Raw genomic sequence first — 121,896 nt, forward strand, 5'->3', positions numbered from 1 at the left:
AGGCAGGAAAATCACTTGAACTCAGAAGGTGGAGGCTGCAATGAGCCCAGATTGTACCACTGCACTCCAGCCCCAGGGAGAGAGCCAGACCCTGTCTCAAAAAAAACAAAAAAAGAAAAAGAAAAAGAAAATGACTTGCCACTTTCAGCTGTTTCTTCTGGTACTTACCTCCATATTTACAAATAAGATGCTAATATATAATTTCTTAACCTTAGACAAGAACGACTGCCTTCCTACTGTGGTGGAAGTAGATTTATTGCTTTACACTCACCACTCCACCAAACTGTTTCCCCTCTCGATTATTCCCATATTGTCATATGATAATTTTCTAGTTAAATCAGTATCCCCTCCTTACATTACTGTTACCGTAGAACTATGTTTTCCTGCCAAACAGTGGTTCTCTACTTTAACTGCGCATTGAACCACCCAGGGAGATTTAAATAATCTCAAAGCTCAGCCCACACTCTAGATCTAGTCAAGCAGGCTGTCTGGAAGTGGGGTCCAGGTATCAGGATGTTTTGACACTCCCCAAGGAATTCCATTATTCAGCCAAGAGCAAGAGCCACTGTTGCTAAGCCACATAATGATTGCATTGTTTTCTTTGTTTAATATTTCCTCTGGGAAATATTTTTTACATCTGCTTAGATTTCTATGTTTCTATCATGAATTCTTTCAAAACTCTCCAACAGAAGTGTAAAACCCCTTTGGATGCTATTGTTTATACTGTCAAGCATAGCAGATCATTTATAAATTCCATTTCCCACAAGGATGCTCTGCCATCCTACTCAACTATAAGAAGCTTTTCTGTCTGTGTTGCTGTCTTCTGTGTTGCTTTCTCTGTTTCTCAGTCCTCTGTCTTTCTCTTTCTTGATATTCTCTTCTTTTTTGTAGAGCAGATCCTCTAGTAGCTTTCTCAGAAAGGGTGCATGAGAGTATATTTTTTGAGATCTTGTATGTCTGAAAATGTTTTTGTGCTACCCTCAAACTTGATGGACTGAGACTTTGGATTGGAACTCTAGAACTAGAGTTGAAAATTCTAGAGATGGAAATTATTTTTTCTAAGAATTTTTGAAACCATTACATTTGGGCTCCCTCTGTGTATTTGGAGAAGTCCAATGCCATTCTCATTCCTGATCTTATGTATAAAGCCTGTCTTGACTTTATAGAATTTCTTTGGCTGTTCTCTTTAATTTGTGTAGTATGAAATTTTGTGATGATGTGATTCCATTTCAACCTGAAAATCATGTTCTTGAAAAAAGTTTTTTAGACAGGTTCTCACTGTATTACCCAGGTTGGAGTGCAGTGGTGCAATCACAGCTCACTACAACCTCTACCTCCTGGGCTTAGGTGATCCTACCATATCAGTGTTCTGAGTAGCTGGGACTACTGATGTGTGCTACCATGCCTGGATAATTTTTGTTATTTTCAGTAAACATGGGGTTTTGCCATTTTGCCCAGGCTGGTCTTGAACTCCTGTCCCTAAACCATCTGCCTGTTTTAGTCTCCCAAAGTGCTGGGATTACAGGTGTGAGAAAAAATTTTTATGAATTAGTCTTATAACAATTTTCTGTACCCTCTATTTTCTTTTTCTGAAATTTCTATTAGTTGCATGTTGGACCTTTTGGACATTTTTCTTTTCTATTTTTATCTTTGTCTTTCTTTTTATCCTACTTTTGAAGGATTTAACTTTTCCCTCTCAATGTCCCATGGAATGTTTTACTTCTGCTTTCACATTTTTCATTTCCAAGAACTCTTTCTTGCCTTCTGATTGCTTCTTGTAGCAGACATTGTTGCCCTATCCACAAATCCTTGGCATTAGTTCTGGCATGCTGCCCAAGGCTATTTGCTGTAAATATCAATGACTGTCTTCCCAAGGGCTATTTTCTTCCAAGTAGCTTCCTCAGCCTGAGTGCTGGACAAGCTGGAAGAAAGTAAGGTCAATTTGTTCTGGAAGCAGTTGGTAGATTCTTCCCCATTGATTGGGATGCCTCTGAGGCAAGTTCTACACAATCTGTTGGAATTTTCCAGAAAGATTAAGTTTCAATTGTCTGAAATACAAACTGGCTTGATAACACACCTCTCATTGGCTTCCCCACTCCCCTAACTCACTTCCCCAATCCTCAAACTTGTATTTTCTGGGACTACCTGCCAAAATTTACTTATATTGGAATCATTGTCTCAGAGTCTGCTTCTGGGGAGACCCAAACCAAAATACTCTGATATAGTTTGGATGTATGTCCTCACCTAAAGCTTATGTCGAATTGTAACCCCCAGTGTTGGAGGGGGGCCTTGTGGGAAGTGATTGGATCATGGGGGCTGATTTCCCCCCTTGGTACTGTACGGTGAGTTATCATGAGATATTGGTTATTTAAAGTGTATAGTATCTCCCCCCCTCTCTCTTGCCCCTCGCTCTGGCCATGAAATATGTGCCTGCTTTCCCTTCGCTGCCTACCACCATGATTGTAAGTTTCCTAAGGCCTCCCCAGAAACAGAAGCCCCTATGCTACCAGTATAGCCTGCAGAACTGTGAGCCAATTGAACCTCTTTTCTTTATAAATTGCCCATAGCAGGCATTTATTTATAGCAGTGCAAGAATGGCTGTCCCCTCCTTTTTTAAAGTAAAATCTTATTCTTGTCTTATGGATGCAATATCTCATTACTTCTGTAAGGATATGAAATAGAGTGAGATTTAACTTTTTAAAAAGGCACACTCCCATTTCTATGTGGAGAACTTGGCTTGACCCATAATGTTGAGGCTAATTTCCTGAGTCTTCTCTAGTGATAATTCTCTAGTCTCCTGCTGTGGAAGGATATGAGCCTGACCAGCAGCATTCTTAGAGCCAAAGAGGGGCTAGGGTTCACACAGACGTTCACATATCATCCTTGTTTTCGGTATAGTCTCCCCCTCCCTTCAGCCATGTCTAATATCTTTTGTTTTGAGACAGAGTTTCACTCTTGTTGCCCAGGCTGGAATGCAATGGCACAATCACAGCTCACTGTAGCCTCCACCTCCCAGGTTCAAGAAATTGAACCTGAATAGGTTGCCTCAGCCTCCTGAGTAGCTGGGATTACAAGCTCCTGCCATCATGCCTGGCTAACTTTTTGTATTTTTAGTAGAGGTGGGATTTCACCATGTTGGCCAGGCTTGTCTCAAACTCCTGACCTCAAGTGATCCATCCACCTTGGCCTCCCAAAGTGCTGGGATTACAGGCATGAGCCACAACACCTGGCCTCTATTATCCTTAACTCTCATTTTTCTGTAGAAGGAACTTCTGGCAAGGTCAGGAAAAGGTGCCAGCTGCTCCAGATTTGAAAGGGGACTCAGGTGGTTATTCTAGTTACAATTGCTATGTAAAAACTCACCCCAAACTAATTAAAATAAAAACACGGATTTTGCTATCTCTCATACTTTCTGTGCCTGAAGAATTTGGGAAGAGCTCAGCTGGGTGGTTCTAGTTTGGGATCCCTCAGGCTGTTGCAGCCAAACAATGATTGAAGTCGGATTAGCATGCATCTGGCCAAGCATCTATCTTTCTTTCTCTGAAGTCTCAGGCCTTCTCCATGTGGTTTCTCCATATGGGTTACTTTAAGCTTCCTCACAGTATGGCAGTGTCAGGGCAGTGAAACTGTTCATATAGAGGTTTATGGATTTAGCATAAGAGTTCCAGCCTTGGAAATTATGCACCACCACTTCCACTGAATTCTATTTTTATAAATGAGTCATGAATTGAGCCTGCCTCGACTCAAGGGAAGGACACCTAGACTGTATCTCTCAAGAGGAGGAATTTCACAGTCACATTGTGGAATAGCATGTGGAGTGGGAGATATTTGCAGTGGCTATCTTTGGAAAACACAATCTCCACAGTGGTCTCACCACCTCTTACATGGGATTCTTAGTCATTCTTCTGTTTTCAAGCCCATTCCACCTCTGTTTTAGTCCATTTTGTATTGCAATAGCAGAATACTATACACTGGGTAATTTATAAAGAAAATAAATGTATTTGGCTCACAGTTCCGGAGGCTGGGAAGTCCAAGAGCATGGCACAAACATCCAGTGAGGGCCTTTGGGCACCATCATCCATGATAGAAGGTGGAAAGGCAAGACAGCATGGGAGTAAGAGGGGACCAAACTACGTTTTACAACAAGCCCACATTCACAGTAATGAACTCACCCCTGTAACAATCACATGAATCCATTTATAAGAGAAGAGAGTCCTCACAACCTAATCACCTATGATTAGATACCACCTCCCAACACTGTTGTATTGGGAAATTAAGTTTCCAATACAAGGTCTTTGGAGGACACAGTCAAAGCATAACAGCCTCCAACACATCACTGCGACTAAATTTTTGGCATTTTGGGTTTTAGTCCATAGATCTTTCTATTTCTTGCGGGGAGACCCCTTGTACAGGTGTGCAGGTTGGGCAGCACACAGTGGAAACATATCTTGGTGCCAGTCACCTTGTAAACATTGTTGCTTTGTCCACTTATTATGATAATGTTCCAACAGATAGCAGTAAGAGGTAAGAGGAAGAGCACATTACGTTACTTTCGCACTAGATGGATGTCAAGCATCTAAAGGAAGGGAAACTACTTCTTCAAGCAAAGACTACAGGCTAACAGGTACTCTGGCTGCTGGCTGACACTCCCCTCTGCAGGCATTTTTAGCTCTACTAAACTCACCTGCTTTCCACCTTCCAAAAATTTGGGTTTTTTCTGTTTGTTTGTTTTGTTTGTTTTGTTTTTTGAGATGAAGTTTCACTCTTGTTGCCCAGGCTGGAGTGCAGTGGTGCAATGGCTCATCACAACCTCCACCTCCTGGATCCAAGCAATTCTCCTGCCTCAGCCTCCCACGTAGCTGGGATTACAGGCATGCAAAATTTGTTTTAAACTCTCATCTGCTATTTTCCTGTCTCTTCTTCATTTGTTTTCTTTAGTGAGCTTATACCTTTTTAGTTCATTGACTCTGATTTTGGTTGGGCTCTGGGAGGGACAGACACAATGAATGTCTTCAATCTATTCAGTGTAAGTGTCATGTTTTCCATTTTTCCTCCAGTGTAGATTGCTGCAATGATGCTTCCCTACACACTTACCCCTTTGTACAGTTTACTTTTACAAAAATGCTTCGTGCTATACGTATCATGGGACAATTTGCTTTTTTTTTCACTTAATATATTCTGGACATCTTTCAATGTCAACATATGTAGATTTACCTTATTCTTAATGAAAGCTCTATAGTGTTCCATGGTAGGGACAGAAAACCTATTCCAGAAGAGAGGAAAGAGAGAAAAAGTACCTGTTTGTCACTTCTTATCCCCCAGTGGGTGAGGATGACAGCACAGCAGGCATCTTCACTGTCAAGGAGCAGGATTTGGTAGGTGAGAATGGGTTGCACATAGTTTTTGTTTGTTTTAGGTTTGTTTTTGTTTTTGTTTTAAACAGTCTGGCTCTGTCACCCAGCTGGAGTTGAGTGGCACGATCTCAGCTCACTGCAACCTCCGCCTCCCAGGTTCAAGTGATTCTCCTGCCTCAGCCTCCTGAGTAGCTGGGATTACAGGCACACACCAACACGCCAGGCTAATTTTTGTATTTTTAGTAGGGACAGTGTTTCACCATATTGATCAGGCTGGTCTCGAACTCCTGACCTCCTGATCTGCCTGCCTCGGCCTCTGCACATAGTTTTAACCGTATCTTTGCCCTGTACAATTACAGTAATAGTGTGGATACCTCAGATTCTGCTTTTTTCCCTTTGGCTTTTTTTCTGTAAACCATGATTTATCAACTGTGGCACTGTTGACATTTTGGACCAGATAATTCTTAGTTGCAGAAGCTGTCCTGTGCATTATAGGATGTTTAGCACATCGTGGCCTCCACCACTAGCTACCCAGAGCACAGCTTTCCCATTGGTGGCAATCAAAAATGCCTCCATTCATTGCCTGATGTGCTCCAGGGAAACAAATCACACCCTGTTGAAAACCCCTCCTATAAACGGATCTGAAGACCTCTTAGCAACCTACAGCTCAGTTAGTAAAATCTCAGTTTTTACTCCTTTTGTTTCTGTCACAGATAGTTATTTATGTTTGTTTTTTTTTTTCCTCTTCTCTTTGTAGCTAGTTATTTATGAACTGGGGAGAACATACTTTCCTGACACTCTGTTTCCCTGTGTGCTCAGATAAGGGTTCATTTATCTTGACTAATTCTTAAATTTTGTTTCTTGTCAAATTTATTTGCTAACTTTCTTTCAAAGAATGAAAAAAAAAACAAACCTCAAATGTAATACATATTTATTGTGGAAAATTAGAAGATACAGATATAGACAAGCTCGGGGAAGAAAACTTTAAAATTCCCTTAAACCTCCTCCAGATAACCATTGATAATATCATTTTGGTCATTATTATTATTATTATTATTATTATTGAGATGGAATTTTGCTCTTATTCCCCAGGCTGGAGGGCAATGGTGCAATCTCGGCTCACTGCAACCTCCACCTCTTGGGTTCAAGTGATTCTCCTGCCTCAGCCTCTCGAGTGGCTGGGATTACAGGTGTCTGCCACCATGCCCAGCCAATTTTTAGTAGAGATGGAGTTTCACCATGTTGGTCAGGCTGCTCTTGAACTCCTGACCTCAGGTGATCTGCCTGTTTCAGCCTCCCAAAGTGCTGAGATTACAGGCGTGAGCCACCACGCTCGGCCCCACTATTATTATTTTTTTAAGAGATGGGGTCTTCCCATTTTGCCCAAGCTGAAGGGCGGTGGTTATTCACAAGCACGATCATGGTACTGTATACCATAGCTTCAGACCCCTGGTGTCAAGCAATCCTCTCGCCTCAGCCTCTCAAGTAGCTGGGACTATAGGTGCATGCCATCACACCTGGCTAGGTGGTTATTCTTGTAGGTTTTTAGTCTTTTTCTCTGTCTTCTTCTGTGTATAATGAATACACACACATTTGTATAAATTTTAAGGAAAACCCTTCTTCTCCAGGTCCTAATATTGTAATGTCTCCCACTGCTTTCAGCTCCCAGAGTACTTGGCAGTCGCTCCTCATTTGTGCATCCAGGTGTCTCCACCTTACAGCTCAAGTTCTGGTGTCTACCCTGACTAAGGCCATCATTTATTGTTTTGTTTTGTTTTTGAGACAGAGTCTAGCTCTGTTGCCCAGAGTGTAATGACACCATCTCTGCTCACTGCAACTTCTACCTCCCAGGTTCACGTGATTCTCCTGCCTCAGCCTCCCAAGTAGCTGGGATTATAGGCGCCCACCACCATGCCTGGCTAGTTTTTGTATTTTTAATAAAGATGAGGTTTCACCATGTTAGCCAGGCTGGTATCGAACTTCTGACCTTAAGTGATCCACCATTCTAAAGTGCTGGGATTACAGGCATGATTACTGGTATCATTTTGCAAGTAGAGCAAATGACTCCTGCTCCCTGTTAAAGTATAACTTTAGGAATATTTAAAAAATGCATTTCTTATACAAGTGAGCATACACCCAACATATATAAAAATTTTTAATGTGGGACCCAGCAGGATGGTAAATATTAGTGCAAAAGACAATTAGAGGGAAAAGGTTTATATAGTCCATTAAGAAAGACACACTAAAATCAGTTTGTTAGGATAGAGACAAAACTGATTAATAGCCTACAGGGCAATAAAACAGTTACCTTTGGGGTTTTCTTTTCTACCAAACAAAAATCATTTGCATCTCTATCAAACAAAATTCTACAAATTAGCACATAACTTTATAGAACCTGGGCCCCAGTCAACAGTAAAGCTGAAGTCAGACAGGTGTGTCCCTCAGATGATGAAACAATCCAGGAGTGGTCTGTTCAGCAATGCCCAGTGTGCACTGAAGGGACACATAGTCTTTTTTTTTTTTTTGCCTTATTTGCCACGTTTGGGATCATTTTTCTCAGTCTCCTAGTTCCCCAAGCACATTCTGCACAGTATTTCCCTAGGGAAGGTGGACGAGATTTCTGTGGTTCCTTGTCATCTCTCATCTTCCTCTCCCGTATCCACACTCTAGGAAGGTGAGACCAGTCCCCAGAGACCTGGGTATTTCCAACTAGTTACTGCACCTGGCCTGGCTTCCTCTTCCATATGGCTGGCGGGCCTGCCTGCCTGCCTGCCTGCCTGCCTGCCTGCCTTCTTCCTTCCTTTCTTCCTTCCTCCTTCCCTTCCTCCCTCCCTTCCTCCTCTTTCTCTCCTTCCCTCCCTCCTTTTCTTTCCTCCTTCATTCCCTCCCTTCCTATCTTTTTCTCTATTCTTTCCTTTTTTCCTTCCTTCCTTCTTCCCTTCTTCCCTCCTTTCCTCTCTCCCTTCCTTTCTTTCTTTTCTTCCTCCTTCATCCTCCCCTCCCTCCTCCTCCTCCTTTTTTTTTTTTTTTAATCTGACTCTGTTATCCAGGCTGGAATGGAGTGGAATGATCCCAGCTCATTGCCCCATTGCAACCTCTACCTCCCAGGTTCAAGCAATTCTCGTGGCCCAGCCTTCCGAGTAGCTAGGGTTACAGGTGCCCGCTACTATGCCCAGCTAATTTCTTTTGTATTTTTAGTAGCGACAGGGTTTCACCATGTTGGCCAGACTGGTCTCAAACTCCCGACCTCAAGTGATCTGCCCGCCTTGGCCTCCAAGTGCTAAGATGACAGGTGTGAGCCATCGCACCTGCCCCTCCTTCCTCCTTCTTATTTATTCCTTTCTCCCTCCTTCCTTCCCTTCCTCTCTGTCTCCCTCCCTGCCTTCTTTTCTTCCTTCTTCCCTTCTTTCTTTCATTTTGAAGAAAATATAACTTTTATAGAGATACAATTCATGTACCAAAGTGTGCGATTCAATGGGTTTTTTTTTTTTTTTTAGTATATTCACAGAATTGTGCAATCCGTTTTAAAATATATTTATCACCCTTGGCCAGGTGCGGTGGCTCATGCCTGTAATCCCAGCACTTTAGGAGGCCGAGGCAGGTGGATCACAAGGTCAGGAGTTCGAGACCAGCCTGGCCAAAATGTTGAAACCCTGTCTCTACTAAAAATACAAAAATTAGCTGGGCGCGGTGGCATGCGCCTGTAATCCCAGCTGCTCAGGAGACTGAGGCAGGAAAATCACTTGAACCTGGGAGGCGGAGGTTGCAGTGAGCCGAGATCGTGCCATTGCACTCCAGCCTGGGTGACAGAGTGAGACTGTCTCTCTCTCTCTCTCTCTCTCTCTCTCTCTCTCTCTCTATATATATATATATATATATATATTCATCACCCTAAAAAGAAACTCTGTACCCAATAGCAGTCAGTCCTCATTTCTGCCTAGTCCCCAGCAACCTATAATCCACATTCTGTCTCTGTGGATTTGCCTATTCTGTGCATTCTCTATAAATGGAACCATATAATATGTGGGTCTTTTGTGTCTGGTTTTTTCTACTTAGCACAATATTTTCAAGGTTCATCCATGTCATAGAATGGATAGGTACTTCATTCCTTTTTATTGCTATATAATACTCAATTGCATAGATATACCAGGTTTTAGGTATCCATTATTAGTTGATGGGCATATGAGTTGTTTCCACTCTTCGGCTATTATGGAAAATCCTGCTATAAATGTTCATTACAAGTTTTTTTGGGGACATATGTTTTAATTTCTCTTAGGTATAATACACCTAAGAGTGAATTTCTGTCTCATTCAGTAACTCTGTGTTTAATCTTTCTAGGACCTACCAAGCTGTTTTCCAAAGTGGCTGCACCATTTTGCATCCCCACCAGCCCTGAATAAGGGTTCTAATTTCTCCACATCTTGTTAACACTTGTTACTATACATCTTTTTTATTGTAGCCATGCTAGTGGGCTAGAAATGGTATCTTATTGTGGTTTTGTGGCCTTGCTTCTTAAACCAATCTTGCACAGAGACCAATTTTGCACACAACTGAGGTACCTAGCACCGTGGTGTCAGGTTTTAAATTTCCATTCATGCATTCAGTCTGATCAATGAGCGAAGACTGCCCTTCTGAGCCATCCCACAGGTGGGGGCTTGTTGAGAAATGTTAAGTTTATGAATATTGTTGAATGCTGAGTGATTATGATAGAATATATTGTCTGCTAGGAGGAACGATGGCAAGGAAAACCTAGTTGCGCCCCGCCCCCCAAGTAGAAAACTACTTGGGGCATTCCAAAGCAGCAGGACAATGTATAAATATCATACAGGTTAAAACAATTCTTTACGATCTCTGCCTCTGCCCCTGTGGCTCCCTCGTGGAGAATACTTTTTAGTTTGTTTGTGATCAATGGTAAGCCAGCACCAGCTGACTACTTGGCGTATTTCGTGTTATGAGAAAACACAGAACACCTGTTTGTTAATAATGATCAGCCGTTCAGAGAGACTAAATATGTGGATCAGACTCTGCTCGAGGCTTTCAGCCTGCAATGCTGTCAGCCCCTGAGGCTCTCAGTTTGGAAGGCTGCTGGTCCCCCTGATAGACCCCCTTTACTGTTCTATCTGGGTGTCTGCCTCTCAGTTCCTTCAGCGCCACCAGGGTGGGGGTCTCTACGGCTGAGCTGGTACTCGGTAGGGGCTCTCAAAGGGGTATGGCTGCTGTACCAAGCCCTGCCCACTACGGGGAGAGAATCTAGACCAGGCATCCCCAAACTATGGCCCACGGGCTGAATGCGGCCCCCTGAGGCCATTTATCCGGCCCCCCGCCGCACTTCAGGAAGGGGCACCTCTTTCATTGGTGGTCAGTAAGAGGAGCACAGTATGTGGCGGCCCTCCAACGGTCTGAGGGACAGTGAACTGGCCCCCTGTGTAAAAAGTTTGGGGACGCCTGATCTAGACTGATGATCTTTTGACCACATCAGGTTCAAATTCTTGCAGTAAATAGCAGCAGTAAGTGCCAGGGTTTGTAACATGCAGCAGGAGAGAGAAGCATGCAGCCTGGCCCTGGGCTGGGCCCCCTCAAGGAGGTCCCAGATCTCCATAAGGTGTCATTTGAGGCCTGCACAAAACAACATGACCTCCTTTACCACCCTGCCATACTGTCTGAGATTCCACCACATCCCCAGAGGTGAGTAAATAAGGTGCCACCTTTTAAAAATGTGAATCTTTCTGGGAGGGGCAAGCATCTTGCAAGAAGTCCATACCTTATTGTGAATTAGCTTATCAGATGCCAACCCACACCCTGCAGGGACAGGACTCAGAGGAAGTGGGAGTTTTGAGTCATTGGAAAGGGTGGGGCCGGGATATGAGGGAGCTCTGGTAGAAAAGGGGTAGCGCTGCTCAAGAGGTGGTGACACTTCAGGATGCCAAGATGGGGCCAGAATTGGGTCAATGGGGCTCAGGGAAGGTTTTCATCTTCATTCATCATTGGACAGTGGTAATGATTCATTTATTATGTGTCACACATTGTGCTAAGTGCTTTTCATGCAATTTTTCTATTTTATTTATTTAACAAACACATAGCACCATGTGCCACCACCTACCTCTCAAACCCCACATGCCACATCTTGTTAGCTTCCCTAAAATATGATTCCTGAATCTGAGCATTTCTCACCACCTTCCCAATCATCCTCCTCACTTTCCTGGTTTCCTGCAGGTCTCCCGGCTGGTGACTCTGCTTCCACGTTTGCAGTTAGAGCAATACTTTATAAAGCAATCTCTCTCCTGTATTCAGCATGTGCCAATGGCTGCCTATCTTGGCCACAATTGTAATCCTTACCGTAAGGTGCTATTTGAACTATCCCTCTTACCTGGCTGACATCATTCGCCTACTGGCTCAGCCACAAGACACCTGCTGTTCCTCCAGCACACCAGCATGCTTCTTGCAGGGCTATGGCAACTACTATTGTGTTCTCTCTAGAATGTTCTTCCCCCAGAATCTGCCTGGCTGATACCTTCACTTCTTCAAGTCTCAGCTTAAATGTCACCTCCTCAGGGAGACCTTTCTTAACACTGCCGCCTCCATCTCAAAGAGCCCAGTATTGCCAGATTGCTCACTGTCAGAAAAGAGAGTTACAAATATAGAAAGGAAGAAACTACATGAGTTCTATGGTGTTCGATTGGAATTGGAGGCATAAAATGTACTCCCGGTTTTCAATGTACACAAATAAATACAGAATAGAAACATAAATGGGTGTCTACGTCTGTGTATACATTATTGAACATATTGATACATACATGCTATAGCTCAGCCTGGAGGCAGCAGTAGTCCAGTAACAATGAGCACACTAGGCCAGGCACGGTGGCTCACACCTGTAATCCCGGCACTTTGGGAGGCCAAGGCAGGCAGATCACCGGAGGTTGGGTGTTTAAGACCAGCCTGACTAACATGGAGAAACCCCATCTCTATTAAAAACACAAAATTAGGCAGGTGTGGTGGCACATGCCTGTAATCCCAGCTACTCGGGAGGCTGAGGCAGGAGAATCGCTGGAACCCCGGAGGCAGAGGTTGCCATGAGCCAAGATCACACCATGACACTCTAACCTGAGCAACAAGAGCCAAACTCCATCTAAAAAAAAAGAAAAAGAAAACAAACAAACAAACAAAAACAATGAGTACACTCATGCCCTGATGTTGGCATCTGCCCTGATGTTGGCGTCTGCCCTGATGTTGGCATCTGCCCTGATGTTGGCTTCTGCCCTGATGTTGGCTTCTGCCCTGATGTTGGCTTCTGCACTGAAAGGAATCAGGATCCCTTTGAGCAAAGGTTGATTCCAGAGTGGGAAAAGGAAAAGTACAAGATGAACCAGGAGCAAATTTTGTGCCAAAAAACAAGAAAGTGATCAGAGGACAATAGGATAGGTAAAAGAGATTTAGGAGCCAGTTGGAAAGGGCTCCCACCAGCCAATAGAAACGATTTGAGCATCATAATAACTCACGATCATAATGGATTATAAATCATTGACTAAAATGGACATCCATGAGTTCATAATAATATAAATAACTGCTGGACATGGTGACATCTGAGATCCCAGCACTTTGAGAGGACAAGGTGGGTGGATTGCTTGAGCCCAGGAGTTCAAGATCAGCCTGGGCAACATAGGAAGACCCTGTCTCTACAAGTAATTTTTAAAATTTAGCCGGGCATGGTGACAGGTGCCTGTGGTTCCAGCTATTTGGGAGGCTGAGGTGGAAGGATCACTTGAGCTTCAGAGATCAAGGCTGCAGTGAGCTGTGATCGTGCCATTGCACTCCAGGCTGGGTGACAGAGCAAGTCTCTGCCTCAAAATACAAACAAAAAATCCCTAATAACATAAATAATTAAATAGAAAGTTTGGGCTGGGTGTGGTGGCTCATGCCTATAATCCAAGCACTTTGGAGGCCAAGGCGGGCAGATTACCTGAGATCGGGAGTTCAAGACCAGCCTGACAAACACGGTGAAACACTATCTTAAAAAAAAAAAAAAAAAATAGAAAGTTTGATGAGGACTAGGATAATTACATAGTTTTCAAAGTACCTCAACTCTTCTTTTCTGGGTCTTTGTAGTCAGAATTTTTTTTTAATTAAGAAAGAAAGAAAATACCTCACCCCCAAATATGTGTTCATTAAAAACGTAAAAAGAACAGGCCCCATGCAGTGGCTTATGCCTGTAATCCCAGCACTTTGGGAGGCCGAGGTGAGTGGATCACTTGAGGTCAGGATTTCGAGACCATCCTGGCCAACATGGTGAAACCCCTTCACTACAAAAATACAACAAAAAAACTAGGTGGGCGTGGTGGCGCACGCCTGTAATTCCAGCTACTTGGAAGCCTGAGAGGGGAGAATCGCTTGAACTCAGGAAGCAGAGGTTGCAGTGAGCTGAGATGGTGCCATTGCACTCCAGCCCGGACGGCAAAGCAAGACATCATCTCAAAAACAAATAAACAAACATAAAAAGAGTAACTTTACAGTGAAGAGATCTGGCAGAGACCACCCTGATAATCAACTGATTAAAGTTAATATCTTCAGTAATGGGACCAAGAAAATGCTAAGCCACCTGGTAGGATGCAATGAGAAGAACACAGCTTTATTTCTTTGATATTTCTGCCCAAGAAGCTAATCTGAATCTAATTATGAAGAAACAGCAGATAACCCTGTTGAGGAATATGCCACAAAATAACTCGCCAATAATCTTCAAAAGGCACTACAAACTGCCATAAATGGAAAGGAATTTTTTAAAAATGACACTAAATGCTGCACATGGTTACTGAGGGGATCTTTTTGCTCTAAAGCAGTGGTCCCCAACCTTTTGGCACCAGAAACTGGTTTCGTGGAAGACAATTTGGGGGTTGGGGGATGATTTTGTTATGAAACTGTTCTACCTCAGATCATCGGGCATTAGTTAGATTCCCATAAGGAAGCTGGGAGTGGCAGCTCACGCCTGTAACCCCAGCACTTTAGGAAGCTGAGGTGGGTGGATCCCCTGAGGTCAGGAGTTTGAGACCAGCCTGGCCAACAAGGTGAAATCTTGTCTCTACTAATAATACAAAAATTAGCTGAGCATGGTGGCACACACCTGTAATCCCAGCCACTCAGGAGGCTGAGGCAGGGGAATCACTTGAACCTGGAAGGCAGAGGTTGCAGTAAGACAAGATCTCACCACTGCACTCCAGCCTGGGCAGGAGCAAGACTCTGTCTCAAAAAAAAAAAAAAAAAAAAAAAAAAGAAAGATTCCTGTAAGGAGTGTGCAACCTAGATCCTTGGCATGTGCAGCTCACAGTAGGGTTCAAGTTCCTATGAGAATCTAATGCCACCATGATCGGACAGGAGGCAGAACTCAGGTGGTGATGTTTGCCCACCCAGCACTCACCTCCTGCTATGCAGCCTGGTTTCTAATAGGCCTTTGACAGGCAGCAGTCCACAGCACTAGGGTTAGGGACCCCTCCTAGAGGGGAAGACAAATGGCAAAATTAGGATAGACACTTAGGACTGGACGATCATAATGTATAGGTGTTGACAGACTGACACAATTCTGCTAATCAGAGCAAGCTCCTGCTTCACTGAAAGATGAGCCTCTCAACGACACTGATGTCTAGTGTGGTTGCTATTGGTGCCGCCTCTTCTGACTCGTCTTTCCCCACTGTCATCTGTGTCTCTGCTGCTTTCTCAGTGGAGGGATTGATCATATCTTAGGCCTGGAGCGTTTGGATCTTCTTGGGATTGATTGTGTTTTCTCAGGTTGGGAGATCATCCATGGAAACTTCTGCTATACTCTGTGCTCTTGTGGGCATCAGAGCTGACATAGGGCCGTCACCAGGATCTGGGCTTTCCATGTCATCCTCTGGTCGATCTGAGGGAGGAGATCCTTAATCACCCTTCAGCATCTAAGCCCACCTTCCCCTTGACTTCCATGTTGCATATTAATGAAGTAAAGGCTGGCAAACCTGACACCACCTTCAATCACCCTCCTATAGATCGCAGGCATGGTATGGGGGAACCTTTCCGGAAGGCACTGTTTTTACTTAATCAAACCCACACCTAAGTCACTGTACCACATCCTACTCCATGGCCCAAGACCCTTTCACATGTAAATTCTAGAGCTATAAACCCAAGACCCTTTCACGTGTAACATCTAGAGTCATAAGCCTTTATAAAGGCAGAGATTTCCTTTGTTAGATGAGCTTGGCTATTAGTCAGCTATGCCGCCTTGCTCCTGGCTGAATAAATCACTCCTTCCTTCCCAGGTCAGTGTTTAAGAGGTTTGCTTCTTGCGGCTGTTCCTGCTTCAGAACAGGAAGACTTCTGCAAGCATCCAGAATGGTGTGCTTCCTAAAACAAAAAGTAGAGCTTGCATGTGCAACGTTGTTTAGTTTCATTTAGTGTTTCTTCAGGATAGAGAAGCCAGTGTCTGTTGGGGGAAATGAATGTCACCAAATCCCAGGCTCAGAATCTTCTGAACAGAAGCCCTAAGGTGAGGAAGAGTAGGGGCTGGAACACAGGAGGAAAAGCCCAAACTCAAGATGATCCCTCCACTTTTATTTTTTTGCCTGCAACAGTCGGAGCAGCTAGCCTTTCTGAGGAGTAAATTTTCCTGCTTCAAAACAATACCAATTGTAATGTGACTAGCAAATGTCTGTGATTTCCACCAGTGACAAAGTCACAGGTACTGCTAATACTGCCATGTATTGTATTGTTTTGTTTTACTATACCCATAATGGGGAAGGGGAAATGCTAAATTTTATTTAGAGGTTGGTGAATAACGACATATTTTTTTGTGTCTGAATTTATGAACCCACTGGGTTCTCACTACTGACCCAGGTTGAGGACCTCTGGGTTAGTGTGTGCTGAGTCTAAAGCCCAGAGATCACTGTGGGAAAGGCTCCTGGGGAAAAGCCAAGGAGGAACTGGCTTAACTCAGGACAAAAGCTGTGGGCACGCAGACAACAGTGTAGACGGGAATGGCCATTTGGAGAAGCAGCCATTTGGACTTGGCGGGCGGTGGGCGGCTGGGGAGGGGATTTGGGAGCTGATGGTGATTCTGGGCAATTTGGTTGGGCTAAGAGATACTGCAGCCCAGGTGCAGTGGCTCATGCCTATAATCCCAGCACTTTGGGAGGCTGAAATAGGAGGATCACTTGAGCCCAGGAGTTTGAGACCAGCCTGGGCAACATGGCAAAACTCTACAGAAAAATATAAAAATTGGTGGGGCATGATGATGTGCACCTGTAGTCTCAGCTACTTGTGAGGTGGGAGGATTGCTCGAGTCTGGGAGATTGAGGTGCAGTGAGCTGTGATCATGCCATTGCACTCCAGCCTTGGGTGACAGAGCAAGACCCTGTCTCATGAAACTAAACATAAATAAAGAGATACTGCAGAAGAGAAGCTTGGCAGGAAAATGATGAGTGTTTCAGAGGTTTGATGGCTTTGCCAGGGACTATGGGAGACTGTCACTGCAGGGTTCAGCCCACTCCAACCAGGCAGAAGTGGGTGTGTCCACCAGGAAAGTGCTATTTGCCCTTCGAAGTAGCCCCTTCACCTTTTCATTTCTTGAAACTCCAGGATTAAGGCTGCATTCACCAGGCTATGTAGTCCCGTCTCTGTTTAAGATTTAAATCTCTTTGCAATAGCTGTTAGTTAAATTTTAGTCTGAAGAGATTAGGCCATCCTTCCCCAAGAATATTAGAAGAGTTTCTGTTTACTGAGCTTCTGGGAATAGGTGGATATTTGGGGGGGAGGTCAGGAGTGCTAAAATGTGCCCTTTTCTCCAGCCAGGCAAGACTGAATAAGAGGGGTCCCCCACGGGAGCACCAGCAGAAAACTCCCATTTCTCTGGCTCTCTTGCCTAGGACAGGCTCTGCCACATTCCTGCCATCCTCCTCAGGGCCACTCTCTGGTTGGAGGACAGAGGGGTCACATGCTACGAATGACTAGGACAAAAAGGAATCAGAAAGTGATATCCCTAAGTGTAAGGTCTTTTAGGCTGACTGACGGCCCCATGGATGCCATGTTAACCTCTGTGACCCACAGGGACACTCCAGATGAGTTCCTGGAAAATCTGAAGTAACTGGAAGACCATGAAAAGGGGAAGAAATGGTCAATCCCTTGGTGCCTACTTAACTTTAAGACATTCACTGTTGCCGGGCGCGGTGGCTCAAGCCTGTAATCCCAGCACTTTGGGAGGCCAAGGCGGGTGGATCACGAGGTCAAGAGATCGAGACCATCCTGGTCAACATGGTGAAACCCCGTCTCTACTAAAAATACAGAAAATCAGCTGGGCGTGGTGGTGCGTGCCTGTAATCCCAGCTACTGAGGAGGCTGAGGCAGGAGAATGGCCTGAGCCCAGCAGGCGGAGGTTGCGGTGAGCCGAGATCGCACAATTGCACTCCAGCCTGGGAAACAAGAGCAAAACTCCGTCTCAAAAAAAAAAAAAAAAAAAAAAAAAAGACATTCACTGTTGTTCTTTATTCCCACCCCAATTAATAAGGCCATTGGACTTTGTAACCAACCTTGGTCAACTTATGTAGGGTTGTAGGGGTGACTTCATTCCCTACGACCCCCTCCCAGCTTGCAAAAAACTGTCCTGAACTGTAACTTCCGTAACTTTCCACTGCCCACCCCAAAACTATAAAACCAACTCCTATCCCACTGCCCTCTCCTGACTCTGTTTTTGGAGTCAGCTCACCCACACCCTGGTAAATAAACAGCCATGTTGCTCACACAAAGCCTGTTTGGCGGGGGGGTCTCTTAGTTCAGAGCACCTGTTTTAACACTAAGGAATTTATGTGCACATGTACCCAGGTGGAGTGCAGCCAATTTGGCCTTAATGTATATATTTTATTCACCTGTCTGGAGCCTCAAAGCAACCCAAAGAGTCCAGCACGCTGTTAAATTAAACTAAATTTGGCCTGCAGACATCTCCAGACTTGTCTTTATGTAATGAACTGCAACCTACCTTAGCAAGTAAACCGACTGAAAGCTTGACTGAGGAGTATACTTTTGTAACAAACAGCTGAATGGCAGCTAATCACAGCAGCCAAGCTTCAGTCAATCACAGGAGCCCCACTGATCAGACCACGTTCAAATAAGGCCAGCGCTGAGCTGTAACCAACCCAACTGCCTGTGTACTTCATTGGGTTTCTGTCCACGAATGTTGCCTGACCACGTGTCAAGCCAGAGTTCTCCATACCTATTCTGGTTCTGAGGGCTCTCTGGTTCCAGAATCATTCTTTCCGCAATTAAACTCTGCTAAATTTAATTTGTCTAAAGTTTTTCTCATAGCAATTCCCTGTGAACTCCTTGGATTACAGAAAGAACTCAAGATCCTACTTCCCTACCCTCTATCCTTTCCTAGCTGGTGTAAAGCCTCCATTAACTCACAAGTTCTTGAGGAGAGGGTGAAAATGGTCAGCAGTCTGAAAGATGGTCAACAGTCTGAAAACCTTGCTTTTTCTCCCCCGATTATGAAAGTAAAATCTATGCTTCCAAGACCCCAAAGCATTTAATGCATTTCCTTCCAGTGTTTGTTTATGCGTTTGTTACATACCTGAAAATTTACCTCCTACATGTAGGTATAGGCTGGGTGCAGTGGCTCATGTCTCTAATCCCAGCACTTTGGGAGGCTGAGACAGGCAGATCACCTGAGGTCAGGAGTTCAACACCAGCTTAGCCAACATGGTGAAACCCTGTCTCTACTAAAAATACAAAAATTAGTTGGGTGTGGTGGCAAGTGCCTGTAGTCCCAGCTACTTGGGAGGCTGAGGCAGGAGGCTCACTTGAACCCAGGAGGCAGAGGTTGAAGTGAGCTGAGATCGCACCATTGTACTCCAGCCTGGGCAACAGAATAAGACTCTGCCTCAAAAACAAAAATAAAAAAAAACAAAAAACAAACAAACAAAATCTACAGGTATACACTTTGGTGTCCTGCTTTGAAACAAAGCAAAGCAGAACAAAAGAATATAGGTTGTATCATCTATTCTTATTGTATAGAAAAAGGCCTAGAAGAGGCCAGGCGCAGTGGCTCACACCTGTAATCCCAGCACTTTGGGAGGCAGAGGTGGGTGGATCACCTGAGGTCAGGAGTTCGAGACCAGCGTGGCCAACATGGTGAAACCCCGTCTATAAAAACAAAAAGGACTACAAGGAGACATACTGAACTGTGGAAATGTGGAAGGCAAAGAAGGACAAGTTTCACTTTTTACCTGCCTGACTCTTGCATTTCTTGAAAAATATTAATATTTAAAAATTATTCATGGCACTTTTGTTAGAGATGATAAGGCAGACTTTATCCAAATGAGGGTCATGGCAACAGGGTTAGAGACCACTGCAATGGGGTTTTGCAGTGAGCGACAGAGACCAGACTCAAGTGCTACTTCAACAAGAACACATGGGTATTTATAACTAAGGAACAGAGTAGCGGTCAGCGGACCGAAAGTTACTAAGAGGACACATCAGGGACAAGGGGTTTCTGGCTAAATTAACTTGATAGAGTTATTGCTGAAGGCAGGCGAGGGTGATAGGGTATGCAGGGTAGCCAGATAGCAAAGGTAGTGAGTTTTTGCTCAACCAATTAGCAGCATTCTTGCTCAAAGTAGATTCAACGAGGACAGAGAAGTCTAAGGTCAAGCTTATTAAAAAGGACTCAGGAGCCCGAGGAAAGTTTTCACCAAAGGAAAGAGTCTTTGTTATTAACCACGTGCTACTGCAGGAGTTTCCCATTGCTGCTATAACAAACTGCCACAAACTTAGTGGCTTTAAGCAACACAAATTTATTCTAAATGGGTCTCCTTGGACTACAATCAAAGTGTTGGCAAGGCTACATTGCTCCTCTAGGGAAGGAACCGTTTTTCTTGACTTTTTCAGCTTCTAGAGGTGGTCTACGTTTCTTGGCACCACTCCCCTTCCATCTTCAAAGCCAGCAATCACATCATTCCGACCACTGCGTCATCAATCCATCTACTTCTCTGACATCCCACCTCTCCCTTTCACTCTATAGGGGCCCTCGTGAGTGTCTTAAATCAACCTAGATGCTCCATGATACTTCCCAGCTCAAAGTCTTCATTTAAGCACATCTGCCGGGCACAGTGGCTCACGCCTGTAATCCCAGCACTTTGGGAGGCCAAGGCAGATGGATCACCTTGAGGTTGGGAGCTCGAGACCAGCCTGACCAACATGGAGAAAACCAGTCTCTAAAAAAATAAACATAAACATAAAAATAAAAATAATAAGCACATCTGCAAAGTTCTTTTCCCATGTAAGGTAACATACTTACAGATTCTGGGGACGGGTAAGTGTATAAACATATATATATATATATATATATTTTTTTTTTTTTTGAGGCGGAGTTTCGCTCTTGTTACCCAGGCTGGAGTGCAATGGCGCGATCTCGGCTCACCGCAACCTCCGCCTCCTGGGTTCAGGCAATTCTCCTGCCTCAGCCTCCTGAGTAGCTGGGATTACAGGCACGCGCCACCATGCCCGGCTAATTTTTTGTATTTTTAGTAGAGACGGGGTTTCACCATGTTGACCAGGTTGGTCTTGATCTCTCAACCTTGTGATCCACCTGCCTCGGCTTCCCAAAGTGCTGGGATTACAGGCTTGAGCCACCGCGCCCGGCCCCATAAACATATTTTTTGAAGTGGAGTCTCACTCTGTTGCCCAGGCTGGAGTGCAATGGTGCAATCTCGGCTCACTGCAGCCCCTGCCTCCTGGGTTCAAGTAATTCTCCTGCCTCAGCCTCCCAGGTAGCCGGGATTACAGGCGCCTGACACCATGCCTGGCTAAGTTTTGTATTTTTAGTAGAGACACGGTTTCACCATGTTGGCCAGGCTAGTCTTGAACTCTTGACCTTGGGTGATCCACCCGCCTTAGCCTCCCAAAGTGCTGGGATTACAGGCATGAGCCACGAGCCATAAGTGTAATCTTTGAGGTGGGAGAAGGGCAATATTATGCTTACCACAATTACTTGTACGACTTTTTAAAAACTTATTTATTTATTTATTTTTGGAGACAGGGGCTTATTCTGTCATATAGGCTGGAGTGCAATGACATGACCACAGCTCATTGTAACCTCGAATGCCCGGGCTCAAACAATTCACCTATTTCAGCCTCCTGAGTAGCTGTGATTATAGCCATGCTCGACCATGTCCACCTAAGTTAAAAATTTTTATTGTAGAGATGGGATCTCTCAGTGTTGTCCAGGTTTGTTTCAAACTCCTGGCCTCAAGAGATCCTCCCACCTTGACCTCCCAAAGTGCTGGGATTACAGGCAAGAACCACCATGCCCAGTCCTCCTACTTAAAAGTCTTGTATCATAACATTTTTTCATTGCTAAAAATTCCTCATAATCACACTTTTTAGTAACGCCTAATATTTCACTACAGGGAATGTACCACAATTTATTTAGCTGGTCCCCCATTTGTGGTCAAATGTACCACAAACTTTTTAGTAATGCTTAATATTTCACTTCAGAGAACGTATCACAATTTATTTAGCTGGTCCCCATCATTTTACATTTTCATGATTAAAGATAATGACTGTCATGAGGAACATCTGTGGGCTTTTGTGGGGTGAATCAGAAAGGGGTTAAGGGAAGTGACTTGGTGGTCAGGAAGATCCGAGTTCAAATCCAGGCTCTGCCTCAGTTTATTACTGTCATTAGAGTCTTGGTTTCCTCCTTCGCACAAAAGGAACCCTTACAAAAGCTCCAACCTCATAGATTTCTAAAAACAGGTATGTTGAGATAAAATTCACATAACATAAATTCATCTATTTAGGCCTGGTGCAGTGGCTCACACCTGTAATCCCAGCACTTTGGGACGCTGAGGCGGGCAGATCACAAGGTCAGCAGTTTGAGACCAGCCTGGCCCATACAATGAAACCCCATCTCTACTACAAATATAAAAATAAGCTGGGCATGGTGGTGGGCACCTGTAATCCCAGCTACTCAGGAGGCTGAGGCAGGAGAATTGCGACCCGGGAGGCGGAGGTTCCAGTGAGCAGAGATTGGGTCACTGCACTCCAGCCAGGGCAACAGAGTGAGACTCCATCTAAAAAAGAAAAAAAGAAAAGAAAAATGAAATCCACCCATTTAAAGTCTAAATTCAATGGTTTTTAGCTATGTACCATTTTGGCAGGATTCAATGATGTAGAATCATTTGTTTGATGAACAAACTGCCAGCATGATTAATAATTCTCTGATCATAATTTTCATTATTTTTTTAGGCAAGGTTCTTGAGAAACATCAACACAGGATAAAAGCCTATAAACTTCTCAAATGTTTTGTAAATAGGTTCATGAAGATAGAGGGATTTTTAAATGTGCTTTTGGTCTTTTGGATTTTTGGTGTTTCTATAGAATTTGGGGGCATAGGGGGTGGTATGAAAGTGTTGGGTTATTTGGTTCAAGATACCTTCTTTCATTCCCTTTTGTTGCAACACTGAATTATACCCACCCTCAAACTGTACACACAGAGTAATGAGGGGAAGTCACTTCTAATTTGCAGACCCTCCCTGCCTGTCACCTCCCCCTGCAGAGCCACCAGGCTTCCTGTCTTTACATCCAAGTGAGACTCCTTCAGTGAGGGTTGCATGAGTACCACTTCTAATCCCCCACCTTAACTCAAGCCAAGCCAGTTTCATGGGCAGAAATCAGAGGCAGGGGTCTCTGCCAATTCCATGGGGTGCCCATCCAACCTCCCAACAAACCACAAAAATATTCCATTTGGCCGTGGGTGACAGACTGCAGGTTTCAGGGTTGAGTTAGTATAGTGTCGGCCAAATGCAGGAGTGTGTTGCACCAGAGTGGTGTGTGGGTGAATCCTCAGCATCCCGCAGGTATGGGAGCAGGTTACATGAGATGGGTGTGGGCTACGTGGTGAGGGATGAGAGGAAGGTGCACGGAAGGTGGGTGGGGCCAGAAGTGGGCGAGGGTGGAGGTGAGGAATGGGGCCCCAGCAGAGGTTGGACATAGTAGTTACACCAGTGGTTTGGAATCATTTTTGGGTCATGGCCTCCTTTGAGAATCTGATGTATGCTAAGGAAAGAATGAACACACACACACACACACACACACACACACACACACACACACTCGGCAGGTTGTGTCAGAGGTTCCCAGAACTCAGGAAATTCATCTAAGGACTTGGAATTAAGACTCTCTGGTCTGGACTAGTTCAAAGGGACTTGTCAGAAACAAACCCTAAAGCTGCATTAAGAGCTTGAGAATATTTATGTCTTCTAGTGTGAAAGAGATTTAGAGAGGTTTGAAGGTTTGGAAATTAAATTTCAAAGTCCACTTTTTCCATTAATGTTTTTTTTTTTCTGGTTTTTATTTGGAAAGTTTTCCAATTCTAACAAGAAGTTGCAAGCTCATGTACTCTTCAACTACATTCACTAATTACCAAAATTTCCCCCCACTTCCTCCCCACTCCTGATCTATGCGTGCTTATGCTCTCAGAAACCCACGTTTTTTCTGGAGAGTCATTTTAGACTAAGCTGCAGATGTCAATACTTCATCTCTACACGCAAGACACATAAATCCTAAAATTAAGGGATTCTCCTGCATAACTAAATACAATGATCACACTTAAAATTTAACATTGATACAATGTAACATTGTGTAAGATACATTAACATCCTGTAATATACACCCTTTATTGAAATTTCCCCTGGAGTACCCTTCTATTAGGCTGGTGCCAAAGTAATAGTGGTTTTCGCCATGACTTTCTTTTTTTTTTTCTTTTTCAAAGTTTTAAAGGCAGATTTTGAAAAAATCGCCATTACTTTCAATTGAATTTCAGTAACTTTTGCACCAACCTAATATGAGCTGTATTCTTTCTCCCTCCCTCCTTTCCTTTTTTTTTTTAACCCGGATTTTACAACCACCTTCTTTCCTTTCTATCCTTTCTACTTTTTTTTTTTTTTAATCCAGACTCTAATTCAGAATCATACTCTTCATTTAGTTATGTCTCTCAGTCTTTAGTAATCAAGAACACTCATCCAGTGTTTCGTTTGGGTTTGTTTCTCCTGCGACATTGACATTTTTGAAGAACACAGGCTAGCTGTTTGGCAGAATGTCGCCCAGCTTGGATTTGTCTGATGGTGTCCTTATGATTAGATTCAGGTTAAACGTCTTGGCGGTAGTGCCGCATGGGGGATGTGTATAGAATGCCTTCTCAGAGCATCACACCAGAGGATCAGTTGGTTCCCCACTGATGAGAAGTCGGATCCATTGGTAAGATGGTGACCTCCAGTTTCCTCCTAGTAATCCCTAAGTCATCTGTGGGGTAAAACTGTATTCACTGAAGGTCTCTGACTGTCGCAAATGCTGGGAGAGCCAGTGGTGAGCCGTCCATAGTCTGCCCTTGCTCTTGCACTGTTTTTACAGGGGAGGGGACAGACAATAAAACAGGAAACAATTAATGAGAAGATATGCAATTTTATGAAGCATGTGGACAGGGTGCTGAGACAGAGAAGTATCGACTCTAGAGAAAGTGATCTTTAAAGTGAGACTTGAGCTGGGGGAATGCCTGTAGTCCCAAGTCCTCGAGAGGCTGAGGTGTGCTATGCCAATCAGGTGTCATCACTAAGTTTGGCATCGACTATGGTGACCTCCTGGGGCTGGGGGACCACCAGGTTGCCAGATGGCAAACAGCAGGTCAAAACTCCCATGCTGATCAGTAGCAGGATCATGAATAGCCATTGCACTCCAGCCTGGGCAATACTGTGAGACCCTATCTGTAAAAAATACTACTAATAAAGAAAAAGGTGAAACTTGAATAGGAAAAAGGAGTCACCCTTGGGAAGGTGGGGTGGAGGGGTTGGGGGTGGCTTCTAGTCAAGCTTGGGGGATGGAAGGAACTGAAAGATGGATGTGTGGTGGTCTCAAGGTGGGAAGAGTGACAGAAGCAAGGCCCTGTGTCTGGTAATGATAATATTCAACACATAGTATCTTAATATTGAACATCATCCTAAGTGTTTCACATGGTTTACCTTGTTTAGTTCTCCTTGCAGCCCCGTGAAGTGGGTGCTATTACTGATTTTACGCTGTAGAATCTGTGAGACAGAGAGGTTGAATAATTGGCCCAAGGTCACACAGCTTGTAAGTAGCAGTACTGGATGGATCTGACTCCACAGTCTGTGCCCTTACCTTTGTCAAGGAGGAAGGCCCAGGGTTTCATCCAGAAAACAGAATGTGAAAAGGGATTGGAATCAGAGCAACCTGGACGGGGTGCAGAGGTTCTGTCGCGAAAGGAGGCTGGATGAGAAAGGAAGTCAGAAGAAGGGCTTAGAAGGTTAAAGGAGATGAGTGTTCAGGGCTGCAGGCAACACCGGAAGCCAGGCCAGCTCAGTTGGCCACCCGCCCCGGGTGCATCTCCAACCTCAGTCTGTCCCTTCAGGTCGGATTTACATTCTCCTGCTCTCCCTCCTCCTCAGCAAAACCAGGAGATTTACAGACTCTCAAAGTCTCTCCCCACAAATGACTTACTAATCACAAAGGGGAAAATTGTAACTTTGCAGTGGCACAACCTGGCCGACTCCAGCTTAACCAAGTGACCGAAGTGGGTATTCAGAGGGTTCTCAGGGAAGGCTGTGGAGGGGCATTTGGGGGAAATGTAGACGGTTTTTATGAGGAGGACCCTGAATGAAGGGGGTGGAAAGTCTTGGGGACTGAGGAGTCTGTGGGAACAGGGAAGGGTCCAGAGGGGGAAGGAGGGGTACGTCCCGGGGGGAGGGAGAAGTATTGAGGTGGGGAGGTTCTGAGGTTTGAGCGAGGCCCTGGAGAGAGACTTGACAGTTTGGGTGAGAGGAGGGTATGGGAAGTGTTGGGGGGCAAAAGCTGGGTAAGTGCAGAGCTGGGGGCAGGGTCTCCACGGACAATCTTGAAAGGGTCGGGACTCGAAGGGGAGGGTTCTAGGGCAACGGCCAGTGGAAGGGGGGCTCCTGCGGCGTGAGGTCAGGCCGGCCCGAGCGTGAGGCGATTTGGACAGCCCGGCTTGGGGCGGCGGGAGGGCCATGGTGGGAGAGGGCGCAGGGGAGGGGGCGGGGCGTGCCGGGGCGGGGCCGGGGCGGGGTCGGCACCGCCCGGCGGGTCCCCCCGCGCTGCAGGGGGCGCTGTGAGCCTGGGCGGCCCCAGGCCGGGCGGCGGCCGCTCCCCGTGAGCGCGGCCCCTTTTCCGGGTTTCCTCCGCCTCCTCCTCCTCTCCTCCTTCTTCTCCGCTGCTGCCGCCACTGCCCCTTTCCCGGCCGGTGGCTGCCGCTGCCGGTGCCGCCGCCGCCGCCTCCTGGGGGCCGCGAGCCGAGCGGAGACCGCCGCGGAGCGCGAGCGCCGCCCGCCCCGCCGCTCCGCCGGCCGCTCCAGGGCCGGGCCGGCTCGGCCGGCGCCCCCCGCGCCCCCAGCCCGCCCGCCCCCGCGGGCCCGGCCTGGCGCGGCCGCCCGCTGCCGCGCTCCTCCTCCTCCTACTCCAGAGCCCGGCGGCCAGCCGCCTCCTCCGCCCGCCGCCCCGCGCCCCCCGCTGCGCCGCCGCCGCCGCCACCCTCTGCGCCCCGCGCCGCCCCCCGGTCCCGCCCGCCATGCCCGGCCCGGCCGCGGGCAGCAGGGCCCGGGTCTACGCCGAGGTGAACAGCCTGAGGAGCCGCGAGTACTGGGACTACGAGTCTCACGTCCCGAGCTGGGGGTAAAGCCGCCGCCGCCCCCCGCCGGGCCCGCTGACCCCTGCCCCCGCCCGGCCGCCCCCCGCGACCCGCACTCGGCCAGGGTGGTGTCTCCCGCCGATCCCTCCGCGGCCCCGCCGGAGACGGAGGTCCCGCTCTCGCACATGTCCTCGTCTTCCTCTTCCCTCCCCTTTACCCCCGTTTCGTCCCTTTCTCCCCGCTTTGCGCACCCCTTTCCCCTAAGGAATGCTGTTTTACTCGGGGAGAAGTGTGGGGTGCACGGATCGGCGCTGGGTGGAAGTGAGGGAGCAGCCCTTCCTCACACTTTTGGGTTTCCACTAGGGTGGGAAGTCAACAGCTGTCCTCTGGAGCTATTAAAATTCTCTGCCTTTTCGGTTTTCTGAGATGAGGTGGTGGGAGGAAATTTCTTAAAGACGTCCGCGTTTTTAAAACAGGGACCGTCTACCTTCAGGGTGTGAAACGGGAAGCAGGTGCTGTGGAGCCGCGGGGCAGAGGGGGCACCCTCTAGGCCTTCAGGACGGGTGCTTTGTTCGCCCCTCTGGACTGGCTCAGAGCGTTGCCTTCCTACCCCATCTTCCCAAGTTAGGAGAGACCAATTAGGGTAGGAGCTCTGCAGAGTGAAGGGAGCCAAGATTACGTCGTGGCTTTCATTTAGGGAATGAGTTGTGACGTGATGTATAGACACTTCCAAGTGTTTGCCTGGCGGAAGCGGTTGGATGACGTGTATGGTGGGCATAGGCTTGGCTAACCCCTAGTCCTGGCATTTATGTGTGTTTCTTACCTTTTACAGTAATCAGGATGATTACCAACTGGTTCGAAAACTTGGTCGGGGAAAATATAGTGAAGTATTTGAGGCCATTAACATCACCAACAATGAGAGAGTGGTTGTAAAAATCCTCAAGGTGAGTGTCCTATGAGTGATATGTAACATTTGTCCCCCCACAGGGCAAAAGGATGTAAGCTACCCCAGTCACATTCTAGAATGGGCAGTGCAAGCTTGAATTTCATTATTTATTTATTTCGAGTCAGAGTCTCAATCTGTCACCCAGGCTGGAGTACAGATTATAGTTGACTGCAGCCTTCAACTTCTGGGCTCAGTGATCCTCCCATCTCAGCCTCCCAAGTAGCTGGGACTACAGGTGCATGCCCCCATACCCAGTTATTAAAAAAATTTTTTTTGTAGAGACAGGGTCTGGTCATGTTGCCCAGGCTGGTCTTAAACTCCTGAGCTCGAGCAGTCCTCCAGAACGACTCCTTGCAGGCCTTCCAAAGTTGCTGGGATTACAGGTATGAGCCACTGCACCCAGCCCATACTCAAATTTTACTTCTCTGATGTCCCTTCGTTACTTCTTTTTCCACCCCATTTTCCTCTGAACTTTCAAGGAAATGTGCAGACTGGTCACAAATCTAAGCTCAGCTCTTAAGTTCAGGAAGATGTTTGTTCTAAAATGTAAATTATAGGGGCCTAAAGCAAAAATTACAAAAGGGCTCCATTTGTTAAAAAATAAAGAGGTATTCAAAAGACAGAGAAGCCATTCTCAGTTTCAGTTCTCCTTGAGCACTGTGCTTGTTACTCTTGGTGCATGATCTACCTCATTCCAGAAAGAAAGTTGGACAAAATTGGAGTGACTTCAGAGATGTATTTCAAGCCCAAGTGGAAGGAAATTCCTTAGTGGATAATCACTTGTTTTTTCTTCTTTGGCAGTAAAGTTTCAGGTGGCGTGGATATAGTGCACTAGTAGTGCTGAGAAGCTTGTTGGGAAGCCAGAGAGCCATTGTTGCTTATCAGCTAGTAAAAATATAGAAGAATTCGCTGATAATTACTAAAGTAATCACTGGAACAAAACTATCTTAACATACGGTTTAGTGATCTCAGTTTGATAATGCTATGCTTTTGTTATCTCTTTGATGAAGATGATTTTAATGAGCATGAAGGGTCGGCTAAATTTTCCTTCAGGTAAATGATTAGTTGTGTAGTTTTAGTAATGTTTTATAGGGTACAGTAAAAAGTAATTCGTAGAATCTGTGATGGGTCCTCATTATTGCCAGATCACTTCATGTGGGTACATGTCATTCAGTGAGAGATTGAGAAGATGGAAGAGTAATGCAAGCACTTTTGTATACATGTGATTTCCCGTGTGGCCCTTTTGCAGAGGTTCTGTGGACTAAGAATGTGGTATTGAAAAGCTGTTTCTGTGTGTTAGGGCAGCTGTGTAGGTAATCCCTGTTTAATGTGAGGGGTCAGGGTTAACTTTCTGGTAATCATCTTTCAGAAAAATGATCAGCTCCATCACTCAATACATCCTAGCCTAGTGATGAAGGAGCAGAATTGCAGGAAGGAGAAATAGACAGTCATTTGTGTTCTCAGGCACACTAGGGATCAGAATCTGTGAGGAATTGATGTTGAAGATACTGAGTGTGACTCCTCTCTTCCCTAAATATGAATTACACTTACGAAGTCACAAGGTGGTGGTGGTGGTTTTTTTAAGTCACAGGGAAATTACCTGTAAAAGCCATACATTAGCTTTATGTACATAATCACAAGTTATTAATAAGCTGCTTCAAATCTAAGAAGCAAGGCATACATTGAAATTAGGAATATCCACATTCTACTGCTGTACATTTGGAAGAATGAATTGCTGACTTTAAAGCAATTCCAGAAAAATGTCTAAACTTTTGTGCTATGGCAGCATTTTTAGAGTAAGTGTACAATTTTCTGTGGTGCTTTTTTTTCTTTTTCTTGAAAGGAACGGCATTCAGCGTGTTCATTTAGGAGAGCATCACCTTGCTGCTTCATCATCCAAAGAGCTTCATAGGGTCTAGCTTTTCCCTTACTCTAAAGATTCTTAGCATATGTTGGGGAACCCAGTATGGAAGCTGCTGCAGGTTGTTTTTACAAATGGGAGACTTAGGCACAAAGGAATTTACCTAACATCATTATGTTGATTGACCATTACCCAGAACACCCGTTTCCTATTTCTTCATATCTCTTACTGCTCATTTAGCATTGGATTGTAGGATTCTAAAGCTGAGCACAAAAGCAAGTACCAGTGTCCTGGAATTAGACTTGGGAGGCCCCTTTGATACTCTAGTTAATAAAATGTTTCTTGTTTCTTCTTGTCTCTTTTGACATTGTTTCTTTTCACAGTGCAGTCTAAACCGCTAGTGAAAACTATACTCACTTCTTTGTATTTTTTCAAAGCCTGGTAGCATTTCTATCCAGATTTTGTTCCTGTCTGAAGGACAGGGTAATATATCACTAATGGCATTATTGTGGTTTTAAAAAGAACAGGGTCTTTAGCCAAAGTTGTGCTGCTTTATTCAAATAAGTTGAAGTTATGACTAATAGCTACTATTGTGGTGCTTGGTCATAGGAAATTAGGTCCTTAACGGAGTACCAGCTGCTCATAACTTGGAAGAATCTAGAACAGGCTTCCTTTTTGTATAAGCCTGCTGTATTTTAGCTGCAGGATTGTGTTATGCACATAGTGACCAAGATAGAGGGTATCTTTCTTGAAGACAAGCTGTCTTTTTTAGTCAGTAACATTTCATATCAGTTCTTTGCAATATGTAAGAATCGGTGGATGATGAGTTACTACAGGGGAATTTTATATCATTTAATTTGCATTCGATTTCCAGGTATTTTATTGATCAAAGTAAATGGAGCTACTAAGTTGTTTTAGGAATTTAGAAACTGGTGAGGAAAATTTTACTGTGCATCCTCAAGTGATACTCGGTGGCTAAAATCTTAAAACTTTCCAATCAATAGAGAGGTGGTATCTTTTTTGATAGATTGTTTTGAGGAGGAGGAGGAAACTGATAAGGGTTTATATGGCAGGGCAGAAAGCTACATTAGTGCTGAAAATTTCATCTTTTAATTTTGAAAAATCAATTCATCATTTCCTGTGTAAAAGCTCTTGGAAAAGGGTACACAGAAAAAGTGGCCACTTTTGACAACTTTTAGCATCTTATGAACACTGCCTGTATGTGTAGATTTCAACATTTCTTGGGGTCCTTGGGAAGCTTTCAGATTAAACTGCTATTGAAAGTTAAGAGCAACACTATTTTTAAAAAACAAATATATAGCATTTTGAATCAGTGCTTAAATGACTTGGAAATTCCCATATAAGTCTTCCTGTTAGTAGTAGTTATTTTATAAATAGCTTGACTATCCATTTTCCCAGAGATATTAATTCTTGAGCTTTAAACAAAGGATGGGGGTATTAAATTTTGCTCTTTAAGCATGTTTAGCATATTTGCAGATACTTTTTAAGTTTTGTGTTGTCAGTAGCTAGTGTTAAAAGGATGAGCGTTGATTATACATCCTGGTTGGCAGCTTCATCATGAGCTGGTGATCTTTATGTTACATCAAAATGGTGCTTTCTGCTTTATTTCTAACTTCTGTGGTAGGTTTTTTACCCTCCATTTAGGAATCTGTATGAAGACATCTTCCTGAGCAATACATTAGTGGTATTTATCTAAATTTTTTGTAACTTCTAGTTTTCACTAACGTCTCATGACATAAAAGTAGTGAAAACAGTATTGCTAAAGTATTGCTAACATTAAAAATAATGTTAAAAATTGTATGTGAACTAGGCTGTTTCTAACATTGTGGTAGGGGAGTCACGGATTAAGAGTATAGTTAACCTGTGTCACACAGAATCACAGAATGTGGGTGCTTAGAAACCATTAGAATCTAGGCCATTTTTACAAATCAACCAAGACCCAGAGAAAGGATGTATCTGCTCAGCATCATGTAGTCAGAGGGTGGAAGCACTCGGTGTAGGATCCTGTGTGCCTGTCCTGAAGTCTTGGTAGATGTGAGGAGCATAATTAGGACATTTTCTGGATGTTTGACTTTGTGTTCTACTGATCTGTACTGGAAGAATTGAGGGACACTCACCAGGAGTCAAATGAAGATAATTTGTTTCTAATGATTTTTAGTTATTTTAATCAAAGGAAGTATTTGACTTTGGTAGGTTGCTGGTTGAAGAGTGGAATCCAAGAGTCCTAGAGGGCTGTAGGGGCCCAGGCAGGGTTCTCTGTGATTTGTATCCACAGCAGCACGTTTAATGCTTAAATGAAATGCTACTTTACTGTCTTGGTTTGAAGCCTCAATAAGTAGTGTTTTTATGCTTTTTTTTTTTTAACCCATAGAGCCCCTCCAGGTCTCAGCATGATCACTTTGCCAGATTTGGGGATTAACAGTTTTATCCCTTTAATATATGAGTTTATTTAAGAGCAAACCACGTGTGAAAAGAATATCTTGAGATAGTGTACCCATTTTCGTGTATAAAGCAGGGCTTCAGATAGCTTCTAGAGCAGGCGTCCCTAAACTACGGCCCACGGGCCGCATGCGGCCCCCTGAGGCCATTTATCCGGCCCCCCCCCCCCCCCCCCGCCGCACTTCAGGAAGGGACACCTCTTTCATTGGTGGTCAGTGAGAGGAGCACAGTATGTGGCGGCCCTCCAATGGTCTGAGGGACAGTGAACTGGCCCCCTGTGTAAAAAGTTTGGGACGCCTGCATTTAATTTCAGGATCTGCCATCTTATAATCAGGGTGGTATAGTGTATGAAGTGCTATGAGAGCAGAAGGCTTGAGTTCCAGAACTAGCTTCTTCATGGATCCCCACTTCACTGTTTTCTCATCTATGAAATAAGCATGCATTTCCTGCTTAAGACACAGGGTTGTTAGGAAAGTCAGGTAAACTGTCGATTGATGGGTAGAGAGATAGATGATCATGTTTTTAAAAATCTACAAAATGCTTTTCTCAGGCCTAGGAAACGGTCTGCCTGGATTCAGGTGTTAATTCCAACTGCAGACACTCTATGACGTTGAACAGTTGCTTAAGTTCTCTGTGCCTTGGTGTCCTTCCTCAAGTAAAACTGTTAATAGTGCTCTTCTAAGAGGATTAAATGTACTTAAAACAGTGCCTGGCCTGAGAGATCAGTAAAGTATAGTAGTAATGGCAATATTACAGTTGGGCTGTGCAAATGATTTTAGAGGCAGAACCAGTAGTAGAAAGGGTTGCAACGTTCTCTTGATGTGATTCAAAGGGTCTGCTCTGTGCCTTGCCTTAAAGAAAAAAAACGGTGTTAAAACACATATAAACATAGGCCAGATGCAGTGGCTCACGCCTGTAATCCCAGCACTTTGGGAAGCTGAGGTGGGCGGATCACCTGAGGTCAGGAGTTCAAGTCCAGTCTGGCCAATATGGTGAAACTCCATCTCTACTAAAAATACAAAAAATTAGCCAGGCATGGTGTCAGGTGCCTGTAATCCCCATTGCTCGGGAGGCTGAGGCAGGAGTATCGCTTGAACTCAGGAAGTGGAGGTTTCAGTGAGCCGAGATTGCACCATTGTATTCCAGCCTGGGCAACAAGAGCAAAACTTGTCTCAAAAAAAAAAAAAAAGAAAGAAAGAAAAGAAAAGAAAAAAGAAAGGTAACAAACAGAAAATTTACCATCTTAACCATTCTTAAGTATACAGTTCAGTGGGTAATGTGCAGCCATCACTACCGTCCATCTCCGTAACCCTTTTTCATCTTGTGAAATGGAGACTCTGTATCCATTAAACTGTAACTGCCCATTTCTCCCTCCCCCCATTTCCTGGCAACAACCATTTTACTGTTTCTATGAAATTGACTACTCCAGGTACCTCATATAAGTGGAATTATATAGTATTTATCCTTTCGTGACTGGATTATTTCATACAGCATGATGGCATGTTGTCCTCCAGGTTTATCAGTGTTGCATGTGTCAGAATTTCCTTCCATTTTAAGGCTACATAATTTTTCATTGTATGTATATACCACATTTTGTTTAGCCATTTATCTATCAGTGGATGGGCAACTTGCATGTTTTAGTTATTGTAAATAATGCTGCTTTGAATGTGAGTGTACAAATACCTCTTGAAGGCTCTGCTTCACTTTTTTGGGTATAGGCCCAGAAGTGGAATTGCTGGATCATAAGGTGATTCTATTTGTAATGTTTTGAGGAACTTTCCATAGTGGCTATACCATTTTACATTCTGACTACAATGTACAAGTGTGGCTATTTCTCCACATCCTCGCCAACACTTATTTTCTGGGTTTTTTGATAGCCATCCTGACTTGTATGAGATGGTATCTGATTATCATTTTGATTTTATGCCTTGCCTTTTTAAATAATTTTTTTTAATCCTGAGAATAAACAATTATCCTCAAGGAGTTGATTGTGTAACTGAGATGATGAGACTTGAAAGATTAGAGGAAAAGTTTTCTGTGATGAAATAACGTTGCTCAGTTAATGTTTTTAGTTAGGTCAGATGCAGTGGGTTTTAGGGATGCCACCGGCGTAGTCAAATACATGCCATCATCCAGGCTGAACTTTATTTTACTATCCTTCCTCATTCCTGGCAACCATTGTTCATTGTAATTGTTCATTGCAGGTGATGAAATTAATATCTTAGTGGAGCAGTTGTTGGCTTGGTAGTAGAGTAAATGTTTGTAACCCAAATTGAGAGTTAGGAGCTGTTGATACATTTCTGCCTGGCATGAATTTGTCCGTTCATTTTCACCACTTTGTCTATTAGACTTTGAGTTTAAAAAAAAATTTTTTTTTTTTTTTTTTTTTTGGTTTGGAGAGTAGCTAAACTGTTTGAATCTTTTAAACAGATATTCTCTGAATGGGAATAAGAGAAACAGAGATGGAAGCTTTTTCTAGGATGCAAAGTGAAATTTGGAAATGTATGTGTTTTCTCTATTTTGTGTAACATGGTTACACAGATAGCTGTACAGAGCGATAGGCTCTGGACAGGAGAGTCAAAGCATCCTTATTTCTGTAAAACTCAGTTTATTTTCCTTAGGAGGCCAACGATCCTCCTTTAAAGATCCTAACTTTTTATTTGTGATTCACATTAAAAGGATCACTTTCAGTTCCTCAGAGCCCATTGGTGGTTTCGCTTCTTGGGTGTCTCTCCAGTTCAGGGGAATAAACTGAGGCTGAAGGGATCTACCTGTAGCCTAGTTCTTGATGGTTTGGAGGGAAGAGTCCTGGACTGTGGGTCGACCACTTTCCTTTTTTATCATCTCTTGGTCTTTTGTCAGCATGTGAGGACTCTAGCTGCCATGGGACTTCTTTGTGCCACCTTCAGAGTTGCCCTGCTATTCCCAGTCTCTACTTTGGGAAGTTGTTAGACAACTGGTGTACCGCAAAATGTGCTTCAGTTGCTACGTCAGATGCCTTTAGACGTATTAAGCGATAGGTTAATCTTAACTGGGTTGTCCAGGCCTGACCTGTTGCTGAATAACCAGACAGCAGTGCAAGACTTTACATGGGGCAGCATCATAAAGGCAACTAAGGGGTTGCCCCTGTAAGGAGTTAGGAGGACTGGTAGGAGTAGAAGAGGTTTTTTGGTGGATATAGGCCTCTGGCTATGGGGTTTTTTCTCTCTGTTACCACTCCCACAGATCTATAGCTGCTTTCCAGTACTGGATGACAACTCTAGAATTTTCTTAAAAGGCATTGACTAAACTGATAGTATTGGCTGAATTTATAAGTACAAGATAGCCAGCTTTGCTGGGCACGGTGGCTCATGCCTGCAATCCCAGCACTTTGGAAGGCCGAGGCAGGCGGATCACCTGAGGTTAGGCGTTCGAGATGAGCCTGGCCAATATGGTGAAACCCCATCTCTACTAAAATACAAAAATATTAGCCAGTTGTGGTGGCACATGCCCATAGTCCCAGCTACTTGGAAGGCTGAGGCACGAGAATCACTTGAGCCCAGGAGGCAGAGGTTGCAGTGAACTGCAATCGTGCCACTGCACTCCAGCCTGGGCCACAGAGCGAGACTCCCTCTCAAAAAAAAAAAAAAAAAAAAAAAAAAAAAAAGCAAAAGCCACCTTTTATTTTTCTTTTAACTTCTTAACATAATTTCAGACTTAAAAAAAAGTTGCAGGAATTCCCATATATGTTTCACTTGTTTCCTCAGGTGTTAACATTTGCTTTATCCTTCTTTGTCTCTCATATATACATCTATATAATTACATTTATGTTATATATTTTTTCTGAAGTGCTTGAGAGTAAATCATAGTCATCCATAAATACTTGAGTATGCATTTCTTAAAAATAAGAAGTTTCTTACATAACCCTACAATGCCTCAATCAAAAATCAGAAGGTAACAATTGATGCAATGCTCTTAGCTAATCTACAACTCTCATTCACATTTGCCTGTTATAATGTTCTTTATAACAAAGGAAAATCCCAGATTTCATGATTATATGCAGTTGTAGTCATGTGTTACATTCAGTTGTCACATTTTAAAAATCTGGAAGAGTTGCTCGGTTTGTTTCATGGCATTGACATACTTGAATCTTACGGGCCAGTTATTTTGTAGTGGGTCCTTTCCTGGCTATTTTTTGATTGGATTGTACAGGGCTCTTTTGCCCCAAAGTTTCGAGCTCCCTCGTAAACAAAAAAGGGACTAAGGAGTAAGGTTTCTAAGTGGAGTCGAGAACATGCACAGCAGCCACATCTGCTCTCCTGGGAATCCTGGCATAGCGGGCAGAGAGTGGGTATCATCATGGCAGCTGGTTCACAAGGACGCAGTGAGAGTCCAGCGTCTGAATTGAGCACCCCGTTATAGGTGATGCAAGAGCTCTGTGTTTCATAGTCCTCTCCCTCTGTTTTGTTGTGTGTTCAAAGCTGTATCTTAGTGACCAACAAAAGATGAAGGTTTCTCTGGCATATGTGTGTTACCTTTTCCCCCTCCCCTCCCCTTCCCCACCCCACACACAGGCTTTTTAAGTCTTGCTTTATTATTTCTTGGCAAATCCATTGACCTCTCCTTGCCTCTGCTATTATAACAGTGTTTCAGTGATAAAATACTCTTTTTCCTTAGTTACGTTTCTCTGTTAGCCACATTTGGGAAACAAAAGCACTGTGGCAAGAGTATATAGCATGCAGTCGGACTGCTTAGCTTTGATTCCTGCCCCCTCTGCCATGAGCTGTGTCATCTTGGGCAGATAGCTCAACTCTGCTACCTAGAGACTTTGTGAGGATTAAAAATGACATTATTAGATAATAAATTACTAAAAATATGAAAATAATAACACTTATCATTTATTGGGTGCTTACTATTATCCGGTCACCATTCTGAGTGCTTTATAAAGCATACTTGATTTATGATAGACTTACTTTTTCAGAACTGCTTCTATTCTTCAAACTCTTCGCTCATTTAAGACAAGTAATAATATGTGTAATGATAATAATCAAGTTTAAAGTGTTTAATCTTTCCAGCAGACTGAAAAGTTAGATAGAAGTTTTCAGTCACTGTTGTATCAGATTGATTTCTCCTTTCCTGATTCAACATCTCTCTCTTTAGGAACGGGATCTTTTGGGAAACATTAACTGGCTCTGTGCTGATTTCAGATTCTAGATATTAAGGAAATGGGAGTGGCGACAGGAAATGAGAGCCGGCAGCTGGGAAGCAAGTTTGTAACTTGATGTCAGTGAACTGGTCTTTCACTCCTGAAAGACAAAATTACATGTAACTCATTGGAAGAGCAGGTGTCTCACCATTTTGTTTCAGTTTTTCCATTTGCATGATATACAGCTGTTCAGAGCTATATTTTCCACTTGGCAGTTATCTAGTAAGCAGGAGTTTTATTTTTAAAGTGTGATCTGGGTATTCAAAATTTTTAAGTGCCCTCACTGTAACTACTTCACAATCTTGACACATAAGCTGTATGAGTCTGTAAATTATTTAACTTAATGTTAAAGGTTCTTACAGGCAAGCCCATTCTATTTCAGTTTTGCTCTTCGAATTTAGGCATGCTCTTTAATGCAACAGAGTGTACAAGATAGCATACTATCCATCTGATTGGCTAACATTGTTTTAAAGTTTTATTTATTAACTTCAGAAGGAGTCTCACTTCTGATTACTCTTGTGTATTTAAGCCAGTGAAGAAAAAGAAGATAAAACGAGAGGTTAAGATTCTGGAGAACCTTCGTGGTGGAACAAATATCATTAAGCTGATTGACACTGTAAAGGATCCTGTGGTAGGTGCCAAATGGTTGGGGGAGTATACTAGTAGACTGGGGTGTGGATATGGGGGTTGGTTAACACACAGAACCTCAAATAATGATATAGTGGGGATGATGGTGTTTGTCTTAATTACTGACTTGTTTGAAAACCAGAAAAAATTCATGGTGGCCCAGTGATGAAACAGCTACCACCACTGCGATGGAACTTAGAAGTGTACAGGGAAAGCCAGGCGCGGTGGCTCACGCCTGTAATCCCAGCACTTTGGGAGGCCAAGGTGGGCAGATCACAAGGTCAGGAGATTGAGACCATCCTGGTCGATATGGTGAAACCCCGTCTCTACTAAAAATACAAAAATTAGCTGGGTGTGGTGGTGCGCACCTGTAGTCCCAGCTACTTGGGAGGCTGAGGCAGGAGAATTGCTTGAACCCGGGAGGCAGAGGTTGCAGTGAGCCGAGATTGCACCATTGCACTCCAGCCTGGGCAACAAGAGAGAAACTCTGTCTCAAAAACAAAACAAAACAAAACAAAAGCGTACAGAGAAAAATCCCTCTTCTGGGTTTGTACTTCACTATTTTGATTCAGCCCACAAATGTTTGCTGAATATCTCCTTTAAGCCCCTGCCTCTCTCCAGTTTTGAAAGTTCATTACTGTACCTCACTTAAGTAAGCATGACATTTGAAAATCTGGGTTTACACAGGAAATGATGAACAGCTCCACGTGGACACCTGGCATAAAGGCCTGAGCAGGTCCCCACTCTACCGACTCCTTGAAGAAGTCTTGCTCTTTCCCTTAATTCAGCATTTGCCCTTAGAGCTCACATCACATACGTAGATAAACTAAAATATTTTTGTTAATGCTTAAGGTTTAGTCATTTTAGATGTTCTGTTTAACTTTGTTTTCTTTCCCTAGGGAGTAACTTAACCTTAGGTGTTTTTGATTAGCTAAGATTAGAGACACCTCACCTCCCCATTTTTATACCCCCTCCTGTCCCACTGCCGTTCGCCACCTGCTTTACCTCAGGTGTTTCCCTGTTCTCCTCCCATGATAGTTTTGTTAGTTAAAGAAATAGGTTTTTGTATCTGGCTGCTAAAGACATCCTCATAATAATGTAGTAGCTAACATTCATTGAGTGCTTACTGTATGCGGGGCACATTCCCAGTGCCCAACTGTGTCATGTAACTCAGTCCTTACAACAGTTCATTGGGGTGGGTAACATTTATTTTTCACATTGTACCGATGAGAAAACTGTAGTTTGCAGAGGTTAAAAAGTTTACTCAAGATGACACAGTAATCTTGAACTGAAGCATAAGGCAGGTTTTTCCTTCTGGACCCTGAGAAGACTGAGAAGGGAAGGAATGGTTGTACACCAGATTGTAACTAGTTTGGCCTTTAAGATATATCCTGTCCTTTTAGCACAGATCGATTTTATAATGACTAGTTCTAGACTGCCTCATGTTTGAAAATGGGCTGCATTAGAAATGAGTACCCATTGAAAAGTGAGTACCATGTAAAATATGAATTTCAGAATAATTTTTAAAATGTGAGTCAGTATGTGGTACACTGGGAGCATTTTTGTTTTTCTTTTAACAGAACTTAGTGATACATCTTATTTTTGTAATTTTTTTAAGTATGTGTATGTTTTACATGATAAGTACGACCAGTAAATTGAAGTTGACAGAAATCAACAGGGACCTCTTGTCTATTAGAAGATGAGGCTTACTTCACAGCCTGTAGAGAGAGGTGGTAATGTTGATGAAACCCTTACAGCTTCAGGCTGGTGAAGAATTACTTAATCATGGCTGCTACTGGCACTGCTGTTTGGACTCTGAGTTGTCCTCAAACAGAGATGCATGCTGCCCTGTGGCCTGTTTCCTAGGTAACTTTTACATGGTCCTTGAGCAAAAGATTCTAGATGATTTTTTTTTTCCTGTAGTCCCTTAAGTCTCTGCTTTCTCCCAATTTTGAAAGCTTATGACTGCCAATTAGCATGATTTTACTTTATTTAAGGAAATCTGATATTTGAAAATGTAGATTTACACAGGATAATGAACATTTTTGTACTCACTGGATTAGAGATTATAGTGCTTTAAAAATATTGATTATGAGTTTTTAGGAACAGGTCTGCTTGATAAGATGAGACAATCTTTAATGGTCTCTAGCCAAGGCAGTAATAGTATAGTATAGTTTATTGATAATGTCACGGATGGTTATATTTTCCTTTTGGACCCCCAAAAGACCTATGATACATTCCCAAAACCTATGATAATTCTGTCAAGTACAATTATGGCTTCCTAAACTAAGATGAAAATGTGTCGCCCCCTTTTTTTTTTTTTTGTATATAGTTGGCAAACTGGAACAATGCAGGGTGTAAATCCTCATATAACCATTGAAGATTGGTTAAGGCCCTTGGTAGGTTATTCACAGAATAACATTCCTTTTAAAACTTTTTCTTAAGAAATTTTCAATCATTTTCAAAAGTAAATGAATAATAATAATGAACCTTCCTTCACACATGACCCAACTTTAGCAGTTAATCAGCTGTGGCCAACCTTGTTTCATCTATACTCCCACCACTTCCTACCTCCCACTATCCCCAGTTATTTTGAAACTAATTCCAGACATCATAAAATTTCAAGAGAATTCTTTTCTTGACAGGCTGTTGCAGATAAGGGAACCCCTTTGTACCTAAGTGGGATTTGGGAATGGGCCATTTTGGCAGAAGCAGATTATATTGGTTATTTGGGTACTTAAAAAGCATTACTGTTCTCTTTTACAGTCAAAGACACCAGCTTTGGTATTTGAATATATCAATAATACAGATTTTAAGGTGCGTATGCTTTTCTTTCTGGCATGGGGTTAACAGGGTGAGGGGGAGGTGGTAATAAGTACCGTGTACTCCAGAACCCAAGCAGCCAGGGCTGTCATTGGTGAGAGTAGGAAATAACAGATTGGGTTCCTTAAACCGTGAATACAGGATGCAGAAAGTGGTTAGGGTTCTTGCATTGGGTGAAATTACTCATCACCCTTTGCCTTGCCTACTCCAGGAGTAAGTGCTCGGCGGAGTCTAAGCTAATGCCTCATCTGTAACACTCCTGTTTTAGGCAGCATTGCTTTAATTGTATGTTAACTTTGATTTTCGTAGGAGATCTTACTTTGCCGAGAGGAAGGGTTAGACTGATGCAAGGCTCTTGTGAAAAGAAGCAATGCATTGGATTCAGTGCTGTCAAATAATGAATGTGTCTTTGTGCACGTGACGTACAAAGAAATGGATTCAGAAAAACCAGAGTCAGTACTTTAGAAGAGGCCTATCCCGAGTTTTTAACATTTTCTTATAATGTAAATTATTTTGGACGTTGATGTGTTTTACTAAAATCATGATTTTAAACTGGTTTTTCACAAATTTTATTGTTCAAACATTAAAACCTTAGTTTCTATCAAGGTTTTTGGGGTTATGCCTGCTAGACCTGGTGGAAACTCTTTTTTTAGAGCCTGATTTGAAAACCAGTATACAAACAAAATAGTGTTGATTTTCAGGGGCATTTAGAGGACTTGTGGTTGATTGTAACTCTGTCAGTGAATAAGAGACTTACGATTTTGTTGTGACAGGAGCTAGAGACAAAACTTAATCAGCAGTTGAAAGATGTTGGTATCAGGAGGGATGGTTCTGGGTGAAAATAGAGAACCTTATTCTCACACTTAATTTTTCTTAATCACTCTAAAATGACTAAAGGTCAATTAGTGAAAAGTAAGCAAAAGAAGATATTTCGACTTACAAAACAATAAGTAGGAAGTTTTACATGTAGAGCACTTCCCACATGTGATAGATTTTCTTGTTAATGTGACTCCTTACAGGTGAAATCAGCAATGAACTCTAAAATTAAACAGGGTGTAAATTTTTTCATTCAATAGCATAACAGCACTTAGCTGGTAGGGTACTGTGCTGTTATGTATGTGTAGCTGATCCTGTGAATCACCCAGGTTTATCCTGGTATATGTGAGTGGGAATGTGTGTGCATGCCTTAAAAAACCAGACAGACTTTAATGAAACCAAACATTTTCCTAATGTAAAAGTTTAAAGGCTGATCTGAATGGAACTTCATACACACTACAGTTCTCCAAGTTTTAAATGCTTGTGCCTTGTTAATGAGTTTTTACCAATTGTCTAGCTACATGTGTAGAATTTTACCTCTGCATTTTGTATTTCTTAAAGTGCCATCTGCTCTGTTGATTTAACAGCATGTTCAAGATCAGTTAGTGGGAATTCTAATTTCTTAGAGAAATTCTCTCTGGGGTCTTAACCCTCAAAGGGGATGTTTCATGCATTCTCTCATAGCATTCTTTAAAGGGATCATGGGAAATTAATGCTTTTTTGAGGCCTGCATATCTGAAATTATTTTTATTTTGTCCTGCCAATTAATGTACTTGCTAGAGTATAGAATTCTCGGTTATAATTCATAATTTCCTTGATTTTGAAGAGATTGTTCCATTATTACCACTGAAGCCATTCTGGTTTCATCTTATTTTGTTTTTATTTTTTTCCTCTGGAAGCTTTTAGGATTTTCTCATTTCTAGTCTTCTGAAATTTCACAATGGCGTGCCTTCATATGGGTCCCTTTTATCTTTTGTTCTGCATACTTGCTGGGCTTTTTCCTCTGTTTTGGAAAAATATTTTTAATGTTCTTTGATTTTTCTCCCCTTTCTTCTTTGTTCTCACTTTCCAGAACTCATTCAAATGTTAGACTTCACATCTTACAGCTCCATTTTGGTCTCAGAACTTTTTAAAATAGTATCCTGTTCTTTTATGTTTTATGTAATACCTTCTATTTTCTCACCAAGAATATTGTATTTTTCCCCTTCATACTTTTTCCTCTATCTTTCTTTGTGTGTGAGTTTTTGTTATTTGTCTCTGGATGGTTCTTGAATGTCTGCTCATTGCTCTAAAGAGCCATCAGCTGCCCCTGTCTCAAGGATGCAAACTTAGCTGCTGGTATCTTAGCCTCAAGTTGAGAACCATGGTGAGTGTGGCGCAGACTTCACCTAATTCTCCAGTTTTCAATCTGGCATCTTAAACCCATGTTTCTGTTTCCACTGCACTCTGTTTGCTCTTCTAGACCAACATTGGAGGTCCCCAGTCCTGAGCCTTTCTGACGTTGTTCAGTTTGAAGCTGTTTGTTTCTGGCCCCCTTTCACTGTTGGTAGAGACACGTTTTGTAGCTTCACAATGTTGTTTCTCCTATCTTCTTAGTTCTTATGATTTAATCTCCCTGCCCCTTTTACTGATACTTTAGAGGAGTTTCAGGTAGAGCAGAGGTGTTTGATCTGCCATGTTTAACTGGAGGTCCCCTTTGAATGTTCAAGGCATGATATTTTAGTCAACTTAAGAGATCATTAAATATCAGATGGCAGATGTGTATTTTTGAAGAGCAAATCATGGCAGGAAAATTATATTCTTTTCCAGATAGTATGGCAGGCCACAAACAGAGAATTATTTAGTTCAATGTCCTGAGGTCCTTTAGTCTTTTTATTTTGTCCTGTGTCATCTTATTAGGAAAGTTTGTTTTTATTTTTTACCTTTTTCATTTTAGTGTAAAGTCTATTAATAACTGGTTTTAAGGTTATCACCCAGAGAATGTTTGTCCCTGGCTTAATATAAGGGTGAGCTAACAGTGATGCAGCCCACAGCCCATTCTTTTCCGTATTTTATATTAGTGAAATGGATTATAAATTTTGACGTTTGATTTTATTTTATCATAGGATCCTTCTCTAAATTTGGTATCAAGGTTATATGTAATGTAAGATAGATCGAGTAGCTTTTCCTCTTCCTATTCTCTGAAAGTTTATATGAGATAGGTATTATCTGGGTAGATGTCTTTCAAGGGTGGGAGGAAGACTTTGAACTTTCCTTTTTAAAGCATTTTATAGGTTAAAGATTTATCCAGGTTTTCTGTCTCTTGAGTCTATTTGGATAATATGTATTTTATTCACTTTCAATTTGATTGACATAATAATTTTCTTAGAACTTAAAAACTACACTGTTGACTGGTCACCTTAAAAAAAAAAAAATAACTGGCGTATCCGTTGTTATCCTTTCCTTCACATTTTTAAACAGTGTGTGTGCCTTTACTCGTTTTCTTTTTAAATCAGTCTTTCTAGAGATCTCTTATTAATCCTTTAAAAGAACCAGCTTTTTGATTTTATTGCTCAGCTGTTATTTTTGTTAGTTGTTTTCTTTCTGCTCCTATCTTATTTTTCTTCTTTCTTCCTTCAACCTTGTTGGGCTCTCAGTGGTTTTCTTCATCATTTCTTGAGTTGAATTAAACTTGTTTTTGTTTTTCTTGACAATACATGTGCTTAAGTTTGTACAACCCTAAGCATTGTTTTACCTGCATCCATGGTTGTAGAACTGACTTCTGGATAGTTTTCAAACTGGAAATCCAAACTGCAACATTGTGAATTTGCATTTTTCTCCCCAGACCTTTTACTTTGAAAAGTGGAAAGAGTAGCATGATCAGTACCCTTGTACCCTTCACCTAAGATTTACTAGTTGTTACTGTTTTGCCACATGTGCAGTTATTTCTCTCCCTGTCCCCTAACTCACTCACTCTCTCTCTCTCTCTCTCTCTCTCTCTCTCTCTCTCTCTCTCTCTCTCTCCCCTCTTGGGAGACAGAGTCTTGCTCTGTCGCCCAGGCTGCAGTACAGTCACCTGATCTCGGGGGTTCAGTGCAACCTCTGCCTCCCAGGTTCAAGTGATTCATCTGCCTCAGCCTCCCAAGTAGCTGAGCCTACAGGTGTGCACCACCACACCCAGCTAATTTTTTGTATTTTTAGTAGAGATGGGGTTTCACCATGTTGGACAGGCTGGTCTTGAACTCCTTACCTCAGGTGGTCCGCCTACTTTGGCCTCCCAAAGTGCTGGGATTACAGGTGTGAGCCACCACACCCAGCCTCTCCTATCTCTATTTTATCTTTTTGCTGAGTCATTTTAAAGTAAGTTGCAGACATCATTATGATACATCAATTGTAAATACGCTAGCACTGAAGCTAGGCTGTTTTCCTCCGCAAACCACAATACTCTTAGTACACTGAAGAACTTTTATGTTTATACAATAATGCCATCTAAGACAAAGTTCACACTCAGAAGTTTCTAGGTATTGTTTCAGTAGTGTCCTTCATAGCTGTGTGTTTGTGAATGTATGATCCAGGATCCAGTTGAAATTTTAAAAAATTTCTTTGCACTATATTCAGAGAACATGACCTATATGTTAATTATTTGGGATTTGTTGATGGTTGCTTTGTAACTTTAGTACATGATCATTTTTTATACCAAACTTGTTAATTTAGTTCAGAATTATGGTCTACTAATTTTTTTTCTTGTATTTCACCTTCTGGTAGAGGTATTGGTTTGGTCAGTTTCTCCTTAAAATCAAGTTTTTATGCTTCATATATGCCAAAACTGTAATAAAGATATTTTAGAGCAAGACAAAGCTTCAGAATGAATGAGAAAAGCCAGTCTTTTCTGGAATGAATAACTGCAGCAACTTCACATACTTTAAAGCCAGGCATGGTAGCTCACACCTGTAATTCCAGCACTTTGGAGGGGCAGATCACCTGAAGTCAGGAGTTGGAGACCAGCCTGGCTAACATGGAGAAAACATATCTCTACTAAAAATACAAAAAATTAGCCAGGCGTGGTGGCACACACCCGTAAGTCCCAGCTACGGGGGAGGCTGAGGCAGGAGAAGCACTTGAACCTGGGGGACAGAGGTCGCCGTGAGCGGAGATCTCTCCATTTTACTACAGCCTGGGCGACAGAGCAAGACTCTGTCTCAATTAAAAAAGTCTCAAGGGAAGCTAAGGTACTATTTTGAAATACAAAAAAAAAAAAAAGATTTTGATAAGACACTCCAAATGGGCTCCATCCCAAGAAGCTGGTAGAATCACATTGATATGTGCAGAATTTCTCAATTGCTCACGTAGATGTAAATCACCACTTAGTAGATGGTGTGAGGCCTGAGTTCACAGACTAAATACAGTTTCCTTAATTGGAGAAACAAATTGTACTTCTTTGTCATGTGTGTTATTACAGGTTGTTGACATTTTGTTATTTCCTTGTAGGAAAATAAGTGACATTTTCAGGTGATTTGTAATAACTTTGATCTGCTTGATTAAAGATTTATTCTGCTTCCTTAAATTTCTAAAAATGTTGACCTTGGTTTTATTCTGGATCTTGGAGGTTACTTGTAAACAATTCTTAAACTGGTGACTAGTGTAGTAAACACCTTTTTTACTTTGACTTTATAGATCCCACCACTTTTTCTCCTCTCTACACATGACCACAGGGATTTATGGGCATGGACTGCCCAGAGCTATGTGGGAAGCTTTCTTATAAAGTGTGATCTTCCTGAAGGTCATGGTGGGAATGGGGTCTTTGAATCTGTGGCTCACAGTGATAGAGCTGAATCGCACCTAGAGTCTGAACAGCTGTTCATATGCCTACGGTAGCCGTAAGGCCCACATGTGGTCATGCCATTGTGGGTGTCTGTGGTTTTAGACCATGGGGACCCTGATTCTGATGATCAAATTACAGTTTCTGCCATTCTTCTCCTTAGACTTTTTGGAGCTAATTAAAAGGCCCAGGAAATTTCCACCTTTTAAGTCATATATTTTTTGAAAATGTAAGCAAAGCTAACTTCCTGCCAGCATTTTGCAGTGGATTTTTAAATAATGTTCTCCCCATAGCTGGCTAAGGAGAAGGGAGGGAAAATGTGGTTCTTGTGACGTTTCTTTTTCTAATGTGTCATGGACTCTTGATGCTTCTATTTCTTGGAAAATTGCTTCTGTTTTTGTTCCACTGACTATGAACATTGTAAAAACATGTATGCAAGACAGAGCTGACATACGTGGTGTTCTGTGTATGAAGCACCTGCTCTTGTGCTGTGTGAGGACTTTGTATGTGGTTGGAGTTGAGTGTGGGAAGTGGGAGTGGTATTGAGTGGGTTGCTAAGTGGGCCATTGGCATACTTGGGTCGTGGGGGAAGTTTAGAGATCCTTTATCACCAAATTCGATGACTCTGCCGCCAGCCACTGTACTCATTTCTCCCGATCATATGCGTGTGCCATGAAGCACAGGGAATGTTGGCATGGGATTCTTGGGGGTCTGGACAAAGCACACAGCTGAGTGAGGAATCACCTTGAGAACCTGAGGTCACCACCAGTCCCTGTGTGAGGAATGTTAATTCTGTGGACGCTGTGTTCTTATGGTGTCGTGTGCACAGCCATGTTGGAGAGTCAGTGGCATGGAGATCGAGAAGGAAGGTATCATTGTCAGCTCTGTAGAAAGCCAATGGGTTGGGTTTGGCTTTCCAGGCTAAGGTGGAGCAGGGCTACAGGTGAGAGAATGGAGGCAGCAAACATGGGCTTGTTTTGTCAGAGTTAGGGACTCCTGAGGGGTGCAGTGAAGAACAGAGCTACAGAAGTCAGAGGAAGCCAGACTGTGGACCCTGCATAGTCTTGGGTTTTAGGCCCAGGCAGTTAAATGTTACAGATGTAGGTTGGTCTTCTCCTACCCAGAGATCCTGAGAAGTGAGGGTGAAAGGCAGCCAGTCACTAGGGACTTTGTAGTATCTTAGGCCTAAATACTGGTATACAACTGGTGTCTTGAATTAAATTGTTAATGGTTGTAGTAGCTAGAAATACTGTGTTGGCAGTCCAAAGACATTTATTTTTATGGCTTACCCATTTACACAGATACATGGTGTAGGTACCACCTGATGAGGAAAGCCTTCCACAGATAAAAGTCTAATAAAATAGCCCATGCTAATTTTTTGGAAATAAAATGCTCCAACCCTCTAAGGGTTAGAAAATTTGATCTTTTCTCTTTCATAGGGTATTTTTTTGACTTGAAGTTCATAGGGTATTTATTGACTTGAAGTCCAATTTAGCATAGTCTCTGTGAATGATTTCCTTAACTCACAGAGGAGGAGCTGCTTTGACACCCAAAAGATGGCATCTTAAGCCTCTGTCTATACATTCAAGCTGTCAGTGTGCAGCCAAAGTAGAGCTGAGAGAGAACAAAAAACTTGCGTATGTGTTATGTAGCTGAAGCTCTCTTGAGCAGAAGTCGTGGCTTGTTGGTGCTGTTCTGCCTAAATGGGGTTCAGCTGTAGCCAGGGCCAGCTACCCACTCCACAACACTGTGTGCTGGCCTGTGTATTTCATTCCCTGCGCTGCCCTGAGGTTGATGAAAAAAAAAAGTTTCCTAAGCTGAAAGGGGGAATTACCGAAAGGGGGAAACTTCAGAAAGCAAAGACCTGGTATTCTTAGAAAATGTTAAATTTGGTTCTCGGCAAATTTGATGTTTTTATTAAAATTTTTTGAACATTATATTTGGATCAAAAATATAAAATGGTAGTGAAAACTCTTTTACTCCCCTGTATTCCAGCTACATATTCCTCTACACATATATACAGGAAACCAGTTTCTATATCATTTTTGCAGATACAGAAAATGTGGATGTATAGTTTTATTTCCCCCCCATTACACAGATACATTGTATACACTGTTCTGTGTTCTCTGGAGAGATTCCCTACATTGCTTGAGTCTCTCTTCTAATGGAAGAACAAGAGAAGTTTAATAAAGGCGTGTTTCTTAATTTTATGGAAAGTGTGGGGCTTAGATTGATGGGAGAAGAGATTTACTTGGATTTGATCTCGACTATCAAAGATGAGAGTTTCTGACAAGGGTTTATGATGCTTTAAATGAAGCTTGTAGCATTAATGTATTTTTACTCTTGGAAAATTTTTTAAAACTCCCAGTGAGTGCATCTTTGGATTATCAATAATGAAAACTTTCCATTGTTTATGAGTTTGGCTGGTGATTGTTTTTGATACCCTCTTTTTCACTCCTAAGCCATCAGTTGTTGCCTGTGAAATGTTCTTTTTTTCCAGCCTGGAGTTGGTTTCTGGGGAGCGGAGGGTATAGATTTTTTTGTAAGCTCTTGCCATCTGCAAATGCTGTAGCACCTCCTTTTTCCTTGTTTCTTTCGAGAACAGCCTATCTCGCCACTATTTTACCACAGTAGCCCGTGAAGTTCTTCAGAGATCTTCTATCCACTCAGAACCTACTTTTCTAGAGTATACTGTGGTGCTGCAGTGGGGTTAGAGTTCTTTACAGTAAGAATGTGAAGACAGACAACTTAGAGACTTCACATGGTGTAATTGTGGCTAATGATTGTAACTGGCAAAATCACAGAGCATTAAATAGGAAAGATCTGAGCTGACTTAAATGGTTTTTCTCCCTTGGAATTCCTTCCTTTTTTTTTCTTCTATGATTGAAATTAAACCTTCATCTTAGACTTTGCTCCCATTTATTTCAGATCAGGTAGTAAAAAAAGTCATGGGATTCCTTAGTCACTTAAGTATGAAGTAAGCTTAGAGAATGGCCCACACTTGGGATGACAAGACGCAATGAGACTAAATTAACTTTCTGTTTTCTGGAATCTGTTTCAGCAACTCTACCAGATCCTGACAGACTTTGATATCCGATTTTATATGTATGAACTACTTAAAGTAAGTGGCATTCATAAACCGTTAATTTTTTTCAGGCTTGTTCATTAAAAGATAAGTTTTTGAGAGAGCAAAGAGAACTCAAGCAAAATGTTTCTTGACATCCAGAGGATTTAGTGAAGTTTTAAAATCTATATTGAGGATTCCATCGAGGAATCTTCACGTAGAAACTTTCCAGTGGAACTGAGAAAAAAATGGCCAAGTCAAGGGGTAACAAGGACGCTATACCTTAGAACCTCCCATAGCTCTTGTTGGTCCCTGAGTTTTCTCTTTGCTGCTTTATTAATACTTAACTGTGAATATAACAAATCACCCCAAACTTAATGATTTTTTAAAAATGATTATTGTTTCTTATAATTCTGTGAGTTAGCCCGATGATTCTTTAGGTCTCAGTTGACTTGACTGGGGCAAGATGGCTTCACTGACAGTCTAGACCACAGCTCGGGCAGCAGGGATAGCTGAGGTCTCATCTTCCAACCCGTGAAGTTCATGCTGCTTCCCATGGTGGTCCTTCTGGGTTTCCTAGCAGCAGAGAAGGGGAAACCTCAACGTATAGGTACTTTTCAACCCTCTACCTGTGTCATATTTGCTAATACCCTATTGACCAAAGCAAATCACATGACCAAGCCTAGCTTCAAGGGGTGGAAAAACTGACTCCGCTTCTTGATAGAAAAAGCACTGAAGTCATATTATAGAGGTACATGCCTACAGGGGTGGCAGGCATTTACAGCCATCTTTCCTTGCCATGTATCATCATCCCCTTCTTGGACGAGTCTTCCTACCCTTCCCCTGTAGCCCTGGCTTGTTAATGCAGGGAGAAGTGATGGGTAGAATATCTAAGACTTACTAATCCCAAGCACAATGAAATTTTGTAGAATTACTGGTTGCTAGAGGAATGATCACTTTTAGTTTGCCTAAAGATAAACACTTTAAGAATTCTCAATTTGTAAAACAGAATATACCCACGGGTCCTAGATTTTTGTGTTGTGGATCACCAAGAACCTAATGAAAACTATGAACTCCCTCCAAAAATGCATGTCTTAATCTGCAGTCTTGCGAAAAGTTTGAGGGTAGTTGTAGATCTTAAGAACCTCTGAAATGAGATGATTTAAGGTACTGGTGTTACTGAAGAAAATGGCCAAGATGGAGTTTTGATGGGATTGTGAACTAATTACCGAGTTGAATCAAGGCTGGGCTTTAGGGAATGGGAATTTGAAGAACTAGTTCTGTGAAATGAATGTGTTTTTATAAGAACTTGTACGAACCACTTATCATTAGAGAAAGCTAAGGTGGGGGATTGAAGGGTTCACTCTTATGACTAGTTGGTCTTCTGTTTTGTCAGTAAGATCAGAAAGACAGGGAGGTTGAGCTTGATTTATCCCACCTTTCTCCTTATCTTCTCCAGACTAGAATTGAAGCATTGGTGTGGGTGAAATTTACAGTGCAATGTTCCTGTGAACTGTCAGGCTAGCTGGAGGCACCTTTCCTGGAGGTGCTTCCTGAGTAATCCCATGCACTCTCACCCCATGAAAGCTACAATTCAAAGCTCACGGTTGGTTATTTTTAAGTAATGTAGTATTGAAATTTTGTGTTACTAAACCATCAGCCAAACCTAAAGTTGAATAAGCTACCCTACTCTTAGGTCCCATAAAGACATCCAACTAATAATGGAGGTCTTCCCAGGTAGACACGCAGGTGTCGTTCAATGTCTGATGTCCTTTCTGCTTTCTGGAGGTAGCAGCTAGGCAGTAAGGGCATATACTTATTTTTGCTAATGAAACATAGAATCCCAGATGAAACTTGAAAAACGTCTTTCATGCTTAATGGTCAGAAACTGTACCAGATTTTAAAACTGAAGTAATTCCCCAAAGAATTTCAAAGCATGTCAGTAACTCCACAGGGAGTCTGACTAAGAAACTTGGCAAAAGAATTAATTACCTTACTGTATTTGTTCAGCCTTTGCTTTCCTCGCGTATTTTTCACATCCCAAATATTGTGGTCTTGATTATTTTATTCCTTTGGACAAAGAGTAGGCAATATAGCAGAATCAACACTTGGTAAATTTTCTCTTTGAAAATAAAAAATAGGAGTGGAGAAGATTAAATATTTAACTCCTTTGAAAATGTAGAAGCAACTGAGGCTGAGAGCTGCAGTGTGATGACTCAGTGACTCACTGAGGGTTTGTTGTGCTACCTGATCTGATTCAGATTCAGGGAGGTCTGCCCCCAGGACCCCTGGTTTCATAAAGCACTGCCACGAAGTCACTTTGGAAAACAGAGGGAAAAAACTGAAGTAGAATGTAAGTGAAGTAAATAAATCTTAAATGTACAGTCTTTTGGATGTTTGTGTATGTCCAACTCTCACACAGATTTACACAGGATGATGCTATCCAGTATAGTTAGTAGCCACCGCCCATAGGTAGCTATTTCAATTAAGTAAAATTTAAAATTTAGTTCCTGGCTGGACTTGGTGGATCACGCCTGTAAATCCCAGCAGTAAGGGAGGCCAAGGCAGGTGGATTGCTTGAGCTCAGGAGTTCGAGACCAGCCTGGGAAACATGGTGAAGCCCCATCTCTACAAAAAATATGTATGTAAAAATTAGCCAGGTGTGGTGCATGCCTATGGTCCCAGCTACTCAGGAGGTAAGAGGATCCACTTGAGCCTGTGAGGCAGAGGTTGCAGTGAGCTGAGATTGTGCCACTACAGTGTAGCCTGGACGGCAGAGCAAGGCCCTGTCCAAAAAACTAAAATAAAGTAATAAAACTTATTTCCCTCGTCAAACTAGCCACATTTCAGGTCCTCAGTGGCCTCATGTGGCTAGTGGCTGCCATATCACACAGTGCAGGAATAGAATATTTCCATCACTGCAGAAAGTCCTGTTGCACAGGGCTGGTAGAGAATTCTGTACCAGCCTGCAGGGCTCTCTCGTGTTCTCTTTAGTGTCTCCTCCTCTGAAGATTATATTCTTATCTCTATCCCCATAGTTTAGTAGTGCCTATTCTTGATCTTCAAATAACAAGCATCATATATTGTATTGTACTCTTTTGGTTTACGGAAAAAGCACAGATTAGGGGAGCTTATTCCTGGAATGCTAATCCTAGGACTCTTTCCCTGGCTTGTGTACTCATCCAGCAGCCTGAGGGTTTAAGTTTCTCCACATTCTCGTCAACACCTGTCAGGTTGCTGGTGGGAGTAAAAGTGATGCAGTCACTTTGGAAGATAATTAGGCAGTTTCTTAAAAAGTTAAACATAGGCCTAGGCTGGGTGTGGTGGCTCACACCTGTAATCCCAGCACTTTGGGAGCCAAGGCGGGTGGATCACCTGAGGTCGGGGGTTCGAGACCAGCCTGATTAACATGGAGAAATCCTGTCTCTACTAAAAATACAAAATTAGCTGGGCATGGTGGAGCATGCTTATAATCCCAGCTACTTGGGAGGCTGAGACAGGAGAATCACTTGAACCTGGGAGGTGGATGTTGCAGTGAGCCAAGATCGTGTCGTTGCATTCAAGAGTGAAAATTTGGTCAAAAAAAAAAAGTTGAACTTGGCATACAACCCAGCACTTCCACCCCTAGGGGAAATGAAAGCATGAGTGGAAACAACCCAAATGTCCATCAGCTAGTAGTGGAATACTACTCAGCAAGGAAAACAACTTGGATGAATCTCAGAAACAGTATGCTGAATGAAAGAAAGTAGACAAAGCACTATACATGTATGATTTCATTTATGAATGTCCAGAAAAGGCAAACCTATACCAGCAAATAGCAGGTCAGTGGCTGGGAGCAGGGCATGGAGGGGGTTGGGAGTAGTTAGGAGAGGAGATTGACTACAGACAGGCTCAAGAGAAATTTTAGGGGTGATGGAGATGTTCTAAAACTGGATTGCAGTAATGGTTGCACAACTCTTTAAATTTATGTAAAACCATTATATACTTAAAATCTTACCTATATGTCAATTGTCTTATACAAAGCAATTTTTTCCCTTGGAGAAATAATGTAATGTTAATTCTTTTTTCTTTCTTTTTTTTTTTTTTTTTTGAGACAGAGTCTCACTCTGTTGCCTAGGCTAGAGTGCAATGGTGCCATCTCAGCTCACTGCAACCTCCACCTCCCCGGTTCAAGCAGTTCTCGTGCCTCAGCTCCACAAGTAGCTGGGACTACAGGTGTCCACCACCTCGCCTGACTAAATTTTTTGTACTTTGAGTAGAGACGGGGTTTCGCCATGCTGGCCAGGCTGGTCTGGTCTCCTGACCTGAAGTGAGCTGCCTGCCTCAGCCTCCCAAAGTGCTGGGATTACAGGCATGAGCCACCATGCCTGGCGTGATGATAATTCTTAAAGGCCAGCTGGCTCAGTGATTATATTTAAGGAAAATACTAACATTTGGTCATCTAGAAAACCCATGTGGGAGGCCGGGCGCGGTGGCTCAAGCCTGTAATCCCAGCACTTTGGGAGGCCGAGGCGGATGCATCATGAGGTCAAGAGATCGAGACCATCCTGGTCAACAAGGTGAAACCCCGTCTCTACTAAAAATACAAAAAATTAGCTGGGCATGGTGGCGCGTGCCTGTGATCCCAGCTACTCAGGAGGCTGAGGCAGGAGAATTGCCTGAACCCGGGAGGCGGAGGTTGCGGTGAGCCGAGATCGCACCATTACACTCCAGCCTGGGTAACAAGCGAAACTCCGCCTCAAAAAAAAAAAAAAAGAAAAAGAAAAAGAAAAAGAAAACCCATGTGGGACACTTGTGTACAAGATAAGCCATGTTGAAAGATTATTCATGTCCACATAGATGCTGGTCTGTCCCTTGAACCACTGTGGGAGGTGACTCCAGTGAGGTTCCCAAATCTGGTTTATCATCTCTCCAACCCCCCACTCCCTCCTGGCCTTTTTTGCCTATGCTGGAGTGCAGTGGTGCCATCTTGCCTCATTGCAGCCTCCGCCTCCCGCGTTCAAGCAGTTCTGCCTCAGCCACCCCAGTAGCTGGGATTACAGGCATGTACCACCATGCCTGGCGTGTATTTTTAATAGAGCCACGTTACCCAAGGCTAGTCTCAAACTCCTGACCTCAAGTGATCCACCCGCCTCAGCCTCCCAAAGTGCTGGGATTACAGGCATGAGTCACTGTGCCTGGCCTCATTCTTAGCCCTTGCCATTCCCTTCATAGCTCCTTTCTACCAGCTGTAGTGTGCACAGAGAGAAAGGGGTGCCTTCTGAAGCACGTTTTTTTCTCTTTTCATTACAGGCAGCAAGCTGCCCCTTGGGGGACTGTATTCAAGTCAAGGTGTCACAATAAGACTATGGCTGCGTTGGGGGATGGTAGAGGGTTTGCTTACTTTTCTCTGTGCTTTCTTACCTAATAGGCTCTGGATTACTGCCACAGCAAGGGAATCATGCACAGGGATGTGAAACCTCACAATGTCATGATAGATCACCAACAGAAAAAGGTACCATTACAGCCAGGTAGCAGCAAGCTTGATTAAAAGGCTTTGCGTAGATGGAAAAACTGTCCAGTGCCGTGATGGTTTCTGTAGACCCATGGCGGGTTTTTTGGCAGACTTTCATTACTGTGATTTCTCCCATCTCCATTGCTGATTTCTACTTTGTATAGTAGCATAGTACACAAGGAAAGTAGACAGTTTAACTATAGTCACTGGTTTCATTTTGGTCATAGTTTTCTGGAGGGCCTCATAAAGAAATTACAGCTGGTGGTTTCTGCTTCATTTCTTGATGACCCGCAGACCAACCTGCCTGGCCTTAAGAGTACACTTGGGCCTCTCCTATTTTTAATATCCAACTCTGGTTGGCCCTAATCAGTGAGTAAATGGATCATCTAGTATTAGATGAATACATCACTAGAGCAGTGCTTCAATCCTGGAGTGAGACATGTGTCCCCAGCCCTTTCACTGACGCCTGGAGCTTTTAATGAAAGCTGTGAATGATGGGAGAATGTTACCATGTGTAACTGCCTACAGTTTCTGAATGGAGGCAGAAAAAAAAGGGTGAGCTCTGTTGTGATCTAGAGAGTGATGGGCCAGGATAATTTAAAATTTTTTAAAAAGCATTTCAAGTGCTCTGCTCTAAAAATGACCTCTTAAACAGTTGCTGAAAGTGTAATTTTTAAGCCAGCGCACCTGCTCACATTTTTTGTGTGGCCAAAGAATTGTTACCTAATGTGATCTGGCCTTGTAAGGCATAGGCATCTAGAAACACTCCTTTCACATGTTTTTTTCTGTCCTATTTGTAGCTGCGACTGATAGATTGGGGTCTGGCAGAATTCTATCATCCCGCTCAGGAGTACAATGTTCGTGTAGCCTCAAGGTACTTCAAGGGACCAGAACTCCTTGTGGACTATCAGGTAAACTTGTTAGCAGAGCTGCTCTGGGTTATTTATACTTGCTTAGGGCTTTTTCTGGTTTGCTGTTTATCTAGTCAGTTTGGATACACTCAAAACCCAGCCATTATTTTACCCCGAAATGCTAATTTTAGTTTTTTCTCAGCTAGTTGTTTTTTGGGGAGCAGAGAAGTTTTTAAATCTAAAATATCTGCAAAGGTCAAATGAAGACTAGAAATTCAGATCAGTTCTAGGAGCCAGGAAGTTTAATTTTTTTTTTTTTTTTTTTTTTTAAGAAAGAAATTAGCTATGGCCATACCATCATGAACATGCCCAATCTTGTCTAAAAAAGAAGTTTTTTATCAGAAAAATTGATTTCTAATACCCTTGGCGGATGGATTGTCCTTTTCTTCTCAGATGTATGATTATAGCTTGGACATGTGGAGTTTGGGCTGCATGTTAGCAAGCATGATCTTTCGAAGGGAACCCTTCTTCCATGGACAGGACAACTATGACCAGGTGAGCAAACACTATCTGGTTCTTGTTTGTTTGGGGGTGAATACCAAGCAAATAGCATCCTTAGATAGGAATACTATGCTTGAGCCACTAATCATCTTTCAGTGTCTGCATAGGAGCTTTTCTTCAAGCTAAAGATTGCATAGAATTTTGTCAGTTTATCAGGTCCCCAGAAGTAGAGGCAGATAATGCTATCTATGCCAAACTTCCAGAGTGATTCTGTGAAGAAGTCAGGCACCTCCTTGTCTAATGAAACTAGATTTTAGTCATGGGATTTTGATGCACCTGTACTAGTCCACCTCTAGAAGATTTATCATCATAAGTTGTGTTATTTTTATTTTATTGCACTTTAGGTTCTGGGGTACATGTGCAGAACATGCAGGATTGTTGCATAGGTACATACATGGCCATGTGGTTTGCTGCCTCCATCCCCCTGAAGTTGTGTTATTTTAAAGGCAGTTTGGAAATTTGCATTCATGTGAACTTCTTGTCCTTGGGTCTGTCTGCCTGCCCTGGACTCGGATTTGTATCTGGTCCCTGCAAATTAAGTGGTGTGGAAGTCTTCTGATTCCTTGGTACAGCGTCCTCATGGGCTCACAGTGAGTTCTGTGCTCAGTGATTTGGTCAGTTTGTTTTGTGTTACAGCTTGTTCGCATTGCCAAGGTTCTGGGTACAGAGGAGCTGTATGGGTATCTGAAGAAGTATCACATAGACCTAGATCCACACTTCAACGATATCCTGGGACAGTAAGTAAGAGAGAGAGAGTGCTTTCCCTTACCCCATTTCAGAAGTGGAAAGGTTAGCCAAAGTCACTTTCTTTTCCTGTTCTAATTATAGTAAAATGGAAATAGCCATCTTTTTTCCTATGCATATTTTCTTTAACTTATTTTAGATATTTGGGCTTTACTTACATCTTTTAATCATTTTACTTCTCTGAGAGGTAACCTGTTTGTCAATAGAAAAGGGAAAAGAAAAATAATGTTACAGAAAAAAAGTGTTCTGGTACTGCATGTGCTTTTTAATGGCCAAACTTGGAGAGTGGTGATTCAAATAAGAGCCTTAGTTTGTTTTTAAATTTTTTTTACTTCATACCTCTTCAAGATGAGGAGACTTATAATTTCTTCTGTTCTCTGTAAAGGATTTTCTATACGATAGCAAATTTTAAAGCGCATTGAGTTTTCAGGTACAGTGCAATAATATTGAAAAATAAATGTTTTGTTAATAGTTTTCAAGCAGTATTTTATGGAACCTCCCTGTGTCTGAGGCTAGCCCTGGGAAATATATCTGCTGACCAATAAAAATTACTCACTCTTCTGCATGCCACCCAGAATTGACTTTAAGAGCCTACAGCATACAAACTAAATTAGAGAGGTTCCATGTACTCTAAATCAGATTTAGAAGTTTTACCTATTTCTGTTTATCTAATCGGGGAGCACCATTGTGTTTCTGGATGTTATGCTGTAACTATGGGGCAGTAGGTCAAGTACCAGTTAGAGATTTCACAAGCTTATAATCAGTGCATTATTCTAAGGTTTTGTTGGCTTTAGCCCTAGGAGATAAGGATTCTTGTTTAGTCTCAGATGACTAATGCTTCATTTTTCTTCTCAGACATTCAAGGAAACGCTGGGAAAACTTTATCCATAGTGAGAACAGACATCTTGTCAGCCCTGAGGCACTAGATCTTCTGGACAAACTTCTGCGATACGACCATCAACAGAGACTGACTGCCAAAGAGGCCATGGAGCACCCTTACTTCTGTGAGTCTCCAGGGACTGTGTTCAGGGGGTGATTCATTAAAGAGAACACATCTTCCACTCTTTCTCTTTGAGACCAGTTAGGAGAATTCTAGGGTATTTGAATTAGATTATTCCTAGAATTTGGCCTCATTAATTGTAGATGATTGAGACAACTTTGCAATCAGTTTCTTGATCACCAGAGGTGTTTGAGTATTCACTGGTTGGATCTCCCTTGAGTTCAGGCTGTTTGACTACTTCCTGTCACCCTGAATTCATAGATCACAAGTATCTAAGATTTGCTCTTAAATATATATACATTTATGTGGAAACCTAATTGAAGATTATTTCTCCCCTCAGAAAACCAGTACTTAGTTAAAGGTAGTAAGATAACCATTATATATTTTGAAAGAAGGAGATGAATAGATGGATGGATAAAAGGAATTTGAGGAAAGGAAAATAGATGGAGAGATTTCACTGAAATCCTGACTGAACTGCTCACTTAGCAGTGTGTACACATTCAGTTTGCATGGTTCCTTATTGTTCTGCATGTGTATGATCCTCCCCACTGATAACATGTGTTTCAAATAAACTTCCTGCTATTACCAGTCTCCTTCCTGGGGAGCAGGGAGGTTGAGACTTAACCTCAGCTCACTTTCTGAATCAAGATGGAAATGTTTAACCCTTAAAGTTGTTGTCTCTGGCTTGATCAATATGCTGTCTTTCCCTCTCCTTTTTTTTCCTCTGGAGATTAAATTTTTGCTTGAAGAATGTATCACTGTAGTCTTGAACCTGTGGCCCATATGCATAAGGGAGACAGCAAATTTAAAAGCCTTCAGCCTTCTAGACCTCAGCCCCAGAGTACTGAGATGTCCCCTCTCCAGTATCTGGCTCAGAAAGCTGTTTTTACCCTTTGAGTTAGGTCAAATTAGGATTACTAATGTTTATGACATGTAATTCATGATCGTTCTGCTTTTCTGAATACATGTCATACTTCAATTTGAAAAATTTCAAAGCACTGTTGCTTAAAACGGATTGGTCTTCTAATGGCTCTTTTACTCACCTTTCCCTTAAAGTGCTTATTACTCTACATGCTTTGAAGAAATTAGGGGTTAGAGATGATGTTAGTATTCAAAGAAAATAAAACTAGTAGAAATGTTGAACAGTGGGCAATTAGGGTTTCTATGCCTCTTAGCAGTTGAGTTCCTACTCTGAGGAAGTATAAGACCTGATGGCAATGACAGTTGCTGGTTATTTTTCAGTGTTTGGTTTTTATACGGCCGGAATTTTGTGATTTCTGGCTCCTCTGTTGCCCTCTGACCCTGGCTTGCCTATCAATCTGTCTCTCAGTCGAAAGTGTGGATTCGCCTTGGGCTTCTCTCAGCACTCCTCACCCTGATTGCCTGACTTTCCTCCTGCTTTCTTGCAGACCCTGTGGTGAAGGAGCAGTCCCAGCCTTGTGCAGACAATGCTGTGCTTTCCAGTGGTCTCACGGCAGCACGATGAAGACTGGAAAGCGACGGGTAATGCAGCATTGATGCTTGCCAATAAAACCAACCAACCAAACACAAACCTTGAAGGAAAACTACAGTGTGATAAAAAGAAATTCTAATCATTCCTTCTAAATGCAAAGAAGAGTAAAGACCTAAAAGTCTGTCAAAAAGCAAGAAACTCCCCAGTGCTAGTCTCCAGGGAGCTGTCACTGTGGCAGCATGGGGATGCACCTAGTTCAGGATCTAAAGGAGCTCTGCCTCTGGAATGCATGGGAGATAGAGACTCGGAGTTGTTGTACATTTACCTTTGTTTAACAGGGCACCACTGTTGAATTAACCCATTCAGTCAACAAGCTCTGAATGTCTGACTTCCTATCTATTCCATTGTGGTCTGGGTTTCCTTTGGTGAAATTCAGGCTCAAGTTTTAGCGAAATGTCAGCAGTCTATACTGACACACCAGCCTCATTTATGAAAAGGAGATATTAAAACAGTGACAGTATTTTTTTTTAAGCTCTTTACAAATCCATGTTTTATGTATTTTTTTATGACATGAGCTCTCCAGGAAATGTACCTCATCCCTGCAGTTTTCCTCCAAGTGGATTCATTTGGGAGCAAACTGCAGTCACCTTCACAAGAGTCCTCTTTGATGTCAGGAGGGATCATGAAACCTTGCAATGCCATGAACTGGTCCATCAGTGCCATCAAAAGTTCCATGCTAAGTGCATAACTTGGAGCTCACCATAACCTTTGTTGATTTGCCTAACCATAAAATCCTGTTGCTGGTTTTTTGTTGCTTTTTCTTTTTTTTTTTTTTTTGGCAGCCTTGTGAGGAGAACTTCACCACTTCCCAGCACATCCCTATGTGTGCACCTTTTTTAATGCACCTCTCTGAAACAGAGACCTTTTTGTTCGCAACCATAACTAAAGCTGGAAAGTCAGTCTTCAGGCAAGGTGAGGTAGGAAAACATCCCATTAGAATTTTTTCACAAAAGACCGAAAAAAACAACTTTCTCCCACTTCCTTTTATTCCCATGAGATACAGTTTCCCACTGTAATCAGGGTAATATGCATTTGTAAGTTCTGATATGTGACACATTTATGTGATGGCAAAGATAAGTCTGTCTTGCATGCAGGTATTAGAGTTGTGTGGGCAGGGTCATCTGATAAGCAACTGAGACGAATATACAAGGGGCTTGGGGAAGAAAGTGGTGCTCCTGGAGCAAGTGTTGGACCCATTGTGCCAACCTTCATGTTAGCAGAGAAAGCTAGAATTTAACAGAAATAGGGCTGATTTCATTTTGGGGACTCAGCACCAACATGGTTTCTAGGCAGTCCCCTCACCCCAGCTGCAGGGCCATGCCACAGCTCTGGGGACTTCACATACCTAGGCTAGAACTAGAGGTGTCTACCACATCACCCTTTAGGATTTCTTTATTAACTATTTAATAATGCCATACATTTTTATAAGGTTAGATTGTTTGTTTGAAACATTTGTTTACATTCCATATTCCAATAAAATCTTATTGGTATTGGTAGCAGGTCCTATCTCTAAATGTAGATTCTATTTTTGTCGTTTGGTCTGTGGGAACTTAAAATACAAATGAAACTCTTCTCTTATTATAGAGTTGAGGTTATAGAGTAAAAAAATAAAAAATAAGATCCCAAAGCCAAGAAATGCATTCAGTTAAGGTCCTCATACCAATGCTGCCTGCTTGCATTGCACATTCTGTATATTAATGTAAACATTTGTTCTACCTGAAAGTTAAAAGCAAGATGTGAGCTCTTGCCTATATTGATAGGTCAGGCAGCAAAACTCAGTGTTTTGGATTATCAGAAGCCTTCTAATGTGCCCTTATAGGCAATCCTGAAGCATTGGATATTGTCAGGGAGATGTGCCACTGCGTGTCTTTCCTGCTCCCCCTCCAATCTCCGTTATCACCAACTCCTCAGCCCTCCCTTTTTTTTTTTTTTTTTTTTTTTCTTCAAGTTGCCTGTCCGGACCAGGCAAGAGGAGCCTACTGGAGGGTCTTGGTGAAGCGGTAACCCTATTCCTTTCTCTTGGGTTCCCCAGAGGTAATAAAAGTACCTGGAGGAGAAGAGTCAGGTGATTGCCCTCTGCCTGTCTCTCTGACCATGATGTAGGTGCAGACACAGCCTGCCTGCCTTGTCCTAGGGTTTTGTAATTGCAGCTTTGACACAGACATTCTTCCTTGTAAGCACACAGCTTGCTTTTCCAGCACCTATACTTTTACTTCTCTTCATGCCTTAGACTTAGAACATAACTGGGCTTGAAATGCTCACCCCTTCCTGGGTCTGGTCTGGACACCTAGGCCATTCTTTCCCAAACTGAAGTGAGTCCAGTTTCAGGCTGTCTTCTTTTCCTGTCTCCAAAAACCATTTTTGTTTCCAAACCTAGCTCCCCTGAAATTTTAAGACTATTTACCTAGGTTCGGAGATGGTCTTGGAGAGTTCCAAAAGGGGTGTGTGCGTGTGTATCTGTCTGTCTGTGTGTGTGTGTGTGTCTAATATTTAGACTAAATCATGGTAAATATATGTACCCAGTATCCTTTTCAGTTAGCATATTCTTTCTTAAACTCATCTCAGTACTTTTCATTTGTTTGCATCATTATCTTAAACAGGTTAAAAGTGCCTATGATAAGGACTTAATTATTTCCTAAAGAAAAGCAAAAAATGTGGGGAACAGGGTAGTGTTATACTATCATCTCAGGTACTGCCTATGTTCAAGAACATAGACCTGGTATGGTGAGAACAAAGGTTCCTATGCCAAATCCAGATGGATATGTCATTTGTTGGCTACAAGTGAGCCTAACTGCAAGCTTTGCTTCTGCTGAGAAATCTCATGGTGAGAGCAGAACTCATGAAGTGCTGAGTCATATTTGCATCTCTGGTGTGGTGGCAGTTCACCCTCCCCTGGATGCTGTCAGCTGGCCTTGCTTTCATCCTGTCCCTGTAGGCAGGGTAGGTGGCTGGGTAGAAGCCATTGAGTGTATGATGCAGACCAAGTTTTCCTGGGCCTTTCACCAACTAGAGAAGCGCCAGTGTTGTTCAGTGAGGCACTCAACACCAGTCACTCAGCTGGCCTCCTCCCAGACATTCTGTAACTTGTCACCGCTCACAAGGTTTAAGGCAAATGTGTTCCCTTGCAGAGAGGAAGGTGCTCTCAGACTGATAGAGGAGACAGATGAACTCGTAATCCTTGGGGACTTGGAGAGAGTGGCTAGGGGAGGGACTGTTAAAAGAAAAGGGACCAATAAGAAAAACCATCTAAAGGTAGCTCTTGAGGAGGAAATGGACTTCTTAAGGAGATCAATTAGAGGCTACCAAGTTTATGTTCTGGAATGCACCCTGGGGAGGTTGCTGCCCCCTGGATTGGTCCCAGTGGACTGAAAGGTGGTGCTCTCGAGTCAGGTGCTGAGTCCCAGAGAGAGCTGGGTGCCGTGGGGCTCACGGTCTGTGCCTACTCAGGGAAATGACTTAGGTTCTCCCAGGTGCTCTGTTGATAAGGATGGAAGCAGAACTACTTTGAGACACAAGCAACAATTGGAAGAATTTTTTTATATGAATTGAAATAGATCTAAGAGCCCGGTTAACAGTTTCCTTTAATGCCAGTTCAGATTAAATGATTAGGAACCTGTGTTGCTGTGTGAGCACCCACAGGAACAAGCAAACTTACTTCCTACAAATAAATGATGGGATATTAATTGATCAGAGTCACGGTCGTTTCAATATAAACCCTTCCGAAAGCAAAAGCAGGGACCACATGAGCACACAAGAAGCCAAAGTTTGTCACTGACCTTAATAAATTAAGACTGAGTAACATCCTGCCTTTAGGAAAAACTAACCCCAAGGTGGAGACCAGGGCAGGGGACGTGGCAGCGAAGCATGGGGCCAGATCAACCAGTAATAACATGCTTCTGAGCTATGTGGATGTGTAAATGAAAACACCCCAAACTAGATATTGTAGAGGCTGGAAAAATATGTGATGGGATTATACAGGTGATGCATATTTTCGTGTCGAGACTCAACAATGTGCTACAAATGTGATACTTAACCCTGAACTGCATGTATTGGGGATTGTTTTTTTTTTTTTTTTTTTTTTAAGAAAAAAAAAGAAAACAACTTTGAATCAATAAATTAACAGTTTTTCACTTGCTGGCTCTTCTTGCTGTAAATGGTGACTAAGAGGTTGGGACAGAAATCTTGACAACTAGTGGAAAACTTGGATAATCTTCAAGGACCATGGAGCCTTCTGTTTCCTTCTGTTTGCAGAAAAGCAACACTGCCTGGGTTGTGATCCTTTACAAGTGACTACTTCAGACACAATTGGCCACCTCTTTGTATCACTGGATGACTGATGTATGATTTATGTGCTGCTGCCCTTAGAGGGAAGAAAAATGCCATGTTAAATCCTGTTTTCTTAAATAAAAATGTTGACAATAACCAGCCTTCCCAAGTGGAAGACAAACCATTGCTATGAGGACCTTAACTTGTATTTCCTGTCTCTTTGGGGAGAGGGGAGGGGTAAACTTTGAAAGGCAAAGATGTATGTTACACCTTGGTATGAAGACTTTCCTTTAGCAGAAGTGGGACTAGAGTGTCCTGGTGGGAGTATTCCATTTTTATGTACTTGCCTCTGAGTCAGGCCACTCAGACACCTGCTTCTTGGGATTGACTGTTTCAGTGCATGACTTTAACCTTGTGGCCAAGTGTTCTGCATTTGTGAAATTCCCTCCCTAGCCCCATTCCTGGCAGCACATGCTATTGTTTGTAAGATGGTGGGGTCTTTAATTAGTGTGCTTTCTCCTCACTGAGCCTCTGTGGAGTTGGGTGCTTGGAATCAGCTGAAGTGCTTGAAGGCAAATACAGTCATTTCTTAACCTTATGCACCACACAGCCGTTTTCAAATACTACGCAGTGGAACCCTTCCTTTACCCAAAGAAAGTTCATGAAATGATGCTGTGTGTGTGACAGCTTCCCAGGTGTCTATTCGTTTCTCAGTACTGTAGTGCTGTTCTGGGAGGCACTGCTGCTAGAATCCCACTGCTGGCGTCTCACCACCCACTCGCTATGCTGGACATGGAAGGAGAAATGAGGTTTTCAGGCCATGCCAGGCAGCTAGCTGTTTCCAGGGGAGAGTTAAAAATATTTGAGCTCACTTACTGCTCTTTATTAGTGGACTCAGCCCTTTTTCTGAGTAAATACAGACCCCTTCTTAGTCCCAAAACACCTCAAATAATCAGGTCAGGTCTGAGGGCGACCTAGAGCTGATTGCTGAACTTGTAGCTTGACTGGTACAGAATGGTCAAGAGTCCGAGGCTTCTCCATTAGTGCCCTGGACTCAAGGGATGGGGTGGGGTGGGGTAGGAGACTGGGTCACAACACGTGCCCAGAGCACCCTTCCTGTGACAAAGCTGTGCTAGAGACCACAGAAGGCTGTGATCGGAAGAAGAAGGCAGAGGGTACTGTTGGAAACCTGAACTCAAAGCAAGCTCTTGCAGGGTTCACCAAGTGGCATGGGAAAGCCAAGCTTGCATTCTAGCACAGGCCCTCCTCCCACAGGTGGAGGCCTCCCTTGCCTGCTCAGGTTGATTAATGCCATCTTTCCCTCCTCCCGTCTCTTTCCCCAGGTCTGTTGCGGTTCTCCCACTTTTCCATAAGCAGAACAAGAACCAAATCAAACGTCTTAACGCGTATAGAGAGATCACGTTCCGTGAGCAGACACAAAACGGTGGCAGGTTTGGCAAGCACGAACTAGACCAAGCGAAGGGCAGCCCACCACCGTATATCAGACCTCACTTCCGAATGTAAAAGGCTCACTGGCCTTTGGCTTCCTGTTGACTTCTTCCCAACCCAGAAAGCATGGGGAATGTGAAGGGTATGCAGAATGTTGTTGGTTACTGTTGCTCCCCAAGCCCCTCAGCTCATCCCGTGGCCGCCTGTTTTTCCAGCAAACCACGCTAACTAGCTGACCACAGACTCCACAGTGGGGGGACAGGGGCAGTACGTGGCATGGCGGCAGTTACATATTATTATTTTAAAAGTATATATTATTGAATAAAAGGTTTTAAAAGAAATGCATGGAGAGTTTTCAGTATGGAAAGGGCCATCAACCGGGACCTGTGACACAGGACGAGCCAAAAGCGCATTCATGCCAGGTTCTAACCAGATGAAGCAGGAGAGGTCCCTGGGGCAAGGCAGGCCAGTTTTCATTTTTGTTTTGAGATGGGTTCTTGCTCTATGATGGAGGCTGGAGTGCAGTGGCACAACCATAGCTCACTACAGCCTCGACCTCCTGGCCTCTTGTGAGCTCCCTGCTTCAGCCTCCTGAGTAGCTGGGATTACAGGTGCATGCCACCACATCTGACGAGTTTTCTTAAGTTTTCTTGTAGAAATGGTATCACCATGTTGCCCAGAGTGATTCAAACTCCTGACTCAAGCGATCCTCTCTCCTCGTCCCCCTAAAGTGCTGGGACTACATAGAGGTGTGAGCCACCACACTCAGCCAAGGAGGGCCCATTTGTTAAGGACTCTCTTCCAGAGCTGAGTGGTGTTAAGTGGTACACAGTGAACCAGTCCTAGGAATGGGAATAACCATGGATTGTTCAAGTAGACTCTGAGCCAGGAAAGCTGGGCCTTGCCTTGAACACATTCCCACTGGCCAGCATCCTCCCCTGGCCTCACCTTCAAATCAGGAGAGTCACCTAGCATGGTAGGTGGTGGGTAAATGTCGCCTCATGTGAATTTAGGAAGATGCCTTGGCCCTTTCTTGGCTGCCCCTTTGTTCCCGTCTCCACATTTCATTCCATCTCAATCCTGTCCCCCCAGCTGAAGAAAGGCCTCATCTTGGAGGCTGGTTGAGTCTGCTGTCCTGAGGCAGGAGAGAGGTCAGGGTCTCTGATATGAGAGCTGCTTGTGACCACACATTCTGAAGCACCCATGAACTGGAAGGAAAAGTGGACACGCAGATACAGAGCTAGAACAGAAGCACTGGTTGTATTTGTTAAATGAGAGAAACCCAGTGCTATAAATGAGCCTTCATTGGCTCCCATGGTCCTCAGCTGAAGACAGCAGTGCCAGGGCAGGTGAAAGCAATGGCCATGACCTTGTCCTGGCTGCTGGTCCATGTCCTCTCACTGCTTGTAGGACAACAGAAGCTGTGGGCAGATCTAGACACCCAAGCGACTGCATGGCACACCAGCTAGGTCTCCACAAAAGCAACGTGGTCCACGCAACATTCTCCTCTGTGGCTAGTTCTGGCCCACGGTGGAAACCAAGTGTGGATGTTCACAGTTTTCAAAGTGACTAAAGGAAAGCAAAGAGGCCACTTTCAGGGCAGCCACAGCATCCTGGTGTCCTTTGGACCAGCTTCTGTGGTATCTAAGCTGCTGCTCAGGTGTGGGAGCTTGAAACTGTGCATGCCCCCTGGACGCCAGCAGGTGACGACCCACAGGCCCCACCAGTAGGACACCAAGCAGATAGACTTGGTGCTTTCCAGCTCCATCACTGGCCTAATTTTCTCAAGCTGTCTTGCTCATGGGGCCCTTTGTGATTCAAGGCTGTGCAAATTTCTGTTAGTCTCCCAGATCTCTGGGATGGCATCAAAATACCTTGTTATAATGAGCATGTCCTGTGAACATGCTTAATGCATGCACGTTTATCTCTGCTACAGAGCACAACTTGCTGCCATCTGAGGTCTTTTCTGGACATGAAGGGTCCATTCTGTGCCAGTCAAAAATGATTCGAACAGAATCATTTGATTGGCTTGCAAGTCATGTAGAACTGGGAACCATAGCTTCCTCCTCCAATTTCCCCCCTCAACCAGGGCTCTCTTTAAGTGTGAAAATCATGTTTTCCTCTAAAAACCTGAAACCTCTGAAGCATATCAAATAACTTTGAGTTTTATGGATAATTGCAGTTGGGTGGAGAGCGTGTGGTTGTAGAAAGAAGGAAAAGGAGGTGATTTTGAATAGGTTGTTTTGACTTTTGAAAGCAGGGACATGCCCTAACACCCACTAACATGAAAACCATCTTCAGCTCCTCCTCAACGTGCTTGGAGATTCAGAACATCAGCTCTCATCTCCCAGTGGTCCTGGTTGTGTTCTAAACAATATTGATTGCATTTTCCTGATTACGAAAGTAATATTTGCCGGTGGTAAAAAATTCAAATGCTTACAGAGAAGTAAATAATGAAAGCCCCTGCCCCCAGCCGCATAACACACACACACACACAACACACAAACAACAAGCTCGCATGAAAGCCTCTTCCTCCCTTAGAGGTAACTACCATTAAATTTTGTGTATATCTGCCCATTTTTTTCCTATGCACTTAGTATGATTCACTGCAACCTCCGTCTGTAATCCCAGCACTTTGGGAGGCTGAGGCGGGCGAATTACTTGAGGTCAGGAGTTCGAGACCAGCCTGGCCAGTATGGTGAAACCCCGCCTCTACTAAAAATACAAAAAAATTAGCCGGGTGTGGTGGCACACACCTGTAATCCCAGTTACTCAGGAGGCTGAGGCAGGAGAATCGCCTGAACCTGGGAGGCAGAGGTTGCAGTGTTAGAATCTAAGTATCAGAGGTTGCAGTGAGTCGAGATCGCGCCACTGCACTCCAGCTTGGGTGAAACAGCGAGACTCTGTCAAAAAACAAAAACAAAAAAACACCTCAAGGTCCTGGGAATTTACCTATGCCAATGCAGTCTTGCATTATTTATTTATTTATTTATTGAGATAGAGTCACAGTCTATTGCCCAGGCTGGAGTGGACTAGCATGATTTTGGCTCACTGCAACCTCTACCACCCAAGCAATTCTCCTGCCTCAGCCTCCCAAATAGCTGGGATTACAGGTGCGGGCCACCACGCCCAGCTAATTTTTGTATTTTTAGTAGAGACAGAGTTTCACCATGTTGGCCAGGCTGGTCTCAAACACCTGACATCAAGTGATCCACCTGCTTCAGCCTCCCAAAGTGCTAGGATTACAGGTATGAGCCACCACACCAGCCGCATTATTAACTGAAGAAATATGGGTGCCCTTTAAAGAGTTTGTCAGATTAGGAAACAAAAAGAGCCAGAAGGAGCTAAACTAGGACTGTAAGGTAGATATCTAATGACTTCTTGTTGTATAAGTCTTGCAAAATTGCCCGTGTTTTTCATGAGTGAGCAGGTGCATTGTGGTGGAGAAGGAGTCTCTAGTGAAACTTTCCCAGGCATTTTTCTGCTAAAGCTCTGGGTAACTTACTCAAAACACTCCCATAGGAAGCAAATGTTATCATTCTTTCGCTCCCTTTGCTTTGAGCATCCCAAAAAGCCATTGCCATGACCTTTGACTGGTCTACTTTTGCTTTGGCCAGACCACTTTCACCTCTGGGTAGCTACTGCTTTGTGTTCTGTCATCAGGATCGTACTGGTGAACCCATATGTCATCTCCTGTTACAGTTTTTTGAAGAAATGCTTCAGGTTCTTGGTCCCGCTTATTTTTAATTGCCATTGAAAGCTCTGCTTTTCTCTATAGTTGATCTGGGCACAGCAGTTTTAGCACCCATCAAATGGAAAGTGTGCTTAGCTTTATTTTTCTTGATTTTTAAAATTTTCAAAATTCTGTAAACAGAACAAATTGAGATGTCTGTGCTGTTGGCTATTGTTTCTTTTCTTTTTTTCTTTTTTGAGACAGAGTCTCACTCTGTCATCCAGGATGGAGTGCAGTGGCAAGGTCTCAGCTCACTACCACCTCCACCTCCCAGGCTCAGGTGATCTTTCCACCTTAGTCTCTTGAGTAGCTGGGATTATAGGAGGCATGCGCCATCATGCTAGGTTAGTTTTTAAATTTTTTTTTGTAGATACAAGGTTTCATTATATCGACCAGGCTGGTCTCGAACTCCTGGGCTCAAGTAATCCTTCCATTTTGGCCTCCCAAAGTGCTGGGATTACAGGTGTGAGCCACTGTGCCCAGCCGTGTTATCATTTGAATTGGGGAAAATGCATAGTTACTGAGAGAAAGTTATGAGAACAATACAACCCCTAAGAGACCACAGAGTTTTTGTGGGCCGGCCACTGGGCTCAGTGAGCCCTGATTCCACACTGAGGAGGGTCTTTATGGACTGGGTGGGTCTGGAGCTGCAGAGGCCAGGAGACACAGAGCCTGTGCTGGGCCTGCAGTGGCCAGGAGTCCCAAGTCTGTGATTCCAATTCACTGATTCAGCACAAACCTACTGCATATCCACTTAAAAATGCAAGCACTAGGATTGAGCACTGGGAATACATCTATAAGCCAGACAGACCTAATTCTTTCTCCCAGAAGCTCAAAACTGAGTGATGGGTGAGACAGACAATAAGCAAATAACGATTTAGACTGTCAAGGGGTGATGAGTGCTAGGAAAAACTCAGGCCGAGTAATGGGAGGACAAGCGTTGGTAGGGTGTCAAGGGGGTGCTGTTTTTAAGACTGGGTTGTCAAAAACATCCTCTCCAGTAAAGTCGTATTGTGGGCTGAGTGATATCTCCCCAAATGCATGTCCACCCAGAACCTCAGAATGTGACCTTATTTGGAACGAAGGTTTTGCAGATATAATTAGTCAAAGATCTCAAGGTGATGTCATGCTAGGTTCATGCTGTGCCCTAAATCCAATGCTGGGTGTCCTTATAACGAGAGGACACAGAGATAAGGCAGCACGTGGAGACGGAGGCAGAGATTGGAATGACGCTGCCACAAGCCAGCAAATGCTTGGGGGCCCCAGAAGCCAGGAAGAAGCAAGGAAGGGCCCTGCCCCAGAGCCTTCAGAGGGAGCACAGCCCGGTCAACACCTTGATTTTGGACTTCTTAGCTTCCTGCACTGTGACAGATTACACTGTTATTTTACATTTATACATTATTTTGAATTAATTTTATTTTTATTTTAGACAATTGCCACCATACTCAGGTTGTGGTCATTTGTCATGGCAGCCCTGGGCAGCTAATACAGACAGTGACTGAGTGGAGTGCTGAGTGCGGAAAGGAGTGAGCCAGTGGAACTGGCAGGACCAGCCAGGGCAGGGGCAGGGGCAGAGGGGAGCGGGGGAGAGAGGGATGCAGGCCCCGGCAGCACTGAGCGGGAGCGCGTGAGGAGAAGGATGTGGGAGCAAAGGCCGAAGCGGTTTCAGGGAACAAGACGGAGGAGACTAGAGTAAGGAGGTTTTTTTAAATGTGTGTGTATATATATATGTGTGTGTGTGTGTGTGTGTGTGTGTGTATTATTATGTATGTATGTGTGTGTATGTACATGTATATACATATACATACATATTTTTAAAACTATAAACTTATTTTTAAATATTTTTTGTATTTTATATACACACATTTTATATATATACATATTCCTCACTCTGTCACCCAGGCTAAAGTGCAATGGCACAATCTTGGTTCACTACAACCTCCACCTCCTGTGTTCAAGAGACTCTTGTGCTTCAGCCTCCCCAGTAGCTAGGATTGCAGGTATGCACCACCACACAATAATAGCCACCTTCTGCTGACCATCTGCTATGTTCCAGACATTTATTTAAAACTTTCAGCTGCTTGGCTAATTTTTGTATTTTTCTATAGAGACGGAGTCTCGCCATATTGCCCAGGGTGGTCTCAAGCTCCTCGGCTCAAGCAATCTGCTCACCTTGGCCTCCCAAAGTGCTGGGTTTATAGGTGTGAGCCTGAGTTTTATTCTTAGCAAAATGAGTAGCTACTAGAGCAAAGAGCCACTAAGAGGATCCTTCTGGCTGCCATGTGGAGGCGGACTACAGGATGGCAAGAGTGGCCGTCAGCAATCAGGAGGAGGCTGTCTTGGGTGTACAGGGGAGAGGGGCTGCATTAGGCCCTTCTTACGTTGCTATAAAGATATGTCTGAGGCTGGTTAACTTATAAGGAATAGTGATTTAATTGGCTCACAGTTCTTCAGGCTGTACCAGCATGGCTCCAGCATCTCCTTCTGGTGAGGCCTCAGGAATCTTACAATCACGGCACAAAGCAAAGGGGACCAGGTGCACCACATGGCAGGAGAGGGAGCAAGAGAGCAAGGGGGAAAGTACCACATAGTGGTTTTTTGTTTGTTTTTTGAGACAGGGTCTCAGTCTATCACCCAGGCTGGAGTGCAGTGGTATGACCTCAGCTTACTGCAACCTCTACATCCTGGGTTCAAGTGATTCTTGTGCCTCAGCCTCCCAAGTAGCTGGGACTACAGGCACACACCATCACACCCAGATAATTTTTGGCATTTTTAGTAGAGATGGGTTTCACCATGTTGGCCAGGCTGGTCTTGAACTTCTGGCCTCAAGTGACCTGCCCACCTTGGCCTCCCAAAGTGCTGGAATTATAGGTGTGAGCCACTATGCCCGGCCAGTGCCACACACTTTTAAACAACCAGATCTCACATGAACTCAGAGCAAAAAATCATTACAAGGACAGCACCAAGCTATTCATGAATGAGGGATCTGTCCCATGACCCAAACACCTTCCACCAGGCCCCAGCTCCACCACTGAAGATCACATTTCAACATGAGATTTGGAGAGGACAAATATCCAAACCCTATCAGAGGCTGATGCTTGGACCAGGGCAGTATACATAAAGGTAGGGATGTGATTAGATTGGAAAGATATTTTGAAAGTAGAGCTATAAAATTTGCTGATGTGGGCTGTGAGTAAAAAGTGGAGCTCAAACTGACTCCAAGGTGTTGGGTCTGAGCACAGAATCAAGTTGTCATTTACCAAAATGGGCAAGACTAGGGGAGGAGCAGGCTTGGGAAAGGGCTGTGTGTGGGATGTGTATGAGGGGAGAGGGTGGACAAACTGTAAAGCTCTGTCTGGGCCATGTTAAGATCAAAATGCCCATTAGACCCCCCAGGGGAGAAGTCAAGTAGATGGTTGGATATATGCAAATGGGGCCCCAACAGGGCAGTGGGATTGGAGATAGACTTTGGGAATATGGGTGGAAAGAATCGGCTTATATAGAGAGAGGTATTAAAGTGATAAGACTAGCAGATATTTGAGGGAATGGAGTTTGGGAAGAATGGAGTTTGCAGATGGCACTTGGAGCCCTGTGAAGCTTAGACACGGAGGAGGTGAGGATGGACCAGCAAAGAAGATAAAGAAGGAAAGACTGGTGAAAAGAAAAAAGGGGGCAAAACCAGAAGAGTATGGTGCCTGGAAGTCAGGGGAAAATGTGTTTCAAGAAGAAGGAAGCAATGAGTGGCTGCTAAAAAATCAAGTCATATGAGGTGTGAGAATTGGCCACTGGGTTTGCCAACATGATGGTCACTTGTGAGCTTGAGGGTGGTGAGGCAGAAGTGGGATTGGAATGGATTGAAGTGAGGACAGGAGAAAAAGAAGTGGGGACTATAAGACAACTCTTTTGAGACACTTTGCTATAAAAGGCAGCAGAGAAATTGAGCTGAAAGGGGAATGAGGTAGGCCCAAGGGAGGGGATTTTTTAGATGGGAATATTGCAGCTGTTCATAGACTTATGGACGTGATCCTCTGCAGAAGGAAAATTGATAGTGCAGGAGCATGAGCGCTTCGTTGCAGGAATAACATCTGTGATGGGTCAATGGCTTTGGGACCTGGTGCCCAGGGCTGGCCTTAAATAGCACAGATGGTTCTCCTGTGTAATGGGAGGGAAAACGTAATACCTGGACATGTACAAGTCCAGGTTGTGTGTTTGGTAGAAGAGACCTATGGAAGCCCTGTTAAGCTTCAGTTTTCTCAGTAAAATAAAAGCAAGGTCATACTTCCTTAATGGGTACACAGTCCCTGTTTGAAATGATTAAAAAGGATGGAAAATAGATCACGGTGATGGGGAAGAAGGAGAATGAGAAGAAGAAGAGGAAGAGGAGGAGGAAGATGGTATCACTGTGGGAAATGTTGAAAGTTGAGGAGAAGAGGGGAAGGTGATAAAGGAGAGTGTTAAGGCTTGGCTATGTCCCCCCACCAAATCTCATCTTGAATTGTAGCTCCCATAATTCCCATGTGTTGTAGGAGGGACCCAGTGGGAGATCATTGACTCACAGGGGTGGTTTCCCCCATACTGCTCTCACGATAGTGGGTAAGTCTCACAAGATCTGATGGTTTTACAAGGAGAAACCCCTTTCACTTGGCTCTCACTTCTCTCTTGTCTGCCACCATGTAAAACGTGCTTTTCACCTTCCACCATGATTGTGAGGCCTTCCCAGCCACATGGAACTGTGAGTCCATTAAACCTCTTTTTCTTTATAAATTACCCAGTCTTTGGTATGTCTTTATCAGCAGTGTGAGAACAGACTAATAAAGCAGAGCAAGTGTGCAGGAAATGTCAGAGAATTGCTGAGCGGCACTAAGTGCCCACTGGAGGTCCATGGCTATGAATTTAATGCAAGATGAGTCCTCATGGCTGTGAACCTTTCTCCAGCCATCTCTGTCTGAGGATAAACTGACGAGACCCAACCACATTTAACCCAGCTTGGGTTTTGCCACATGAATCCATGTGCATACCAGGAGGAGAGGGTGAAAATGTAGCGGAGGATGTACTCAAACCAATGAGTTCATAATGGGCCGTGGAATCTAAGCCAGGACAAAGGAAAGTGAGGATGTGACAGAGGTGAGGGAGCATCCAGCGTAGGAGAGCAGTATGTTCAAAGTCCCAGTGATGCTGGGTAATTTGAGGACTCAACAACTCAGGACATGAGAAGTAGGGAGCTGAACAATAGGAAGGGTAGTGGAGTGGGATGCTTGAGAGAGAGGTCTTTCCAAGTCCTGGGTCATCAAAAACAATGATAGGGGTTGGTGATGATGTGGAGAAATTGTAACTGTCATACATTGCTAGTGGAACTAGAAAATGCTGCAGTTACCTTGGAAAACAATTTAGTAGTTTCTCAAAATGTTAAACAGAGAGTTGCGGTAGGACCCAGTAAGTTCACTCTTAGGTACATCATATGTCATCATAAGGACTTATATATGTGAATGTTCAAAACAGCCTTATTTCTTTTTGAGACAGTTCTGCTCTTGTTGACCAGGCTGGAGTAGAGTGGCGCGATCTTGGCTCACTGCAACCTCCTTCTCCCAGGTTCAAGTGATTCTCCTGCCTCAGCCTCCTGAGTAGTTGTGATTATAGGCACCCGCCACTATGCCCAGCTAGTTTTTGTATTTTTAGTAGAGACAGGGTTTCACCCTGTTGGCAAGGCTGGTCTTGAACTCCTGACCTTAGGTGATCTGCCCGCCTCGGCCTCCCAAAGTGCTGCAGGCATGAGTCACCGCACCCTGCCTCATAACAGCCTTATTCTTAATAGGCAAAAAGTAGAAACGAGCCATATATTTGTCAACTGATGAATGGATAAACAAGTGGTATATCCATACAAGGGAATGCCCTTTAACAACAAAGATGAACCATCCTGATTGCTACAATGTGGTTGAACCTTCCAAACACTATGCTAAGTGAAAGAAGGCAGACACAAAAGACCACATTTCGTACAATTATCTTTAGATAAACATTCAGAAAAGACAAATCTATAGAGACAAAAGCTAGAAGAGAGATAGACTCTTTTTCAACTGATGAAAGTTATGGAAAATTTGTGATGATGATTGCAGAATTAAGTAAATAAATGAAAAGGCATTGTGCACTTAAAATGGGTGAGTTTTCTAGTAAGTAAATTACATCTCAATGATATCCGTTGCACACATATCAGAAATGGTCAATCATGAGAGCAATGGAGAGAGATATTGGGCCAGGCATTAAATATTCAAGAGATGAAGCAGGGATCTGAGATGGCTGCAGTGAGGGAAGGGTGGTGGGTAGCAGAGGCTGACGGTGTAAGTTTCAAAGGAGCCGGGGGGTTTTGGAATGAGAGAGAGGCAATGGTCTGGGAGGAGGTACTAAGAAAGAGGAGGACCTACATCCCACCTCTAGACCACTCCAGTGGTTGAGGGGTACAAAGGAGAGGGTTACTTTAAGGTACAAAGGTTGAGGGGTACTCTAAGAGGATTGAAGAGAAAGCCATGCCTTCTGGGCATAAGCAGACAAGATAGAGGAGGGAATGGCATGGGCAGGAACTGAGGTGGAAAAGTGCTCACTTATGGGAAATGGCAAACACCAACCTGGCTGAATAAAGTATCAGTAAGGGGATGATAGGAGGGAAGCAGAGACATATTCATCCAGAGGAAACGCAAACTTCAGGGACCCTCACTTGCTGGGCCCCTTCCAAGCACTTGCGGGGTGACTTAGCAATTTATTTAAGTGATTGACATGGTTTTGTAACATTTGTAAAAATAAGCAGAGGATTTGGATCTCATCAGAGCTGAGCTGGTGAATCCTCTTCATAGGTATTTTTTAAAAAGCTGAGTCAAAATGGAACTTCCCTCCCATCAGAAATAAAGGTAATAGTGCAGAGTATATAGTTATAGGTGGGCATGATGGCTCACGCCTATAATCCCAGCACTTTGGGAAGCCAAGGAGAGTAGACTGTTTGAGCCCAGGAGTTCGAGACTAGCCTGGGCAACATGGTAAAACCCTCTCTCTACAAAAAATACAATTAGCTGGATGAGGTTGTGTGTACCTGTAGCCCCATCTACTGGGAAGGATAAGGTGGGAAGATAGCTTGTGTCCAGGAGGCAGAGGTTGCAGTGAGCCAAGATGGCAGGCACCACTGCATTCCAGCCTGGGCAACAAAGTGAAACCCTGTCTTAAAAATAAAAATAAATGAATAAATAAACAAATAAACAAAAAGGACTTTTCCCTCTTTTAAAAATGGGACTGAAGCAAAATAGAATTAATCAGAATTCCTGGCCGGGTGCAGTGGCTCATGCCTGTAATCCAGCACTTTGGGAGACCAAGGCAGGCGGATCACAAGGTCAGGAGATTGAGACCATCCTGGCTAACACAGTGAAATCCCATCTCTACTAAATAAATAAATAAATAAATAAATAAATAAATAAATAAATAAATTAGCCAGGCATGGTGGCACGTGCCTATAGTCCCAGCTACTTGGGAGGGTGAGGCAAGAGAATTGCTTGAACCCAAGAGGTAGAGGTTGCAGTGAACCAAGACTGCACCACTGCACTCCAGCCTGGGCAACAGAGCAAGACTCTGTATCAAAAAAAAAAAAAATCAGAATTTCTAAGTTTGGAAGGCACAAATAAGTGACAGCACCACCAACAGCAGCACATATGTTGGTGAAGTTATTGTGGGGAGAATATTTATTATTTTCATTATTATGTAGAATTTCATTGAATAAATATACACAAATTTATCCATTCCAATGTTAATGGGCATTTGGGATGTTTCCAATTTGGAGCTATTATAAATGCTGTTGCTGTGAACATTCTTGTACATGCATTTTATGGATATAAGTACTTCTGTTTGAATATACTCAGGATTAGAATTTCTCAGTCACAGAGTATGCATATGTCTAACTTTAATAGATGTTGTCAGTTTGCCAAAACAGCTATATCAATTTAGACTCCCACCAGAAAGTATGAAAATTCCAGTTGTTCCACATCCTCTCCAACACTGATATTGTCAGTGCTTAAATTTTAGCCACGGTGGCTGGGTGTGGTGGCTCATGCCTGTAATCCTAGCACTTTGGGAAGCTGAGGAGGGCAGATCACCTGAGGTCAGGAGTTTAAGACCAGCCTGACCAACATGGAGAAACCTTGTCTCTACTAAAAATACCAAATTAGCTTGGCATGGTGGCACATGCCTGTAATCCCAGCTACTTGGGAGGCTGAGGCAGGAGAATCACTTGAACCCAGGAGGCAGAGTTTGTGGTGAGCCAAGATCATGCCATTGCACTCCAGCCTGGACAACAAGAGTGAAACTCAGTCTCAAAAAAAAAATTTTTTTTTGTAGCCATGCTGGTAGATGTATAGTAATATATGCTGATTTAAATTTGCTCCTCTCTGATAACCAGATAGGATGAGCACCTTTCCATATGCTTATTGGCTATTTGAATATATTCTTTAGTACACTGCCTGTTGGTCTTTTACCAATGTTTCAAAATTGGATTTTTCATCTTTTTTGTATTAATTTATTGGAGCTCTTTATATATTCTGGAAACAAGATTTTTAAAATGCATATATGGCAAACATCTCCCAAATTCTGGTTTGTCTTTTCACTCTCATAATGTCTTTTAATTGACCAATTTTTTAAATGATAACAATTGCACTTCTGCCATCTTTCCAGCCAAGTCATATTGGTGTTGAAATGCTTCTAGAAGGAACATGACAATGGCTGCCCAAGGAGAGCCACAAGTCCAGTTCAAACTTGTAGTGGTTGGTGATGTTGGTACTGGAAAAACTACATCGATGAAACATCATTTGGCTGGTGATTCTGAGAAGTATGGAGCCACTTTGGGTGTTGACGTTTTTCTGCTTGTGTTTCACACCAACAGAGGACCTTTTAAATTCAATGTATAGGTGGGGCTCAGTGGCATCTATAATCCCAGCACTACTTTCGGAGGTCGATGGGGGCGGATCTCCTGAGGTCAGGAGTTTGAGACAACCCTGGCCAACATGGTGAAACCCCCTCTCTACTAAAAATACAAAAATTAGCTGGGGGTGATGGCGGGTGTCTATAATCCCAGCTACTTGGGAGGCTGAGGCAGGAGAATCGCTTGAACCCGGGAGATCGAGGTTGCAGTGAGTGGAGATCATGCCATTGTCCTCCAGCCTGGGCGACAAGAGCAAAACTCTGTCCTCCCAAGTAAATAAAAATAAATACAACTGGCCAGGAGAATTTTGATGGACGGAGAGATGGCTGTTACATCCAATCCCAATGTGCCATGATAATGTTTGATGTAACATCAAGAGTTACTTACAAGAATGTGCCCAACTAGCACAGAGACCTGTTCTGAGTGTGTGAAACCATCCTCATGATGTTGTGTGGCAATGAAGTGGATATTAAGTATAGAAAAGTGAAGGCAAAATCAACTGTCTTCCACCAAAAGAAGAATCTTCAATCCTATAACATTTCTACCAAAAAACAAAAAGTACAACTTTGTTTCTTGTGCTTTTTGTTTTGTTTTTTACTTTTCTTTGGGACAGGGTCTGATTCTGTCACCCAGGCTGGAGTCAGTGCTGTGATCTTGGCTCACTGCAACCTCTGCCTCCTGGACTCAAGTGATCTTTCCTACCTCAGCCTCCTGAGTAGCTGGGACTACAGTTGTACCACTACACACAGCTACTTTTGTTTTTTTGTAGAAACACTGTTTTACCATGTTGTCCAGCCTGGTCTCAAACTCCTGGGCTTAAGTGGTCCATCTGCCTTGGCCCCCCAAAGTGCTGGCATTACAGGCATGAGCCACTGCACCTGGCTGAAAAGTTACTACAACTTTGAAAAGTCCTTCCTCTGGTTTGCTAGGATGCTCTTTGGACACCGTAAGTTGGAGTTGGTTACCATGCCTGCTCTTGCCCCACCAAGGGCTGTCATGGACCCAGCTGTGGCAGTACAGTATGAGCACGAATTAGAGGTTGCTCAGACAACCGCCATCCTGGATGAGGATGATGGACAGCCTGTGAGGATGAAGCTGGAGCTCAGTGTCAGAGTCTAGTTTTACAGGAAGCTGTCCTGCGATGTCAGCAGTGCAGTGTGTGTGCCACTTTCTTATTACCTGTGGGATGCTGAAGGACATGAATGGGCTTCGGAGTAAAGTTCAAAAAATACCTTCATTGTTTGGACCTGCATTTTTAGCTGTTTTGGAACACAGTTGATTTCTTCTTGAGTTTCAGATATGAGACACTACAGCCATATCGCAATATTCAGTGGTGAAATCTTGTTTGTTACTGTCATTCCCATTCCTTCTCATTCAGTATCAGAATAAAGTTGTATTTCGAATATCTTTTAAAAAGTTACAATATAGTAAAATCAAAATTTTTAATATTTTCTTTTAAGTTAGTGGGTTTGTTATCCTATTTAAGAAATCTTGGTTGGACATGGTAGCTCACACCTATAATCCCAGCACTTTGGGAGGCCAAAGCGGGAAGGTCACTTGAGGCCAGAAGTTTGAGACCAACCTGGGCAACATAGCAAGACCCTGTCTCTATTTAAAAAACAAAAGGACAGAAAGAAAGAAATCTTTATGTATCTCAAAGCTTTGAAGATACCTCTCTAGGTTTTTATCTAGAACTTTACTGTTTACTTTTTACATTCAGGTCCACCCTTCACCTAGAATTAATTTTGTTTACGTTATAAGGTAAGAATCAAGTTTTAATTCTTTACAATATGGATATCAGTATGACTTACTGATAAGATCATCATTTTCCCTACTGAATTTCTGTAGCAATTTTGTCATAAATCATATAGGTTGGTTTCTAGTTTTGGTTTTTGGGTTTTTTTTTTTTTTTTTTTTGAGACAGAGTCTCACTCTTGTCACCCAGACTTGGAGTACAGTGGTGTGATCTCAGCTTACTACAACCTCTGCCTCCCAGCTTCAAGCAGTTCTCCTGTCTCAGCCTCCGAGTAGCTGGGATTATAGGCACCTGCCACCATGCTCGGTTAATTTTTGTATTTTTAGTAGCCATGGAGTTTCACCATGTTGGCCAGGCTGGTCTCGATCTCCTGACCCGAGGTGATCCACCTGCCTTGGCCTCCCAAAGTGCTGGGATTACAGGCATAAGCACGGCACTTGGCCAGTTTCTAGATTTTGTTCCATCAGCCTATACCAACTGTATTAAATTTTGTGCCAATATTAACTGTATTACATTTTGATATTTGACAACCAACAGAATGGGAAAAAAATTTTGCAATCTACTCATCTGACATAGGGCTAATATCCAGAATCCACAGAGAACTTAAACAAATTTACAAGAAAAAAACAAACAACCCCATCAAAAAGTGGGCAAATGATATGAACAGATACTTTAAAAAAAAAAAAAGACATTTATGCAGCCAAAAACATATGGAAAAAATGCTCATCATCACTGGTCATTAGAGAAATGCAAATCAAAACCACACGAGATACCATCTCACGCCAGTAAGAATGGCAATTGTTAAAAAATCTGGAGACAACAGATGCTGGAGAAGATGTGGAGAAACAGGAACACTTTTACACTGTTGGTGGGAGTGTAAATTAGTTCAACCATTGTGGAAGACAGTGTAGCAACTCCTCAAGGATCTAGAAATAGAAATACCATTTAACCCAGCAATCCCATTACTGGGTATATACCCAAAAGATTATAAATCCTTCTATTATAAAGACACATGCACACGTGTGTTCACTGCAGCACTGTTTACGATAGCAAAGACTTGGAACCAACCCAAATGCCCATAAATGATAAACTGGATAAAGAAAATGTGGCAGATATACACCATAGAATGCTATGCAGCCATAAAAACAATGAGTTCATGTCCTTTGCACGTTCATGGACGAAGCTGGAAACCATCATTCTCAGCAAACTGACACAGAACAGAAAATGAAACACTGCATGTTCTCACTCATAAGTGGTTGTTAAGCAATGAGAACACATGGACACAGGGTGGGGAACATCACATACCAGGGCCTACTGGGGGATGAGAGAGCTAGGGGAGGGATAGCAGGGGGTGGGGGGTTTGGGGAGGGATAACATTAAGAGAAATACCTAACGTAGATGAGAAGAACGGATGCAGTAAACCACCATGGCATGTGTATACCTATGTAACAATCCTGCATGATCTGCACATGTACCCCAGAACTTAAAGTATAAAAAAAATTATATTTGAAAGTGTAAGTCTCCAGTTTTGATAAGCATCTTGAAGACTGCCTGAGCTATTCCAGGTCCTTGCATTTACCTATAAAATGTAGAATCATCCTGTCAATTTTCATCAAAAATCCCATGGAGAATTCAACTGGAATTGCATTAAATTTATAGATCAAATTGTTAACTTTTTTTTTTTTTTTTTTTTTTTTAGACGGAGTTTCGCTCTTGTTACCCAGGCTGGAGTGCAATGGCGCGATCTCGGCTCACCGCAACCTCCGCCTCCTGGGTTCAGGCAATTCTCCTGCCTCAGCCTCCTGAGTAGCTGGGATTACAGGCATGCGCCACCATGCCCAGCTAATTTTTTTGTATTTTTAGTAGAGACGGGGTTTCACCATGTTGACCAGGATGGTCTCGATCTCTTGACCTCGTGATCCACTCGCCTCAGCCTTCCAAAGTGCTGGGATTACAGGCTTGAGCCACTGTGCCCGGCCGTTAACATCTTAATACTTACTCTGTCGCTCTAAGCATATAGCATATTCTTCCATTTATTTACATTTTCTTTAATTTCTCTCAGCAATATTTTGTAGTTTTCAGTGGAGAAATCTTATAAAACTTTCATTAGTCCTTTTCTAGGAATTTGATATTTTGGTTCTATTTGTAAGTGGTATCTTTTTAAAATTTCATTTTCTAATTGTTGCAGTTACATAAAACTATAATCAATATTTTGTATATTGATTTTATATCAATTGAACTAGTTAAATGCATGCATTAATATTAAACATTTGATTGTGGTTAGCTATACTCATAATTATGTCATCTACAAATAATGACTCTAACTTTTTTTTTCCAATTTTATACCTCATAATTCTTTTTCTTTCCTTATTGCCCTGGTGATGCCTTCCAGTACAGTTGAATAGAAGTGATTAGAGTGAACATCTCTATCCAGTTCCCAACCCCAGAAGGAAAGTGCTCAATTTCACCAGTAAGTGATGTTAGCTGAGATAGCTTTGTAAATAGCCTTCTTTAGAATAAGAAAGAAAGAAATTGAAACTGGTTATGGAGGCATACACCTGTAGTCCTAGCTACTCTGGAGGCTGGGGCAGGAGGATCCCTTGAGACCAGGAGTTCAAGGTTATAGTGTATACCATGATTGCATCTGGGAATAGCCACTGGACTCTAGCCTGGGCAACATAGCAAGATCCTGTCTTGCTTGCTATCCAAGATAGCAAGGAAGGAAGGAAGGAGGGAGAGAGTGGCGAGGGAGCTGGTTTTCTATTTCTCCTTGTAAGTTGTGTTATTAAGTACATACATATTTATAATTTTATCTTCTTAAAGAATTGACTGTTTTGTCATTATGAAATGTCCCTCTTTGTCTATGGTAATATTTCTGTGTTAAAGTAATCTTAGCTGACTAACAATACAGCCACACCAGCTTTCTTATGGTTAATATCTGCATAATATATCTTTTTAGAATTCTTTTACTGCCAGTGATTGCATATCTTATATTTAAAGCATGCTTCTTATTTTTCAAATAAAAAAAAAGAAAAAACATAGTTGAATATTATTTTGTGTTAATCCATTCTGCCAATCTAGGTCTTTTAATTGCATATTTAGTGTATTTACACTTAATGTAATTGTTGGTATAATTGAGTTTGTCTATTATCTTGCTGTATGTTCTGTTTTATCCCATTTGTTCTTTGTTCCTTTGTTCTTCCTCTACTTTGTTCCTTTGTTCTTCTTTTAGTTTAATCAAGTGTTTTAAATCTATTTTTATCTCTCTCTTAGCTCTTTAGTTAAACCTATTTTTGCATGTTCTTTTAGTAGTTATTCTAGATCGCTATGTGCATGTTTAATTTATTCTTTTCCTTTTTTTTTTTTTTTTCATTTCCAGACATCCTCTGAAAGTTTAATTTATTGTAATCTACAGATGTTCCTCAACTTATCATGGGGTTACGTCCCAATATGCCCATTGTAAGTCAAAAATATTGTTAAGTTGAAAATGCATTTAATCATTCCAATGAACTCATTGTAAAGTTGAAAAATTTTAAGTCAAACCACTGTAATCACGGACTGTCTGTGCTTTGAATTAGTATTTCACCACATCTTATACATACTGTAAGATGTCTAAAACCTTACGATAATGTCTTAGACCTTTTGTGTTGCCATGAAGGAACATCTGAGGCTGGGTAATTTATAAAGAAAAGAGGTTATTTGGCTCACAGTTCTGCAGTTAGCATGTGCAGAGATCACATGGTGAGAGGAAGCAAGAACAAGAGGAAGGAGGTGCCATGCTCTTTCTAACAACCAGCTCTCACAGGAACTAATAAGAGCTCCCCACTTCCAAGAGGGCATTACTCTATTCATGAGGGATCCCCAAACCATGACCATAGTACCTCCCATTAGGCCCCACCTCCAAAACTGGGGATCAAATTTCAACATCAAGTTTAGGGGAACAAACATCTAAATTCATGCCCCCATTATGTTATTGTTATCATAGAATTTTACTTATGTTATAATTATCACAATTATTATTGATTTAAAATATAATTTAGTCTTAGATGATTTTACATTTACCTTTACCAGTGCTCTTCATTTCTTCTTACAGATCTGTGTTTCTCTTTAGGATCATTTTCCTTCAGTGTGGAGAATGTCCGTTAGTATTCCTTGTGATGTGAATCTGCTGGAAATGAATTAACTCTTTATTTGTGTGAAAATATGTTTATCTTCTTCAGCTATCAAATGTTTGAAGACTCTTTTGTCTCAGTAAAATTCTAGGCTGTAATTTGTTTTTCAGTATTTGAAAGATGTTACTCCATTGTTTTTTAGTTTCCATTGTTGCTGTTGAAGAGTAACCTGTAATTTTTCTTATTCGTTCCTGTGAATGTAACGTACTTTCTTCCTTTAGCTGCTTATAAGGTTTTTTTGGTTGTCTTAGGTTTTCAGCAGCTTGACAATACCTAGGTATCGCTCTCTCTCTCTCTCTCTCTCTCTGTCTCTCTCTCTCTCTCTTTCTTGCTCTCTCTCTCAAATCTGCTTGAGGTTTACTGGGTTTCTTCGATCTGTAGGTTAATATTTTTAATCAATTTTGGAAAATTCTCAGTATCTTTTCAAATTTTTTTTCTGCCTTATTCTCTTTATTCTCTCCTCGTGGAACTCAAACAACAGATATGTTAGATATTTTTCACACGTCTCTCACACACTGTTTTTATTGGTTTTTTAATTTGTTCTTTAGTTTTCAAATTTTCTATTGACGTGTTTTAGAACAGCAGTTCCCAACCTTTTTGGCATCAGGGAATAGTTTTGTGGAAGACAATTTTTCCATGAACTGGGGCAATGGGGGCAGGGGTTGATGGTTTCAGAATGATTCAAGCTCATTACATGATGAGGGATGAGAAAGCAATTCAGTTACGTATTTTTCCATATGGCTGTTCTGTTACCCCAATACCTTATTAGCAAATCATTTGCTCCATTTTTTCTTATTGGTTATTCTTAGTAAAATGAAAGCTTTTGATTTTTGTATATTATTTTTATATATTGATACTTTATTAAGTTCTCTATAGAAATTTTCTATTTTTTCTGTTGAGTTTTCAAGTTATATAATTACATCATCTGCAAATAAGTTTTACCTTTTCTTTTCCAATTCTTACGACTCTAATTGCTTTTTCTTCTGTAATTGAATTGGCTGACACCTCAAATCCAATCAATATCTAATCATGATAAACATTTATGTCATTGCAAACTAGAAGTAGAAAGTAACTCCTTCTTTTGACCAAAAGTTATATACGAGAAATTCAAAGGAAACATTATATTTAGTGGGGAAACCTTAGAAGCATTTCATTAGAAGGAATAAGGCAAAGATGCCAACCATTACCCCTAACATTTAACATAGTCCTGAGGATCCTGGTCAATGCAATAAGGACACCAAATAAGACGTATGAGCATTCAGAGAAAAGGTATGTGCAGCGAGGTACGGTGGCTCATGCCTGTAATCCCAGAACTTTGGGAGGCCGAGGTGGGCAGATCACCTGAGGTCGGGAGTTCGAGACCAGCTTGGCCGAGATGGTAAAATCCTGTCTCTACTAAAAATACAAAAATTAGCCGGGCATGGTGGTGCATGCATGTAGTCCCAGCTACTCAGGAAGCTAAGACAGGAAAATTGCTTGAACCTGGGAGGCAGAGGCTGCAGTGAGCCAAGATCTTGCCACCGCACTCTAGCCTGGGTGACAGAGCAAGACTCCATCTCAAAAAAAAAAAAAAAAAAGAAAAAGAAAGCATAAAGAGAAATAATGACCTTAATAAGAAATGGAGAGATAGTATGTATTTTTCGTGGGGATGAAAATATAATAAAGATGTTAATTCTTCCTAAACTAATTTATAAATACAATGCAATCACAATTAAAACTAATAAAATATTTTTGAGAAACTCAGCAAACTTACTGTAAATTCTAAATAGAAGAATAAGGTCTGTGAACAGTAGCCAAATTAGGCTTGAGAAAAAAGAGAGAGATTCCCCTGTCAGATAGTAAGACATGCTACAGGCCGGGCACGGTGGCTCAAGCCTGTAATCCCAGCACTTTGGGAGGCCGAGGTGGGTGGATCACGAGGTCAAAAGATCGAGACCATCCTGGTCAACATGGTGAAACCCCGTCTCTACTAAAAATACAAAAAATTAGCTGGGCATGGTGGCACGTGCCTGTAATCCCAGTTACTCGGGAGGCTGAGGCAGGAGAATTGCCTGAACCCAGGAGGCGGAGGTTGTGGTGAGCTGAGATCGCGCCATTGCACTCCAGCCTGGGTAACAAGAGTGAAACTCCGTCCCAAAAAAAAAAAAAAAAAGACATGCTACAAGCCAGATGTGGTGGCTCATGCCTGTAATCCCAGCACTTTGGGAGGGAATTACAAAAAAAAAAAGTACACTACAAAACAATACTAATAAAAATCTGTTTTGTTTTTGTTTTTGTTTTTTTTTTTATGAGACTTATGAGATGGAGTCTCACTCTGTCGCCCAGGCTGAAGAGCAGTAGTGCAACCTCTGCCTCCCAGGTTGAAGCGATCAAGCTATTCTCTTGCCTCAGCCTCTCGAGTAGTTGGGATTACAGGTAGGCACCACCATGCCTGGCTAGTTTTTTTGGCATTTTTAGTAGAGATGGGTTTTTACCACCATGGTCAGGCTGGTCTTGAACTCCTGATCTCGTGATTTGCCCACCTTGGCCTCCCAAAGTACTGGGATTACAGGCATGAGCCACCGTGCCTGGCCAAATCTGGGTTTTATTGGCATAAGAACTTTCAAATAGACCAGTGGGCTAGAAGAGAGTTCAGGAATAGATACATTGTGTATATGGAAACTTAATATAAAATAAGGTGTTTCATAAACCATTCAGGAAATAACAGTTTACATTTGACATTAATGAAACTGGCTTACTCTAAGGAGAAAAATAAAACTGATTTCCTACCCATGCCACATGCAAAGTCTATCTTTGGAAGGACTGAAACATAAATGTGTAATATAAATCTATGCAGTTAATGAATATACAAAGGGTGGATAATAACTTCTTTGAACCTCAAAGCACAAACCATAACACAAAAAAGAAAGGAAATAATTAAATAAAAATGAAGGCTGGGCATGGTGGCTCAAGCCTGTAATCCCAGCACTTCGGGAGGCTGAGGCGGGTGGATCACAAGGTCAAGAGATGGAGACCATCCTGGTCAACATGGTGATACCCCGTCTCTTCCAATAATACAAAAATTAGGTGGGCATGGTGGTGCGTGCCTGTAGTCCCAGCTACTCAAGAGGATGAGGCAGGAGAATCGATTGAACCTGGGAGACAGAAGTTGCCGTGAGCCGAGATCGCATCACTGCACTCCATCCTGGTGACAGAATGAGATCTGTCTCAAAAAAATAAATAAATAAAGTTAAAAAAAATTGAGACTTCTATTCAATGAAGACATTGATAAATAAAATTAACTGACAGACTGGGAAAAGATGTTTGCAGTGTCTAAAACCAATGAGGGATTATTAATACCTAGACATATTATTTACTATTGCAAATCAGTAAGAAAAAGAAAGACACCTTAATAGAGACTTGGGCAAAGGATACCAAAAGGCAATTTAAGAATAAAGAATGGCCAGGTGCTGTGGCTCCCACCTGTAATCCCAGCACTTTGGGAGGCCGAGGCGGGCAGATCACTTGATGTCAGGAGTTTGAGACCAGTCTGGCAAATATGCTGAAATCCCATCTCTACTAAAAAATACAAAAATTAGCTGGGCAGGGTAGTGGGTGCCTGTAATCTCAGCTACTTGGGAGGCTAAGGCAGGAGGATCACGTGAACCTGGGAGGCAGAGGTTGCAGTGAGCTGAGATTGTGCCATTGCACTCCAGCTTGGATGAAAGAGCAAGACTCCATCTCCAAAAATAAAAATAAAAATAAAATAAAGAAGCATAAATGCCTATGAGGAGATAAGCCAGCATATTAGTAATCAGACACATGATAAAATGAATTATCATTGTATACCTATCAGACTGACAAAGTTCAAAAAGTAAAATAACATCCATTGTTGGTGGTTGGATATGACTACAGAGATCCTTATATACTAGTGATATGAGTGTAAATGGGTACACTATTTTGGAGAGCCATTTAGTCACATTACATATTGTTTATGCATGGATTGAATAGCTAGAAATTCTGTTACTGCATGTGTATGCCAAAGAAATTCTCAGCTGGGTACAGTGGCTCACACCTGCAATCCCAGCACTTTGGGAGGCCGAGATGGGCAGACTACCTGAGGTCAGGAGTTCGAGAACAGCCTGACTAATGTAGTGAAACCCCATCTCTACTAAAAATACAAAATTTAAAAAAAAAGATGAAAGAAAGATTTAAGCCACACTTCCGGTGCCCTTGACGGCTCTCATTCCGGTCCGCGCCGTGGTGAGCCGACCTGGGTTTCAAAATAAAATAAAATAAAATAAAATAAAATAAAATAAAATAAAAAATACAAAATTAGCTGGGCACATGCCTGTAATTCCAGCTACTTGGGAGGCTGAGAGGCAGGAGAATCACTTGAATCCGGAAGGCAGAGGTTGCAGTGAGCCAAGATCGTGCCATTGCACTCCAGCCTGGGCAACAAGACCAAAACTCCATCTTAAAAAAAAGAAAAAGAAAAGAAAGAATTCCTACATGGATCCTTAAAGGGACAGGTATAATGATGTCCATTACCGTAGTCATGGACAAATAAAATGTGGTTGGGACATACCCAGAAACTGAGCAGAAGTCACAAGCAATGGACTAGATGCACACTGGTACAATGGATGGATCTTAAAAGTCACAGTGCTAAAGAATGTACCCAGTGTGTATCTATTGTATCTTTATTTTTATTTTATTTTACTTTTTTGAGACAGAGTCTCGCTCTGTCCCCCAGGCTGGAGTACAGTGGCACAGTCTCCACTCACTGCAACCTCTGCCTCTCAGGTTCAAGAGATTCTCCTGCCTCAGCCTCCCGAGTAGCTGGGACTACAGGTGCCTGCTACCATGCCCAGCTAATTTTTGTATTTGTGGTAGAGACGGGGTTTCACCATATTGGCCAGGCTGGTCTTGAACTCCTGACCTTGTGATCCGCCTGTATCGGCCTCCCAAAGTGCTGGGATTACAGGTGTGACCCACCTTGCCTGGCATATTATATCTTTAAATATATTAATAGTAGAGATGGGCTGGAGTGTAGTGGCTATTCACCATCTCCATCATAGGAGCACTGCAGCCTCCACCTCTTAGGTTCACGGGATCCTCCCTGTTCAGCCTCCCAGTAGCTAGGACTACAGGTGAGTGCTGTGCCTGGCTTTTTTTTTTTTTTTTTTTTTTTTTTTTTGTCTTTTTTGAAATGGAGTGTCACTCTCTTGGCCAGGCTAAAGTGCAGTGGAAAGATCTCGGCTCAATGCAATCTCCACTTCCCGGGTTCAAGTGATTCTCCTGCCTCAGCCTCCCAAGCAGCTGGGACTACAGGTGTCCACCACCACACCTGGCTAATTTTTTTTTTTTTTGTATTTTTAGTAGAGGTGGGGTTTCACCATGTTGACCAAGCTGGTTTTGAACTCCTAAATTCAAATGATCCACCCACCTTGACCTTCCAAAGTGCTGGGATTGCAGGTGTAAACCACTGCGCCCAGCCGGCTTTTTTTTTTTTTCCTTTGTAAAATATGTGCAGATTATTTTTATTTTATCTTACTTTTCTGAGACAAGTCCTATTATGTTACCCAGGCTGGTCTCGATCTCCCATGCTCAGGTGATCCTCCTGCCTCAGCCTCCCAAGTAGCTGAGACTTACAGGTGCTGCCATGGCACCTGGCTGTGTCTGTCTTAAAACAAAACTTCCATGGATGTCTGTATATATTTTTAAACAATGGATGAGGAAGGGGAATAAATTAAGTCTAATGGACGGGTGAGGATGGCAATACAGGAAGACATGAACAGACAATACACAAAATTATTCAATTATTTCTGAATGATGGCATTATGAGTGATTGTAATGTGATTTTGTACAGTTTCGTCAATTAACTTAATATTATGTTACATTAATCAGAAAGAAAAGTAAACTCACATAAAGTAATCAGACTCAGAACCTTTCTGAAGGGGATCAGTGACACCTTTATTTTCCTCTGATTATTGTTTATTTGGTTTTCTACTCCTAGACCCAATCTTGGTCACGTTTTTCCTAGAAAATAATTTATCTCATATAGATTTCCAAGTGGGTAAAGTTGTGTGTAGTAGCTGTGTGGGTACCACCCCCTATGGGCACCGAAGAAGGAGAACTGTCTAGACCCCAGGCACAATTAGCGCCTGAAAAATATCTCAGTTTATAGTGTTGCTACTCAGCTATTTCCTTTATATAATCCTTTAATATAATCATATATTAGTTTATAGAATTAATGCCTGAAGTATAACTTACTGCTTACATACATCTAGCTTATATAATCATACTTAATACTTATATCTAGCATACTTAGTTCTATATAATCTTTCTATATAATCATATAGGTCAGGCGTCCCCAAACTACGGCCTGCAAGCCACATGCGGCCCCCTGAGGCCATTTATCTGGCCCTCCACCGCACTTCAGGGAGGGGCACCTCTTTCACTGGTGGTCAGTGAGAGGAGCACAGTATGTGGCAGCCCTCCAACAGTCTGAGGGACCGTGAACTGGCCCCCTGTGTAAAAAGTTTGGGGACGCCTGATATAGGTATTGTAGTTGGAGCTGTACTGACACATTTAGTGCTGATTTATAGAATCCTTCTATATAACTATATAGTAGTTTGTAGTAGGAGGAATGCCTAGCGTAGTCACAGAACAGAAGCAGTACATGGGAAAAACAGCCAGACCAGGACAAGAACCAAAGACCCAAGCGGTGATGTCCCTGCCTGAAAGGGCATACGCTGTATGGTAGGCTTGGAGCAAGAGCCTCTCCTCCTGAGAAAGGAGTTGTAGTACCTTGCAGCCAGTTCCTGTGGAAAGTAGGCCTCAGGCCTCAGATCCTGGAAATAACTGAGGGAGAAGAACCCCTCTAGTGTGACCAGTCACGGAGGCTGTACACCCTGTCAGTCTTTTCTTGCTTCTGTGCTAGCTCAAATCATCCACCCATAAATATCTTAAGAGAAGAGCACAAGTCTGTCAGCTCCCACTGCATTGGCTTACAGCATCCTTCTATTAGAAATCCTTTGAAGTCTCCAGCCCCCAGATAAGAAGGGTTGCCCATGACACCCGTTGCACACAGCCCACCTTCTTGCTAGTTGCCTAATGGGGGTGGACACCTTTTCTGTACACAACCCTCTACTACTGCACACAGCATGGTCCCCTACTGCGCATGGCCCACCTCTCTGCCCAAGTGACATAACGGGGTAGCCCCCTCACTTGTGACTCACATGATTATGTATGTGCTATTACTAAGCCTATAGATGATGACCTCACTCACGACCCTGCCCTCTGCTTGTACATAATAAATATAGATGCTTCTGGGCACTGGGGGCTCTTGTTGATCTCCGCTCACAGGTGCCATGGCCCCCAGAGTCCAGATGCTCTTCACCAGTTCTTCAGTGTCCTATCTCTTTACTTCTCGGATCCTGCACCTCAGCACAGCATAAGGGACACCCCATCACCCTGTGGGGCCCTACAGCCCTACAAGCTGAATAATCATCATAATAACTCTTCTATAGTCAATTCTTTCTTTAATGTGTCAGCTCTTCTTAACTGAAGTCATTTCCTAAGCTATTTTGGACAATTTAATAACAATCAAGGAATACACTGTTCACCAGTCTATAGCGTCTCCAGAAATCATCCAGAAATAAGCCTCATATAAAAAGGTTTTGACTTGGGTGGGCCCAGTGGCCCTGTAATCCCGGCACTTTCGGAGGTCAAAGCGGGCAGATCATGAGTCAAGAGATGGAGACCATCCTGGTCAACATGGTGAAATCCCATCTCTACTAAAAATACAAAAATTAGGTGGGCATGGTGGTACGAGCCTGTAGTCCCAGCTACTCAAGAGGCTGAGGCAGGAGAACTGATTGAACACAGGAGGTGGAGGTTGCAGTGAGTCAAGATCACACCACTGAACTCCAGCCTGGTGACAGAGTGAGACTCCGTCTCAAAACAAAAAAAGCTTTTGACTTTCTACCATAATAAGATTTATATATTTTGCCACTCTGTCTGAAAATTCTGGCTGGATTGTTTAGGGGGCTGATGTGAGAACTGAATAAGTTAATACATGCTAAGGTGTTATATATGGTGCCTGACATATAGTTAATGTTCAACTTACTGCTATAGTGAATAAAAACTGCTAATAATGATGACATTAGCTACAAACTCCTTTTCTATTAGCCATGCCACCCAGCACAGGCCTAGGCACAAAATATAATATTTAGATAGATGCTCAGCAACTGATAGATGTCAACATTTGGGATTTCCCTTTACACTTGAAATACCATAGCTCACCTTATGTGTTTTCTAAAATGTTCTAGGTATCAATTGATTTTTAATTTTATTCTCTAGAGACTGTGTTGCCCAGGCGGGGAGTACAGTGTAGTGATCTCAGCTCCACCTCCTGGGTTCAAGAGGTCCTCCCACCTCAGCCTTCTGAGTAGCTGGGACTACAGGTACATGCTACCATGCCCGCTAATTTTTGTGTGTGTGTGTTTTTTTGTGTGTGCAGACAGGGTTTCACCATGTTGCCCTGGCTGGTCTTGAACTCCTGAGCTCAAGCAATCTGCCTGCCTCCGCCTCCCAAAGTGCTGGAATTAACAGGCATGAGCCACTACGCCAATTTTTAAAAAATCAACTATTGGCCAGACAAGGTATTTTGGAAGGCCAGGGCGGGAGGATTGCTTCAGCCTAGGAGTTTGAGACTAGCCTGGGCAACATAGTCCAACCCTGTCTCTACAAAAACAAAAAATTAGCCAGGTATGGTGGCCCACACTGCAGTCAGCTACTCTGGAGGCTGGGATGGGAAAATCAGCTGAGCGGGGGAGGTCGAGGCTGAAGTGAGCCATGATCGCGCCAGTGCACTCGAGCCGAGGTGACAGAGGGAGATCCTGTCTCAAAAATAAATAAAAAATAAAATTAAAATAAGGTGTTGGTTCAACTCAACTCTCTTAATTTTATTTATGAATTTCTGCCTTTATCTTCATGTTCGGGATTTATTTATTTATTCGAGACCGGGTCTTGCTCTGTTGCCCAGGCTGGAGGGCAGTGGCACAATCTCAGCTCACTCCAGCCTCCGCCTCCCGGGCTCAAGGGATCCTCCCACCTGAACCCCTCACAAGTAGTTGGGATTACAGGCGCTTGCCACCACGTCCGGCTAGTTTTTGTATTTTTTTTTTTTTTTTTTTTTTTAGAGGGAGAGTCTCACTTTGTTGCCCAGGCTGGTCCTGAACTCCTGGACTCAAGCTATTCGCCTGCCCCAAAGTGCTGGGATTTCGGGTGTGAACCACTGCACTCGACCTAATGTTCCGGCTTTCTTATTTTCTAATCAATGTGTTCAAGGCGATACATTTTCCTCAGGGTGTCGCTTTAACTGCATGTCACAATGTGAATAATGACAGGCAGGGATGCATATTAGGCGCTCACCACAGTTAGCTCCCTTTAACCGTATCCTGTACTGGGCTGACAAGCGCTTGCTGGGTGCTTGGAGTTCCCAAGAAGCTCTTCCTCAAAGCCACTTTACCTGCCGAGTCCCTTTTCTCCCGCGCGGGCAACTCCTCCCGGCCTGGCCGTCACGCCCCCTCACGTCACTCACCGCCCCGCCACGTTCCCATGATACCACGCAGGCGCCAAAAACAAGTCCGAAATCTCCGTGCCCTTCCGCTTTTTCAAAGGTATCTCTGAGACGATGGCAAGAAAAATAGTTCCTTGACAACTGAGATCTTTTCAGAAGGAGGCGGGAGCAGGCGGGGCTTACGGGCGGAACAAAACGGAAGTCCGTGGTTCTTGCAACAGGATTGGGCCCCGCGCTCCCGGGAGGCGGGCTCAGAAGGGCGGAGGGATTCACTTTGAGCCGCGGGCGGCCCTCCGCCTCCATTGAAGGCGGGGAGATCGGCGCGGCCGGTAGTTGCTGTGGTTTCTGTTCTGAGCTCGCAGCGTTGGAGCTGAAGATCGTGGACCTAGCATTCCCGCGTCCGAGTCCGGCCGTCAGTGGCTGCAGATCCGGAGGCCAGGAGGTCAATCACCGAGGACAGGCCCGCTGCTGTGCCTTCGCCGCTCGGTGCCTGTAACTACTCCGGGGCCTAGGTCGGCTCCCCGGCGGCTGAGGAGAAGGCCGCCGCCGAGATGTTCAAAAACACGTTTCAGAGCGGCTTCCTCTCCATCCTCTACAGCATTGGAAGCAAGCCCCTGCAAATCTGGGACAAAAAGGTCAGGCTGGGGACGGCGGCGTGACGGGATGCAGGGGCTGCGCCCCCTCCTCGTCCAGGGGTTGGGGACAGGGAATGATTGTGTTGAATTGGGGCCTGGGAGAGGCCGAGAGGACGCTGTTGTGCCTTGTCCCCAGCCTGGCGGGACTGGGGCGCGAGGTGGGGGCGCCGTGTAAGCAGCGGAGGAGGTGGGCGTGGCTGGGAGCTAAGTGTCCTGAAGCTGTGGTGTGGTTAGGGCCGCGACCCCCGCTCCTGACTTGACTTGGTCCAGTTCATTCTTTTGAGCCACTGTTTCCCCATCAATATAATGGAGTTGATGGTGCCCATCTCCTAGCATGAAACGTACAAACTTATGTGAGGGAGCTCTGGGGACGTACAGTCGAAAGGACTTGGATTCCACAAATATTTACTGATGTCCTGTTTTGTGCCAGGCACGGTGCTGGGCACTAGACACAGAGCCTTTGTTCAGGCACCCTTAAAAAGGCGCAGCCAGCCAGGAAGGCTCTGGCTAAGCCAGTAATGTTTGGATTTTATTCATTTGCTCCCTTCCTCCAACTGATCCCAAATAAGTCAGAATTTAGTGGCCCTTGGCACCTGCTCCACACCCATTGTGACTTGCCTGTACTATGCCCTCGTGCCTGATTTCTCCATCAGGAAAACTTCAGAATGCTGACAGTCAAAGTCTGGTTTGGATTAAGAAACTCAGAGCCAAGTACGAGCCTCATCTTCATTCAGGAATCCACTAGATGATATTTTCTTTGGCCCCAGGAGATGATGACTCTGTCAGCTTTTTACAGATGTGAAGATCTGGCTGTCTATGAGTTGATTTGCATTTTATTACTTTGGTATTTCTTTCTAAATGCAAATTCCCAGGCAATCAGCTGTGCTATTTCTTGATTATAAGTTACTGGAGGCACTCCAATGTGCAATTTAGGGGATATTCTGGGAGAATGGGGAGAGTTGGTATGCTGAATGCTGTTTTTTTATAGTGATGCATGTGGAATAATCTCAGCCGGGTTTATTGGTAATGAAGCCAAGAATTTTGGATTTTATCTTGGAACAACTCTCAGTATTCCCTTATCCACAGATGAAAACTTTGGGCCACATAAAGTTGGGAGAGAATACGGGCGGCTTTCTGCCCGTCACACTAAGGGGGACCCCTTCGTTCTGAGGGCAGCTTTGAGGATGGTGTGTTCATAGTGTTACTTTCATAAGGTAGTTGAAAGACCTGAATATATGACATTGGGCCGTTGTGTACGTAAAATCTACCCATCTCTTCTCTTTCAGATGATTCTGTCTACAAGCTAGAGCTAGTACCAGAGTATAGGAAAGCTGTTCCTTAACGTCGCTGCATTACTGAGGTTTTTAGTTTCATGGTTCCCCCCTCCCCCCTCCGCAATGGAATAAAGCATTGTAAACTGTAAATTGCATCTGTACAAAGAGAACCCAGGGTGCCTGGGAACTTTGTAAGGAGATTGGCTTCCCAGCCATCACTTGACTCAGTTGTGGGCTGTCAGAAGGCATAAAGAGAGGGGGGCCCTCTGTGCCAGTGAAACTTGGAAACTGAATTGTAACAAAGTGTCAATATAAGGCAACTGAAATAGAGAATGGGACTTGACCTAGGAGGAGGGGTTTTCAGAGTGGATCAGAGAATTTACTAAAGCTGAAAGAAGCCAGGAGCAGCAGCTCATGCCTGTAATCCCAGGACTTTGGGAGGCCGCGGTGGGCAGATCATGAAGTCAGGAGTACGAGACCAGCCTGATCAACATGGTGAAACCCTGCCTCTACTAAAAATACAAAAATTAGCCTGGTGTGGTGGCGCGTGCCTGTAATCCCAGCTACTCAGGAGGCTGAGGCAGAAGAATCTCTTGAACCTGGGAGGTGGAGGTTGCAGTGAGCCAAGATCGTGCCACTGCACTCCAGCCTGGGCAACAGAGTGAGACTCTGTCTCAGAAAATAAATAAATAAATAAATAAAGCTGAAAGAATTCCAGTAGTAGGGAGACATCAGAATTTCTGTTATGAAACTTGTGTCGGTTTTCCATTTTAACCCTTCTGGGCTTAAACTTGTGTGCTGTTTAATTTTTCAAATGTGGCTTTTTGACTAGTCAACATGTTTACTCAAGAATAGAAAAGCAAAGTAACCATGGTGCACTGTTTCCCTTAACAATGCCACTAGAGGTTGGATGGTACCCTAATGACATAAACACGTGGGAAAACATTGTTAAATCGATTGGCAGGGTTACTTGGAGTAAATTAAACAGATGTTTTTGCAAAACCTTGAGAACACTCATTTCAAGCAAAATCTTCACAATGGTAAAAGTTTATGATGTGTTTCTAATTCTTATTTAGACTCAATTGTAAACCGTTTAGGATTAAGGTTTTTTTCCCTCTTGTGGCAAGGGAAGGAAAGAGAAGAAAAGGAAAAGTTTGGGGTCATATCTCTCAGCTTTGTTGAGTACGCTTTTTCTCAGCTCTAAGTCCTCAGAAAGTGCTGGAAATCCAATCCAGTAGGGGGAATACTGGGAGTTGATGTACTGATCAAAGATTTATTGCACGATAGCTGAGTGACAGGCTTTGTGAAGACCTGGGAAGATAGAGAAAACATTTTATCTGCTCCCAGGATCTAAGGCAAAGTTGTAATAAGAACAGAGTTTGAGCCGGGCGCGGTGGCTCAAGCCTGTAATCCCAGCACATTGGGAGGCTGAGGCAGGTGGATCACGAGGTCAAGAGATCGAGACCATCCTGGTCAACATGGTGAAACCCCGTCTCTACTAAAAATACAAAAAAATTAGCTGGGCATGGTGGCGTGTGCCTGTAATCCCAGCTACTCAGGAGGCTGAGGCAGGAGAATTGCCTGAACCCAGGAGGCGGAGGTTGCGGTGAGCCGAGATCGCGCCATTGCACTCCAGCCTGGGTAACAAGAGCGAAACTCCGTCTCAAAAAAAAAAAAAAAAAAAAAACAGAGTTCGTGGGGAGGTGAGGGCTGTCTACATTTATCTAGACACGGCCTTGACTTTTGCCAGTAGGTGTATATTGACTGTGGTGCCTATTTATAGTTTTATTTCACAAAGCTTTACTGTTACTGTTTTCCTTCCTGAGTAAATAGAGAATATCTGTTCGGTTTCTACGAAGAATTTTGAGAAACTTGGTTTGACTTTTTTTAGGCTCTGTGTCTGTGTGAATATGAGAAGTGAATTCATAGTACCAGTGAATTTGCAAGTTTCCCTTTTGAGAGGATGGCAGATTGTCCACTGGACTGCAGCTTCCTGAAGCAGAAGAACAGTATCTTACGTTAAAACCTCAGTGCTAGGGTGTGGTCAGACACCTTGGATCTGCATCCTGACTGTGCTGTGTTCCAGTTGTGTGACCTTAGCCGTGTCCTTAACCACTCCGTTTTCTCATCTACTTCTCACGGTTATGAAGATTAAATGAAGCTGTGTATAAATTAAGTCCTTAGCAACAGAGTTATGGCATATGTAGTCATGCACCACATGATGGCATTTCAGCCAACGACAGACCTTATGACAATGGTGCCATAAGATTACCATGGAGCTGAAAAATTCCTGTCGCTTAGTGACATAATTGTTGTTCATTACATCAAATTATTTACTCGTGTTTGTGAGTAGGTGTAAACCAACCTGCTGCACTGGCAGTCATATAAAAGTATAACATATGCAGTAATGTATGGTGCCTAACACTTGGATGATAAATGCCTGCGTTACTGGCTTATGTATTTTCTATACTCTTTACCATTATTTTATTTATTTTTTTAAGGCAGAGTCTCACTCTGTCGCTCAGGCTGGAGTACACTGGCGCTATCTCAGCTCACTGGAACCTCTGCCTCCCAAGTTCAAGTGATTCTTCTGCCTCAGCCTCCCGAGTGGCTGGGACTACAGGCACGTGCCACCACCACACCCAGCTAAATTTTTGTATTTTTAGTAGAGATGGGATTTCACTGTGTTAGCCAGGATGGTCTCAATCTCCTGATCTCGTGTTCCGCCAGCCTCTGCCTCCCAAAGTGTTGGGATTGCAGGCATGAGCCACCGCACCTGGCCTGTATTTTATTTTTTATTTTTTGAGACAGGGTCTTGCTGTTGCCCAGACTGAAATGCAATCGTGTGATCATGGCTCACTGCAGTCTCAATCTCCTGGGCTCAAGTGATCCTCCCACCTCAGCCTCCCATGTAGCTGGGACTACAGACTCTGCACTACACCTGGCTAATTTTTATATTTTTGTAGAGTTAGGGTTTCTCCATGTTGTCCTGGCTGGCCTTGAATTCCTAGGCTTAAGCAGTCCTCCTGCCTCAGCCTCCCAAAGTGCTGGAATTACAGGCGTGAGCTCCCGTGCCTGGCCTTATCATAATTTTACAATGTACTCCTACTTATAACAACAACAAAAGTTAACTGTAAAATAGCCTCAGGCAGATCCTTTGGGAGATATTTCAGAAGAATGCAGTGTTGTCTTAGGAGATGACAGCGCCATGTGCGTTACTTCTCCTGCAGACCCTCCAGTGGGACAGCATGTGGAGGTGTAGACTGTGATTGATGTTAATGATCCTGACCTTGTGTGGGACTAGGCTCATGTGTGTGTTTGTGTCTTAGTTTTTAACAAAGAAGTTAAAAATTTAAAATTAAAAAAAAAAAAGGAAAAAGCTTATGGACTAAGGATATATAGAAGGATTTTTTTTTTTTAAAGACAGGGTTTCATCACGTTGGCCAGGATGGTCTTGAACTCCTGACCTCAGGTGATCCGCCTACCTCGGCCTTCCAAAGTGCTGAGATTATAGGCGTGAGCCACCATGCCAGGCTTTTTTCTTTTTTGAGACGGAATCTTGTTCTGTCACCCAGGCTGGAATGCGGTGACGCCATCTCAGCTCACGGCAACCACTGCCTCTAAGGATCAAGTAATTCTCCTGCTTCAGCCTCCTGAGTAGCTGAAGTGTAATGGCGTGATCTCGGCTCATGGCAACCTCTACCTCCTGGGTTCAAGCGATTCTCCTGCCTCAGCCTCCTGAGTAGCTGGGATTACAGGCGTGTGCTACCATGCCTGGCTAATTTTGTATTTTTAGTAGAGATGGGGTTTCTCCATGTTGATCAGGCTGGTCTCCAACTCCTGACCTCAGGTGATCCACCTGCCTCGGCCTCCTGAAGTGATGGGATTACAGGCATAAGCCACTGTGCCTGGCCAAGTTGTATCACTTTTTATCATTTATTCAGTACTTTACTGTACCTTTTCTATGGTTAGACACACAAATAATTCCATTATGTTACAGTTGCCTAGAGTTTTCAGTACAGTAGCATGCTGTACAGATTTGTAGCCTAGGGGCAATAGGCTATACCATATAGCCCAGGTGTGGAATATGCTGTACTGTCTAAGAGTGTGTAAGTACACTCTGATATTCACATAGCCATGAAACTGCCTGAGACATTTCTCAGAATGTAACCCCGTCATTAAACAATGCATGACTGTAGTTAGTACTTTATAAGCAATAACATATAGTATTAAATTGGCAGAGACTGAGGAATTTGCTCAAAACTAAAATAAGATATTTGAACTGAGCCCAGCATCCAGATATCTAGGAATAGGAAGTAGAGTAAAACCAGACTTCTGAAATGAGAAGAATTTAGTTGTTGCACCATGGCTTGCCCAGTCCTAAGCCCTTCCTGTGGCTCTAAGTAAAGTCCCTCTTCAAAAAAAAATTCCTATATCCTAGCTTTTAGAATCCACATAAGCCATGCTCCTGGTCTGAAGCGTTCACCCCTCCTGCTTCATTCGTTCCCCAGGCAGAGCTCACCTCACCGGGTTCCTCCTTTTAGCAGTAGTCTCCTACTGAATTGAAAGAAGTCCTGGTCTTTCACCTTCAAGCTTTTGCACTTCCTGGTCCCTCTGCTGGGCGCTTCCCCTCACCACCACCCCAAGCTTCAATCCCTCTTTTCATTAGTCTCTAGTCACAATTCAAAGGCATTTCTGAGTGACCTTCCGTAACTCTCCAGGCTAATTTACTTCTTATCACACTTGAAATTATTAGCTTCTTAAGGTCTGTATTCCTGGCTATATACAGTTTCCTGATAGAGGTTTTTGTAAGTTTCTAAATCAACAGCTTAGAAGAAATTAGGGATTTCTTTAATGTTACCTTCACATCTGGGATCAGCAAATTTTATATTTATTAAAAGACTCTTGGCCGGACACAATGGCTCACGCCTGTAATCCCAGCCCTTTGGGAGGCCAAGGCAGGAGGATCACAAGGTCAGGAGTTTGAGACCAGCCTGGCCAATATGGTGAAACGTCGTCTCTACCAAAATACAAAAATTAGCTGGGCGTGGTGGTGTGCGCCTGTAGTCCCAGCTACTCGGGAGGCTGAGGCAGAAGAATCGCTTGAACCCAAGAGGCAGAGGTTGCAGTGAGCCGAGATTGCACCACTGCACTCCAGCCTAGGCAACAGAGCGAGACTGTCTCAAAGAAAAAAAAAAAAAAGACTTATGTTTAATGTAAACATTACTTCTGGTTTTAAGGAAAATACCAGGAGGTTCTATTCCCACTTATACTTGTCTAAAACATGGTATAATTTTCAGTCTTAATGGTAGTAATGGTAGTATCCTGGCCTGGCCCAGTAGCTCACTCCTGTAACCCCAGCACTTTAGGAGGTTGAGGTGGGCAGATCACCTGAGCTCAGGAGTTCAAGACCAGCCTTACTAAGATGGAGAAACCCCTTCTCTACTAATAATACAAAAATTAGCTGGGTGTGGTGGCACGTACCTGTAATCCCAGCTACTCGGGAGGCTGAGGCTGGAAAATCACTTGAACCCAGGAGGCAGAGGTTGTGGCGAGCTGGGATCGTGCCATTGCACTCCACTCTGGGCAACAAGAGCAAAACTCCATCTCAAAAAAAAAAAAAAAAAGGTAGTATCCTGAAAGTGCGTGAGATGAGATTGGATGAATTCACAAAAGCACCTTTGTCTGTCTTTCCTGTCAGCTTGTCTTTCTCTCAGCTGCTGCTGTTTCTCCCCTACTCCCAGACTAAATATTAGACCAGAGTCTTTTGTTGTTGTTGCTGGATAGTATTAGATTCCCATTTCCTGTTCTAATTTTTAAAATAAAGTCCCTCATCAGAAAAAAAATTCCTACATCCTAGCTTTTAGTTAGCACCCCTTGTTGATATATATTAAATTGGTACCATTTTCAGTAGTAGAACTAAGTGCATTTGAACATAAAGATGGTAAAACTTTTTTTCTGGCTTTTTCTAGGGTCAGTTGGACCCTAGGACAACATTCTTCATTATTCTGAGTCAGATTTTACTGTAATTGAATGAAGGCATTTTGTCTGTTAGTTTTGTTTTGTTTTTTTGAGATGGAGTCTCACTCTGTCGCCCAAGCTGGAGTGCAGTGGCGCAATCTCGGCTCACTGCAACCTCCTCCCGGGTGCAAGTGATTCTCCTGCCTCAGCCTCCTGAGTACCTTGCCACCACACCCAGCTACTTTTTTTCTGTATTTTTAGTAGAGATGGGGTTTCAGCATGTTGCCCAAGCTGGTCTCAAACTCCTGCTCTCAGGTGATCTGCCCACCTCGGCCTCCCAAAGTGCTGGGATTACAGGCATGAACTACCATGCCCATCCGAAGGCATGGGTTTTAATTACACTTACCTTTTCTTAGCTATGCACATAAACGTCCTTACACTAACTTAGGGGTTGTTGGTATATGCCCAGAGTTGCTTGTCTGCTGTGTCTGGATAGCCCCTGCCAAGTACAGCAAAGGGAGCAACGAAGCCTTTGACCCTTGGGAGCCTGGGAGGCCCAGGCTTTGAGTCTGAGTCAGAGCTATGCCCAGTTCTCCCCACAGGGGTCTCCCTCTGCCTAATTTCTGACTGGGAACCCAGCCCCTAACCCAGTGCAGGAACTTTCCTGCTGAAGTGGACAGCTCTAGTGGCTTAATGTAAATCAGAGCATGTGTCATAAAAGCGAGGATGCCAGATGGCTGAGGGTTCAGCTGTCTGCCAGGGTGAGTGGGTGGGGCCAGAAAAATGAAAGTGGGGTGAGGGAATGGTTACAACTTGTGTCATTTTTAAAGCAATCATAGAAATATATAGCATCCGCCGGCTCCCTCCCTATCTCAGTCATAGTATTTTTTTTTCCTTCAGCTTGGCTCCCTGAGGCTTACTTTGAGGGGAGGGAGAGGAATCAGTGTTCTTTATTAGTTGCCCTGACAACCATGGAAAGCCTGGGAGGAATGATTGTAAGACTGGCCTGAGGCTTAGATCCCCTTGTGTTGTCTGCAGAGGCTGAGAATCATTATGTGCTGTAATGTCCAGTAACTGGGTTCTGAAGCTCCTTGAGCACCTCCAGCTCACGGGCAGGGGTGGGGGAATTAATGAAACAAAACAGTATTGGCTTTAGATTTTTTTTTTTTTTTTTTTTTTTTTTTTTAGGACTAAAGCACTCGTATGCCACACTTTGATAGTGGGAATGTGTCATGAATGAAAAAGAATTAACAAATCACAAACAGTCAGCTCTTTGTGATCTAGAGAGGGACAGAACATATTAAAACCTGCTTCCACCATGAGCAGTAAATGCTGAACAGTTCATTTCATCTTCATCCCAAAGCCAGGCCTGCCCAGTGACCTCTGAACTGGAAGGAGCTAAGGAAAGGAAGTTGATACTTTCTGATAATTGTATCTTGCTGCATCCTGTTGTCAGAAGTCAGTTTTAGGAGGGGGTTGCTTTCCTGGAAGACCTTTATAATAGGCAGTGGCAGCTAGATTGCCAGGGTGGTGGGGAGGCTTTGCCCCGAATTGCCTGTCCCCTCTCCCCTTTGATCCTAGTTTTAGAGCATAGAGAATAGGCTTTGGGAAATTCTCTTCCCTCTAATACACAGATCTGATTAACCACCCTTACCACCTCCACCCTACTGTTTTCCAGTAAGTTTGTATTTGCAGCCCTTTAAACTTAATAAAGGAGAAAAATCATAATTCACTAACAAATCCGCTTAATTTGATTTTAAACCTCTGGAGGCTTGTCATATGGGGATACTTGTGTTTTTCTTCTTTGGGGGTTGAACATTCTCTTGGGGAAAAGCTCTGTTTAGTTTATCTTACCACCAGCCAGCTTCAAACTCTAGAGAGAGACTGATGGGCATTCCTTCAAAAAAGTTGCCTTGACCCCTCCTAGTTCCCTTGTTTGGTGAAATACGTTCATTCACTTTGTAAAATTTAAATTTGTGAGTGTGTTTGTGATCTAGTAACACTGGGAGAAAAATAAATCTCTTTAGTAGATTATTGAAAATCCAGCTAGAAGTTAACTTGACTGCAGAGAGAAGCGTAGGAATCCTGGTTTATCCGGCTTTCCGTTTGCATTGGCTTCTACATGCAGGGTACGGCTTTGCTTTCTTCTATAGAGACCTGAATGGGTCATATTTGCTGGAGTTCCAGGGAAGTCATAAACTTTGAGATGAACAGAAGGCAGATTCCCGAACATTTTCTCCCTGTGAGATCTGGCTGGCCTTTCTGGAACTGAGGGAGAGACTCTTGTTGACTTTGGCTGGAGAGACCTTGAGGGATATAAGGTTTGAGGGCATGCTTTAAACAAGGTTGGATAAATAGCAACATGCTGCTTTTTAGCAATGGCAGTTTTCAGGCCCAAGTCACTTCTTAATCCTGTCACTTTTACTGTCTATTTGATCTTTGCAGTTTGTCTCTCTTTAAACAATGGTTGGCTGGGTGTGGTGGCTCATGCCTGTAATCCCAGCACTTTGGGAGGCCGAGGTGGGTGGATCACAAGGTCAGGAGTTTGAGACCAGCCTGGGCAACATGGTGAAACCCCACCTCTACTAAAAATACAAAAATTAGCCAGCTGTAGTCCCAGCTACTCAAGAGGCTGAGACAGAAGAATTGCTTGAATCCGGGAGTCGGAGGTTGCAGTGAGCCAAGATGGCGCCACTGCACTCCAGCTTGGGCGACAGAGCGAGACTCTGTCTCAAAAAAAAAGAAAAAGAAAAAGAATGATTATGTTATTGAGAATAATTAGTGGTATGTTATAAAAGTAGTGTTTGCATCTTGTGGAATACTGCCAGCTCTTATCGTAGGGCTGCTCCCATTAGTTGGAAATGATTTCTATTTTTTTTTGGAAATGATTTCTTGATTAATTCCTTCTTCACCAAGTCTGCCTGGTTTTCCACAGAAAATATAGGAGGAATATTGCCACTTAGGTTGGGAACATTTAGACGGTGACGAGGTGGGCAGTGTTGGCGTGTTCTGCACAGACCCAAGGCTTTGTGCTCTTAATCTCCTTGGAAGGAGGCCCAGCATTCAAAGCAGGAGGGCATTGAACATTGCCAGCTTTGTTTGAAAAGCATTTCAGTGTGACGTTTTGTGTCTTGAGAGCCTAAGAAATGCTCCATTGGCAGGGATTGGGGTCCCGTCTAGCCCAGCATTCTCTGTCTGACAATGGGCACCCATTTGTGGGAAACATTCCTCATGCTGGCGGCCCCGTGGGCTTTGTAATATGCCCCAGCATCTCTGGCTTCCTATAATAGTCCACGGTGGATGTGTTATCCAGGAATTTTTAAAACCCTCCTTGAACCTATTCATATGTGCCAACTCTTAGGGTGACAGATTCCAGAAGTCAGCAAATATTTGAATACTTAGTTTATGCCTAGCACAGTGCTAAGCATTGTTGAAGATAGAAATGATGCTTCATAACTGGTCCTTGCTCTTGCTTGAGCTTATTCTTTCTTAAGGAGACAGGAAGATGTGGTTGCAGTTGTGAAAAGGATGGGCAGTGACATCAGATGTCACCTGTAGAACACCAGGCAGACCATGAGTGAATCAGACTCACAGTGACAGAGCTCACAGAGACTAATGTCTAAAAACAGAAACATATTCTTAATAATTTATGTTGAAAAATAAAACTACCAGACTCAACACTGATTTCTCCTCATATGCAAGTCTAACAGCCAAATTGTAATCAGAAGGCTGATGAGTGAATAATGGGAGCTTTAGTCAGTGTGATTGAGTCATTGCTTATGGCAGCCTAACAGCCCTTTCTACAGTATCTAAAAAAGCTGTATATTTGTCTTTCTGATGTCTTCTGTTCTAAACCTGGTCGATCTTTTTCATATGTTATTCCATTCAGTCCCAATAGTCCAGCTCTGTTTTTTTGTTTGTTTGTTTGTTTGTTTGTTCATTTTTGAGACAGGATCTCACTCTGTCGCCCAGGCTTGAGTGCAGTGGCGTAATTACAGCTCACTGCAGTCTTGACCTCCCAGGCTCAGACTATTCTCCCACCTCAGCCTCCTGAGGAGCTGGGACTACAGGCGTTTGCCACCACATGTGGCTAATTTTTTGTAGAGATGGTGTTTCACCATGTTGTCCAGGCTGGTCTTGAACTCCTGAACTCAAGCAATCCTCTTGCCTCAGCCTCCCAAAGTGCTGGGATTACAGGCATGAACCAACATGCCCAGCCCCAGCCCTGTTTTTTTGTTTGTTTGTTTTGTTTTGTTTTTGAGATGTTTGTTTTGTTTTGAGTTTGTTTTGTTTTGTTTTTGCTCTCTGTCACCTAGGTCCGCTAGGCTGGAGTGCGGTTCCACAGTCATGTCTCACTGCAGTCTGGACGTCCTGGGCTCAAGTGATCCTCCCACCTTAGCCTCCCAAGTAGTTGGGACTATAGGCACTCTACAGGCGCATGCCACCACACATGGCTAATTTTTTTTAAAAAAAATAGAAACAATTACTATGTTGCCAAAGCTGGTCTCAAACTCCTGAGCTCAAGCTGTCCTCCTGCCTCAGCCTCCCCAAGTGCTGGGGGATTACAGGCATGAGCCCCTGTGTCTGGCCCCAGCCCTGTTTAGAAAGTGCCCTTGCATATCTCAGCTCTGTCCATCTTAGTTGTTTAAGAGTTTAATGCTTGAAGATAATTGTTCTTTCCTAAATATTTTGAGAGGAGGAATGTGTATTGAATATTGATTCCTCCCCATCATCTACCTCCTACATATGCAGCAAACAATACAAAAACATGTAGGATGAAGTGCTAAATTATGTCGTCTAGACAACATGAACCAGAAAAACAAATCAGAGAAAAGAGAGGTCAGTGTGGGCTGAAAACGCTAAAGAAGGCGTCTGTGTGTGGCAAAGATGGGAATTGAATTCCTGCTTTAAAAAGTAGACAATTAGGGAAAAGCAGATAGGAAGCATGAAGCAGGAGTAACTCCAGGGGAGGAATGCTTTCATTTTTGTTGCTGCCCTCCTCAGTGACACTGAGTTTTTCCTTGGCTTTTCGGGACAAAGAAATCTATGAGGCAGTGGCAGGGTGTGGTGGCTTATGCCTGTAATCCCAGCACTTCGAGAGGCTGAGGCGGGTGGATCACTTGAGGTCAGGAGTTGGAGACCAGCCTCAACATGGGGAAACCCCATCTCTACTGAAAAAAAATATAAAAATTAGCCAGGCACAGTGACTTACGCCTGTAATCGCAGCACTTTGGGAGGCTGAAGCAGGCAGATCACCTGAAGTCAGGAGTTTGAGACCAACCTGCCCAACATGGCAAAACCCCATCTCTACTAAAAAAAAAACCAAAAACCAAAAAACAAAAATTAGCTAGGCGTGGTATCGGGCACCTGTAATCTCAGCTACTAGGGAGGCTGAGGCAGGAGGATCATTTGAACCCAGGAGGCAGAGGTTGCAGTGAGCCGAGATCATGTCACTGCACTCCAGGCTGGGCGACAGAGCGAGACTCAGTCTCAAGAAAGAAAAAAGAAATCTACGAGGCAGTATGAGGCAGTGGAAAGCCTGCTAAGTCCTGAGTCTCCACCTTAGGGTTTGGCATTTGCAGTTCCAGGGTGCCAGTGTCCACATTTGTAAAATGGAAACAGTGTCACCTGCCTTGTTTTTACTGTTGTGAGGCTTAAGTGAGAAGGGAATGCATGTGAACATTCCTGGTGCATAATAGGCACTCAGTAGATGTTAGCTGAATCTAAACTGAGTTGATATATTTGGGGAGAAATTTCCCCTGATTTACGGATTACCTGGGATACCCATGGTGGTTGATGTGACCCTGTCTAGAGGTAATAGCATGGCTTACTTACATATAAACTTCAGTGTACTGTGTCACAAATTTCTATGTACGCCTCTTGGGCTACTGTGGTTTTCTTTCAGTGGTCCTGTTCAGCCTTGTCAGATATTTCAGTACTAATCTAATTTCTTTCTTATAGGTGCGGAATGGCCACATCAAAAGAATCACTGATAATGACATCCAGTCCCTGGTGCTAGAGATTGAAGGGACAAATGTCAGGTAGGTTGCCACCTCTGTTCTCCCAGAGACACTGGATACTAGAGAGGCAGTACGTCGTAAAGGTTAATAGCACAGACTGCGGAGTCTGAGTGCCGACGTGAGTCCAGCTCTGCTGATTAGAGTTTACCTTGGGCAAGTTACTGAATCCGCCAGACCTTAGCATACTCATCTACGATGGGCAGAATAACAGTACATTTTCCTTATAGGGTTATTGCGAGGAGTAAATAAGTGAATATATGTAAAACACTTAAAACCAAGCTTAGCACATAGTAAGCAGGATGTAAGTATTAGCTATATTATTAACCAAAAGTATGTGTTGGGGTTGGGAGGGAGCAGTGTTATACAGCCCATCCAGTGGGTGGCCAGTGTGGTTTTCAGTGCCATAGAGTTCTCAGTTTTGGTTTTCTATCATTCGATGGCTCTTATAGACCAGAATTGAGGTCGTCTCTCATTGGAGGAGCTTCTAAGATCCACTCTCTGGCTTTGTTTTTCAGCTATTTTATTGCTGCTGTCTAGTCTTTTGTTTCTGGGTCCAGCATTTGTTAAAGCATCCACTGACTTAAGGGCTGCGGGATTCAGTGGGTGATGTGTCTGAATCTTCTAGATCTGCTTTGCAGTGTATCCTCTTGGACCGTGTGTTATTGTTATGCATACCACAGAGGAAGAAAGACAAGGAGTGTGTTTATTGGTGTTTCCTTTCTCTACAGCACCACATATATCACATGTCCTGCAGACCCCAAGAAGACACTGGGAATTAAACTCCCTTTCCTTGTCATGATTATCAAAAACCTGAAGAAGTATTTTACCTTTGAAGTGCAGGTAAGTATGTGCACATGAATGTGTCCACTCTTGGCTATACCAAAGAGATAGCCTTCAAGGACTTACAGGGAAAAGTGACCCTACAAAAGTATCTTTATCCTTTTGCATGTATTGTTTTCTGCTTCTACCGTAAGACCTATGCAGTCCTTGTTGTGATGTAAATTTGGTATCAAAACTTAATGCCAGGTTTTTAAAGAAACAGCACCTAGAAAATCTAGAGATTTCAAAGCATCAGAGTTAGCATGGTATCCATTTAGGGAGTGATTATTTAATACTGGGTTACTGTTCTCTTTTAGTATTTCTGATTTTTCAAAAGGAAGAACGTTTATGAAATCTATGAGAGCCTGCCGACTATGTCATATGTATGTCATAAGCAGCTGTTGTTGTCTTGGTAACAAACAAGATAAACTTGCTACTTCCGGGCCATCTGCATGCAGCGTATGACCTGTGTCTGGTCTGTTTATTTTCCTCTAAGTCTCAGCCTTGGGAAAGCAAGCTGTGGGAATTCAGGTCGTTGTCTGAACAAAGTCGTGTGCTTCTTCTAAGACAGAGCTAGTATGACGCTTCATCTCTGTTTCACAGGTACTAGATGACAAGAATGTGCGTCGTCGCTTTCGGGCAAGTAACTACCAGAGCACCACCCGGGTCAAACCTTTCATTTGCACCATGCCCATGCGGCTGGATGACGGCTGGAACCAAATTCAGTTCAACTTATTAGACTTTACACGGCGAGCATACGGCACCAATTACATCGAGACCCTAAGAGTGCAGGTACTGCTCCTTTTCCAGAGAGAGCTCAGACGGGGGATAGGGCATACTGTGTCTAATAGTGGCTTGTGGCGCATGTAGCAGAACAGTGTGGGATTCTGGCTTCGGTTCCCAAGTCCCTATCCAGTGAGCTTTGCCCTCACAAAGGTCCAAGAAATATTCAGGAGTCCGCTCAGGCATACAGGCGAATGCAGCAAATAAGACCCCCCTCTTGACAAAATCCACCCCTAAGAAAAGTCAAGGAGATGCCAGAAATGAAGCTTTTCCAGTCCTAGAAGCGGGCCTCTAAAAGATTCAGGAAAAGAGGGAGAACAGTCACAGTTAGCCTCTCAAAAGGAGCATTGCCTCCACAGATCCATGCAAACTGTCGCATCCGGCGGGTTTACTTCTCAGACAGACTCTACTCAGAAGATGAACTGCCGGCAGAGTTCAAACTGTATCTCCCAGTTCAGAACAAGGCAAAGGTAAGCCAGTCTTCCCCAGGGGAATGCCCACCAGTGAGTGAGGGGAGTTGTGTTCCTGGAAAGGGTTCTGGTCTAAGAATTCAGCCGCAGAGCCTCTCTGTGTTGACACTTTGGAGTGCCTTTATATCGCAAGATCGTACGTCTCCTTCCAGCATCAGCACTGAATCAGGAATTATCCTGTGAAATATTCTGTTACTGCTGTCTCCCCTCTCCACGGTGAGCCTGCCCTCCTGAGGTGCTTCCTGCTGCTTCCAGCTCCCAGAAAATGTCTTCCATCTTAACTTTTTTTTTTTTTTTTTTTTGAGATGGACTCTTGCCATTTTGCCCAGGCTAGAGTGCAGTGGCACAATCTTAGCTTATTGCAACCTCTGGTTCCGGGGTTCAAGTGATTCTCCTGCCTCAACCTCCCAAGTAGCTAGGATTACAGGCGCCCACCACCATGCCCAACTAATTTTTGTATTTTTTGTAGAGACAGGATTTCACTGTGTTGGCCAGGCTGATTTCACTCCTGACCTCAAATGATTCCCCCTGCTACCAGCCTCCCAAAGTGCTGGGGATTACAGGTGTGAGCTACTGTGCCTGCCCCCATCTTAACTGTTAATCAGCCTGAAAGTGTTACCAGCTGATGGATCCCTGCTAACAATGGTGGGCGCCTGCCCGGCTGCTGCAGATTCGAGTCCATTCTCCACAGCCACTGTCCACTCAAGTGTCGTCAGAGACAGGAGGCCTGCGATACCATCTATTTTCTAGTAACTTAAACTGATGCTTCTTTTCTGTTTTTCCCCCTTCAGCAATAACTGGAATTATGACGCCAGGGATAGACCCTGGATGTGACTCTTCTTTAAAAAGGCAACTATCTGGAGGACGATGAAAAACATATTTATCTTAGTTCACTCTGCTGTAGTTCTGTTATTTATACTTGGTGTTCCTTGTCGTGGACACCGGTGAACGTGCCGTGACTCTGTCGCTGCATTGTAAGTGCAGTCCTGTGAGGGTAAGCAGTCCTGTGAGTGCCGTGGGAGTGCTGGAGCTTATTCTGCTGCCCGCCCCAGTGTAGGGGCAGATACCTGTACCCTGAACTCACAGAATTAAAGATGTCCCGGAAGGAATTCCAGACCAACATTTCTTCCTGCAGTTTATTCTGTGTTTTATATATTATCTAAATATATGTATATGGTCTGTAATACTCATAATCTGGAAATGAATAAAATGATATATTCCTGGTTTGTAAATTTGTTCCCAGTTTTTCTTTTTTAATGGGGACGTTTCTATTTCCTTAGTGATATGAAAAGAGAACTATTTCCATTGACCCTCTTATATTTCATGCTGTGCAATATCTTGTATTAAGTATTTAAAGAACAAGACATATTATGTAGTTGACCCTTGAACAACACAGGTTTAAACCATGCGGGTTCATTTACATGAGGATCTTCTTCCACCTCTGCTACCCTTGAGACAACAAAACCAGTCCCGCCTCCGCCTCCGCCTCCGCCTCCGCCTCCGCCTCCGCCTCCGCCTCTCCCTCCCCTTCCTCCTCCTCGTGAAGAAAACAATGATGAAGACCTTTATGATGGTCCGCTTAATGAATGGTAAATATGTTTTCTCTTCCTTATGATTTTTCCTTTTTTTCTGAGATGGAGTTTTGTTCTTTTGCCCAGGCTGGAGTGCAGTGGAGCGATCTTGGCTCACTGCAACCTCTGCCTCCCGGTTTCAAGCGATTCTTCTGCCTCAGCCTCCCAAGTAGCTAGGATTACAGGTGCCTGCCACCACGCCCAGCTAATTTTTGTATTTTTAGTAGAGACAGCATTTCACCGTGTTGGCCATGCTGGTCTCGAACTCCTGACCTCATGAGCCACCGAGCCCAGCCCTTCCTTAAGATTTTCTTTTTTTTTTTTCTTTTTTTTTTTTTTGAGACGGAGTTTCGCTCTTGTTACCCAGGCTGGAGTGCAATGGCGCAATCTCGGCTCACCGCAACCTCCGCCTCCTGGGTTCAGGCAATTCTCCTGCCTCAGCCTCCTGAGTGGCTGGGATTACAGGCACACGCCACCATGCCCAGCTAATTTTTAGTATTTTTAGTAGAGACGGGGTTTCACCATGTTGACCAGGATGGTCTCGATCTCTTGACCTCGTGATCCACCCGCCTCGGCCTCCCAAAGTGCTGGGATTACAGGCTTGAGCCACCGCGCCCGGCCTAAGATTTTCTTAATAACATTTTCTTTTCTCTAGCCTACCTTATTGTGTGGATACAAAATAGAATATGTAATTTGTACAAAGTATGTGTTAAATAGCTGCTTATATTATCAGCAAGGCCTCCAGTCAACAGGAGGCTATAGTAGTTAAACTTTGGGAGAGTCAAAAGTCATACATAGATCTTTGCATAATAGGGTCGGTGCCTCTAACCTCTGAGTTGTTCAAGGGTCACCTGTATAAACTGGCTCAGAACAACCCTGAAGACAAACTACATGGGAAAAAAAGTAGCATACGACCAGTGGAATCATTTTGCTAGGGATTGGGTCCTAGGTTGAACTTAAGGCAGAATGACATAGTGTAAATTGCACCTGAACGCCTTAGGTGCAGTAATCAGCCCAGCCCATCTTGTATCCTCAGCATTGGAGCAGATCACCGTTTCCCTATTTGAGTTCCAGCTGAAGTACTGGCCTCACGTGTAGGGACTTAAAGGAAAATGTTTCTTTAAATGCTGGAATTGTGCAAGGGAACTGGAACCTTACACTATTTTTCCCACTGCACTTATTCTGGGCAGATGCCTGTTTAGTGGAATGATACTGGCACTATTAAATTTTTTTTTTTTTTTCCTTTTTTGAGACAGAATCTTGCTCTGTCACCCAGGATGGAGTGCAATGGCATGATCTCTGCTCACCGCAACCTCTGCCTCCTGGGTTCAAGCAATTCTCCTGCCTCAGTCTCCCGAGTAGCTGGGATTACAGGCATGCGCTACTATTACCGGCTAATTTGTGTTTTTAGTAGAGACGGGATTTGTCCATATTGGTCAGGCTGGTCTCAAACACCCGACTTTAGGTGATTAACTCGCCTCAGCCTCCCAAAGTGCTGGGATTACAGGCATGAGCCACTGCATCCGGCCTTTTTTTGTGGTGTTAGGCACAGATGAATTTGCAAAACTTATGCACTTTATATGATGCTACTCTACCACATGCAACATTTCTGAGGGGAAAGCAATTTGAGGGCAGAGAAGAGCACATGTGGTACTCCTGTATCTTGAAGGATACACAACTAGTATAGTGATTACACATGGGCAGAATTTTTTTTTTTAATCGGTTTTCTTCTATAAAAGAAAAAAACATTTGGCCGGGCACAGTGCCTCACGCCTGTGATCCCAGCATTTTGGGAGGCTGAGGGGTGGGTGGATCACTTGAGGGCAGGAGTTCGAGACCAGCCTGGCCAACATGGTGAAACCCCGTCTCTATCAAATATAAAAAATTAGCCAGGCGTGGTGGTGTGCTACTGTAATCCCAGCTACTCGGGAGGTTGAGGCAGGAGAATTGCTTGAACCTGGGAGGCGGAGATTGTGGTGAGCCAAGATCATGCCACTGTACTCCAGCCTGGGCAGCAGAGCAAGACTCCATCTCAAAAAAAAAAAAAAAAAAAAAAAAAAAAAAAAAAAAATTGGGTGGGGGAGATATTTTCGTAATAAAAATTTCAAAGTTAATGCAAGAGCAAAAGGCTATTCCAGATTCCGTGCCCTCTCACAGTCACTTCCCCTGGGTTTGCTGTTATTGCACAGACTGAATTATGGGCACCTGTCATTTTCACTTTGGTTAGAGGTGAAAACAAGTTCTGGGATTTGTCATTACCACTGCTGCCTTCTGAGAAGTTAAAAGGCATAAAGCACGCTTTTCCCACATCCTATCCTCCAGAGTGTGCTGTGGGGAAGCATGGCCAAGTCTCTGAGGAGGCAGGGGCTACAGGAGGTGGAGAAGTGGAGGGGAGGGCGCTCCACGGCTACCTGATGAGACAGCTGTCAAGTGCCTGAAACTCGGTGGTTGCATTAAGAACTTTCCCCTTGGCTGAGGGTGGTGGCTCACGCCTCTAATCCAAGCACTTTGGAGGCCAAGGCGGGCGGATCACCTGAGGTTGGGAGTTCAAGACCAGCCTGACCAACATGGTGAAACCCGGTCTTTTTTAAAAAAATAAAAATAAATAAAAATTTTAAAAATAAATTTAAAAAAAGAATTTTCCCCTTTCTCCTTCTGCCAGCAGCAGCCTCGAACCACCTTCTGCAGGATGCTGCCCCTGTCCTTTGCTGACTAGGGAGTCATCAGCATCACAGAACACCCCCTCAGCCCAGGTGACAGTGTGCTCTTGCAGGACCAACCCCAGTCAAAACTGAACGTGGTTGGTCCTGCTTCCCTGTCCTTAGCTTATCAGCTTCCCCCTGTTAGGCGATATACCTGTCTACCTCACTTCCTGGGTTACAGTAGGAATCTTGAAATGGCTGTGGGTGCAGGGGCTGCAAGCGTGGGGGGTCTGGGCAGTAACTGACAGAGCATCTAGTCTCTGACCACAGTCTAGTGAAATCTTCCCTCCAATCCGGACTCGATTATGGCATGAAAGATGCTTTTGTGGTGAAAAGAAAACCGAGTTAACTTCTCTTCTCTTCTGGGTGCCAGGATATCAGTGAAGTACTCCTGAGGCTTCAGAGCAACACAGCACGGCACTCTCCTCCACACAGATCCTCTTTCACCCCAGGCACTTGTCAGACCATGTCTGGGGATTACCTCACCACCCTCTTTGGGGTGGCAGGCAGTGACTTCCCAAATGCCTCGCATACCCATCCCAGAGGAAGCAAGAGGCCCCGGGGGTGATGGGAGGTTTTATCTGAACTGGCCCCAGGCCAGGGTGAATAGTGGCATCATGACTGCATAGCCCCTTGCCTGCAGCTTTCCAGCTCACCAGGAAGATGACAACCTCCAGGAAGGCTGAGGGAAGAGGGAATGACAGGCCGCTGCTGGGCTGAGGCACTCTCACAGAGTTTGGGCCCGGGTGATCTCAGATCACCGTAATTGGAGCAGGCAGAATTGCATTATCCAGGTCCTTAGAAGTCATGGCGTGTTTTAGAAGGAATTGCCCTCTAAATGAGAGCGTGTTAGGTAATTGGCATGAACTTGGAATAGCACACAACCGTTTCCAACAGGGCTCATTCTGGGGGAGGGTAGATTTACTATGGCCCTTAATTACCCCTGGCCCGTTGACTGCTTCCTCTATAGCTAGGCTACAAGACTGGCCGGCGCCACACCAGTCCCCTCCTGGGGCATTTCTGGAGATTGCAAGTAACCTGGAGAACAACCCCAAACTAGTGTCCCTAGCCCTTCAGTGTCTTCAGCCAGAAGTCTTAAGTGTTAGGAAATTCACTGAAAAAGATCTTGCAGTCCTTATCTGCATCCCCATCCCCCTCATTTTACTGATGAAGACACTGAAGCCCAGAGAGGGATGGGCTAGCCCCTCTAGAAGCAATGGGGTAGAATGAGGACCCAGTGCACCTGATGGGACCCATATGGCATCCCTGTCCTCTTTTGTGTTGGCGTCCCCTTGCCTCAAGCACTGGAGTCAGCTCTGCCTCAGCAGTGAGGGCTGGCCTGGCCAGTCAGTATGGTCACTTATTAGCTGAACACCAGGGTCTGAGGCTGACAGTAAAAAGCTCATTTGTGCTTAACCAAGGAATCATAAAAGTAATACGTGCTCATGGTATATTCATGAGCTCATGGTCCAAAGAATATGAAGGGCTGGGCGTGGTGGCTCACGCCTATAATCCCAGCACTTTGGGAGGCTGAGGCAGGTGGATCACCTGAGGTCAGGAGTTCAAGATCAGCCTGGCCAACAGGGGGAAACCCTGTCTCTACTAAAATACAAAAAAATTAGCCAGGTGGGGTGACACGCATCTCTAATCCCAGCTACTTGGAAGGTTGAGGCAGGAGAATTGCTTGAACCTCAGAGGTGGAGGTTGCAGTGAGCCAAGATCTTGCCACTGCACTCCAGCCTGGGCAACAAGAGTGAAACTCCATCTCAAAAAAAAAAAAAAAAAAAAAAGGAATATGAAGGTAAGTCCCACTTCCTATTTCTGAAATGACAGCACCCGAATGTATTAATAGAATGTAGTTGCCCTTTCTCCCTGCAGCCAGCCTCCTAGCATAAACAGCTTTTTCAGTTTCCTGATCACTGTCATGGGTGTTCTCCCAGGAGCCTGGGATGGCTTGGCACTGCCGGTGACTTCTAAGGAAGATGGCCACCCATGCGGTACATTTCAGTGCTTTTCAGAAGGCAGCATGCTTTCATAGCCATTCAATGTGGCACCCTTGGGATCCTGTCTGGAAGGTTATATGTGGCGCTGCCCCCATCTATGGACAAGCACAGAAGCTAAAGTGCTCACAGGGGCTGCATAGCTCACATGGGCCAGAGCTAGAATAAAGCCTAGGGCTTCCTGCTAGAAGGTCAGGCGCCTGCTGTTGAGCACATCCAGTGTCTTCTCATAAGGCATCTAAAATAGACTTGAATAGGCTGGGTGCAGTGGCTCATGCCTGTAATCCTAGCACTTTGGGAGGCAAAAAAGATCACTTGAGGTCAGAAGTTCGAGACCAGCCTGGCCAACATGGAGAAACCCTATCTCTACTAAAAACACAAAAGTTAGCCGGCCATGGTGGGCACTGTAATTCCAGCTACTTGGGAGGCTAAGGCAGGAGAATCGCTTGAATGCAGGAGGCAGAGGTTGCAGTGAGCCAAGATCATGCCACTGCACTTTAGCCTAGGGAACAGAGCAAGACTCTGTCTCAAAATAAATAAATACATACATTAAAAAATAGAATAGATTTGATGGGGGACACAATATACCTTTCCCACAGGAAGATGAATCTGCTGAATTTTAATTCATATTCTCAGATTATGTTGCTGAGCCAGGCACAGTGGTTCCTGCCTACAATCCTAGCACTTTAGGAGGCCAAGGCAGGAGGATCATCTGAGGTCAGGAATTCAAGACCAGCCCAGGCAACATACCCAGACCCCATCTCTACGGAAAATAAAAAACTTAGCCAGGCATGGTGGCATGCAACTGTACTCTCAGCTACTGAGGAGGCTGAGGTGGGAGGATCACCTGAGTCTGGGAGGTGGAGGCTGCAGTGTGCTATGATTGCACTACTGCACTCCAGCATGGGTGACACAGCAACACTCAAGAAAGAAAGAAAGAAAAAGAAAAGAAAGATAAAGAGCGAGAGAAAGAACATCCAGCAAATTCAGATTCCTTGGCTCTGGCCTATTTAAAATGCATATTTCTGGGACCCAGCTTTTTAAAATAATTGTCATCACTCCAAGAGATAACATTCTTATTCTCTCTCTGTCTAAAGCCAATCTAGAAATCTGCATTTTAACACCTTCTCCTGATGTTTCGTGGTGATCGTGTCATCTGAGACTGGCTCCTAGTTGGAGTGAGCAAGTGGATATGACACATCAGAGCATCGAGAGGTCAGACACTGCTGGGAAAAAAAAGAAACATAACCTATGCCCAGCACCCCCCGCCACCCAGGCACATCTGCAGATTGCAACCTCCTCTCACCAAAAACAAACAAACAAACAAACTCTTAAGTTCCTCCTTTTTTTTTTTTTTTTTTTTTTTGAGACGGAGTTTCGCTCTTGTTACCCAGGCTGGAGTGCAATGGCGTGATCTCGGCTCACCGCAACCTCCTCCTCCTGGGTTCAGGCAATTCTCCTGCCTCAGCCTCCTGAGTAGCTGGGATTACAGGCATGCGCCACCATGCCCAGCTAATTTTTTGTAATTTTAGTAGAGACGGGGTTTCACCATGCTGACCAGGATGGTCTCGATCTCTCGACCTCGTGATCCACCCGCCTCGGCCTCCCAAAGTGCTGGGATTACAGGATTGAGCCACCGCGCCGGCCTAAGTTCCTCCTTTTATACAGAATTCCAGTATGTCCCTGTTGTCCCTATACTTTTTCCATAACCTGAAAGTGAGAGATCCTGTAATGCAAACCACAAGTGCCTCTGGGCTGTGACACAGGCACTCCAAATTGTAAATCCACAAGACACTGAACATCTGGATAGAGCATGAGCCTTGGAAAAATCGTGCCTCTTGGTATCCATGGTGTCTGAGGCAAAGCAAAACAGTGTACAAGGGGTGGATATGGAAAGGGATTGAACAGAGCCCCTTGTTAAAGGGGTATAAAAGGTCACCAAGAGCCTCCTCTACTGTTCTATGGCATCACAGCAATAAACATCAGTATGAGCCTCCGTGGGTTCTCTCATCACTTCAGTATCCCCCAGCCCTTGCTTCTGTAAAGTCTTAAAGTGTAAATCCTGGTATTTTGGACGTAATATAGTAAAATCAAAAAATACAGTAAAATCAGGCCATAAATACACTAGACTTTGGGTTCCAAGTCACTCTCCAAAGCTCCCTCCCATCCTCCAAGACCGTCCTCATGTTTACTTGAACCTAAAGCCTCTTTCCAAGCCTGAGACCTCTTTTCTTGGTATTGGAAACTGACCTAAGCCCCCAGCACTGAGAGGCAGGGAAAGCTGTAGTTCTCATTCCCTCCACCTGACTGCTGGAAGTGTGCTGCAATGAAAGCAAATCTCGGCCGGGTGCTGTGGCTCACGCGTGTAATCCCAGCACTTTGGGAGGCCGAGGCGGGTGGATCACGAGGTCAAGAGATCGAGACCATCCTGGTCCACATGGTGAAACCCCGTCTCTACTAAAAATACAAAAAATTAGCTGGGCATAGTGGCGCGCGCCTGTAATCCCAGCTACTCAGGAGGCTGAGGCAGGAGAATTGCCTGAGCCCAGGAGGCGGAGGTTGCGGTGAGCCGAGATCGCGCCATTGCACTCCAGCCTGGGTAACAAGAGCAAAACTTCGTCTCAAAAAAAGAAAGAAAGAAAGAAAGAAAGAAAGCAAATCTCAGCCCACGAGGAGAAAAAAAAAAATTATTAGTGAGCATGTAAAATAGGTTAATACCACCTGTACCTACAGCTCGAGGGAGGCACTTCTGTGGCCAATTTTAGTATGTATGATGATATGGTTTAGCTGTGTCCCCATCCAAATCTTGAATCATAGCTCCCATAATTCCCCTGTGTTGTAGAAGGGACTTGGTGGGAGGTAACTGAATCATGGGGGTGGGTCTTTCCCCTGCTGTTCCTGTGATAGCGAAAAAGTCTCATGGATCTGATGGTTTTATTTTTTTTTATTATTTATTTTATTATTATTATTATTATTTTGAGACAGTCTTGCTCTGTCCCCCAGGTTGGAGTGCAGTGGCATGATCTCAGCTCACTGCAACCTCCACCTCCCAGGTTCAAGCGATTCTCCTGCCTCAGCCTCCAGAGTAGCTGGGATTACAGGTGCCCACCACTATGGCCAGCTAAATTTTTTTGTATTTTTAGTAGAGACTGGGTTTCACCATTGCGGCCAGGTTGGTCTGAAACTCCTGAGCTCAGGCGATCTACCTGCCTTGGCCTCCCAAAGTCCTGGGATTACAGGTGTGAGCCACCATGCCCAGCTGGTCTGATGGTTTAAAGGAGAGTTCCCCCGCACATGCTGTCTCTTGCTTGCCAGCATGCAAGATGTGACTTTGCTCCTCCTCTGCCTTCCACCATGATTGCGAGGCCTCCCTAGACGTGGAACTGTGAGTCCATGAAACCTCTTTCCTTTATGAATTACCCAGTCTTGGGTATGCCCTTATTTGCAGCGTGATAACTGACGAATACCCTCTGACAGTAGGATTGGATGAGAGAGCAGTACCAGGAGGGAATTCCTTCCTAAGTGTGTGGGTGGGAGCGAGGGATGTGTCCTGCAGGAGTTCTGCACTAAGATGTCCCAAAGCTCTTACAAGCCTGGGCTCAATCGATTCTTATGCCCCATTTTAATGGTGGCAGAGGTACCTATATAATGTTTCCAGCCAGTCATTTATTTTGAATTTAACTCGTTTCACTAATGGAAAGGTATTGCTGAGATCCCTGTACTAATGATAGGGGAGCAGAGATTCATTCCCAGAAGGTTGGGATCACTTTGCTCAGTGTGCTGGCAGTGGGGAGAGATGCTCTGTACCCAAAGCCCCTTTCCTAACCCCACCCCAAGGCCATCCCCACCCCAGGAAATCCCAGCAACCTCAAAGAAGGACGTGGAAGAGGTGGAGCTTCCTGAGGTTCCATAAGACAGCGGCACAATCTTTCCTGCCTTGACTATAACTGTTACAAGGAGTGCAGAGGCCACCAAATCCCCCTGCAGACAGAGGAGGGGCCAGGCTGCTGGCAATTTTCTAGGTTTATGAGCCATTAAAACACAAAATAGATTTTTTTTTTTTTTTTTTTTTTTTTGAGACAGAGTCTCACTCTGTCGCCAGGCGCTAGGCTGGAGTGCAGTGGCACAATCTCGGCTCACTGCAACCTCCGCCTCCTGGTTTCAAGCAATTCTCCTGCCTCAGCCTCCTGAGTAGCTGGGATTACAGGCACGCGCTACCATGCCCAGCTAATTTTTGTATTTTTAGTAGAGACGGGGTTTCACCATGTTGGCCAGGATAGTCTCGATCTCTTGACCTTGCGATCCGCCCACCTCGGCCTCCCAAAGTGCTGGGATTACAGGCTTGAGCCACCGCGCCCGGCCAAAATAGATTTTTAATTCATGCCATCTGATGTAGCCATTAGCTGTGTGGCTACTTAAATTAAAATTTATTTTTATGACGGGCGCGGTGGCTCAAGCCTGTAATCCCAGCACTTTGGGAGGCCGAGGCGGGTGGATCACGAGGTCGAGAGATCGAGACCATCCTGGTCAACATGGTGAAACCCCGTCTCTACTAAAAGTGCAAAAAATTAGCTGGGCATGGTGGCGCGTGCCTGTAATCCCAGCTACTCAGGAGGCTGAGGCAGGAGAATTGCCTGAGCCCAGGAGGCGGAGGTTGCGGTGAGCCGAGATCGCGCCATTGCACTCCAGCCTGGGTAACAAGGGCGAAACTCCGTCTCAAAAAAAAAAAAAAAAAAAAAATTTATTTTTATTTGTTTACTTTCTTGAGAGAGTCTTGCTCTGTCGCCCAGGCTGAAGTGCAGTGACTCAATCTCAGCTCACTGCAAACTCCAACTCCTGGGTTCAATCAATTCTCCTGCTCCAGCCTTTCAAGTAGCTGGATTTATAGGTGCCCGCCACCACACCTGGCTAATTTTTGTATTTTTAGTAGAGACATGCTTTCACCACGTTGGCCAGGCTGATCTCAAACTTCTGACCTCAGGTGATCCGCTTGCCTCAGCCTCCCACAGTGCTGGGATTACAGGCGTGAGCCACCGCTCCTGGCCAAGACTATCTCAAAAATAAATACATAAATTAAAAAAATCAAAACAAAAAACACATAAAGTGCATTACAGGCATTGAATCTCAGGAATGGAACCCAGTTTGAGACCTACGTGATGAGTGACACACATCACCTTCTTTGGTTTTGACGGGACGCCTTGGCCACTGAGTAACCTCACTCAGACATGATGTCTCATATCAGGCCTGTTGTGAATGACACAGGCCCAGCGCAAGGGCCCCTTTGCCAGCCTGCGAGGCCCTGACAGTCAGGGACAGCTCCCCTACCCCGAGGCCCGAGGGGGCCTACAGTGACAGCTGCCTGGGACAGCTCTGCTCAGATGCTGAGCTGGGTGCCCTGTCTCAGCGTCCCCTTTAGTTCCTGTCTTTTTTCAAAAGTAAAAATAAGAAAGCACAAAGTACCCTTATTCCCACAGCTCCAAATTACCATTGTTAGAATTTTTCATGGGCCGCTCAGTTCTGTGTATGTCACTATAGTCTGTTGATTAGTGGACCCCCAATGAATGCGGCCTCTCAGTATTCATGTCTCGCCTCCCTCATGTATTTCCCCCTGAGCTTGGGCTGGCACCATGACATGCTTAACTATAGAATTTGGCAGAAGTGACATTCGTGCCAGGTCCCAGCCTAAGCCATCAGGAGGCCTGGCAGCTCCTGCTTTTGTGTTCTCGAAGCCCTGAGCAGCCACATCAGTCTGGCTACTGCGGGCCAGGCATGGTGGCTCACACCTGTAATCTCAGCACTGTCGGAGGCCAGGGCTAGAGGATCACTTGAGCCCAGGAGTTTGACACCATCCTGGGCAACACAGGGAGATCCCTGTCTCTGCAAATAATTTTAAAACTTATTTTATTTTATTTTTACAAATTTAGCTGGGTGTGGTGTTGTTACTCAGGAAGCTGAGGCATGAGAATAGCTTAAACATAGGAGGCAGAGTTTGCAGTGAGCTGAGATCGCTCC

The 121,896-nt window shown here is 43.7% G+C and overlaps 2 protein-coding genes and 1 pseudogene across 4 annotated transcripts; all 3 read left to right on the forward strand.

Annotated features, from left to right (window-relative positions):
* Positions 1–26,585: 26,585 nt before the first annotated feature.
* CSNK2A2 (casein kinase 2 alpha 2) lies at positions 26,586–65,817 on the forward strand. Of its 2 annotated transcripts, none has more exons than XM_039479046.2 (12): positions 26,586–27,062; positions 27,851–27,962; positions 38,000–38,101; positions 40,864–40,914; positions 49,596–49,655; positions 55,009–55,092; positions 55,893–56,003; positions 56,397–56,498; positions 57,141–57,241; positions 58,104–58,252; positions 59,658–59,751; positions 65,371–65,817. In XM_039479046.2, exons 1-11 carry the CDS (start codon positions 26,959–26,961, stop codon positions 59,732–59,734), a joined length of 1,053 nt encoding a protein of 350 aa, XP_039334980.1. In that variant the 5' UTR covers positions 26,586–26,958; the 3' UTR covers positions 59,735–59,751; positions 65,371–65,817. The 2 variants fall into 2 exon arrangements, with proteins under 2 accessions (XP_039334980.1, XP_074258355.1); XM_074402254.1 differs by lacking the exon at positions 65,371–65,817 and adding an exon at positions 64,013–64,229 and having other exon boundaries at positions 26,820–27,062.
* A 12,136-nt stretch (positions 65,818–77,953) lies between these two features.
* On the forward strand, positions 77,954–79,275 carry LOC101048093 (GTP-binding nuclear protein Ran-like; annotated as a pseudogene).
* Positions 79,276–93,925: 14,650 nt separating this feature from the next.
* On the forward strand, positions 93,926–110,843 carry CFAP20 (cilia and flagella associated protein 20). Of its 2 annotated transcripts, none has more exons than XM_010331368.2 (6): positions 93,926–94,284; positions 107,481–107,560; positions 108,268–108,379; positions 108,962–109,150; positions 109,541–109,611; positions 110,403–110,843. In XM_010331368.2, the coding sequence occupies exons 1-6, from the start codon at positions 94,201–94,203 to the stop codon at positions 110,443–110,445; spliced, it is 579 nt and encodes a 192-aa protein (XP_010329670.1). In that variant the 5' UTR covers positions 93,926–94,200; the 3' UTR covers positions 110,446–110,843. The 2 variants fall into 2 exon arrangements, with proteins under 2 accessions (XP_010329670.1, XP_003943551.1); XM_003943502.3 differs by having other exon boundaries at positions 93,927–94,284; positions 109,501–109,611.
* Positions 110,844–121,896: the final 11,053 nt, after the last annotated feature.

The sequence above is a fragment of the Saimiri boliviensis genome, chromosome 1, assembly GCF_048565385.1.
Source record: "Saimiri boliviensis isolate mSaiBol1 chromosome 1, mSaiBol1.pri, whole genome shotgun sequence".
In the NCBI taxonomy this organism is placed as follows: Eukaryota; Metazoa; Chordata; class Mammalia; order Primates; family Cebidae; genus Saimiri; species Saimiri boliviensis.

Excerpts from the sequence above, each read along its gene's own strand:
- CFAP20 (XM_003943502.3), top strand. The coding sequence starts at position 94,201 with ATGTTCAAAAACACGTTTCAGAGCGGCTTCCTCTCCATCCTCTACAGC. Across the intron at positions 107,561-108,267 it reads ATTGAAGGGACAAATGTCAG|CACCACATATATCACATGTC; the intron begins GTAGGTTGCCAC and ends CTTTCTCTACAG. Across the intron at positions 108,380-108,961 it reads ATTTTACCTTTGAAGTGCAG|GTACTAGATGACAAGAATGT; the intron begins GTAAGTATGTGC and ends TCTGTTTCACAG.
- CSNK2A2 (XM_039479046.2), top strand. The coding sequence starts at position 26,959 with ATGCCCGGCCCGGCCGCGGGCAGCAGGGCCCGGGTCTACGCCGAGGTG. Across the intron at positions 57,242-58,103 it reads TTCAACGATATCCTGGGACA|ACATTCAAGGAAACGCTGGG; the intron begins GTAAGTAAGAGA and ends TTTTCTTCTCAG. Across the intron at positions 58,253-59,657 it reads CATGGAGCACCCTTACTTCT|ACCCTGTGGTGAAGGAGCAG; the intron begins GTGAGTCTCCAG and ends GCTTTCTTGCAG.